The 121,203-nt window shown below is 32.0% G+C and overlaps 2 protein-coding genes across 7 annotated transcripts; one reads left to right on the forward strand and one right to left on the reverse strand.

Moving 5' to 3' along the window:
* Positions 1–9,331: 9,331 nt before the first annotated feature.
* On the reverse strand, positions 9,332–66,006 carry LOC107442432 (organic cation transporter protein). 4 transcript variants are annotated; one of them, XM_043051029.3, is made up of 11 exons: positions 65,985–66,006; positions 44,755–45,011; positions 37,329–37,432; positions 35,926–36,080; positions 34,570–34,738; positions 33,752–33,890; positions 27,721–27,797; positions 16,576–16,790; positions 14,668–14,849; positions 10,437–10,567; positions 9,332–9,577 (listed from the first exon to the last, which is right to left on the reverse strand). In XM_043051029.3, exons 2-11 carry the CDS (start codon positions 44,995–44,997, stop codon positions 9,523–9,525), a joined length of 1,470 nt encoding a protein of 489 aa, XP_042906963.1. In that variant the 5' UTR covers positions 44,998–45,011; positions 65,985–66,006; the 3' UTR covers positions 9,332–9,522. The 4 variants fall into 4 exon arrangements, with proteins under 4 accessions (XP_042906963.1, XP_042906965.1, XP_071034268.1 ...); XM_043051031.3 differs by lacking the exon at positions 65,985–66,006 and adding an exon at positions 65,539–65,556; XM_071178167.2 differs by lacking the exon at positions 65,985–66,006 and adding an exon at positions 64,876–65,309.
* A 1,729-nt stretch (positions 66,007–67,735) lies between these two features.
* Positions 67,736–102,452, forward strand: LOC107442441 (trypsin-1). 3 transcript variants are annotated; one of them, XM_087153062.1, is made up of 8 exons: positions 67,736–67,971; positions 84,552–84,666; positions 86,437–86,763; positions 89,107–89,186; positions 92,270–92,355; positions 92,428–92,714; positions 97,604–97,761; positions 101,996–102,452. In XM_087153062.1, exons 2-8 carry the CDS (start codon positions 84,573–84,575, stop codon positions 102,152–102,154), a joined length of 1,191 nt encoding a protein of 396 aa, XP_087009188.1. In that variant the 5' UTR covers positions 67,736–67,971; positions 84,552–84,572; the 3' UTR covers positions 102,155–102,452. The 3 variants fall into 3 exon arrangements, with proteins under 3 accessions (XP_087009188.1, XP_042906966.2, XP_087009186.1); XM_043051032.3 differs by having other exon boundaries at positions 67,776–68,127; XM_087153060.1 differs by having other exon boundaries at positions 67,806–68,245.
* The last annotated feature ends 18,751 nt before the right edge of the window (positions 102,453–121,203 follow it).

A 121,203-nucleotide genomic window follows, 5' to 3' on the forward strand; every position in this document is an offset into this window, starting at 1 on the left:
TGTAGCGATATAGAAGTAGAAATTGATACCATAAAAATTATATAGAAATAGAAATTGATACCATAAAAAATTAATTCGTTTTCGTGTTCTTTTCATGTATTTAGCATTTTAGTTTTTTTCTTCTTAAGCGTTGTAGCTATATAAAATAGGAATTTAATTATTTTTGAAGGGACGATCATGGAACCTTGGATCTCTTTGGTTTTTCTATTCTTTATTTTAACAGTTTTTATTAAATGTAATTAGTTATTTTCAGAAAAGTTTCAGTTTGCAGGTAAGCACTTAGATTTTAATATTGAAGTTTCATGATTTGCTTTCATAGTAATTGTTGTTCTAAAGTATTCGTTGACTTCTTAAAAACCCGATTACTGACATGGCAGAACCGCCTTCCAAAAAACTTTGTATTTTGTCAAAGAAAAAGACATTAAGAGATTCTCAAAGAAGAGGGGCCCAAGAAACGTCTGTGGAACGTGAAAGACGGATGGAACATGACCGAATTTCGACAAGCAATTCTAGAGCCCAAGAAGTATCAGAGAAACGTCAAAGAAGATTAGAAGAGAATCGTGTCTCAACTAGCAGTGCTAGGGCCCGAGAAACACCTGAGCAACGTCAAAGAAAATTGGAAGAGGATCGTGTCTCAACTAGCAATGCTAGGGCCCGAGAAACACCAGAGGAACGTCAAAGAAAATTGGAAGAGGATCGTGTCTCAATTAGCAATGCTAGGGTCCGAGAAACATCAGAGAAACGTCAAAGAAGATAGGAAGAGGATCGTGTTTCTACTAGTAGTGCTAGGGCCCAAGGATATGAAGACAAAATTGCAGGACAAGACCACTTTAATTGTCCACTAATCTTCAGATTTCCTGCTATGTTTTAAAAAACTTTATTTGTGAAAACCTTTAGAGTGGCGGACAGCTGGCCGCCTTAGGCGGCTAGTATTGTAATAATTCTATCAAATTATTAGACGCAATGCTTTTATATTTAAACATACATGTAATGGGTTTTTATTCAGGAGATTTTTTATATACTTCCTATTTGTATTTATTTGTAACGTATTGCATTACAATGTTAACCCATTGATATAGGAATAGTAAACAAGTGCAAACCGGTTTCAGTCGTGTAAAAACAATGAAGCTGTATAGAGTATCACGTGATAATGAAGATTTTACATAGAATCTTAAGAGTGCGTCCAATAATATGGCCAGGGACTGTAGTTGTTAATTATGACTTTACAACATTTCGGCAATGCAATGAATTGATTCGATTCGCTATTCACCCTCATTTTCCTGCATTGACTTTAGTATTCTAATTTGAAGATAAGATTCTAATAGAAGATACAAACCTGCATAAGACAAAAGTTACACTTTCTAATCCGTTTTATAAAATTTTAAGTTAAATATTCTTTCGGATTTTTTTCCCTTTGCTACATAGAATGAAACTTTTAAAATTAAAATGATTTTAATGCCCCCCCCCATTGTTACCGAAAATAAGCAAATTTCAACCTCTTCCAAATAATATTGTTCAAAGAACATTTGAAAAGCTCCCTTTGAGAAGAATACCCAAACAAAAACCTTTTTAAATGAGAAAGTAAGGAAACGCATACTCATTGGAAAGATATACATTCATAAAAATTTAAATCTTTCTTTCATTCATTAAATGCACTTCTCTTCTTAACGCTTATTTGTATAATATTCTTCATAAAATATTTTTCGTGAAAAAAAACTGGTTAAAATTTTATAAGTTTAAATTTACACAAAGAGTAATTGCGAAATATTGAGTAATAATTCAAGTATAACGGAAATTATTTTTGTAGTCGATTTGAAGAAAAGAAGTCATTTAATATTTCGAAATAAATTTTTTCTCAAGTGTTGATTCTTGTGTTGTCTTTTCTCAAGTGTTGATCCCCACCCTTCTCTGCACGCCACTGACACTTATGATAATGATTCTGTTAATTGGAAAACATGTTGAACTTTTTAAAACTCGAATATATTATAAAAATTCATGTTGTGTAAAATCATGTATTCAAATTATTTCAGAGTGCTTCTCGTAATTAGAAAAATAATCTTCGATCGTAATCTGAGAGAAAAATCGAAAAACATACAAATTTCTGCCGAAAATTTAAGCCTTTAATGTTAATTCGTAATGGCGTGCAGTAAAGACAAAAGGATTTTAAAAAAAGAAGAAAAAAAGAGTAAAACAAAGAAAATGTATAAGTTTTATTTAGTGCGCATAAGCTGCAGGTATGTAGAACTCATAAAATAAGTTTAAATATAGAGAAGGCATGGAAAATATTAAAAATTAACGAAAAGAGAAGAAGAAAAATTATTAAAATAAAATATTTAAACAAAATAATAAATTGACAAAAATGCACATTAAAAAGTCGGAAAACAAAAAATGAAAAGATATCTCTTCATAAACTCACACAATTATATGCGCAAAAAATGTTAATTTATACTATAAAAGAAATGATTTTAATTTTAATATAAATGAAATAATAATTTGGAATTCTAATATTTCTAAATACATCTATTTAAATACCATTTTTAATAAAATGAATAGAATTAAAAGAATATGTAGTAATTTTATGGATCCTAAAAACAGACAAATTCTTTCAAAATTTGATAAAGAAAAAAAAAACAATGGACGCCCAATTAAAGTAGTTAAATTCTATGTAAAATCATTGGGTTAATTGCATGTTATTATTATTAAATTTACTTAAATATTCTTTGTTAATTTATATTTTTACCGTGTGCTAATCTAATTCGGGGAAATCCATGGCTAAAAATCTGTGCAAACCTATTTAATAAATGTTAATGTTCTAAAGTCATTAAAATTGTATAATTAAATATCAACCTTATAAATTACAAATTTCCTTAAATTACCCTGCATAATATTATTACTTTGCTCATATCCATTTTCTGGCCAATCCTTGGTTACAAACACACTGGCGTCGGAACCATAGGGGTCCGGACCTCCCCCCCTTAATAACTTATTATATTATACAATTTAAGGAAAATTAGCAAAAAATAAAATACATAAAGAAATGCACTGTATAAAGAAAATAAAAAAGGTGTTTAGAGAACTACAAGAATTGTCACCCTTTCCTTCAATAAGCAATAAAACGCTCTTAACACCATTCCTTTTCTTCACGCTGTTAACTGATTAAGATTGATTCTAAGTAGGGGGAGCCTCTTGCTTTTTTTTTTTTTTGGTGATTTTCTCAAGAGAATTTCTCTGATATATAATTCTAAATCGTCCCATATACAAAGCGCTTACAGTTCTATTGCTCCATTACTTAAATTAGCCACTTATTTAGCTTATCTTTATTTAAATTAGCCAATATTTGCTTACTTTTACATTTTGCTTCCTTAATTGTTTTAAGTTAAATTATTAGTTTTTTTTTTTTTAAGTGAAGTTTATATAAGGTTTCTTTTTTAAATAAAGTTTATCGTTGTTAACCAACGAAGAAGTCATTAAATAAATCCATTTCTGAGGAGGTAAGCAAATGTTTGTATAAAATCACTTAATACATTTATAATTGTATGTTTATGTACTGTAAGAATTATATTAATTATTTTATAGTTTGTATACTATATTTACTTATATATTACATTAGTTCATGATTTTACCGTTCATTGTTTGTGCATGAATTCATTTTTAACGCACGAAGTTTGTTCCTATTTTATATTTATGAAATCAATGTAATTTTAAAAATTATAAATCAAAACTTAGAATTTTTATGACCTTTCCATAACTTTGTTTTTATTCAGAAATTTAATGACAGGTTTACAATTATAAATTTACATATAACTTAACAAACAAATTTATATAAATATTGATTATTTTTGTCATAATACAAAAAATTAATATCAGCTTACATTTTAATTAGTTAAAAGAATGAAAATATATTTTAAATGTAAAAGTTTCATAAAAAAAATAAAAAATTCATACGATTTTATTACTGCCAGTAATGAAAACGAATAATTTCTTCTTCCTTTTTAAAGAATGGGATAATTTGTTAAACCTAATTTATTGTATGAGTGTTTTAAGTGTACTTTAATTTTATTTATTTATTATTATTTTTTTTAAATAATGTAGGATTTTTAAAGTAATTGTTTCGTGCTAATTAACATTTTTATAATTTGGCATTTTTAACTAATATTTTTTTCTGAATTAAAAGTATTAATTTTTTAGAGCTTCAATACTGAAATTAGAAATACTGCTGATAAAGGAAAAAAAAATATGAGAGTTGTATGTGTTGTCTTCTTTATTTCTTTGTGTAAATTTACGTAAAGTTTTTATGGTTACCAAAATGAACCCGGTGATCCACGAAAACCGAAATATCTCATCTTATCTCATTCTTTTCTTGTAAATAAAAAGAAGGCATATATACTAAATAAAATTTGCATTAAAACTATTCCGACCACAATTATTCTAATGAATCATTTCTTAAAAATATGAATACTAATTCTGTCAATCAATTGAATAATTTTATTTTCCTTTTCAAACACAACATTTTCGATTTCTAAAACCATATAAGTTAAACCGGAATAAGATGAGAAAACTTAAAATTGCTTTAATAGTCTTGAATTTTCCACTTTTTTCGTTTATAGAGTTTTATAAATATTTTAATGAATATAATCTCTATTGTAACCAATGTTTAAGATAATTCTTTCAGTATTACTTTTAATGTTGTATCTTTCATCTCAGTCCAGATCAAATCAAATCCATAGTAATGCGTCTAATTATATCTAATCTAATATTTCTATCATTATATCTAATATTTCTTTAAAAGTTCGACTGATATTTAAAATAATAAAATATGTCCCAAAAAATTTATCTCATTCGTGATTCTGTTATCACATAGGATTACATGGCATAATATTATGCTTTTATAAAACTTATGTCATTCTCATCAAAAATTTTAACAGACAAAATTTTCTTTTCAAAATAAAACTATATTTTTAAGACACTGTAAGTGTCTTAAAAATAAGTGAAAAGTGATACGATATAAAATTAGTATTTCAATTGATGTTAATATAAAAAAAATAACGTAAAAAAAAATATATAAAAAATTTAGAATCTTGTGTAAGAGTCGTTTTTCTGAATTACTTTTAATTTTTTAGTTTTCATTGAAGAAACTATGTAAACGTTAGACGTTTTTAACAAAGTTAGGTGTCGGTTTTATACCATTTTAATCTCGTTTTTCATCTCACGGGGACTTCGTTTCTTCTCGCAGCATCCTTTTTCACCATTATTGTCTTTCAATTTTAAGAACTTACCGACTACAGTCTTTGAACTACCTTTCTTTATCATCGCAATAGCATGAATATTTATTGAAGAAAAAGATCCTATCTGTTTTTCATGATCAATTAACCTCTTTACCTTTGGCAATTTTCACAAAAAGCACTAATACTTCGAAAAAAATGCAAAAAAAAAAAAAAAAAAAAAAAAAAAATGCAGAAAAATACATATTAAAATGCATAGCAAATTTATAAATAGAAGTGTTTTTACAATCTTCACATTTGTCATAGTATTCTTTTTTTATTATATTTACTTCTAAAAACCACTAGATTTTAAAGTTTTCACTCAGGATCTCAGGCTAAAATATTAATTGTGAGCATAAATTTTTTTCTGAAAACTGTATAAATATAAATCTTCTTTGACGAGTTATTTCTTAATAACATACTTTAAGAAACAAATAAAATGAATTTCAATTGTATTTTTTGATTTTCTTATATGTTTTCTCTAGTCTGAAAGTTTTTAATCAGTCGGTACATCATGTTCTATTTTATTAGAGATACTGCAATTGATTTGTAAATCTCTGCTCACTTAATAGTACTTTTTAATAGAACTGTGTATAGGATGTTCCGAAAAAACTATTCCTTCGATAAATTTCTTGAGTTCTTGTCACAAATGAGGTGGGGGAAGAAAGGATCCCAAATTAATACTTAAGTGGAGAAAAAGAAAATCAAAACATGACCAATCATCAATTGAGAAGATGAGATTAGAAATGTATGCGTAGTTGCTGAAAAAACAGAGGAATTGAAAGACACTTTAAGCTTAATTCGGCATTCGGCAATCAAACTAGTTTCAAAGCTTTAATTCCGTATGTCTTAATAGTGATTCTTAAGATTTTCATATTGTTTTTTCTCGCTCTTAAATGATAGCTTGTGATCCCTAATTTGCATATATTTTTTTAAACTGCATTCTTAAAGATGATTCCAAAATTAAATATAAGGACATACAGTAGGGGACACTCAACATAATAGAATCAAGATGTTTCAGTTTTCATAATTATGCATTGCATTGAATTTCAGTAATTGTAGTAAAAGATATTGATCGGATTGTGAAATATAATATTTTTCTGTTTAATGTCATGTTTTTATCTACATTAAGAAAAAGTTACTCTTATCAATTTTTATATATATATATATATATATATATATATATATATATATATATATATAAGCTAACAAATTGAGAAAATATGGGAAAAAATACAAAATAATGACAAGAGAAAAAAAATTATTAGCAATAATATTTTAAAAGAATTTAAAAGATCATAATTTTTAATACCTTAAAAAAAAAAAATTAATTAAAATTTGGAAAACAAAACTAAGAAAAGATATTATCTCTTCATCAGCTCACACGATTATATCCGCAAAAGGAGTGCTTTCTAATATTGTATTAATATAGCCAAAGCAAAATATATCAATACAACAGTGTGAGGAGCACTCACAAAATTTTAAACGAAATTGGAACACATTAAGTAAAAAATATGTACGGAAAAACAAAGAAATATATCAAGCAAAAAACTGAAAATAAAATGTAAAGAGATTAGAGATCAGTACACGAAAAGAAATCTACATAGTGAGGAGCGAATTAAATGAACTTACGCGTACCGGAATCTTTCAAGAATGATTTATAATATTTTCGTAATAAGATTGCCAGATTACAATATATGAAAACAGAAGCATAAATAAAGTGATATCTTATGGCACGTTCTTACTGCAAAACTGAAGCGCGTCTAATTTGTTAGTTACCTTGGGTGGGCCCGAAAATGGATGCGCGCAAGGTAATAATATAATACAAGATAATTTAAAGCTTGTAATTAAAAAGTTTGAAAATTAAAACAACTATTAAAAAAAAAAAAAAAAATAAAAAAAAAAAAAAAAAAAAAAAACAGGATTTACTCATTTTGAATTGATTTTTAGCAGGAGTCAAATTATTATTGCTGCTGAAGTCCGAAAAGTAGGCTCAAAGAGCAATGCCCTAAACACACGAAATTAGAAGACGAACTAAAAACGGAAACAAAAAGAAAACGAAAGTAAGCTAATAGTAGATAAGCTATATATATATATATATATATATATATATATATATATATATTTAAAAATCTGGAAAATAAAAGATATAATCTTTACATCAGCCCACACGATTAAATTATTGTGTTCTATTTTATTTATTTGTTGCAATTTTTGTAAAAAAATTTTTAAGTGCTCCTCACGCTATTGTATTGATATATTTTGCTTTGGCTATATTGATACAATATTAAAAAGCACTCTTTTTTGCGGATATAATAGTGTGGGGTGATGAAAAGATTATATCTCTTATTTTCCGGATTCTTAAAAAAAAAATTTATCCTTTTTTTTCGGATTTTTATTATTATTATTTTTTTCCAGTTCCTTGTTATTTTATTTTTAATCTTATTTTTATTTCCCCCCCTTTTTTTCATATATCTGTAATTTCTTTGTTTTATCTTCATTTTGAATTCTTAAAATATTTAAAAAAAAGTATAACAAAAATGTATATATAATAAAAAGCCGGTAAAATAAAATGAAAAGATATAGTCTCTATATCTTTCCGTAGGAAATTTTAAACTCATTTACTTTTAAAGCTATTTACTCTCTGGTCTAGAGATCAAGTTTAATAAACATTTCTTTCCAGCGGATAAGTTACAAAATGATTTCCTAGCTTTGTTCCTATATTTTTGCAACGATTTTTTTCAAATATTAATTAATAAATTTGTTAAAGAAAACGCCCAAAAAATGTTTTTTTTTTCTTCAATTGAGAAACGAAATTATTGTTTAATGTATAAGTAATATAATTCGGTTCAATAGAAATATATCGTAAAATATCGATATTTGCTGAAGATATATATATCACCCCGTTCACCACCGCTACCCCCCCTCACTCTATACAAATTTCATGAAACTTTAAGCAGGTGGTCCGATAATTGTCAATGGTCTCCCGGACCAGCAATCGATAAAATAGGTGTTCTTTTGTCACAGAATAGTCATAATCGTGTCCTTTTTTTTAAAATTCATTTTAGTTTAAATTTCTTATAGAGATCAGTACGGACTCCAATAAACTAAAGATTCTACTTGACTATAGAAAAACCGTATTTTTAAAATATATTTATTTTTTCTTCCGAAAAGATGCTTCAAAAATTTTATGGGATGCATGCAAGAAAAGTAACGTTGAATTTTTGTATAGCCACTCTTTTTAGAGTGCATTTTAAAAGCGTTTCTCAGTTGATCTCAAACCAATTGACTGTATTTTTAAAATTATGCTAATTACAAATAGATGGCTTGATTGCGTAGTCTTTTTTTTTTTTTTTTTTTTTTGTTACGAATAAATGTTTAGCGAATTTTAATTTTTGCAGTTCACTGGAGGTGTGACGGAGAAATTTTTTTCTGAATTTTCATTCTTTACACAGTCTTGTAATTTATTTTCCAGAACATGCCTGCCTTAAATGTTTTCGGACAACAGTTAAAAAAAAAAAAAAAAAAAAAAAAAAAAACGTGCCCTCTTACCTAGAAAAAATAAGCATGTTATAATAAGAACGTGGAAAGAATAAAAGTTCAGAAGAAATTCCTCTATTTTACCTCTAGTGAACCACAAAAATCTAGATTTCCTCAAAAATTTGCCAGATATTATAACAAATAAAATTTTTTTTTATGTGATTAAATAAAACCATCTGTTTGTAATTAATGAAGCCTTTAAAATACAGTCAGTTGGCCGTGATTTGTTCGAGATCCGCTGACCTGAAAAATGTAGCTTCGAGAAAAACGCTTTTGAATAGGCGTCTCCCCATTCTCCGTTACCATGGATTCAGCAAACTTTTCGTTTTTTTTCTTCCCCATCCTTGTAGATTTTAGTCAGAAGTTAGAATAGAAACGCGTGAGGAAAAAGGATTAGGAAGAGGAGAGTGGGAAAATTATTGTCGATTTTAATTTACAAATAAAAGCTTTTAAACAATGAACCATTGTCTTTTTGAAAATAATTTTATGTCACTTTAAAAACTATTAAAAATAAAACCACAACAAGATTATTTGGAAAGAAAAAAAAACTTTTAAGTAGATTTATTTACCAGTAGCTGCCAAATCAACAAAAGCAGGGTTCTTTAAATGATGCGTTAAACAAGAGATACTTTTTTCATCTAATGAATTTTCTATAAATGCTAACGTGCACACATCATAGGATTTCAAAATTTAATTCCACCTTTAATAATTCTGTCATGAATCACTTCAAGGAATTCTGACGTAAAGGCACTAGTTCATCTGGCTTTACTTCTTTTCTGAAAAAGAAAAATTTATTTTGAAAGCACCAATAAATAATGATTAACTTATTCGGTGTGCGTGAAAGAAATTTTTAGCATCACCCAAATTGGTTTTCATTAAATTGTAATTAAATTAAATTTTTGAAAAAATCTAAAAATTGTCAAATGTGTAGTTTTAAAGGACCATAATAAATTGCTTTGAAATTTTTGAGGAAAAGTGCGTAGAAGCTGTAAAAATTATCAAGCGATATTTCTTTTAATTCTTTTTCACCTTTTATGGGAGGTGCTGTCGAACAATACTATATCATCAAAAGTTTGTTAAGCACAAGAAAAGAAAAAGTATGAACTGTGATAGAGCCATCCTGTGAGGTCATCCGGCTTGCACCTAAACTATCCTCATCGGATTATGTGTCCGCCAGGCTAACCGTGGGAGATTTTCCTCGCTCCTACAGAATAGGAAGATTTTGCTTGCGTTAAAAATAATGCAGATTTATGCTTATTAAATAAAATAGGGATTTTTTTTTATCTCCGAAGGTTAGTTTTACTAAATGAAATTCTACGAAAATGACTCATCGTTTCATTCAGGAATTTGAGTTCAGTTCAAAATAACAAGGTTAAGCAATGAATCCTTACAATATGGATTCCTTCTTATGGAATAAAATAAAGCACTCTTCTTATACCTGAACCAGCTTTATTCTTTGGCATCGACAGATATTATCCCACGTCAGTATATTCTTATGAAAATCTACTGCCATGGAAAAAAAGAGAATAGTTGGCTGAATCCATGGTAACGGAGAGTGAGGAAACACCGTTTATAAAAGGTTCAACCACTTTTAAGAACCATTCCGGATAGTTTTAATTTAGAGAGGAAGCTTACTCAGCTGCTTCTTCCAGAGTATCGGGCATTTTCTTATCCTTTGTTTCTGGCAAAAGAAGAGCCAGAAGTCCACTGCTAATGGCTAAGAGACCGTAGACCACATTAGGTAACCAAGCGTGTGTAGCTTGACCCTGAAAATATAACAACGAAAATATTAGGTTTTATAAAGAGAACAAAACCGCTTAGAAATTGAAGAATATAATTTTTCGTTTCCTGTCATCAACAACAGGAACAATATTACAATGGAAATACAAAGAAGAACAAACTATAGGCAATAAATGCTTTAATGGAATTCGAAAACACATAAAATCCGATGTAATTCGTAGAAAAACACAAGTTTTACTATATAAATCTCTTTTAAGATCCATTTTAACATACGCTTGTGACTCTGTCTTGTACGGATGAGGCTATGTTAAGTACCTTTGATAGAAAGGCTGACATTATAAACTTTATTAAACGACAAAGAATAAAATGGGCAGATTTTAAATGCCTGACCAGTTGGCACACGAAAAAGAGGCAGGCCGAATTTGAGATGAATAGAAAAAGACATTTTGGTCTTAAAAACTAAAAACTAGAAAACAGTAGCAGGAAAAACGTTAGCCTGGAGAAAACTTCCCCAGAAGGCCAAGGCTTATCCTGGACTTTCGAACCATTGATGATTATAAAAAGAATAAACTTAATGCTATTTCTAAGTAATTTTAGATTATCGTGAGCTTTTAAAAAAAATCTTTCTCCAATTACATTTTAGCTAACCTTGGAAATCAGCTCTTACACATAATGTCTGTTCGTGCAACAGAGAATAAAATAAGAGCTTTTTTTATTGTAAATCTGGAAGCAGCATAATTTCTTTTTAAAAAAATACTCTTTTTATTATATTTTATCTTTATCAAGAAGCTGAAAAACTTTAAAAAGTAAATTATTTTTCTGCTGTGTTAGATAGTTTAAATAATTTAGCTTAAAATATATAAACTTTCTTCGAATAATATTATTTTGCAAATGTTAGGAATAATATTTATAGAATAAAATAAAAATATATTTTTTTCGACAAATGTTCTACATTAATTGAATAATATATATCATAAATTTAGACATCTATATGAAAACATCGAAATTATAATATATATTATTCTATAAATTAACATAGCTTTAAACAAATAACTCGACTTTAAAATTTTTAAAAAAAAATACATGTGTGCTTAAATATGAAAGTATTACATACAAACTCGTGCAAAACATTTAATTATTAAAAAAAATACAGTGCGTCTCATCATTTGGTATAATTATTATAATATACTAATACAATACTTGATGCAATAAATATTCTATATTTATGCAATGTATAGTCTAATTTATCCAATAGTTATATTATATATCATCAAATTTTAGCGATTGATACACGAACGTAAACATATGCAGACAGTCACGTGAGAACACTAAAACTGTATCACGTGATAATTTAAGATTTTACATGGAATCTTGTAGCGCGTCTAATAATTTGGTCAGGGACTGTTAGATTCAGAATTTTGAATTCAGCATTCAAAAGTAGGGTGATCTTAATACAGCTCTCCCCGCTTCTCACAGAACAACAACGAATCCACTAGTGGTATCCGTTCATCGAATATTCTATCACAGCTATAATTCTGGTGGGGGAGTACAGTAAAGTGTGTACCACTACCGAAATATAATTCCAATTCACTAAGACGCGTTAACTGGATTCTATGAAGGGGGGTACCTTTTCATAGATGAAGGATACATGACTGTCACCACGACAGTCCTCAAAATAAAAAGCAGACCATCCTGAATAACTTTTATTCTAATAATCGAATCGTCAATGGTTCGTGGGTTTGATCTCAACTGTGCAAATTAATTAGCGTAGAGACGATATTTTAAGCCATGACACAAAAGGATACTTTCTCTGAATGCTTTTTTCGACGGATTTCTATCTCTCATCTTAAAATAGGAAGAAGGCAATCTCCTCCCCATCTCAGACGGACGGTCGAATGCTCTTAATTTAAATGTTTGCGTATTTCGAGAATTTTCTTAAGCGGTTCCAAAATTTTTTACTCATATCTTTAAATTCATTAATCCAGAGTAAAATTTCAAGCAAAAAAAAAAAAAAACATTTTTAATAACTACATTTATTTAAAAATGATCGAAAGAATTTTGAATTGTGAAGGCATACACTATTTAACATCTTTTTAAATTATTCAATTTTTATAAGACAAAAATACAAAAAATGAACGCAATTGACTCAATAGTTCTCGTGAAATCAAATTTTGAATGTATGACTTTTTAAAAGTTTGATAAATCAAAAATGGCTCGATGGACTGCGCGCAAATTTCGTATTTTGTCCTATAAAATTACCTTCTTTAAAAAGATATAAAAATTGTTTTAAGAAATCAAAAAAATTTTCTACCATTAATAAATAAAAAGATTTAGTAAAAATATTTCGTTGCGTGGAATCATCTATACATAATAATAAACGCGGTTGCGTGTGTGTCTGTAATCACAATATATCGCCCCAGAAGCCTCGCACGAAACTCGGCACATAATTGTGTTTTGACATAATGAAGAAGCATTTTTTTTCTTTTTCAAAAATTTAGATTAGTTTCTTAGTTATCAGTCATTTTGTAAGAAAATCTATGCTTTTTCGTCTTCAAAGAGCCATATTCAAAAAACTATTAAAAATGCATATACTCTTATAAATGTATGCTGATGCGAACCTTACAATCGAAATATTAATTTTCTACAACTTAAACCAATAATATACGAAGGAATAATTTAATTGTAAGGTTCGCATTAGTTTACATTTATCAAAGTGGAGAAAAGTTTAACTCTTGTATTAAAAATGTGGCAACATATTCGATACGTAAATAGAACGCTTCCCTTTGATATATTTGTCGCTGTTCATAGTTGTTATAATATGTTTTTCTTCTTCTTTCCACGCTCTATTTTTTTTCTTAAGCGAAGACGATAATTTTTGTAGCGATATAGAAATAGAGGGTAGACTATACTTGAGGGTGCCCCCGCCAAGTTGTGATCGCGATTGATCGCCAAGCTAGGCGATGTTGAAAACCAATCGTGATTCTGATTGGTTTAGATTTTAATCGTGATTCTGATTAGTTTAGAATTTAGCATTGTTTTTAAATGAATTTTTAAATGTAATTTCAAAGATCCGTTAGTTCTACTTTGGGTACCAGCTGGTAAGGTTATTTTTGCTTCTGGTACTAAAATTGAATATTGTCAATAAGATAAATCTTAAGTTTCTGTACGATTTTAATAACAATGAAAAAAAAACAGTGATTGACTTGTGTATGAATGAAGGTTTAATTAGTAATAGATATAAATGTCCTGTTTGTGGGTTACCACGGCGTTACGGGCAAACAAGTATGGCGCCAAGCATAAGTCGCCAATTTTGCCAAGGGGCACCCTCAAGTATATTTTTCCCGAAATAGAAATTGATACAATAAAATTTTTTTATAGAAATAGAAATTGATACCATAAAAAATTAATTCGTTTCCGTGTTCTTTTCATGTATTTAGCATTTTAGTTTTTTTTTCTTAAGCGTTGTAGCTATATAATATATAAAATAGGAATTTAATTGTTTTTGAAGGAACGATCACACTTACCTTGGATCTCTTTGGTTTTTCTATCCTTTATTTCCTGCTATGTTGTAAAAAACTTTATTTGTGAAAACCTTTAGCGTGGCGGACAGCTGGCCGCCTTAGGCGGCAAGTTGCATAAATAAATTTTATAATTGTGTGCAAAAAATTTTTTCGATTAGCTTTAAATATTTTCAAAATATGGCGAGATACGAGAAAAGTAAAACTAACATTAAGGGATTTGGAGTTATCGGGTTTTACAATTTGATTTCATTCTAGTTGTAACCGAGTTGACGCATTTTCAATTAGCTGTTTTAATTTTGGACATGTTGCTCATTCTAACCTTGCTGCTCTGATTTTAACCAAGTTACAGTCATTTTAGTCCAGTTTTGGGTGCGGTATAGCCAAACCATGGCTCTTGCGCCAAAAATGTACTCTAATCCGTAAAATTCGAACTTTCGACCTGTCCAAACTATTCTGACCCGACTCCCCAGATTGCGGCTACTTTCAATATTTTGAGTGTTAAGAATCCGCTGGAAAAAAAAAAGTTATATTAATTCGGAGAAAGTATGATTTTGTGTCTGATTTCATGTTCGAAAATATCGATCCATTAAGATGTGAATTCTAACCAGTTCTTTGACGAAAGGTGCTATGATAGATCCAATTCTTCCCCACATAGAGCTTGATCCAATGGCGACATTTCTAACAACAGTAGGGAAGAGTTCGCCCGTATACAAGTAGAGTAAACCAAAAGAAGCTGTTATACAAAATTTGCCAATCATCGCCAAACTTGTAGCCAACCATGGGAGGCCTAAAATGAAAAAAGAAAGTTAACATTGCGCTTTAAATTTTACTTAGTGATTTAAGGTTGTTTTTCGAAAGCGTTATATGAAATGATGTTAACACTAGAAAGACTGAAATTTAGTATGCCCAAAAACAGTCGAAATGACTGGAAGAATGTGTTAAGAAATTTGTTTAAAATAAATTTTTAATATTTTTTTTTAATATCATTTACAGTTATATAACAAGTTATTAGTAAATATTACCAACAAAAAGTCTCAAAATTCCATGAAATTACATGCATCATTGTTTCACTAATTGAATTTTAAAAGCAGTCAAAATGACTTCCTCGGGCAAATCTAGTGTTAAATACATTTTTAAAAGGATTTTAGTGAGTATGAAAACCACGATTTCTGATTTACATCTTTTTACACGTTAAAAAGGCAAGCGAAGTATTATTCTCTTTACATTTGCTTACCCCGAAAACAAAGTGAATAGCATTCATAATCTGCAAGTGGTACGTTATTTAGCAGGTCTAAGGTATAAAAAGTACAAGTTTTAATTTATATATAGATATAATAATACTCATATACAACGTTATAAGCGTAGGAAGATCTAAGTATAAAACCGAATTTTTCATGCTTAAAAATCATTAATTTATTCGTTTTAGAATTTTAAAAAAATTGATTGGGAATAATACCTCACCTCTCTAGACAGTACAATTTAAGTGTATCCACTTTCTGAAACCTTGCTTTTTTTTCATTTAATAAATTCAAGAGGGTGGCTAAAGTGGGAGAGAAGGCAATTTTTCCCTCTTTCAACTACTGAGGAACTTATCTATAGGGCAAACCTATTATGTTGACAATTTTATTAAAACCACAAAATTCGAAACTTTTTTTTAGCACTGCACCATATCAAGATTCGAGCAATGTGCAGCAATTGATGATATCTCGAATTCTTGATAACGTACGAATTCTGGATATAGTGTTCCTTAAGTCTACATTTTAAAGCGCTTCCAGTTTGTGCGAAGAAGCCAAGCATTTATGTATGGGCATAAGTTAAATTTCGATCATGTCAAAATTATTTCCACCCTAGTCACATCTGCCCATCTTGATGCCCTGGATTCTTGTTTTATTCATATGATGATCACCTTGTTAACGTCCCCACTCACCGTAGCTTAGGGAAATGCATGATTTGTCCTTTCTCGATCCCTGGGGTTTTTCTTGCCCTGTTTCTATTCTCTCTCGGTTACTATGGTTTTACTAGTTTTGTTTCTCACCTTCATTTTTTTCATTTTTCTTTGGCAACTTTTCGTTTTTTTTTATTTCAGATCACTTTTGCTTCTTCTCCTTCACGCCTGACAAGTCTTGAAAATGGGCGCCTATTTTTGAAGCGCTCGAAACATCGTAGACTGTTACTAGCTTTTTATATATTTCTGAATCGAATGAAGTCTCTAATCAGGTAATATTTCAGTTTCTTGGGATTATTTGTTTAAGATTCCTTTCAACTTAACACTGAAGGAGTGGATGGAAAAAAAAATGCCCCCAAGATGCATAATCGATATGTGTCCCAAAAGTGCATTCATTAGAGTGTGATTGCACACAACTTGGCAAACACAAATCCCCATACAATCCATGGTTCGATCTCAAGTAGTCATTAAATTTAGAACTATAATCTTGAACTTCTTTTAAATTTAGAACTTATAATGAAGAAAATATTGCTGAATGGACAAAAATGAAAGTGCATGACGTACTTACTATTCGGACTTACAGCTATTGCGCCGCAAGCAATGCCCGCAGCTAACATGAAACCCACAAGCGTGGGACGGCGACCCAGTCGTTTCACGGCCCATATGAGAAGCATGTAGGAAGGTATTTCCAGAGCTCCCGATACAAGGAAGTTGATGTATGGGTCGCCAGCCAGATCATTGGTGTTGTAGGACAGACCGTAGTACATGAATGCATTCACCATCCTGTGGAAAAGATTTTCATTAGAATTTGTGAGCTATAATTAAACATTTAATAAGTGGGTGAAAATTAACATTTATTATTCGATGCAAATTTTAGTTACGCGTCGTCAGTCACTCCTAAACACGACGTTCATTTTCGTGCATTTTTTCGCTCTTGACCTTTTCTCTCTTAAATAATATGAAGCGGCCTTCATCGTCAATTTTAACAGGTTTGATGAGGGTTCTAAAATGCATAGAGTTGGTTGCCGCAAATATTTAAGGAAAGAAAAAACACCATCGTAAAGTAATATTTCTACACAAGAGCATGGACGGGTTCAGCAATCATACAAGTTTAATTCTGAGCCACCTCAGATTAGAATTTCAGTTTTACTAATTTAATTTCCTAACCAACATATATATATATATATATATATATATATATATATATATATATATATATATATATATATATATATATATATATATATATATATATATATATATATATATATATATATATATATATATATATATATGCACAACAAAATAAATAAATACAAGTAGAAAATTAAGAAAAACAATAAGTTTAATTTATTGCGCATAAGCTGCAAGTAAACAGAACTCATTAGATAAGTTCAAAATGAAGATAAAACAAAGGAAAATTACAGACATATGAAAAAAAGGGGGGAGGGAAGAAAAATAATAATAAAAAATAACAAACAAATGGGAAGAAAAAAAAAGATAATAAAAGGAGTGCTTTCTGATATTGTATCACTATAGCCAAAGCAAAATATATTAATACAATAGTGTGAGGAGCATTCGAGCATTCAAAAAAGTTTTTTACAAAAATTACAGCAAATTAAATAGAACACAATAAGTAAAAATAACACGTAAAAACAGAAAATAAAATAAAATAAAAAGAAAAACAGAATAAAACATAATCAATAAAGCGAGTAGCGAATTCAAATGTATTTACATAACGGAAAATTTTTCAAGAATGATTTAAAAAATATTTTTGTAACAAGATCAAATTTCACAATATTTTTGAAAATTCTCAAGCTTTATTTCCATTAAAAGATTTTAATATAATTAAAAGTTTTAAATATAATAAATCTCTTGGTAGAACTATATTTAATTATAATGATGTAAGAAAAAATTTAGGGAGTATTAATATATCCGATTATGAATGTCACTGTGAGGAAGAGAAATATTTTGATTTTGTTGATAAACATCATAAATGTATCATTACTGGTAATTTAAATATTATAAAAAACTTGGAACTTAGGAATTTAATGATAAAAGGCACAAAATTTGTTGTTGTTGTTGTTGCTAATTCCCATCTGGTCTGACGGGGTCAGACCAGATCAATAAATCAGTTGACATTAAGAAAATCCGAAACCAGAATGGGAGAGGAATGAATGTCGTTCCAGCCCAGCCCTAAACAGTTAAAGATGTGCTCAGGTGATGCCTGGTTTTGTTGGCATTTAGGGCAAAGAGGAAAGATCTTTTGATTAGCAGAAAATGTGGGATATTTCAGGTGTCCACTGGCCAGTCGGGATAAGCAAGTGTTGGTTTGCCTGTCACCAGGAAGAGATAGAGAGAGTCCTGGTCTTTTTGCTTTATACCAGTAGTGAGTAGGTGGAAGCAGCCACTTTTGTTTTTTCTGGGCCTTTTGCCTTACGAAAAGTTCAAGGTATGTAAGCTCTGAGGTGGAGGGGACTGGATGGTCTAGTCCCTTCTTTGCGAGAGTGTCAGCCAACTCGTTGCCGTGGATATCGACGTGGGACGGGATCCATTGAAAGTGGACCTCATGCTGCTGGGAAATGAGTTTTACTTTTTGTAAGATCGAAAAACTGGTTTTATCTCCAATGAGGGCCCAATTTTTGAGGTGTTGAATTGAACTACGGCTGTCAGATAGTATCCAAGTATTTCCAAGGTGCCCTTCACTCAAGATTTTCTCTAGTCCCCTGTCGATTGCAATTAGCTCGCTTCGAAAGACGGAGCAAAAATCGGGTGAGTTGTTGAGTCTCGACTCAATCTCGGCAACGTCGTCACCGCTACCCCAAAGAGAAATATCATCAGCAAACATTCCGATGCGAGTCCCGAGAGAAACAAGGTTTCTTGATTGGTATGATGGTTGCTTTTTTCCATGCTTGAGGTAAACGCCCCTTACTCCAAGAGAGGTTAATCAAGTCAAGCAGTTTTTGCTTTCCAAAGGGTCCAAGGTTTTCGAGCATGTAGCCATGAACTCCATCCGGTTCGGGGGATTTGCTAAGGTCGAGAAAAGCTAATGCAAACAGTAACTCTTGCAAATTAAATTTAGTGGCCAGAGAATGATCACCACAATCAGTACTTCGGCATCTATGAACAATATTTCTTGCCTTGTGCATTACCGGCTTGTCCTCGTTTGAGAAGTTGAGTCTGCTGATTTGTTGGTAGTGAGCAGCAAGGCCATTGTCAGCAGATTTAGCATCTGTAAACATTTGGGCATTGTCATCCTTAATTGTGTTGCATTCCTCATATTGTGTTTGTTCTTTGTTAATACCTTTAAGCAGTTTCCAAAGCTTTGAGTCCGATGTCCTGAAGTCAATTTTACTGCAAATTTCTTTCCATCTAGATCTCTTACGTTAGGAGTAAGCTAATTTTATTTCTGCATTGATTTTGCTAATATCTGGTCTCAAGTTGACTCCCAACAATCTGGCAGATTCAAAGAGGTGTTTTCTTTTTACAAAAAGGGGATCTAGAGTGGCAGTAAATTGGGAGTAAAGCGGTATAAAGCTTTTTACATTCCCTCTAGGGATGAAGGCTTTAGCATACTTAAGAATAATTCTTCTGAAATTCTGCCAGCACTGGTTGACATCTTCCATAAGTTGCAAAGAGGCCAGTTCTTCATCCAAATATTCTCTGAAACAGGTCCAGTTTGCCTTCTTGAAATTCCAGAATTTCTCATTAGAGTTTGACGTCTTTTGTCTTTTCTTGAATTCAGGGAAAATTGGGAGATGGTCGCTTTCAATGTTGTCCTGGACAGCCCAGGAGCATTGGGGAGCACAAAATTTGGACCCATTTACCATATATCAATCAATGAAATTCTGAAATACTTTCTTAATGATCTCAATAGCTATAGTTTAAAGATATCAATAAGATTCTCTTTACCTTTAGGTATGCTAACAGAATGGAAATGGGGTGTTTTGTATTACTTTAAAAGCTTTGTTTTCAATAATAAGGATAATTTGAATAAGAGTAAAAATCCAGCAAATTTTTCTAATATTGTTCAATCAATTAAGCAACTTCAAAAAAAATTTTGTAATTACTCTCATTGACAAAGCTAACAATAATTATGCAATCTTCTGTAAAAAATTCTATGCTGAACTTTTAAATACGGAATTAAAAAATAGTAAAAATTTTAAACTTAGTAATTTCAATAATAATATTGTCATTAAAATTTTTTAGCTTTATATAAGAGATTAAAAATTAAACTTAGCAACATACAATTTCTTTACTTAATTATCAGTCCTAAATTTCGTTAAATTCCTGTAAAATTTAGAACTATCACATGTGGATCTATACTTATCTAACTAAACCTGGCACCATTTTCTCTAACTACTTAAATAAAATTATTAACAATATTTCTAAACAAGGTTTCTCTTGGATTATCACTAATAATCAACCGATTTTAGAATTCATTATACGTAATAAAATTAATTCTATTGCGACATTTAATTTCCAGGATCTCCCTTTCTAAATTAAAGATGTCCTTTTGAATTATTACTATGATTTTAAAAATATCCTTTGTTGTGATTTTGATTATTGGGAAATTCTGATTAATTTTTGTCTTTTTAATAATTATCTCTACAATGGAAAGTATATTTTTCTTCAAATTGATGGAATACCACAAGGATCTAATTATTCATCTCCCTTAGCTAACTTATTTTTGCATTAATATGAAAAAAATTATACTCTTAGTATTAAATTTGTTTTCAGATATATTGATGACTTAATTATCTTCAATTTTCAAGATTATACTATTTTATTAAATGATATTTACCCCGAGGAATTAATCTTGCTTCGTAATCATGATGATAATATTAATTTCAATTTTTTGGATTTGGGTATTATAAAAGATGAAAATATCTGCTTTGTTGATTTATACGATAAAAGAAATGATTTTAATTTTAATATAAATAAACTAATTACTTGAAATTCTGATGCTTCTATGAGCATCTATTTAAATACCACTTTTAATGAAATAAATAAAATTAAAAGAATATGTAGTAATATTTATTTATCCGAAAAACAAATAGATAAACTCCTTCAAAATTTGATAAAAAAAGAATGATACCAAACTAAAGTAATAAAATTCTATATAAAATCATTGAATTAATCGTACATTTTTGTGGATATATTTACAAAAAATTTTCCTTGTTAATTTATATAATTTTCCTATGTGCAAATCCATTTCGGTTAAATCCGTTGCCAAAATTATTTACTAAATAATTTCTTTGTTAACATGCATAATTTTACCGTGTGCAAATCCATTTCGGGCAAATCCGTGGTCAAAATTATTTTCTAAAAAATTCCTTTACTTAATTCCTTTGTTAATTTATATAATTTTTCCATTTGCAAATCCATTTCGGGCCAATCCATGGCTAAAATTATTTACTAAAAATTTCTTTATTAATTTATACAATTTTTTCATGTGCAAATCAATTTCGGGCAAATCCGTGTCAAAATTATATATCAAAAAATTTTTTCTTGGTTTATTTATATAATTTTTCCATGTGCAAATCCATTTCGGGCAAATCCGTGGCTAAAATTACGGGCAAAACAGGCAATTTATGTTTCTCTTTCCTATTTCATATTTTTCTTTTCTTAAATAAATATTTATTTTCAAAAATTATTTATGGTCAGCTTCTTTAAATTATCCAGTATAATATTACCTTGCGCACATCCATTTCGAGCCCATCCTCGGTAACTAACAAATCAAACACACTTCAGCAATGCAGTAAGAACGGCACTTTAAAACAAAACTTCTCTAGTTACGCTCAATTTGCGCTTTTGTTTTCATATTTTGCAATCTGACAATCCTTTGTTACGAAAATATTTTTTAAATCATTCTTGAAAAATTTCCCGTTTATGTAAGTACATTTGAATTCGCTACTCGCTTTATAGATTATGTTTTATTCTGTTTTTTCTTTTTATTTTATTTTCTGTTTTTACGTGTTATTTTTACTTATTGTGTTCTATTTTATTTGTTGTAATTTTTGTAAAAAAATTTTTTGAGTGCTCCTCGCACTATTGTATTAATATATTTTGCTTTGGCTATAGTGATACAATATCAGAAAGCACTATTTTTTGTGGTTATAATCGTGGGAGCTGATGAAAAGATTATATCTTTTATTTTCCAGATTTTTGAAAAAAATTTTATCCTTTTTTTTCCAGTTGTTTGTTATTTTTTTATTATTATTTTTCTTCCCCCCCCCCCGTTTTTTTTCTTGATATGTCTGTAATTTTCCTTTGTTTTATCTTCATTTTGAACTTATCTAATGAGTTCTGCTTACTTGCAGCTTATGCGTAATAAATGAAACTTATTGTTTTTCTTAATTTTCTTCGTATTTTTTGTATTTATTTATTTTGTTGTATATATATATATATATATATATATATATATATATATATATATATATATATATATATATATATATATATATATATATATATATATATATATATATATATATATATATATAATTGACTTCTTTTTCTAGACCACAGGCTTATGCAATTAAGAGAAAAACCATTTCAAATGTGAAATACTGGTAGGTAAATAACCGGCGTAAGCCACCACCAGAATGCAAGCATGTTGACGTCTTGTAGAGCATGTTGGGGTACAACGGCAGTATGAGGGAGAGCATTATCTTGTTGGAAAATAGCCCCCTTCTATTCTTTTTCCGTTTCTGTAAAATACAGCTTTTGAGACATAATGAAATGATGTCGAGAAAAAACAAATATCAGGGGAATCAAGCAAACAACGCCGTTATCACGTGTTTCATGCAAACAACGCGGTTATCACGTGTTTTCACTTATCCAATAGGAAAGAGCCCGAAACTGCCGGTCAAGTAACCTGCAGTTAAGTAACCGACGGTCAAAAAATAATGGTGAAATCGCTTTTGAACTCTCGGTCCAAGTTTCCAAACTTGGGGTTTCGGAACTGGGAGTTTCGAGCTGGGTCAGAGTTAACGGTGAATTTGGGGGCAAGTTTCCAAACTTGGGGTTTCGGAACTGGGAGTTTCGAGCTGGGTCAGAGTTAACGGTGAATTCGGGGGTTAGGAAATTGCTTTCAAGACCATAACTCTACGCGTAGGTCCCAGAGTTGGCCAAAAATGTAATCGATTACATTTTTTGATTACAGTAATCAATTACTTGTAATCATGATTACAATTTTCAAAAATTTTGATTACAGCTGTAATCATGATTACAATATTGATTACAGTAATTAATTACTTGTAATCGTGATTACAAAGTTTGATTACAGCTGTAATCATGATTACATAGTCGATTACAGTAATCAATTACTTGTAATCATGATTACAATTTTCAAAAAATTTTGATTACAGCTGTAATCATGATTACAATTTTGATTACAGTAATCAATTACTTGTAATCATGATTCCAAGTAATTGCGATTACAAGTAATCACAACAAAAACGATTACAAGTAATTATAATTACAAGTAATCAAAATATATGATTACATGTAATTTGATTACATGTAATTTGATTACACGATTACAAGACTATTGTATTCTTATAAATGATTATATTTTACAGTAGATAGTAGAATGTATTTTATAATGATACATTTTGCACGTATTAACATGTACTGCATTTTGTACGTATTTGTATACGTACAAATGAATGTAACTGAAATGTATGTACATATGATTTTATCTAGTGCATATGTTCAGACATTTTAGTATCACACACATGTACATACATTTATATTGTAGGTATAAAATATATGTACGTATGTATAGAGATAATAATTACGTATGTATGTGCAAACAATGTAGGCATGTACATTTATACACAATGAATATATGCATTTTATGCAAATATTTGTGTATGTGAAATGTATATCTATGTTCATGTACGCATGTATATACAAGTACTTGTGTTTGTACGAACATACATACATTGTCTGTACAATGTATGTCCCATGCATGTATGTGCAATTTATTTATGAACAGTACAATATATGTATGCATGTACAATATAGGTATATCTGTAGTATGTACAATATATGTATGTATACATGTACATGATATGCATGTCCAGTGTATTTATGTACATGTACATAGCATGTTCATGCTCAATGTAAGTATCCAAATATGCATAATACATTTGTGAACTATTGTACGTACATTGGGCTTATTTATATTTCACATATATTCATACATGTATTCGACATGCATAACGTACGTACATACACACATTTGAGATGCATATATTTTACAGATGTATATACATATAGCGTACAGATGTATATACCTATAGCGTACAGATGTATATTCATATAATGTACATATGATGAAATGAACATATAATGTTCATATAATGTACATATGTCTGTACATATACAGTACGTATGTGCATAAATATATTGGGCATAATTTTTTCGTACAAATTTTACATGTGTACATGCATGCTATCCCTATCTATGCATATGGTGTAATGTATATATGTACAATGAATGTATCCACACATGTACAATACACGTATGTTCCATGTATGCATATCCATATGTACTATATATGCACGTACAATACATGAATGTATGTACATACATTGTACATGCGTACATACATTACACGTATACATATGTACATTACATTTATGTCTAAATATGTGTACAATGCTATAAATAAAATGCATGTAAGTTAACTTTTAATGACTCAAGCAAGTTAAACGACAAAATCAAACGATATTTAAATTTAGTTTTCAGCTTTAATTGTTCTATATCATTTTGAAATTCTCTGAATAAAAATTATTTTCAGGTATTTTCATGAAATGTTTGACAATACAGATTTATTTTTTTTATAACATAATGCATGATTCATAGAAATTTTTTAAATGATAAGAAAAACGGTAAATTTTATGTGTGGAATTAATATTTAGAAATTCCAAATAAAATTATCGTTTGCTTTCTAAAAAATATGAGGTCGAGTTTCATATACCTTAGAATAATTTTAAAACAAATTTTAATAACTTTACTCATATAAATTTTTTTAATGTATGCACAATGTATGTGTATATTGTAATTACAGATATTTAAATGTACGCACGTATTTGTACATTACTTGTAATTATGTACATGTATATGTTGTATGCACATGCATACATTGTGCATATAACTATTTTTTTGTACATCCATGCATTACATGCGCATAAGTATTAACAAAGTATGTAGTTATACAAGTACATACGTAAGTTGTACATAAGTACATACTTTGCGTGCACATATATCGATGTACATATAAATATGCATGTATACATGTACGCATTTTATTTACGCAACTATGTGCATATATTGTACCTTTAAATAACATTTTTACATATTGTACGCAAATACGTACAATTTTATATACAAACGTACATTGTATATACGTGCTATTATCGTAAATTTATACAATATATGCACTTAAGTACATAAAAGCATGCAAACGCATAAACATTATTTTCATATACGTTCATACATACATTGTCTATGTATACAAAGATACAAAACATTGCCTTTTTGTACAAACTAACATACATGCGTACATGTATCATAAATGCATAATTATATGTACTAAGCATATGCGCATTGCATTAAGTATATTACAATATAATTATGAATATTGTACGTACAAACAACGTTTGTGCATACATTGCATGTATAGGAATCGCAAATTGTACGTTCATGCGTGCGTACATTCTATGTGCATAAAAATATGTAAACACATGAATACTTACATAAAAAATTTGACTATAGTATACAATCGTAATAACTTGTAATCGTATAGTTTGATTACAAGTAATCACAATTACATGTAATCAAATTACATGTAATCAAATTACATGTAATCAAATTACATGTAATCAAATTACATGTAATCATGATTACATGTAATCATGATTACATGTAATCATATATTTTGATTACTTGTAAACATAATTACTTGTAATCGTTTTTGTTGTGATTACTTGTAATCGCAATTACTTGTAATCATGATTACAAGTAATTGATTACTGTAATCAAAATTGTAATCATGATTACAGCTGTAATCAAAATTTTTTGAAAGTTGTAATCACGATTACAAGTAATTGATTACTTGTAATCGTGATTACAAGTAATTGATTACTGTAATCAAAATTGTAATCATGATTACAGCTGTAATCAAAATTTTTTGAAAGTTGTAATCACGATTACAAGTAATTGATTACTTGTAATCGTGATTACAAATAATTGATTACATAGCTGTAATTATCTGTAATCAATTACAGTTGTAATCGATTACTGTAATCAACGGCCAACTGTGGTAGGTCCAGTGTGTGTCTAGGCCAGAGACGGGTCTGTAGCTCATCTGGCCTCCTTCTGATCAATATATGACTATCACTGGCACAAAGGAAAAACCACTCACGTCGTAAACGGCAACGGACTGGAATGCAAGCTAGAGGGCATCTCGCTCAGAGCTGTACTTGAAGATATAGCTTGTTTACCAGGAATTGGCTCTTGGCTCCACCTCCTCTGACGCAGAGAGTTCATTTCAAAGCGGGAGTTAGAAGAGATGCACGCTTGAAATGGAGACAACCCTTAATGCGCGCCAAACACAAACAGTGACTTCTTTTTTAGTCACTTACTTCGCTTTATCATCTGCTATTATATCTTTCGTTTCTCTCGCTCATTAAATATATTTTAAATTTGAAAACATCTGTTTTCCCAGCAAAAAGGACAAACGATTCACTCAAAAGAAAGAAAACATTTAATGTTTGCGAAATAAATACTTTTGCCATACGATCCCCCAATAGCATCCTTGTTCAGGATTGCTCACAACCTTCTCCCGAAAATAGTATAGTCGCATACCACGTGATGAAGTGCCAACTCCTGGTGAACGAGCTACAGTTCGTTGTGTCACTGCAATGCAAACTGCAGCTTGAATTTCTGATGCAGACGCAGTTTGGTGAGCCACAACCATTCCCTCTGAGTAGTGCCCAGTGTCCACCCAGTTCCCGGTCTTCTAAAAGCAGTACCTTCCCTTGATCAGTGTTGCCAACAATCATGCACAGTGAGCCCTGATGGCTTAAGGGATAGAGCTTTCCATTCAGGTGAACCAGATTGGAATCCTGGCGATGTCTGGTCGATACGAATTCCGCTTCCGGCTTTCACCGATCACAGTACTGACCTAAAATATTTTCAATGGTAGACGGATCATGGGTTAGAGTTGCCTTACCGTCCGGCTAACCATGGGAGGTTTCCGTGGTTTTCCTCGCCATGTAACTTAAATGCTGGTGAGTTCCATCCAAAAGTCCTTTACGAAGGCAAATTCCTCCCACTATTTGATGCAGGAGTTCTCTTGTCTTCTGGATAGGGTTCAATAATATAAAGCTACTGATTTGAGCATGAGTAGCCGTGAACCCAAAATTGGGAAGGCTGTTCAACGAGGGATCAAATCATTTCTTCTTTCTGAAATGTCGCAGATCCACGACTCATTCTACTTAAAGTCAGTTTACAACAAAGCGACGAAGGAATTAAAACATAAAAATTGCAACAAGTGAAATGTTTACATAAAAAAGGAACTAATGTTCTTATTCCTGTCCTGTGAACTGCAGCTAAAGTTAAGAGTTTCGTTACAAATGTATGTAGCGTAACAGAGATGTTTTTAACTGAATCCACAAATAGTATAAAATGCTCTTACCATAAATAGACCATGCAAAGTGTTCTTACTCTGAGATGAGGCGCTTTAAATAAATCCAGAACAGATTTCGGCGATTCCTATAAATTGGCATGAAGAAAAAGAAAAGTCAGCTTAATACGTCAAAAAATCTTATTATTGTTGAGTACTTGTTCTATTTCTATTCACAACTCTATTTCTAATATCATTCTCCGGAAACTAGAAATAGAAATGTGAATGGAATGACATATGCAGGACACGCGCTAAGGATCTCAAATTATTAGATAGTAAAATTAGCCAAATATCAAAAGTATTGCGCCAATTTTCGAAAGTCTTTGCCGAATGCATATCTTAACAATTTTTGATGATCCATTTTTTTCCATAGAAAACTATTTTATAGTAGATTATTTCATTCTTATATGACTTGGAACAGACTCTAATTGGGTTTTCGACGCATCTACCGAAAATGACTGTAACCGAATAAAAAATACTGATTTGTTTAAAAAAAAGCCTTTTGGCGTAATTTTGAGGATCGAGTTAAATATAGATATATTTTACTTTTTAGTGGAAAAAATTGTGGTGCAATCAACATGCTAAGTTCATGTACCAAAGTAGATAACTTAGTGAACCTGTAAATTTCCATGCATTTTCTATAGTCTCTTCATCCTAAAGTATAATGAACTGAACTGAATTTCAAGTGGATGAAATGAGTATAAACCATTGTAAAATGTTTTTCTTTCTGCTCTTCACTTTTCCACGTCTTTGATTATAATCCTGGATGCTTTTAATTTAGTTATTAAAATGCAATTAAAGTTACCGTAAACCGGGGCGAGTCTACCCATCCAGGGGCGAGTCTACCCATCCAGGGGCGAGTCTACCCATTTTAGTTTTATTTAATTTTCACTATTTTAAATTGCAAATAAAAAATTTTTTACCGACGGAGGACTTAGTTCAGACTCTAAGGAAGATGGCGCTGTAGTAGTTTGATCCAATTTTATTTATTTGGTGTCTTTTTAACCGACCTGTTCAAACGTCTTTTGAGAGATTTGTATTGAAAATCAGCAAACTTTTAGTTGGTGCTCCGTAAGTATATTATTATTATTACTATTTTCACTTTGGTTAAGTGATAAACTTATCTAAGACTAAGATTACATTAATTTTATATGAAAAGAAACAAAAAGAATGTAAGTTTTGCTGTTGTAAACAAAAAGGCAGAATTCGCGGGGCGAGTCTACCCATTCGTATTTAGTTTTAATAAATCATAAGAATATAATTCAGAACTTTGTTTATATTAAAATTAAGTCATTTTAAATGAATTTGAGTATATTATTTTAATTCTGCATTGATAAATTTATCATTAATAAGAAAATTTATAGGTTAAATATAAATATAAAATATGTTTATTTTACCTATTTTTCAATTTTTATGTTACAAAATTAACTTTTTTTATTTAATGCAAGTTAAATAAATTATTATTTATTATTACAGATGGTTCGAAATTATATTCATACGAAATTTTTCATGATTCCCAATGTTTGAATTTCGATTTTGTTAAAAATCTTTAATTATTATTATTTATTAATTATTTATTAATTATTTAATTGTAAATTTATATTAATTTTAATTTATTTTTATCAACAATAATCAGAAAAAATTGTTATTTTATAATGTTAATGATTATAAAAACAAAACTGTGATCAAAATGTGATAATCGATCAAATACTCAATTTGAGTTATTTTATGAATAAAAAGATGGAATATATAATAAAGTTATGAATTTTATTTCATAAATATCCCATATAGTAACTAAAATAACAATTTAATAGTAAAATTTGATTATTTACAATGTTAACATTCATTTTAGTAGAATGGGTAGACTCGCCCCATACGAGAGATTTGTCAGCAGTTCTATAAAAATATACAGTAACAGCGTAACTGTTAATATTTTCTAAAATCTATTTCACAGCTTTAAAGAGGGATAAATAGCGATTCCGAAACACCTATTAAAAGCCTTTTTTCTTTAATATTTACAAAAGTTTGACCACTTGAAAGTTAACAAACTGAAAAAATGGGTAGACTCGCCCGGGTTTACGGTATGTTTCTCCTTTATTATCTTTGACAATTGAACTATTTAAAATTCAGGATTTAATGCACGCAACCTATCTCGCCACAAATATCATTCGCCAAAACACAATTTTATTTGCCAAGTTTACGGTTTTATCTTATTTGGCGAGGTGGCGAACGCTAAGAGCGGGTTCTGCATAAGGGATAAATTATATCCACTGTCTGGCTGACACTCCTTTTTCGATATTTTCAATATTTCAAAATATTTTCATATTTTCAATATGTAACAGTAGGCTATTCAAGATCTAGGTGTCTGCTCAAATTCGACGCACAACTTTTCTCACAATCATCTTTAATCCGGATAAACACTAACTGCAGCACTCTGTGACTATCTCAAGGTGCAAACTAAACAATATGGACCTAAATAGGTTAAATAACTAAAACACCAACATAGGGTACGCAATCAATTAGCGCTAACATAAGATTCTAATCTTGTTCTAAGGCAGCAAGCCAAATTAGATAAGTTTTTTTCTCATGATGCTAATTTTTCAATTTCAATAGTTTGCAGGCGATGAACAACATCGTGATGGAACCACTAGATTATCTTGGTAAACACCAAACCCATTATCTAACCAACGTAACGATGGCTGTAACATCCAATTGTGACAAATGATTTCCCTTTACTGCCCTAATCAACTATATAATCAACTAATACTCCCCTTGTAGCAGGTCCACAGGTGCAACAATAATTCTGACGAATTGTCGCTACTAGGCCGGGATAACCAGGTCGGTGGGGCGCTGGGCCCATGTCCAGGAGTTCGTGGGTTCGGTCTCCGTCGGCCGAAGACTCCCCGTGTAGTAAACGGTGACTGATGCACGTTAAATCTGTCGAGTCTCAAAGTCCTCCATGTTCCCATAACAAATCAATACCTCTGGTGGTACTGATCCAGGAGTTTCCTTGCCTCCTGGATTGGTTCAAAATTACAAGGCGTTGAACATTAGTAGTCGTAAATCCAAAAACTGGGTCGGCTGTTCAACGGCGGTCGTAAAATAAAATATTTCAATATGCGGGTTCGAATCCCAACGATGGTGGGTCGATACGAATTCCGCACCCTGCTTACACCGACCACAGTGCTAATGTAAAAATACCCTCAGGGGTAGACGGATCATGGGTCATAGGCGTCAGGCTAATCATGGGAGATTTCCGTGGTGTTCCTCTCTATGTAACGCAAATGCGGGTTAGCTCCATCAAAAAGTCCTCCACGAAGGCAAATTTCCTCCAAGTTCCCTTATCTCCTGGATTAGGTTCAAAATTACAAGGCTAAGGAGTTGAAGATAGGCAAACCCAGCAACTGTTCTATGACGGTTATGAAATAAAATAAAATAAAATGTTTCCTTTGCATTGATGACGTGGCCACGTTAAGCAGTGATCCACTTGACTCTTCAAAGCGAGGCAATAAACTTGCTTTTCAGTGAGCTTATTGGCTTAAATACTGGACATTTTTATTTTATTTTTTTTTAACAGTCATTGAGCAACCGACCCAATTTTGGGTTTACGACTACTAATGTTCAACTCCGTAGCCTTGTGAACCAATCCAGAAGACAAGGAAACTCCAGCATCAGTACCCCCAGAGGTTTGATTTGTTATGGGAACATGGTGAACTTTGTGACTCCACAGATTTAACATGTATCAGTCACCGTTTACTACACGGGGAGTCTTCGGCCAGTGGGATCGAACCCACGACCTCTTGGACATGGGCCCAGTGCCCTACCAACCAGGCTATTCTGGAATAAATAGTGAACATTAAAAATAAATGAATGCTAAATTGCATGTTCTGAGCGTCCAACCCTGATCACTGGAAATCACATGACTGGAGAATGCAGCAAGAATGATTAAATTGCTCAACAATAAAAACACACCGTACTTAGGTATTAGTGTAGGGTTTCTTTTTTTTTTTCCTTCTTCTTTTTTTTTTGACAACCCTGAATCGTCAGTTGTTCGAAAGTCTCTTTATGCTTTATGGATTCATTATAGTGCTCAAATGGTGAAAAATTTACACCTTTATAATAAAGGATAATTGAAACAGTGATTCAGTACGTGGACTCTTTAACTTAACTAGATAACACTACTTAATTAAATAAAAGGCATACAAACATTAACAGGTACTCCCTTATTAAAAATCAAGCAGTTACAATCAGCGGCGCCAAATATATAAGCGAAGATAAAAAAATCGTCATCAAAATCTGATTTGGAATCCATTCTAGTAAAAAGTTAATTGGTTTGAAATCTCTTAATAGGTAATCTTTGTAGAAAATATACATACGCTAATTAATACATAATAAGATGAATAAAACGTCGTCTAAAACCTGACAAATCCTTATCGAGGAAATCTAGTTTTAAAACAACAAAACCTGTTTGATTGACTGGGGAAACAGAGCGATTATTAGAAGTACTCGAACACGTTCTATTACGACCCTCATCCATACGGACGCTTTATTTTCTGGATATCATTTTGCTTCTTAAATTATTATTTTGCGACCCCAAATGTGTATTCTTTTTTGATATATATTTAGTTGTTAATCATTTAGCCTTACGTTATTAAAGTTACGAAACACTCTTCCCTCATCATCCCGAGTTGACACGGGCATTGCAAATATTTATTATTCCCAGTAAACTCGGGAATCGTCCATACGTTTTGTTTCAGCAATTTTCTTATTCGACCTGAAAGCGAAGCAAAAAATAATCTGCCGTGATTGGAAGTTTGCTAATATTTGTTTTGGGAGTTGAGCTGTGTGTGGGACGTGTTTTGTACATACATGGCAGTACTTTTACTTTCGTTACTTGTACCGCTGGTACAAGTAAAAAGTACGTACTTTTACTTGTACTTTCGTTACTTTTTTAGGGAAAAAGTAAAAGTATTTGTAACGGAAATATCGAATGAAATCGTTACTTTTTTCTAAAACTCGGTAAGCTTTCTAAAAAAAAAAATTTATTGCAATGCATTCACAGCTTACTTTGTGTTTAAATACCTTCTGTTTCAACTTATACTGCACCTTCAATTATTTTTTACAAGCTCAAAGAACACAAAGCTATCTGAAACCCCGTGTTTGCTTTGTTTATGTTTGTGTTTTTAAAACGCGTTTCTAAAGAGTAAAATAATTTTAAATCAATGGTAATTTAAATAATAAACTAAAAATTAAAATTTCTTTATCGTGCAAATCTATAAAAAGTTTAATATTAAAATTATATTTGATTTTAAAATTTATTTTATACGATTATATTATAAAATTATACTATGATATTCTTCCGAATTTAACAATAAATTGATGTCCATAACTTTCAAAATTAAAAATAATTAAATAAATAACAACAATTTTGCAAAAACATTAGAGAACATAAGAATATTATTCAATAAAATTTTAGGTTACTTTGAATTTTCGATTTCCTAGAAATGTACTTTTAAATCGTTACTTTATTTGTTTAGTACTTGTACTTTTACTTGTACTTTTTACTCGTTACTTTTTTTAAAAATACTTGTACTTTTACTCGTTACTTTTTAAAAGTAACGTTGCTATATATGGTTTTGTACAATTGTATATACACGATGGGTGGATTAATTTACACTGAAAAAAAAAAGAGTAAAAAAATGGCGTTCGCGAGCGAAAATGAAAGTAATGCAGGTGATTTTTCAGATGATGAAGAGGTGAACATATACAAAGTCTCTAATTTTTTTTTTTTTTTAATTTACCCGAGGTCATTTGGAATAGTAAACTGATGGTAAATGAAATATTTTTGACACATAAAAATATTTAAATGTCAAGTTAGAACTTTTGTATTATGTTCTGTTTTAGTTCCTTGTATTTTAATAATGAAATGAAAAAATGATGCATTTTTTTTCCAACAAAATTAGTAAGGGAAGCGGTTAGGACATAAAATGTTTTTTTACTTAATATTATTTCTTATTTTTTTTTTAAAAAAATAATAATTTACCTTGGTATGTTTAGGAAGCAAATCGAGATTCATTTTCTTGTATTCCATTTTGTTCATTTTTGCAGCTTTTTGCAATAGTTTTTCAAGTTTTTCTGCTTTTCCCTGCATCATCAACCATCTTGGAGACTCTGGCAGTATCCTCAATCAAACAATCTTCAATTACATTATGAAACACTGACTGAACACAATACATTTGTAAATGAAAGTGTTAAATTATAGTTAGAATTTTTAAAAAACAGCAGTCTAAAAAGATAACTAAGATAAGATTATTAAGATTATATCAAACGGTAATGATTAGAGATTTCGACCCTATAAATTTATTTTATGTTATATCCATTTTTGTCTTCCCCTACAAAAAAAATATATTTATATAAAATAAAAAACCCTCAAAAAATAAAAATTAATTTTTAAATGTAGTGAAATAAATAATGTTTGAACTAAGTGTTCCTATTTCTAGGGATTCGAAGACTCAAAGTCTGGACACTAATATTTTTCAGTATATATATATATATATATTATATACTTCCCACATTGCATTACAATGTTAACCCATTGATACACTAACGTAAACAAGTGCAAACCGGTTTCAGTCATGTAAAAACAATAAAGCTATGAAAGTATCACCGATATAGTAATTAATATCACCTATATAGCTATATAGTAATTAAAATTTAACAATTAGACATACTATAACATATTATGTTATAGTGTGTCTAATTTTCTGGTCACTGTTCTTTTTTAATAATTATATATATATATATATATATATATATATATATATATATATATATATTAATTAGAGGAGGGAATGCGCTTACTTGTATGCACCCACAAGAGGTATGAAAGAAAGAAAAATAGCCAGCTGAAGAGAGATCCAATTTCTGAGGAAGTATGCAATAACTGGTAATGTAACGAAGCCAATTGACCAGCCAAATTGAATGTAAATTCCTACATTGGTGCGATGCTCTTCACCAACTACCTCCATTACTAGTGACAAAAAAAAAAATTCTGTTTGAAAACAATATGGACGTTCGCAATATAATATAATAATTGAATTAAATATCATTTAGGAGGGTGTCCTAAAGTAGGCGAAGTTTTGAGTGCTTCTTCCAGCACAGCAAAAATAGGGTTTTTAAAAAAAAAGAAGAGAAAAAAAAAAGACTCAAAAAATTTAAAAAACAATTTTTTTTTCTCCTCTAAGTAAGTAATGAGAGATTGTAAGGCTTCCCGGGTCGGGTTTTATATTCTTACAGGTAAATTGTAGTTGTAGATTCATTGACGTCGCACAAGAGCTTTTGGCGACGGTCTGGGAAACATCGCTCAGGAAAATCCGAAGACATGCCATCGCCATTTTGATTCTTTGCAGAAGGGATGTCACCCCTGCTTCGGTAGCCCGACGACCTGCACGCGAAGTTAAGGATTTTACGGTAGAACAGTTTAACGAGGACCCATACCGCACACCCTCGGTCCCTACGCAGGTTTACAGGTAAAAGACATAAATATTGCAATTCAGTTAAATGTAGTATTGTTCCCAATGTATTTTGTAAGGTGAAACGACCCAACATGAATAGTTTCAGAAGTAAGATTCAGTTTAAAGAAGAAATGCAGTGCTATCTTCTAGATAGAATGTCAGCACAGTTCAAAAATAGTACATTTTGCGCATAAAAACATTTAAAAGTTCTGATTTTGAAATTTGAGGTGAGACTCAGAGTTAAAAAATAAATCTAGAGACATTTGCGCGTATTTGCAATTTCAGATTTTCACGTAAACATTCTACTTTCAATACTATTATAATTTCTAAACTGTATTAGTTTTATCGTCTTCGCAAAAAATATGCCAGAAACAATATTTATCACTTCTTGATATAATTATACTTTTACTCTTCGCCTGTCTAAAAAAGGTCCAATTTTTACCTTATTTAACTTGTAGTGTGTCTACCACTACAAAATTCCAATTCACTATAAAATGCCATGTTAACTCGATTCTAAGAAGGGGGTACCTTTTCATAGATGAAGGTTGTCTCCACAAACTGTTTGCTTCCTTTTTTTACATGTCTGACAGTTTTTAAGCAAATTTTATTCCACTAACGGGAAATAAATGAAGTGGCATTTATTAAATTTCTAAATAGTTCGTAAATATTTTACTAATTCAATGCATTGTTGAAATCTACGTACATAGTACATATCCGGTGGTGGTCAGTCCTATCCTTCCCAAAGCCTGGAAAAAACGAAGAGCAGCAAACATGACGTAGGAGGTAGATAGGAGAGACAGGAACATACTGACCATTGTGATGGAATAACAGATCACCAAGACTGGAAAGCGACCTATCCTGGAGGAAGAAGAAAAAATACCATAAAAAGTACGCATCGGTTGAACCAGCTGTAGGAAAAAAACTAACATTATTTTCGTAGTTTATTACAACTACTTTGTTACAAATGTAATTCACTAAAACTACAACAAATGTCGCGACTACAAACTACTTTGGAATAGTACTTCAGTGCTTTAAGGGGACGAACTTAATTGACACTTCATGGTTTTGAATAAGAAATTGGCTGACATTTAATGTAAGAGAAGAATTATTAATTCATGTTTACACGACCCAGTTTGTTATTCCAAAACTACTTTTTTTTTTTTGAATTTTTTCATTTAACCTTCAACTTTTTCAGAATTTTTCGACGGTGAATATTTAATATAAGAAAGGCGAAATAATCAAATAGTTGCAATTTTTTAGGTGTTCTTTTTTTGAAACTTCTTCTAAGAAATGAAGTACATCAAAAATACGTTCAGTGAAATAAAAAAGAATAAGGATGAAATTCGTCCTCAATTTGAATGGGTCTCGTCAGCGAATAAAATGAACAGATTTCTCATTTATGTCTTGTACCTCAGGTTACATTTTTTGACTATGCCGATGATTATTTTTCAAATCTCGACAATTTCATACCTACTCTTAACTATACTAGTTAACTATACTATAACTTAACTATTGAACTATACTAGTATATTTTGAAACCAAAATGCTTTTTTTTTGTGGAAAATATTGACGTTAAAGAAGAAATAAACAATAATGAATGAGAATCAATTACGGGGGCGGACCGAGGAGGTTGCTCTTAAGTCAATTCTGATTTGTGCCTGACTCAAGTGCAAATTTTTTTTTCCGAAAAGGGGGGGGAGCACATATTTATCGACCCTCTAAATTTCTACGAGGGTTCCACACACAAGTAAATAGGCAGATAGCTTAAGATAATAAAATAAATCGAGAAATATAAATACCTTTCTGTGGACTTAAAATAAGAAAATAACTTTGCCTTACTAAAAACGAAAAGCGCAGAGCTCACCACCATTCGTTATAAATTTCCGTCACCGCCGAAACTTTCAAAAGTGATGGTCATTATTTCCTTTTTTTTTTTTTTTTTTTTTTTTTTTTTTTTTTTTTTTTTGTTCTGACGAAATAGAATTATTTTCTCCTCTCGAAACAACTTAAAAGAATGTAATTTTATAAAATGTAACGTTATTTTAATGTTTCTTTTTGTAATGCTTGATTTTTTTTCAAAAAGTGAGTAAGCAGTGTTTTCCTTACCAATCAGAGATTTGACCAAAAAGGATTGTGGACACAAGAAATCCAGCCATGTAGGAAGACTTTACCATAGAGATTAACCACTCACGATCACACACAAGATCCCACTGGAATGAATAACTTTTTAGTATATACAAGAACGGAGTGGAATGATAACACATAGCCAATCACAGAAGACTTCTGGTTAGTAACGCACAAAACAGCCAATCAAAAATTGAGAACGCATGTGCGTGTAAAGGTAATAATTTTTAATAATGCTGTCAGCAGAAATGTTACATCTAAACTTACCAGCTAAATCTTGTTGCGATTTTTATTTTGTATTGAATGTGTGAAATATATTGAACAGAGTTTACTTTAAAATACTTATATCTTTTATCAAAAATGGATCGCCGTAAATATCTTAGGAGATATCAACAGCGACATAGGGCTGAAATTTAGCAGTACAAAATTACCGGGAAAATAATCGCAGTACTATCAATATGGGACAGCGAAATGCGCGGCGAAGAAACGTTGAAGAGTCAAGACGTTTAAATGAAAACGAATAATATGGAAAAGAAATTGATAAAAAATGTTGTATATAAAGAGGTTCTGCAAATAATTTTTATTTTTATCATTGTTTTTTCTTACTTTTAATTGTTTTTTACTTACTTTCAAAAAATCATGCAGCCAGAAATATTAATTGGGTATACTATAGCCTACGTCACAGGTTGTGTTATTCCTACTAAATTTAACCCATGAACGGCATTTTCTGCGAGCCTAACTTCAAGCCACAAATAAACAAACGAAGTGTTTGATCGTTTAAATAGCTGCTCGCCAGATTTTATTGCATTATAAAGAAAAGTAATTGATATTCGATTTTTGATTAATAATTGATTTATGTGGATAGTGGCATTTATGTGGATTGTGGCATAGAATTTAGCATTGTGTCATGTTAAATGTTATTCCTACTAAGTGGAAGTAGTTGTGTTTTTTTTATATTATACCCAATTAACAGTTGTTTGAGATATTTCTTAAATAATGCATAAAAGGGCAAATCATTGGTACACAAAATGATGTGAAAAGAAAAATCAATGAAAAATGTACATAGCTAGGTTTTGTGAATATTCAGAGATCCATTGTAAATATTTTTTAATTTTATTGTTTTCACCTTATTTTTTTATAACAATTCAGACAAAAATGTTTATTGATCATTGATAACATAATTATTTCGTTTTACACTTGTTTTTTTTATTAGTATTCAATATGACAAAAAAATTAAATTGCTTAATTTAATTTGTCGTATTTCAGTTACATATGTTTTTATTATATAATTTGCTTTTTGTCTGATTGAAACTAAAATATTTTGTCAGTTGACAATATTGTAGTTAATTGGGCAATTACTTGCAATGGGTTTTGCTTTTGAAATATTACTCAGTATCAACTTATAAATATTACATGTTTTAATTTGTTTGCCATATTTTAAGGATTTTTTTCATTAGGTTTTAATTGTTTTCAGTTTAAAATTTAAATTACTGGGGGGGAGGGGGGAGATAAAGCACCATATAGGGAGAGTCCGGCATGCTATAAGATCAACAATGATTTGAGTTAGTAGGAGTAAAAATGTACTGGAGGGTGCCCTTTGGCGAAATTGGGGATTTATGTTTGGCGCCATTCCTGTTTGCGCGGAACATAGTGGTAACAGGAATGGCCGACAAAATATAATGATATTTCAATAAAACATTGGAAAATTTCAACAAAACATCGGCCCAAACTTTATAAAATTGCAATGAACCCGATATGAGCAAAATTAATAAACTCAAGAAAATGCATTTTGAATCGAAACAAAAATTAATGGAGTAACTAAGTAATGGAGTAATGGAGTAATTAATGGAGTAATGAAGTAACTAATGGAGTAAGCACAGAAAGAAAAGGAAAAAAAAACAACTCACTTCTTCTTTAAGCTTGAATATCCTCAGATTTAGGTGCACCGAATTCTCTAATAGCAGCTAAATACTGTCTAAATTTATCATGAATAGAATCTGTGTACCTCCATTGCCACATAAATTCGAATCGAATACGAAATGCGAATCGAAAATTGCGTCTGTGGTACCGGACTGGCGTTGACATTTTTTTCTAAAGTCCCTTTTTATGACTGCCCACATACTTTTGATCTTTATTGACCAGAAGAAAAAGTAACCTTGCCCAGGGACTGACCGATCAAGACAAATTCAGGCCCAAGGTACACAAAATTTTCTGGGCCCCTACCAAAATATTTTGAAATTAAATTACAGTCCGAACAATAAAAAAAATCTATTGAACTGCATGATTCAAGAGAAACATTCTAAAAAATTTTGAAAGCAGACAGTTGAATATAATTTTTCTAAGATAAAGTTTTTGCAACTAAATATTAAAGCAAAATATAAAACAACAAAACAATGTTGTATGAAAATAAAATTAGTTTGATGACCAGAAAGAGTTGAAGTCAGTGATTTTTGTTAAATGTCACTGATTAGCTGAATTATTTAAAAGATTGTAGCTTTCCATCTACAGCTTTACATATTTGTTAAAAATAAGCTTTTAGTTCTTGTTGACACTAATCATTTATAAGAGACATTGCGAATATGCATTCTCGTTGCATTTGCCTAAGCCGTTGGAGTAAAAATTGCACCCATTAAAATTCAGCTATACTTTTGAATTTGATTAGTGCAATGTTTACACGAGTTTGGTTTATAACAATATAAAGAAAATTTGAAATAAAAAAATGCTTTTTTGAGAAAAACTGTTTATTTCAGTATTTAAAAAAAAAAGTAATATTGTGAACTTTTTACTAATCAGGCCCTGACCTTGCCAGCCGGTATCCAACTTAGAACTAACGGACCTCTGAAATCACATATACCGTTGAACATTTAAAAATAACGCTAGAATCTAAACCAATCAGAATCACGATTGGGTTTCAACATCGTCCAGCTTGGTGATCAACCGCGATTAGAACTTGGCGAGAATCAAGGGGCACCCTCAAATGCAGTCAACCCGAGCTAGGCTCTGCCCCGAGTGCTTCGAATACGGAGATTAATCTCCGGCTAATGCCCTATAGTAATTTGTTAAATAATATTGCTTCCTCACTTTATATAAGTTTATATTATTGTTTGTATTAAAATTGGTTTATATAAGCTTATAATGCTGATAACAAGGATCTCTGACATATTACAATCCTATCATATTCTCTCTATGTGATGTCGGTGCAGAAAATCTGCCAGCTAATCTCCAGGAAAACGATTTTAATTTTGTTCGCAAAGCCAACAAAAATGTAATTGCCGGGGGTTGGCGAGCGGCAGCGAGCAGGGAGCGGAGCCCTCTAGTATATATATATATATATATATATATATATATATATATATATATATATATATATATATATATATATATATATATATATATATACCGAAGAGTCATTACATAATGGCCACCCTGCTAATAACATGTAGGACCACTTTTAACCTTCAAAACTGCTAGCACCCGCGGTGGCATTGATTCCACAAGGTGCTGATAGGTAGTCTGAGGTATCTGGTACCAAGCGCTCACCAACTGGTGGTGCAATTCCCTCACACTGCGAGGGGGTAGCGTGGCAGCACGAATTTGGTTTCCCAAGTAGGACCACAAATGCTACATTGGATTAAGGTCAGGTGAATTTGGGGGCCAAGACACGACTTGAAAGTCACTGGAATGTTCCTCGAGGATTCGACTCTTATGACATTATCCTGTTGGTAAACACCATCCCCCGCAGGAAAAACTGTTGCCATGAATGGGTGAACCTGGTCTGCAATTATGTTCAAGTAGCTTACAGACGTCAGGGATTGTTCTATGAGGATTATGGGTCCTAATGTGCCCCATGAAAACACTGTTACTGGGCGAGAAACCATGAAAACCTGGGAGAGCCCATTGTTATAGATGGAGGGTGGTCATAATGTAATTGCTCTTCGGTGCATGCATATATATATATATATATATATAAGAGAGAGGGGGGAGGGGGTAAGTATCTTAGGCAGGGCTGGATTACCCATTTGGCCAGATTAGACGATGGCCTGGAGCCCCTTTAAAATGGATTTTTTGAAAATAAATTTAAAAAAATTAAGAAAAACAATGATTTTTCTAATTTTTCAAAATGTTATGATTATTTTTAGTTCTAATTCAATAAAAAAAAGTAAAATTTAATTTATTATTATTTATTTTAATTTTAAATATGCTTTCTTAAATGAAAAGAAGTATAAATACTTTTATATTTGAATAAATCAAAAATACACGAGAAAAACATTTAATCCCAAAAATGTGAATGGTCCCCGCGTAAGCTTAATCCGGCCCCTGATCTTTTAGGGGGCAAGAGCTTATGAGCATTCCCCTGCAACAAGGCACACACCTCCAATCGAAATAAAACAAGGGGGTAAATAATAGCTGGGGGAGTTGATCAAAAAGAGATAAAAAAGAAAACTAGAATTTTGGGGGGATAGTCTAGCTGGTATAATAAATATTATATAATGTATGGTCAGTTCCTTCAATCACTCCATCCAATTATCATTTTATTTTATTAAATCTTAATTTATTGAAGAAACAAAAAGGGAGGTTTCAAAATTAAAGGGGATGTGATAACAAGAATACATAGCATTAATGTAATAAAAGTTTAACAAAATGATCCGAATAAGGGTAATAGAAAATAGTAAGGGGATAATGTATACGAAAAATCAATGTAGCAATGACATTCAAGAAACGTAATAATAAAATTGAAGAGTAAAAATTTAATAAAAAAGGTGAAATTTATGAAGAATAAAATAAGAAAAAGTATAGTAATACAAAAATAATAAAAATGAAAAGAATTAAAATGAAATTATAAAATAGTAAAGTAATATAGTATAATGTATAATAATTGGTAAAGACAATACAAAAAAGATACCAGTAATGAGGTAAAAATAAAAATAACAAAGTTTGGTTAAATGGGTGTTTGTAGCTGTGTGAAAGATAGTGTTTACATTCTGATGAGGTAAAATAAGTAGTGAAAGAATTTTATAAATTTATAACAGAGGATGAAATAGATTGGGGCTGTGATAAGTATAAAGGAAAATAAATAAAAAATTAACAAAAAATATTATTTATCATGATAATAACGAGCAGGTAGGAAGTGTAAAAGTAATAATAACACTATGTAAGAGAAAGAGTATGGGGTAATAGTGTCAATGTTCGTCAATAGGTGGCACCACTGAGGTAAACTCACGAAGAACGAAAAATAGGAATTTGTTAATAAAAAGTTAAAGATATATTTATAATTTGGGAAATGACTGTGAAATAATCAACAGATAGTTTATCAAATTTAGAATAAGCGAGTTAGTAAATTAAGAGGTATAGTGTGGAAAGATGATTACGGAAAATAAAAGTTTCTGAAGATTAACATTTGGGAGTAGAATGGCAAATGGCCGCATTATCGAGCTCATTTGTATGTATCTTAGTACTGCCATTCTCCTAATTTGTGCTATTTGTTCTTCAACTTGACAAAGACTTATAAACCGTTTCGTGCATTGAGGTCACAAACCTGCTTGCTTATGTACAGGGGTTGGACAAAGTAATGAAAACATTTTCTATAATAAAATCGAAGAATTATTTTATATAATATAATTAAAGAACTATTTCATAGAAATGTTTATACCATGATATTTCTCATACTTATCTATAAAAATTAAAGCTTTTAGAGGTTTGAGGGACTGACAACAAATGACAAACAGAAAATGGATGTTTTTGAACACTCAATGCCAAAAAATGTAGCAATAGGTTTGAAACTTGTGACATTTTTGTTAATATGTGAACACAAAATTTTGTAAGCCTAACTTTAAGGAAATATGGACATTATTATAAAAAAACTATTTCTGTCCTACTTCTTTTTGTTATAACTTTAAAAATATTCAAATGAAGCAACATTTTTAGAGTCATTTCAAATTAATAACAATATTTTGCTTTAAAATTTAAAAAAAAAAAAAAAAAAGAAAGAAATCGTTGAAAACAGTGCAATATATAAATAATTAAAAGTAGTTCTATTATACCGCGCATGAGCGGAAGAAAATGTTAAGCTTTTTTTTTTTCATAATTTTGTACTGTAAAACTAATGAAAAACTAATGAAAACAGCCCGGTTTGATTATCTTAAGAATTTAAAAAGTTCTTAGCCATTTTCTAAGTTGTTTTTGTACTTTTAAAAGAAAAAATAGTATGTTTCATCAGAAGACAAAAATAAATAGCAAATGATAATACCCTACATACACAAAAATGGGATTGAAAAAACCTTATGTGAACAACACTCCGATCGACTGTAAACTGTTGACTTGTGACATTATCCACGCACTATTGCTTCTCAGTCTCGACCACACATTCACTCTACTGCTAAAGGCAACACAGGAGCAACAACGACTTAATTCAGCTCTCAGTCCTCCAAAGTACGGTGATCTTAATACAGCCCTCCAGACTTCTCGCAAAACAGCAATAAATCAACTAGTGGTATCCGTTCATCGAATTCTATCACAGATAAAATTCTGGGGGGGGACTACTGTAGTATGTCTACCACTACAAAAATACATCGGTGATACATACAAGTTACAGGTGGTACTCGAACCTAGGTGGTTACAACTTTGGTAACAACTAGTTACAACTTTGGTACTCGAACCTAGTATGCTGTCTACACCACACTCCTCTTCTTCCGAAGTGCTTCTCACAGAAAAACATTAAAATAAGATCTTGTAATTCACAATTAATCTTTTACGTACTATGCGGGTAAATTCGAAGTAAAAAACTTGGTCATTTAAATTTAGTTCATAACCACTGGGTCTTGTACAAAATGGTTGGAATGCGTAAAGAAGTCTCCTCAAACAACATATATTACTTTGAAACAATTATATTAAGTAGCTGGAATTTTTGTAACAGTATTAATCACGTAGCAGTTATACTATTGAACGAGCACTTTAAGAAGACGCCATAACGCTCTTTCATTACTAATTAAAATTTAAAATGTAGAAAAAGTGAGTTCAAACACTGAAAAGAACATTTTAAAATACACACATGGAAATAAATGATGAGATGATAACTTTGTATTACGCAACGTTCTCATAATTTGTTTGCATTTTAATATTTTGAAGTAATTTTTTCAGCTATTTAAACTTCATTTCAAACTCTAAGTTTGCGAACTTTTTCTTTCTTTTAAAGTAGTCATGAAGGAGAAAGAAAATTTTCTTCCACGCTATGGCGTCCCCTTTCTTTTCCACTCTCCACACTTTTCCTCTCTGCATTAATATGGTTTCGACAAATCTTGCCATTTCCTCATACAGTTATATTGCGATTTGGCTCGGAAACAAGATTTGCCAGAACGGAAGGGGGGAAAAGTGTGAAAAATCGAGGTGTAAATAATGTAAAAAGAGTTACCTTACTGACAATGGTTTCAGGATAGAAAGAGGTGTCATATTCCCATTGTGTGCAAGGCAGGGAAGAGTTCCCAAAGAAACAACGATCGGTGGAATTGACACAGTGGAAACCAACATTTGGGGCCAGAAAACTAATGGAGAAGTTTTGCCACATGCCCACAATATTTATGCAAAATATGATGCAAAATATCCATGTCTGCCATCTCCCAAAACTTCCCATCAACTCTTCCAACTTCTTCACCATTCCTCCTCTTCACCCTGAAAGTAACAAAATTTATTTCAATGCAGCCAAACCCCGATAGAGCGAAGGGTTCGCTATAACCGGGAGTTCACTCTATCCATACAGTTTCAACTAATGGTTCAGAATTCCTCCCTTTTTTATTAAACATTATTGAAATCCATAAACATAAATACAATGATGACTACGAAACACAATATGTAGTCACAAAAAATGTGTTAAATTTTATTTTTTATTATTGAAGAATTTAGGGATTTGAAACTGAGATAGAAGAAGTACACTATATACTCTGGGAGTACACTATAAACAGTGTTCACTATAGCGGGGTTGACTGTAATAAGCTGTCATGAAGGGAAATGAATAGGTACGATAGATACGTGTGGGGGTATACTGTAAAACAATTTCGTAAATCTTCAACAAGTATTTGGTGCAAAGTTATGTTATTCTCCTCTAGTTTAGCCTAGTTAGTTAGAAAGATCATTTTATTTTAGTGACACCACAAATTGTGAAGAATGAGACTTGCAACTGACTGCACTGAACTTTGACGGTGAGCATAAATATTTGCTACATACCCGAGTTAAATCAGGATAATCAGGATAATCAGGGTTAAAACTCGCATCTAAATACCGTCGCATATAACGGTGAACACAAAAAATGCTTGTAAAATTCGGTCCAGACCCGCACTAAATTCGAATTCAAAGCTAGTAGAAAAAAAGAAAGAAAAAAAACACAGAGTTCAACTTATACGAATTGTTTTGTTTTACTTGCTTTGTTTTATTTTATCCAAGAGTTTTGTAATTTACACTATTTCTTTTCCGTATATAGCTTTTCGATTGTTTAAACAGCTAAATTAAATAAAATACTGTTTCGAAGAAAAAAAAAAGGGATAAAAAGGAACCTGACAAAGGAATGTAACGCGTGCGACCATGAAATGCTTCTCAACTATTTATAAATAACGTTAAATATATACTTATACAGTAATTATAGATACTTTTGATAACTTTAAACTCTCGAAAGTGTTCGATTTTTTTAAATTTAGTTTTTAATCATTTTAGATACTATTCCATGATTCCAAAGTTATTTCCTTCGTTAAGTTCGACTCATTCCAAAATAGGGTGCCAAACAAAACAATTACTTTTGCTCGTTAAATCTCGAATTTCGTTAAATACGGGTGCGTGATAAGTGGGCTCTACTGTATACGGGGGTTTGAGGGACATTCACCTCTTCTCTGCCGGCCTCGCATCTCATACGTACGGTGTTTTTGTGCCCGCATGTCGCCATCCTTGAAATGGTATTATGACGCTACTCACACGTCTCTTTAAATTCCGCCAGAATTTTTGAATTTCTGCATATTGCTCTACTGAATAGTGACTCACTTTCTTCACAATTTTCACATTGAGATTTCCCACCTTGAATTGAAATCAAAATCATTTTGCGCTTTCTATAATTTCACTTTCATTCTGTTACCGTTGCATGTCAATTGCATTTCTAATAATTATTTTATACAGTTATGTATAATTAGTTTTAAAAATTATGAAAGTTATTAATTAATTAATTACTATTATTACTAATTTCATGCAGATCTTATGCGCCTTATAGAAATAGAGTTAATAAATGTTATCACAGTGATTACATTTTAAGATAAAAACTTGAGTGCATTGCAGAGATGAGTGGACGGGGCATCACATATATTTGACCACCAATAGGTCAAGCAAAAGTCTGATTGCTGAAAAAAATATTTCACATTTGTGAATTTAGGATAGAACAACACATATCTATTTTCAACAATAAAAAAATGCTTCTTTTGGGGGTTCGGAAATTCAAAAAAAAAAAAAAAAAATCCGACAAAGAAGGGGTTTAATATATATACAGTCAAACCCCGCTATAGTGAACCTTCAAGGGATCGAAATTTCGGTTCACTATAACCGGGAGTTCACTATATCCGTTACGCAGACGATTTCACTAATGGTTCCCAAACTCCTCCCTTTTATAACATTATATTCATATAAATGACTGAAAAATATTATGTAGTAGCAAAAAATGTGTTATTTTTCATCACTCTTCGTCTTGCGTACAAATAAAAATCTGTAATCTTTAGCTGATGAGCAATCCTCAACATTAGATATGAAAACACTTTCCGACTCTCAGATAATTTTTCCTGACTTTCTGTTATTCCGCTTTTTAAACCTGTCTAACCTGCTGTTCGAGCACATACAAGTAGTTTCTATAGATGGTTTTAAAAATCGGTATGTGTATATTTTGAAGTAGAAATTTCAAAATTATTACGAAGAAAATGGGGGGGGGGGAATCAGTCGAAGACAGAAAAAAGTTCATTATATCCAACTTCCTCACTTTTTTGGTTCACTATATCCACTAAAAATAACATTATACGTGTCACGGCATTAGGCACGGGACCGAGCATTTCGTTCACTATATCCGGGAGTTCACTATAAGCCGTGTTCACTATAGCGGGGTTTGACTGTATATATATATATATATATATATATATATATATAATCGACTCATCAGTAAAAAATATAGTCTGAAGAAGAAAAGACAACAATTCACATTAAATTCAACTTATCTTTTGAAGAAAAAAAAATGCTTAAAAAAGAATATTTACGAAGTATGTTTTGAGGCATTTACAAGACCTAATGTTTCATATCACTATAATGATCTCGATTTAAAAACCCTGTTTCAAACACCCACCAAATATTCTTAAAGGGGAGCAATTAATAAGCTTTCAAGATTTTGAATTTCGAAAAGGTTGTCTTATCTTGTCAGAGCACAGACATTTGTTCATTTCACCCAAAGTTTTTTTTTCAGGTAAGTTAAAAAATATAGATGTTATATTGATTTAAAGGGGAAAAAATACTGATTTAATAAGCTTTTTCAGAAATTTAATTGTTCTTACAATTTTAACTAAAGTAAAACAACTTGATTAAAAATTACTGCAAATGTGCTGCATATAAGACAAGAATAAATAATATTTTTAATTAAGACACACACATATGTATACATGTACATACATATATGTATGAAGAATGCTATAAATACAATACTATTAAAACAATAAAAGTATGAGCGATACTTAATTTCCTACACTTAGCACACCATCCGCTGAAGGTTTTAACATACGATGGGTATTATGAAATGATAAAATTTTTAACAAAATTGAAATAATCACAAAATTTTTTAAAAAAATTATAGAAAACTGCAAATAAAACCATTTATCATTACATGGATTAACTTAGAATAAAGCCATGCCATATGTTAAAAAAATATTTCGATAAAGGAAATGCACATATTTAGTGGTCAAAGAAACTCTTAATGAATGAGTATAAAATATAGAAAATAAATCAGTTACAGTCTCAACAAGAATCGTGAAAAATAATTTCTTTGGATTTATCGTTTCCAAACAGATTGAATTGACAACTAAAATAATATGTTTATGAGAGCTTAACTAATTATAGGATTATTTATAAAACAGATGTCTAATAAACATGGTTTAAATAGTGTTAAAGTGGGAAAATGGTCAACTTGTTCTACAGAATAAACAAAATGTTGTTGTATCAACATTCAAAATTTAACTTTAGACCCAAAACATAAATGTATAAAATAAAGTAGTAAATGGAATAATTCATTTTTTAATAATAAAAAAGGCATGTCTTTATTTATAGTAATAAAAAAAATATTTTATTGAATTTATGGTTTTGAAAATGACTGTTAAGGGAGATGCCTGAAATCTAAGTTACATGCTCGCCATTTGTTTTGTGTTAAAAAAATCTTTTTCAAACACTTTTGTGAAGAGTTAATGTTAAATGACACAAAATCAGTTGTTATATATATATATATATATATATATATATATATATATATATATATATATATATATATATATATATATATATATATATATATATATATATATATATATATATATATATATATATATATACTATATGCTTTTCCTTAATTATGGGTCCCGCAGATCGGTAAGATACGGTTCCCAACAGAACACCGAAGTCAAGCATCACTGGCTGCTATGCTAGGAAGCGGATGGGTGACCACTTTTGATCAGCCTGAGTAGGGGCCCGAGGGTGAGCGGTATCGGTCCTCGTTAACTTTACCAATGTTTTCTTTTTGTGGAGGAAACGCGAAAAAGCAACCTATTTTTTAAATTTCATTAATAAATACGAAGAAGTGAAACAAAACATAATACACACGTTTTAATCTGAAATTGTAATATTTTTTTTTTTATGAGCAAAAAACATTTAATGTATATCCCGGTCTTGGTAACGAAAAAAGTTAAATATTAGTTTTTGTATGATAGTTTTTAAAATAAGGCACAACAGAAAGTGATACTTTCTAGTGAAGTGTTAGGATATTCTAATTAAATTCAGCAGTCATCGTATATACAAGTCACGTGTGCTATCCCACAATCTAGCAGACTCCCAAACAGCAGATTGTTGTTGCTTCAGGCAGATTAAAAACGTAATAAAACGAAACGTCTCAATTAATAATAAATAAATACATGTTGACTCGGGATGATGAGGGAAGGCTACCGAAGCAGAATTGCGATGGCATGGGATGTTTCCGTCGGCGTAAGTACCTTAATTATTGCTTTCCTTAACTTGTGGTTATGGCTTTCAAATATACAGAAAACTTGCAAAGAAATGGTAGAGAAGCATCTTTATTACAAATAATGATTTAATTTAAAACCTTGCTCCAGTACAAAAGAAGAACGGTCGGTGAACGGTCGGTGTTTGCTAGAAAAGATAATATTGTTATAAAAGTGGTTTTACCTCCACCTGTGTTCTTTTTATATTCCAAGTTTCTTCAGATTTATTGTAAAATTCCGTCCGAATGATTTGAAGAGGTGAACTGACACGAAGAGGAATTTTTTCTTTGGAAATTAAAATTAGAATTAAAGGGACTCGCATTTTTACCTGTAAAATGTAGTATGCAAGAACTTGCTTGAATTGCAAAATAAATAAATCTTATGTTCACTCAAAAATTGGAAAAAATGATGGAAAAAATTAAAATATTGCTCTCATTTAATGGAACACAATATGCTGTTTTTTCTCTCCAGGGGAGTGATTGTCCCCAAAACCGGTGTGCCAATGATTTTACCTTTCTGCTTTTACAACGATTTAAAATATCATTACTTAAATTACAATACGGAACATTTTGTTTATAACCGACGTTAAACAGTTGAACCGTTTTTAGGATTTAAGACTATCAATCCATAGCCTAGTCATTTAGAACCCGAACCAGGAGACGAGGCAACTTCTGATTCATGAATTAAAGCAAATTTTCCTTTGTGGAGGACGTTTTAATGGAACTGAGCAGCATTTGCGTAACACGGAGAAGAAAAACTTAAGGAAACCTCTTACTGTTAGCCATGCGACAAGGGGACTCTTACCCATGATCCGTTTATCACAGAGAATATTTAACACTGGGGTCCATGCTCACCGGAAGTAAAATTCTTATCGACCAGCCTTCATTGGGATTTAAACTTGGATCAAATCATGGGGAGGCGAGAGCTTTCTGGGACCCGAAATACGGCATTCGAGAACATTTTGAAGCTCTTATAAAAACAGAAAAATACAGTCTTTTTTGGACTGAAAAGAGTTTTGAGGGACTTAGCGAGGGGATTATTACGGATAATTTTAGTTTCTTGTGGTCATCATATAGGGTGACCACAAATAATTTTCATGCAACCAAAAATGCAATTTTTATTTTTTAAATTCTCTACTCTTTTTCGTACGAGTGAATATTATATTTTAATGATATTGTTTACTTATTCCAATATTTATCATTGTTTTAAATTGTTATTTGGCACTTTTGTTTAATTATTTAACCATCAAACACAGCGTAAGAAAGTATTCAGTTATAATTTAACAGTCGATTTTAAATAAAATGCTAATTAACATTAATTTTATCATTGTTTTAAACTATTATTTGGCACTTTTTTAATTATTTGGCACTTCTTTAATTATTTAACCATGAAACAAAACATACGAAAGTACTCAGTTACAATTTAACAGTCGATTTGAAAAAAATACTGCTAATTAACATTAGTTTTAACATTGTTTTAAATTGTTACTTGGCACTTTTTTTAATTATTTAACCATCCAAAAAAAAACATAAGAAAGTTTTCGGTTATGACTTAACAGTCGAATTAAAAAGAAAGGGAAAAAAACCGCTAGAAATTTCGTTTGGAAAATTAACTGAACATTTATTTTGTTACTCGTGAAAGCAGAAAAACATGAACAGAAATGCGCGTTGAAAAGTGAAAGAAAACATTCAATACTTACGTAACATAAATATTGAAGAGAAAATAGCCATACAATTAATAATGACAACTGCTCACAGGCCTTATAGAGCAAGGATAAGTGATCTCTGTATAGTCATTCCACTTCAACTCTTGATTAAATGTTATCATAAACACTATCTGAAGACGTTGACATGTTTATTTTCGGATTTTATTTACAGTTCAAACCTTTATTTGCTGACAAATTTATTTTTAAAGAATTTCTTGAATAGTTCTTCAACTAACGATTTTCTGATTCATAATCAAGAATATTTCGTTTTCGGAGATTTGTCAGGAGATATAAATTTTTAATTTTTTTTTTAAAATATTTCCTGATCGATAATACAGTCAAACCCCGTTATAGCGAACTCTCGGATAGAGTGAATGAAATGTACGCTCCAGTGCCTTGCTATACATACGTATAATGTAATTTTTTGTGGATAGAGTAACGGACGGATAGACTGAACTCCCGGTTATAGTGAACTGACTCGAAAATTCACTGTAGCAGGGTTTGACTGTAGTACGATAGGAGGTACTTTATTGACGTCGCATTAGAGCTGCACAATGGACTATTGGCAACGGTCTGGGAAGCATCCTTGAGGAGGCATGCCATCTGCAGAGGGGATGGCTCCCTTGCTTTGGTAGCCCTGCGTGCAAAGTCAAGCACTTTACGGTAGAACAATTTAACGACACCATGGTCCCTGAGCAGGATGATCAAAGTGGTCACCCACCCGCTTATTGATCTGTGATGCTTGACTTCGGTGTTCTACTGGTAACCGGTTCTTTAAGATCAGTCCACTGCAGGGCGATAATAGTAAGAAGGAAAAGAAGAAATGGTAGGAGGTTCCGCCCTATGCACGACCAACTCTCAGAATTGCTTCACAATCCAAACTCGCTTCGCTTGCTCATTGGATACGCTGCCTCCGACTAACCTTGTATACTCTTTTTTTGAAGACTAAAGTTTAAAATAAAACTTTTCTCTGTATAAAATTCTAATTCATAGATTTGGTTACGCAGTGCAAAATTCAATGTTTATATTTATGTTCAAAGATTAATGTGAAACTGCAAGCAGTTTACAGATTTTTTCTTAAGCATACAATTCTAAATTTCAGCGTTCAGAAACGCGTAAAGTGTTTCGTTTTATCGTAAAATTGGTAAGTATACAAAAAAGAAAGAAAAGTGTAAGAAAAATGAATAAAAAGGTTTAAGTTGAAATAATATTTTGTTAACAATTCAAACTTCTCCGAGGTGATTCTTAACCTCTAAATATTATTAACCTCTAAAAATTAGATACTTTAAAATGATGTGAAAAACTGTATACCTTAAAATTCAAATTTTTTTAGACTATTCTTAAATAAAATAGACTGGTGTGCAAAACTTAAGCAACAAGTGCGTTTTTTGTCATAACTCTACAAGAAATCATCCGATTGACATGAAATTTGAATATGATGTAGGGGAGAGGGGGGCACATGTGAACAGGGGGCAGATGTGAACATGATATGTTTTACCAATATGATTTGAAATAAAAAATCCTGAAAAATTTTCAATTGATGGCAGTACTAGTCCTAACTTTTTGCAAAACTTTCGAGGCAATGAGACATTTTGTTGTTCTATTCTGACAATTTCTTTGTATCAGCTGGTGTTGTATATATTATAATCACTCACTTCTTCAAGTGAAAGCATAGTATAAATCCACTAATAAGCTAAAATTAACTATTGCAGACCATTATATGAACATTTAGGTAAGTTTATGACAATTATTCTTTTTTTTTTACTCAATTAAAAATTCTTTATTTTGCAAGTTAGGTTTAAGAAGGAAGATGGGGCACTTGTGAACAAAACATCTAGGGCAGTTGTGAACAGTTCACATGTGCCCCTAATATTAAGATTATTATCCTCATGATATTATAAATTTAAAAAACGTGTATGCATTTAAAATTATTATTATTTAATTTTCCATAGTTAATTTATTAATTTTTTCCTTAAAATTTCCTTTTTTATTAAATGGTTGATCGCGCATCACGCATATTAACTCATACACCTGAGAAAGATGGAATTGCTAAAGCTACAAATGAAAAGATAGAAAAAATGAAAAAAAAAGCATGAAAGAGTATTAGAGAAGAAAGAAAAAGGCCCATTACAACTTCTGAGGAACATGAAGTTGCGAAAAACCCAACAGCGGAAAAATTATTGTACAGCTAAAAAATTATTTTCTTACTGACAGTACTGTTGCACAATTTAAATTCACTTAGTTAGATACAACCCCTTCAGTATAATGCTTATCTATATCTGTTATATTAAAGATTTTTTTCTTTGAAATGTGATGATTGCTTTGTGTTTTTAATCTTGTTCATTTGTGCCCCAGGCATGTTCACATGTGCCCACAATTGAAGTAATTTTTCTAAACTATCATAAAGTAAAGAAATATTTTATTGAAGAATCTCAAAAAATTCCATAAGACAAAGAAAAGACTATTTAAACATATGGACTTCCTTACTGTGAGAAATTGATGATATTTTCTGAAAAATGAAGAAATAAAAAAATTTGTTCACATGTGCCCCCTCTCCCCTACATTATTTTGTACTTAAACGATGGTAAAAGAATAATGGCGCAGAAATGAATATAAAGCTAAAAGTAGGGTATGGAACAAAAAAAAAGGCTTTATTTGACATATAGTGGCGTTATACATGATTGCCTGAAGAAGCGTAAGTACAACTGGCAGATGTTCCCTAGTATGGGATATGCCCTCCTCTTACTGTAATTGTTGCTTGGCATCGTCTCTCCATGCTAAGCACCAGATTATCCAGGAGTTCTTGGGGTAAACGTCTCCATTCCTCCTTTAACGCATCTTTCAGCTGATGGGTGTTTCCATGAGGATACTGTCGTGTCACAAGACGTCTCCATAATGCATCCCACACATGCTCTATGGGATTTAGATCTGGAGTTTAAGCTGGCCAATCCATTCGTGTGCTATCTTCACTTTCCAGTAGCTCTTGAACATTTGCAGTACGGTGTGGCCGGGCATTGTCATCCATAAAAATGAAGTCTGGTTCAATGGCCTTTCGGAACAGACGCACATGGGGTAGGATTACCTCATCGCAGTAGCGGTCTCCAGTTACAGAACCTCGGTCGAAGATCTGAAGCTCAGTCCGCCCGTTCAACATAATGCCACCCCAGACGACAACTCCAGGACCACCGTAACGATCTCTTTCCGCGATGTTATTGGGATGAAATCGAGTTCCAACCTCTCTCCAGATCAACTGACGTTGAAAATCGCTTGTAGCACTAAAACGACTCTCATCTGTGAAGAGGACGCGACTCCATTGATGAGGTGTCCAGGTTCTGTGTTCTCTGCACCACTCTAAACGGTGCTGCCGATGGCTAACTTTTAAAGGTATGCAGCGTTCAGGACGTCTAGCAAATAAGCCACCTTTGTGGAGGCGTCTGGCCACTGTAAATCTTGATACTTGTCGTCCTGTGGCTGTGCACAGTTGCTGAGGTATGGCTCTCGCTGACTGAAAATGGTTTCTTTTCGCCTGGAGGACAATGTAACGGTCATCTCTTGGTGTTGTTTTCCTTGGACGGCCTCCACCAACCTTCCGAATTGCTGTACCAGTAGTTTTAAAGGCATTCCAAGCACGAGAAACAACACTTTTGTTGATCCCGAACCCTTCGACGACACTAAGCCCCTCCTCAAGTTTCCGAATCATTCTTCCTCGAGTAAAGTCGTCTAAATGATTTCTTGAAGACATGTTTCACAAAACAAATCACTTGCACTTGCAGCGAATGTCTTTAACTACGGTGCTCTTCATCCTTTTATCACAGCTTTGAAATGCGCGCGCCGACCCACAAGGTTTACGTACAGTCCGCAAAAAAAAAAAGATATCACCCTGAATAACTTTCGTTCTAATGATCGGATTTTCACGAACTATGTGTCAATCTTAATGGTTCCGGGGGGTGACCTCAAATATGCTAATTAATTAGTGCTAACTATTAATTAAGTTACGAAATCAGACACAAAAACGTACTTTCTCTGAATAAACATATAATTTTTTTTGCATATTTGAATTCCTTATCTTCAAAATATACGGGATAGCCGCAATCTGGGAAATGTGGTCCCCATAGTTTGGTCAGGAGAGCGATTCAAAGTTTGGACCCCTTAATGTTAGTTTCGTTTTTTGCGTTTTCAGTCATATTTTAAAAGCTAATGAAGCAATTCAAAAAAAATTTCACCCACTCATAAAACTCATTTACCCAAAGATAATTTCATGAAAAAAATAATTTTTAATAATTATTTATCATTTTTTATTATTTAATTAAAGTGAGGATGAAAAAATTTTGAATTATAAGGTAGGGGTTTTTTTTATACCATTTTAATCCACATATTTTTTAATTGAAAAATCTAAAGTTTCTATTGTTTTTATTTATTATAAGATGAGAAAAATTAAAATTAATTATTTTAAAAAAATAATTTAGCGACAATGAAGAAATGATTTAATAGGGCGATTAATATTAAAATGTGATAAACTTACGAGGAGCTTTACTTAGCGCGAGTGGCGTAAAATTTCATTCATATTTTTTTCGCCAATAATCGCTTGCTAATCTTTTTATTTTTATTTTTTTTAAAACTATGAAATACGATATTTTTTTTTTTAGTCGTCTAAAATTCTATTTGCAATTTTGTAAAGAAATTTGAATAAAACATTTTAATCAACGAGTGTCGAATTTTATAAAAGCATGCTTGTGATAGAATATGATTATACACCAGATTTTGCCTTTTAATGTGATTATTTTTTTATTTTTTAGCTTTTTTCCTCAATAACTGACACATTTTCTATAATATACCTACGTATGAATAGATTTGGAATCAATCATTTCTATCAATTATTCATATTTATCAATTTCTTGAATATATTTTTTATAAATATTAATAAAAATACGTAGTCAACATTTTTAAGCATCTCTCACATCATTGCAAATTTCTCAACATCTTATATATCGTCTTAATCTTAAAAGTAATTTTTTAATCACCTGTCCGGAAGTGTTTCGCAGAACTATTTTACCAACTATTTAATTAAATTTTAACATTTTTAAAAATCTTATTCTTTACCCTACTACGTTTATTATTTCATCATTATTATTTCATCAAGAAACATCATTGTAGGGTATACCGGGCAAATGTATACCAGGCAGTGGCACTTAACTAGACCTAGTATATATTTCAGACATTTACCAAAGTTCTAGTCATACTAGTTCTAGTTAATTGCCACTGCCCGGTATGCTTTTGCTTGGTATACCAGACACTGATGTTTTTATAAGGTCAAGTGTCACTGCCTGGTATACATTTGCCCGGTATATCCTACACCAATGTTTTGTTAAGGTTCAGTGCCATTGCCCGATATATATTAGCCTGATACTCCAAACACTGATGTTTCTTCTAATCTATCGTCAGTAAGTATTACAATATCGAATAAATATAATTATATCCACGAATAAATTAATATCAAATCAGATGTAATAAATATTTCGGACATTCACCAAAGCGACTATGTGATTGTCAACATTCACAGGTGAAAGTCAGGAACCACCGATTTCGGTCATTCACAGTAACATGCACATCATTAATATAACATAATGACCTCATCAGTATGTTTTTTTTTCTTCATATTTTGCCTAAATAACATTTGTCATTCTATAGAATGCCTAGGAAAAGTATGTAATACCTCTCATATTTCATACTTTGCCTAAGAACATCCGGCATTGTATAGAATGCTTAGGCATTCTATTCAATACCGGCGTTTCATACTTTGCCGGTAACAAATATAAGAAAACAAAAATAATCATAGTAGCAGTATTTGGTGGTAAATGTAGCTGTAATCGTATTTGAAGAATTATGCTGTGCGACATTTTATGGTGAATTTGCGAATGTAAGTTTTAGAATGTATCGAAAGATGAGGATGGTATTTGCTAATCATCTTTATTCAAAGAAAGCCTTGTAACCTAAATATCTAGCAGAATTAAGCGATTTTTTAAACAATGAATCTTACAATATGCAACATATTATTTCAATATCTTATTCTTAAACATAACATATTTCAGTGTTTTTAAAATACCACTAAACATTCAGCAATTCCTTGAGTTATAGAAAAAAGAAATATCGTAAATTATAGAAAACCTTGTGAATGCGCATTAGAATTACTATACAATATACATTTTATTTTTCAAGCACTTTTTTTTCCTTCAAACTTTCTTGCCTAGAACACTCGATTAAAGCTGTAAAAATGATTATCCCTAAAATTTTGTATATAGCCATAATAAGTAATGTTAATTTGATTTTAGTATGAAATCCTCGAATTTTTATAGCAAAAACAACATAATCTAAATAATATCAGATAGAAAGTTTATGTATTTAAATTCTAAAAACTTATAAAATCATAAATAATTTATAAATCGATTCAAATTTTCTTTTCAAAGGAGATTAAAATAAAATAAAAATTTGCTTTTTAGACAGAAATTAGCTTAAAAATTGTCTATATCCTAGAAACTTTGAGATATTTCTATTAAATTAAATTTTTTTTTACAGTCAGAAATTGGTTGCTTAGCAACCTAGTGAAATTAAGTCTTCTTCTTTTGAATTAGTCAATGGGTTACCTTAAAATATTAATTTGCGCTGGCGACTTTTATTGGCGGTTTTCTGGACTATCGCCAAATATATAAACCTTTATTGTGACCCAATTTAAGACCCAATTTTTTCAAAATTTTGTCTACCCCCCTAATTCAAGTGTCTGGATTCCAAATATGCAAAAAAATTATATGTTTATTCAGAGAAAGTACGTTTTTGTGTCTGATTTCGTAACTTAATTAATAGTTAGCACTAATTAATTAGCATATTTAAAGTCACCCCCAGAAACCATTAAGATTGACACTTAGTTCGTGAAAATCCGATCATTAGAACGAAAGTTATTCAGGGTGATATATTTTTTTTTTTTTTTTGCGGACTGTACACTTACATCAGCTACGAAGTTTTATTTCTGAAATTTGCATACAAATAATCTTTCTACTAAATTACGTGCATATTATACTGCAATTTCATGGCTATCTTATACTTTGTTGGGGAGCTGCGGCCGAAAAACCCCTTGTTGCTTAAGTTTTGCACACCAGTGTAATAAATATTTACGAGTTATTTTTTACATTAGATAAATGAATTTTATAATTGTGCGCAAAAGTTTTTCAATTCGCTTAAGAAGTTTAAGATATAAGGCAAAATACGCAAAAAGTAAAACTAACATTAAGGGGTCCAAACCCTCTCCAATTATGGGGAATCTATTTCCTAGATTGTCGCATTCCCCTATATTTTGAGTGTCGGAATCCGTCTTAAAAAGGTATGTTTATTCAGAGAAAGTACGTTTTTGCGTTTGATTTCGTAATATCTTCTGCACTTATTAATTAACCTATTTGAGGCTATTAAGGTTGAGTCCTAGAACGCAAAATTCTGATCATTGGGATCAAAAATCTGTTTATTTCTTTTCTTTGGCTCACTGTACGTATTTATCTCTTCATTATTTCAGAGCTTCATAATTTAATTACTTCGCTCTATAGAATATAAAATAAAAGAACATCTTATAAGTCGTTGGTTCCACCTTTTTTTATAAAAAAAAATAAAAACTGTGGTAAGGTTCTGTAGCAATAAAAACTGCAGCAAGTACCTGGAAAAAATTAAAAAAACGGGTATCAATTTTGTCATAAAAAAGCTGAAACTTTCTTAATATTATCTTTCAAATTAAATTAATAACAGCTTTATATTAATATTAATATAATTAACATTAAATTAATATTAATAAATAAATATTAGCCTTTCAAATTAATACTACACTTTCGGATCTACATATATTTACATAGAGGAAATAAAATTTTCTGGTTGAAAATATAATATAAAAAATTTACTTTAATATTACTACCATTTTTTAATTTTCCCGGAGCGTATGAACCCTGTGTAGGTTCCGACTTATTTTTAAAATCGTTAATAAAATTTATTTTACTCCATTCCTATTTATTACTCCCCTTAATAGAGTAGGGGCGTTAAAAATATTTTTGCTTACACATGAAAATCAACTGGGACCGGCGGGTAACAAATATTTCAGTTTATTCAGTTAGTTTAGTTCAGTCGAAAAAATACGTTTTCATAAATTCGTGCATAATTTCGAAATTGAATAATTTATTTATTATTACAATTGATATTGGATTATGCTTAAGAAATTCATCAAATATTTTTCACCTTTTTTTAATGAAACAAAAAGATTTAAGGCAGAAATGTTTTTGATAGTTTTTTTCATTTGATTTCAAGACAATATAATATTAATATAGAAAACATTATTAAAGATCACAAGTTCAAGAATATTTATAAAACTTTTAGTTTGGACAAAATGTGTTCGATTTGTTTTAGTAATTAAATTAATAATTAACATTATTATTAATTAAATTTATATAAAAAGTAATTGCCTCAATAATAAGATTTATTATAAAACAATAACAAAATGATTAAAAATATTAGCTTCAAAATGACGATTTCTAATTGTTATTTATTTTAATTTAACATAATAAGAATTATCGAAAATTATCTGATTGCACAATGATAAATTACGTAAATAAAACTGAGAAAGCAATTGAAAGGCAATTTTTCTCGAATCAATTATTACTTATCTCTCTCGACGCATTCATTTAACTTATCTTTTAGTGGATACACTTAAGAATTATCTTGTTTCTGTTTTGTTTTCAGTTATTTTGTATCACTATCAAGAAGATATTTTAATAAAAAATTATAATTTGGTGGCGCCATCTCTTATAATGTTTAGATACTCCAAGTAATCCTCATTCTAATTATCTGCTTTAGAATTGAAATTTCATTACAGATTTTCCATTTTAATCCTGTAAATTTTTAAAACAATGAAATTACAAAATTGAAATTTTGAACTGTAGATAAACATGAGAGTAAAACTCTAAGTGATCTCTAAGAGATGTAAGAGAGTAACTCTAAATCTTAGCGCATTTTTTTTTTCTTCATTAAATTATTCTTCAACTAAATGCAGTTTAAAGATTTCTTCTTAAAATTATAGATATAAAATTCAAATTAGGAATAAATTCATTAAAAATGTATAAAATTAATATTTCTTCAGAAAAAGTTAGTTGTTGCATTTATTATTATTTTTTTTTTTTAAAGAAAATGAATTTGCAAAATTAGAAATATTTTCTATTTAGAAAATATTATCCACGCCATCTAGTGAGCAGTTTGTCTAAACAAATCCTCATTGAAGTTGCTTCTTTAAAGCAGCTGTACATAACTTGTTCTTTTTTAATTTGATTTTTAAAAATTGAAATAATTAATAATTATTAATAACATTCTGTCTCTTCGCCAGAAAAATCTGAATTTCACAAATTTTGAAGCGCATTTTTTCCGAATGTTTTAAAGATTTATAATGTGTAAATTTTAAAATTAAAAAAAAAAAAAAAAAAAAAATATGTTCTTAAAAATTACTTTTTTATATCATTCTGAAATTCAAATACTTTAAATAAAAAAAAACGCAATTTATGTACGTACAAAAATTAAATAAATAAAATTAAATAAATATAATAAATAAAATAAATAAAAAAAAAATAAAATAAAATAAAGACTGTTTTAATAAGCAATCTAAACTACCCAAAACAATAAATTTTATATAAAGCACAAGAAATTGGAAAATGATACTAATTGCTGAGATAAAGTCTCATTTTTGTCTGTTAGTGTTCAATTAGTTTGTTGGTAAAACGTTTCCTGGTTTTCATTTGTGCGTAATGGAAATTCTAATTATTTTCATTCAAAAAGTCTTTCAAAATATGATTTTACTCCTCTATTTCAATTACTAGTTACTTTGATATCTGGGTTGTGTACAAAAAAGTAAAAAAATAAGAAGAGCATTTCACAAAATTTACTAAGATGATATATCAAGGATGATAAAAAATTAAAAAAATGATTGATTATTAAAAAATAATTTCATTGCTATAATGAACATTCAGGTGGAATCCTATTTCCGTTCAACAATCTAAAAGACTTTTTCGTGGTTTTCCATTGCATGTAACGCAAAATTTTATTTGTTTCAATTTTAATTTAATTTAATTTTAAATAATATATAGGTTGTTTAAATATGATTTTAGTCTGATATTTAAATTGCAAGTTACTTTGATTTCCGGGTTGTGTCAAAAATATAAGAGCATTAATAACCGGTCAAATAAAGGGCCGGTTATGGTATGTTTAGTGTTAACCGATGGCCTTTTGTTCTACTTTATTTTTCATTTTTAAAACGAAAATATTCTGAATTTCATCTTCCAAACAGTCAGGAAAACGAAATCCAACAACTTGATATCGTCACTAATGCATCCAGCTAAGATGACGGAGATAATCAGCACAACTCTCATGCTATCGAAAGTACTGCCTTCCTGTTATACCTAAAAAAAAATGGCGAAATATTGATGCAGAAAAGCGCCAAAGTAATGAAAAACGATGGAGGACTTTTTTTTAAGTAAAAACTCTCGTAAAGTATGCTCTTTAAGTGTTTTTAAGCAAGCTTTTTAATTATAATATAAATGTGGCGTATAAATATTGTACTTGTTAAATAAATCACATTTATACATACTCTTTCCTTTTTTATACTCTTCGCTTTAACCGAGTTTTTTGGTTATCCGAATGAGTCGTGATCCTCTTAAACGCGGATGTTCTGCAGATCGTTAAGACCCAGCAGATCACCCCGCAAGTCAAGCATCTCTGGCTGCGGGTGACCACTACGATCAGTCTGCGTAGGAACCGAGGGTGTGCGGTATGGGTCCCCGTTAAACTGTAAAGTGCTAGCCTTCGCGAGCAGGTTGTCGGGCTACCGAAGCGGGGATGCCATCCTCAGGCATGTCATCCCTCAGGGATGTTTCCTCACATTTATCCGCGACGTAAATGAACTACAAAATCATAAATAATCGGGACTCGACTGCAATTTAACGGGAGAAGAGAAATTTTTACGTAGGTATCATTTTTATATAAAACTATTTTTGGTTGCTCCGTTTACTGCCCTGGAGAAAGAAAAAAAAAACATCTCATAAAATGACGTCGTTTATAATATTTTCATCTTTAAGTATGAAAGAACTGAAACGGTTCTGTTAATAAATGAAGGATCCACTTTAGGATGAGGCTGAAAAGTTGTTCCCAACGAAAGACTATTTTATTCCAGTTTTGATCCCTCTTTTTATTTTAATCTATCTCAGGAATGTAACATTGGATATAATTTTTTTTGTTAAATTTTTCTTGGTTTTCTTTGGATAAATTTTTTTTTTGTTGTGTAAGTACTAATCTGTACTTTGTAATAAATATAATTTTCAAATAACTTCAAAAGAATGTCACTTTAATGTGTATTAAATTTGTTCCGACACTTGAAATATTTGAGATAAAAGAATTCTGACGTAGTTCAATACAAATAAATTTTGAATCTGCAATCATTCTCCGCCTCTGGTCTAAAATGTACCTATAATGATAGCGTATGAAATAGGCATCTGGAAACGATATTAAGGAACTGTTTAAGGACCTAATGTTCAAATTGGAAAAAGTGTGGCTCCTCACTCTCTTTACATTTTTTTTCTGTCCCACAGTGGACTGATCATTAAGACACGGTTCCCAGCAGATCACCGAAGTCAAGCATCACTGGCTGCGGTCAGTAAGCGGGTGGGTGACCACTTGGATCGGTCTGCGTAGGGACCGAGAGTGTGCGGTATGGGTCCCCGTTAAACTGTTCTACCGTAAAGATCTCGACTTCGCGAGCAGGTCGTTGGGCTACCGAAGCGGGGGTGCCATCCCCTCTTCGGTGAAAATGTGATGGCATATCTTCGGATCATCCTCAGGGATGCTTTCCAGACCGTCGATAATAGCCTATTGTGCAGCTGTAGTGCGACGTAAATGAACTACAACAACAACATTTTTTTTCTTCCTAAAAACCAATCCCACCCCTCTCTGTTTCGGGCACTTGAGGAGGCTACATAAAGATTAGACTCTAAAATTGTCCAAAAGGTCGCTTTTTCTGGTAAAAAAAAAAAAGATTAGGGATTTTGCTGAGGCAGTAAGATAGTGCTGAGCTGCTATCGAGTAGAAATTTTAAAAAATATGCGAAGTACCTACGTATTTAGAAACAATATGAAGGAAAGAAAAATTTAATGAAATAATGACCATATGTGGTTTATCATTGTCCTTTTATATTTTATAATCCAGGTACTTTCTGTGTATTCTATACTATCGGTTCGGTCACGGAATCCTCTATTTTGAAGAACATGTAAGTACTAAAAATGTATGAGTAAAACTTCAGATTTTTAACATTTATCAACAAGAAGAAAATAAAAATTACGCATTTAAATCTCTCGAGTCTCAGCGTCTAATCTATTGGACTGGTACAATTTTATCACTTAAAAATAAAACTATTTTAAGACTTTTTATTTTTATTTTATTGGTTATTTTATTGGAGGTTGAATGCCTTCACTAAAGGATTTTCTGGGTAAAATTAAAATTGAATTTACCCTAATGGGTCGGAGTATTTAATGACAATTATAAATTATAAGAAAGGTATGAAATTCGATTTAAATATTCTTTTGGACTGTTTGATGACATATAAATGAATCTCGCCAATTTGAGGCCAGTGTATTTTATTTCGTAACCAAAGACTGCAACTGTACACTATGAAAATATCCTACAGTATGCGGAAAAAAAGATTTTTATGTAATCTTCAAAAATTAAATAAAAAGTTTATTAAGTAAACATTTTTAAATATATTTCAACACTTTACTTTCTCCTAAGCTTATTGAATATCGCCTTTTCTGCCGTTATTTAAAGATAGGAGGTTGAAAACTCACGTCAAATTGAAGAACAAAAGTTAGAGAAGGACATCCAATGATAAAATCACGCTTCTAAGCGATTTGAACTAGCGTTTCTCAGAACAATCCTATCTTCTATTGTCCCCCCCCCCCCAATGAATTAACAGAAGCATTCACGCATCAAATAATAGCATTCACAGAGGCACAAACTCAGGGATATTTCTGTATCGTGATCAGTTGCACAATAATCGCCAAATCCCTTTAAAAACATGACAGAGAGGAACCACAGCTCGTAGCCACTCCTGGGCAAATATGAACGTGTTTTTATAAAAAAAATTTGCGAGTTTAAAATCTAATGAGCACCTTAGTAATTGTAGTTAGTGCAAAAGATCATGATAAGGAAATATCCCCATATTATCCATATAGGGATGATGTTACACTATATTAGAACATAGTTGTTTTGTTTTTCAATTCAGTAATAACCTTTTACTTTAACTAAAAGAAATGACTGTAAATTGGAATATTTTACACATTTGAATATAGTGTAAATTGGAATATCTTACATATTTACAGTGTTATCTTGAATGTAAGTGATAAACAAAAATAAAATGAATTTCTAAATAGGTGCTGCATTTCATAGATATTAATTGCTTTGTAGGGTGTAAGCAAGTTAAATAAAATAAATTTCACTTTACCTCTTCACATTCTTCTTTGATCTTTGGGAAGAAAATAAATTCCTTGCACAATGACTTGGCTGACTCTACATATTGCCGACTGGAAACAATCTCCCAGGGGTGGCAGAGTATCGGAGTGTAACTTGTTCTAATGGTGACAAAGCGTTATTTAGGGTCGATGAATGTTGTAAGTCTTTGCCTACTAACACTTTCCTTGTCCAGACTAAATCTTTTTTAAAACTCAACTCGTCGAACTCATCAAATGGACTAATTCGAACTTTTCTACATGTCTCTCCCTCCTATTTTCTAGCTTTTCCAAGAATTCTAATTCTTGAACTAGATTAGATTATAATCCTTCATTTTGGAAGGAATCGAAAAACAAAACAATTTAAATATAGAACTAAAAGGGAACAGAAAAACAAAAACTGCTGGCTGAAAAAAAGAAGAAAATAAACAAACACTTGTTTACTACAGCATGCGTGGTTACTCTGACCGGGAATATCTTCAGGTTAAAGTCAGTTAACTCTGGGTTAGAGTAACTCGCAGTGAAATGAAATTTTGGAATCTAACCTGGAGTTGCTCTCATAAAACCTGTTTTGAACTGTGACTAAGGGTTAGGGTCAATGGTGAGTACGGGCGGAAAACGGACAACTAGAGACCTGAGTGGTGAAGTCTCATTTTTACCTTTTTGCAAAATGGGTCTTGTTTTGGATTTCATGGCGTCCTCACTTTTCAACTACAATAATCAAGAGTAATAGCAAAAGTGCGCGTGCGTTACTACGGCGGCTGCTGCTGTTTGATTTTTTTTTTAGAATTCGTTTTTTTTTTCACTTTTAATTTTGTTATGCATTAAATGGGTGAGTTTATTTTTGAGTTATGGGTGGGATCAGAGAGATCCCATAAATGCTTCTTGAGTTGTGAATAAACGAGAATTTCATCATTTGAATGATATTTTTGATTTTATTGCTTTAATTAAGAATCAGAAATTCTAACCTTACAGTTCAAACTGGATCGCTTTCAATACTAATTCAGGTGAATATCACACATAAAGAGGGTCCAAACTGATTGACACGGTCCCAAAAGTTAGAGTTGAAGCAAGAAAAAAAAAAGATGCCAAGGCCTAAACTTACCGAGGTTGAAAAAGCCAAAGAACGTAGACGGGAATACCTCAAGCGTTGCACACAAACAGAAAAAACGAAAGGATTCTGTTCGCAAAAGCAAGCCCGTCCCTCGCATAAGTGCAAAATGGGCTGAGAGAATTGAACCTTATCGAAGAGCGAATGGTGACTCTCCGAACCCCTTTCATGCGAATACGAGAACTGGGTGCTGATCACCAATTAAGGAATAAAAGGAACCATTGTCAACGTACCCAATAACTTGTACAAGACCGTAGACTGTCTTCCACGCTATAAATGATTCATTCACTATTCATGTAAAATTGAAAAAAAGTCTAGCTTTCAAATCCTATTTCATGTATGAACTTATGAATCCGAAACGGGTGTAAGATGCAGTCTCCATCAAACACCAATCCGAAAATGTTAATATTGATCTCGATTGGCTGTTCAGTCATCGAAAGAATTGACACACAATGTTTCGGAGCTGCATGTCTGCCAAATTGTGTACCGAGAAGTTAACAGTTAAATGTGTCCAAGATGAAAACACAATAAAGTTTCTTTTCCAAAACAAAACAGCCATTTTGGCAATGGGTAACCAGTGTTGTTCATTTTGTAGTGAATCGTATTTATATTGCTGTTGTTTTCATTAAAGCTTCTTTTTTTCTCATATAAAAACATTCTTTATATAATAAAAGATTCCATGTATTTCTTTCCTCACATTAAAACAGAGGTGGTTAACCTTTTGAAATGCGACAATTTTTTTTTCATAGACAAGTTCATCAAATAACTTTTTTATTCATTTGCAGGCTTGTGTGTACAATGAGGGCTTATAAACCTTTGTCAAATAGAAGGACAGAACAGTAGAATACAAAGAAGGACGTCATCCAGGGTAACGGCGGGATTCGAACCCACCCACCTTCAAGCTTACCAGAACGTTTGGGTGGGCGATAGCGTTCGAGGCCCCTGGTGAAGTATCTGTTCAAATGGAATCACAGTCAAATATAAGAAGTACGATGTGGTATAATTTAGCACCCTATTGAGGTTGCTAATTATTTTAACTTTATTATGGTTCAATATAGCTCCAAAATTTATAACAATGATTAATTTTCTTTTAGGGATCCGTTGCATTTTAGACCAATGTAGCCATACCGCCATTTAATTCACTCTAATCTGTTCACGAACCGGTGAGCTTTTGTTTCACAGTTCTCGGCTACTGTGACTTTTTTTTATTTTTTTTTATTGTTTTATTGACTTATTGTTGTTGTTCTTTTACGTCGCACTAGAGACTGGGAAGCATCCCTCAGGATGATCCGAAGACATACCATCGCAATTTTGATCCTCTGCAGAGGGGATGGCACCCCCGCTTCGGTAGCCCGACGATCTGCTCGCAAAATCGAGCACTTTACGGTAGAACAGTTTAACGAGGACCCATACCACACACCCTCGGTCCCTACGCAGACTGATCCAAGTGGTCACCCATCCGAACACTGACCTCAGTCGGTGGTGTTTGACTTCGGTGTTCTACTGGGAACCGTGTCTTAATGATCCGTCCACTGTGGGACTGACTTATACATTTGCATTGTGTGTTCAATTAAGCCTTTTTCAAGTAGAAGAACATATAGCCCACTGCAGAGAAGGACAGCACTAAGATACATCCAGTTTAACGGCGGGATTCGAACCCGCTACCTCTACGCTTGGCGCAGTGTTGGGTGGAAATACAGCTCGACCAGGGAGGCCCCTTGGTTTTATTGATACAACATACATTTGAGGGCTTGTGTTCTTAATTAAGGCTTATAAGCTTTTGTCAAAGAGCGCAATACTGAGAAAGAACTCGCTAGTTCCACGCTTCGTACAGCCAGAGTGGCCCCCTACTGTCAGTTGAATTGTGAGATATGCCGGTGCAATTCAAAAAAGTTTTCAAAACTTTCGAAACCGTTACCACCCACAAATTAGCCTTACAAGACGCATTTGGGAAAGAAAAAAGCACGAACTTTATTCGAAAGTAATTTTAAAACTTTTTACACAATTTATAAATTCAGCTTAATTGCCGAGTTAAGAAAATCAATCCGACAAAGAGACCCGCATTTTGTGCCTTGGTGCGTGTAAAATTATCATTTGATTTCCCGACTGGAATTTGTAGGTCGACTCTATCACGGTGGTAAGTTTTCATTAGAGAAAGTGTTTTGTGTTTTCAAAAAAACTTCCTCCTTCATTTCTTCCATTCTTCATCCCCGGGATGAGAGGGAGGAATGACAATATTTAATTCCATTTCTCATGTAAGTTTTTGTCACTTTGCAAATATTTATAGTTGCTTCATTAGTTTGTCGTAAAAATATTTTATCTTGAGGTTATATAAAGTGCAGATTTTTAAAATCATTTTAAATTGTATATGTTATTTTTTAGAATTTATTAATTTGCAAGTATATTCATAGTTTAGTGTTATGTTGTGATGAGGAAGGTTCTATTTTGATAAATTTTATGGATTTTGCAAATCGTACGCTACTTTATAATTTCATTATTTAAATTCATAATTTAACTTTTTAAGACGAAATATATTTGATATGTAATTTATCCTTTTGTTAAATTAACGAATAATTTTAATTTTTTTAAAAACATTTGATACCTATTCAAAACTAATATTAAAATTACCGATAGGTGTTTTAGTTACCAATTTGCTTGAAATTGATTTGCTTTCTAAATAACTTATTACTTTTGTTCAATAGGAAATTTGCTTCATTTGCTATTGAATAAATATCACTAACAATTTTTCTTTATCCCTATATTGAAAGTAGTTTTTAACCGCTTCCCTGAACTATCCAGAGTTAACTCTGGTGTGTATATATTGCAAATATTTGTTATTTCGCGTAAATTCGGACATAGCAGAATTCGTCCATACGTTTCGTTTTATCACATTTTTATTTGGCCAGAAGTTAAAAAAGAAATTTAAAAAAAATCTGCTGTGGTTGGAAGCTTGCCAAGATTTCTTTGGGAGTTTTGCTGTTTGTTTGTGCGATTGTATATAGTACCATGGTTACTGAATTTACATAGAAAAAAAGAGTAAGAAAATGGCGTATCACTTCACTGTTTTATGGAATGTATAATTGCGTGGTTCCTTGTTTCAAAAACTCATACAAAGACTCATATTTAATTTTCTTCTCTTGCCCGGGATAACGCGGGATAGTAAACTGATGGTCAATGGAATGTTTTTTACACGCAAAAAAATTTCCAAATTCAACTTAAAACTTGTGTATTATGTTTTGCTTTAGTACCTCGTATTTATGAATGAAAAAAAAATGGGTTTGTATTCTTTTTTTAAAAAAATTTGTAAGGGAAGCAGTTGAAATAATTGTAAAGTTAAATATTTATAGGAATTAAAAGTACTTGATAGTAAAATTTAGGAAATAGTTAGTAAATTCAAAGTATCATTTTAAGAAAATGAACACTTGCACAAAATTAGAAAATGTAGTGCGTTGCATTATATTTCAGCGTTGACGAAAACCAAGTGTTGAAGTGAAGGTTGTATTCGTATTAAATCAAATTTTAACAAGAATATGATTTTGTAGTCGATGTTTGTTATCAAGTATGCTGACAAATTTCACATAAAGCAAATGCGTTTCCTTCCTCTATATATTCAAATTGTTAAATTTCTAAAGAGAACTTTTTATATTTCTTTTATTATTACATTTTGTATTTTATTCCGTAAATAATTCCGCTAATAGTTAAATAGTTTTTTTTATTAATACGTACAATATTTTTCAAGTATTTATCAAACTTAACAAATTGGCACAAATTACAGTTTTGAAAAAAGTTAAAGTACACTTTTTACCTTAAACTGGTGAATATTTTGAAGAAAATAATGGGGGCAATTTCATTTGAAATGATATCTCATTTAAATGCTCTTCATTCAGCTGTTGAATCAAAATTTTATTTTTATAGGATAGTCAAAAAAAAAAAACTTTCAGTGATGTTTATGAACATTAATGATAGTCAGTCAATAAAATAAAAATTAATAAAAAAAACAAGCGTTCAACTAAATGGTTTGTTCATTGATTTGGTGAATGGCGCGCCTATACGTCCCATTTCATTTCTTAAATAAAATATAATATTTTATACATGAATTGTGTGTCTTAATGAATATAATTGAATTTAGTCTAATTTAATTGAAGTAATATTTCAATTAAAGTAAACACCAAATTTATATGATCGGGCTAAAATGGGTTAAATCAGTTAATCAGTTTCTTGCTACTTGGAGCAACTCTGGGAACTCCCAAAAGTAAGATATATATTTTTTGTTTGTTTGCAATTAATTGTTAGCAAAATTATGAATGAATAAAAAGCGAAAGATTAAATTTATTAATATATTAAATTTGCTTACGTTATAAATAACTTAAACGCATTTTGAACATGTAAATTTAGTTGCGAACAATGGAATTTTCTTATGAACTTTATGCACGAGTATATTTCATTAAAAATGGTAGTTTTACTATTACTATTCACAGAGTCGCGATGGCTCCCATGAGGCGAACCGGGTTCGAATCCCAGTTGATTCGAATTCCGCATCCGGCTTGCACCGATCACAGTGCTAACGGGAAATATCCTCAGTGGTAGACGGATCATGGGTTAGAGTCCTCTTGTCAGGCTAACCGTGGGAGGTTCTTGTGGTCTTCCTCTCTATGTAACGCAAATGCGGGTTAGCTCCATCAAAAAGTCCCCCATGAAGGCAAATTTCTCCCAATGCTCGATCCAGGAGTTCTCTTGTCTTCTGAATTGGGTTCAAAATGACAAGGCTACGGGGATGAACAACCCATAAAATTGGGTCGACTGTTCAACGACTGTTATAATATTGTTATGCACAACTTAGTCTCACAATTATTACTATTTCACAACCAATAATTTCTAAAAAAAAAAAAAAAAATCTGATAAATAGCCCTTTGAAAAAAAAATTACGTTCGAAAAGTTTCTAGCATTTTTGTCTTACAAAGTTAATTTGGAGCGATCAAGCTGCCTGCTTAAACTACTTATACAAACTTCTAACACCGCAACTTTGTGGCTTCCAGAAACGAAGATTTTATTTTGCCTATTTTTTTTACCCCGATATGCTGCAGAATAAAAAATTTTTTAAAGATCCATAAAGTAAACCCTAAGATACTTCTGATTTCTTTTTTAATTTTTACCTCTGACATAATTTATGAAGGTCATATTTGATTTCACTGAATGTCGCCACCTGATTTTTGTGTCATTAAATACTACACTCAATCGGAAAAAATGAAATAAAAAATAAAACCTGTTCTACACAAAAGCTTGGAATGAAAATTAAGAATTTTTTAATATCTATGTCGTTTTACTTCAAGAAAGGTTTTCAGCTGGGAAGATAATTACAGAAAAATTCGTTATCACGTTTTATACTCTATCCTGAACCGCAATACAATATTTCAATTTCACATTCCTCAACCTTTTTCGATTGTATAATTTATACCAAAAGAGGCTTAAAATGGTTTGAGTAACAACTTAATTCCATAAACTCGCCATTTTCTGAATGTCACACATTTCGGACAATTTCTCAATTGATTTTTCGCTTGGCCAAGCATCCGTGCTAAGCTTTCTTTTTACGTAATCGAAGGTGTTTTTCGAAATTGTTTTGGATCGATTCGAATAACCACATAGGCTGAAATAAAAAAAAGTTGAACGCTTCCTTAGTTTTAACATTTCCTCATTTTGTAAAGGTTTGAAAGGACATGATATTCATTTTGTTTACACGGTACGGTGTGATAATTATTCGCAATCAAAACTGGTGAATATTTTGTTGATACAAATATTTTGACTAACAGAATGAGAATATTTGGTACAAGTAAAGAATTTTATGGATAGTTCAGGAAAAAACTAAGGAGCGTAAATAAGAAAAGGCGATTAAAAATTTGCTTCATAGCCACGACGAAAACACAGTCCAACCCCGCTAAAGTGAACCTCCAAGGGACCGACATTTCGGTTCACTATAACCGCTAGTTCACTATATCCGCACACCACGTTCACTATAGCGGGGTTTCACTGTATATTCTATTTACTCCGAAATATCATCTCTGGTTCTATTACCGGATGGAATGGTTATTTTAAGCTAGTTAAGAATTTAAGGGCGGCTGAATTTGGTTATTAAAGATATCATTCGTTTTAAAAAGTCATTTTCATATTAGTTTATAGTCGGTACATTTATGGTTACGATTATTTCAGATTAGTTTTTGAAACGAACAAATTTTATGCTTGATAAATTATTATCAAACATAATTATTATGTTTGATAATGAACATAAATTTTATACTGAAAAAAAGAAACTTACATTCTATTAGCTGAAAACGTTCAATACAATCTTTAAATTTTACATAAACTTAGAGAAGATGTTTATTTTAAAAATGAACCCTGTAGTGTTTACACCCTATTTTGCGAAATACTTTTCACAAATATCAATAATTTTTGAATAGTTTAGTTTGAAATTTTTTAAAAAGTGGCCCAAAATGCTTCTACTGGCCGGAAGCAAAATTTTTATCGTGGAACTTTTAGAAAAACATTAAATTCAGTAGAAAGATTTTTAATTACATGAATACAAATTTTGTTTCCGATTCTTTTAGGATTAAGTTTTATCTTTTCAATTCCTCTTTTAGATTCTATAAAAGCACGTTAAATGTTCTTTGCTGAATTGATTAAATGTGAAAGGTTAATTCCTGTTAATTTTGCGTTTTCTGATGAGTGTTATAGAGCTTTTATTACAGAAGTAAATATAACTTCCTGTTAAATTATTTGAATTAAGGCTTCAGTGGACACCCAAAATCGTGAGAATCACTCGAAAAATCAATTTTCCAATTTTGACTATTTTATATTAATTAAATGATATAAAAAAGCATACTAATTATTAAAATCATAAGAATTTGTGAAACATTTGGACAATATTTGTGTTATATTATCGCAAAATTTTGTTATTGTGTGGTGTTACTCAAAACAAAAATGTTGCATCGAACTGGAAATAGTTTCATGCGCTCTCATTTTGATTCAATTTTTTGACACTCTCTCAACTTGTAGAGAAAAAATAGGGTATTTTACAGTCATTTAAAGGTTCCAAAACATTTATGAGGGACGATTTTCATGTTTTTTAAAAATGTATTTATTGTTTTTTATTTTTTTTATTTAAGTATTTTCTAAACACTTGCTTTTTCTACTTTGTATGGAAATTAGTAAAAAATGAGTAAATACTTTCTTACATTTTGAAGAGAAATGTAAATAGAGTTGAAATAAAGAAATAATCTTTAAATTTAAGGAAAAATATATTGAAAGGATCTTATTTAAACTTTTTTGAAACGACAATTTTTGAACGACAATTTTTTGAAATTTTTTTAATTTTTATGTTATAGTATGAATTATGTATGAAATTAGTTTTAAGTCTTTTATTTGAAATAATAATGAAAATTAAAAACATAATAATACTAAGAAATATAATGCCAAACTATCCTCCATAAGGAGAATGCAACTTCGGAGGAGAATGTAACTTATGGTATTTCCACGAGATGATGCGTTCTAAATTTTGTTATTGTTGGAAGTTTTATTATTTTTCTAACCCTTGTTGAACATCATTTCGGGTTGAACGACTGCTCATGTTCATTTTGAACCCAATCCTGGATCAGTAACCCCAGAGGAATTGATTTGTTACGGGAATAGGGAGGATTTTGTGACTCGACAGATTTAACGTGCACCAGTCACCATTTACTGCACGGAGATACGACATTTACTACTTCGGTCTACGGATATCTATCTAGGAAGTTTCATCATTGAGATTTGTTATTACATTTAGATGCAGTTTTACCACTCGTAGGATTTTTCGGTATTTTATCGATTCTAAAATAAAGTTAGCCCTAAAACGGTTTAAAGAAAATAATTTTAAGTCATATTTTTTGGGGCTGCCATGCTTGGAATGATTCTTAGTTTTTTTTTCCCCCAGCCAAAGTTAAATCGAATTGCAAAATCAGTGCAAGTACAATAACAATATAGGATGGCGTGTTTTTTTCAATTATTTATTTTTTAGTCTTCTTGCGCCTTAAACGTATTTTAAGTTTTCCTTCACACCAGGTATGTTTGTAATAGTTAATTTTATAATTAGTTAGGAAAGCCACCGAAACCTCTCACGGAAAGTGTACTCTAACCCGTCTACCTCTGAGGATATTTTACGTCAGCGCTGTGGTCGGTGCAAACCGGATGCGGAATCCCCATCGACCCGTCATCGTTTCGATTCGAATCCAGTTCACCGGATTGGAAGGCTCAATCACCTGAGCCACCATCCTTCATCGTCAGATTTAATCGTGATTATGATAAGAGTGATAAAAATAATTTTTGCAGTCTTCTCAGTAAGTGATGTGGCTGTATAGTTTAAGATTAGGACCGGAAGTCTCGTCACGAACCCTACTCATACTCCTGAAATGACAGATTTCTCTTTCTGTAATGGAAAGTTCTGGAAAAACCTTCCATTTTTATCACATCATTTTCCAGTCACGATTATGTATTTGTGTTGCATCATCTGTATAGTTTCTTTTTTTTTCTCGTCACTATCAAAAATTATATAGTATAACCACAAACCATTAAGTGTTTTTGGAAACGATTTCCTTACTTACACCCTTCATTAGAAAACAAATGCATGCATAATTTTTTTTTTTTAGATCGTAGTATGTAATTTTAAGGTCAAATTCCCTAGTTCAAGGTTGCTATATGAGTAGTCTTTATTTTATGGTTAAATCAACATTATTCTTATTTGTAGGAAACTAAAGCGTTTTTGGTATTTTTTGTCGCTACCGTGAAAATATACTTTTTTTGGTTTAATTCAGCTAATTGTATCATTCATCGTTCATCGGTATTATTTTTCAGGTGTCAATTTTGATTTCAAAATTTTTTTTCTTTTGCAAATCATTGTATTTTTACTGCGTTTTAGTGACTCTTTTTTGTCTGTGAAGGTGCATAATCATGCAATCGAAATTTCGATTTCTTTCAGATTAGTTAGTGCTTATATCTCCTTTGTTCCGCGGTACTCCACAAATTAGTTTTTCCCATAATGCTACAAACAAACAATAAGAAAGAAAATTAGATGACAACGATATTTCACTACAATAAAATTATTAAAAAAAATTATAATAGACATAAAAGAGCATTTTGAAGCGTTCTCTAAATACACTAGAGAGACAAAACAAATTTTATTTTGACAGAAAGGATGCATCACTTTTGTGTATACAGTCCGAAAAGTCTTTCAGAAGCGACGTTTCATCTGTTGTGATTATTATTTGTAAACAGTAGATTGAATGAAAACAGAACCCCAAGTAATGACATCTGCATCGCTAGTAAGAGTAAAAATTAAAATAAGCATTATTAAACTTAAGATATATTTTTGTGGAATAGAGGAGCCTTTATTTTAAGTGATTCCCACGTTATCTCGTATAGATAGCAAATCCGGAGAAATCTCTGGTGTAGCAGAATGCTTTTCTTCACGTTTTTACTCGGCCAGAAGAAAAAATTAATAATATGCTGTGATTTCCAATGTTTGTTTGTGGGACTGCACACGTGTTTTGCGCGATTGTGTGGTTACTGAATTTACATAGAATAAAAAATAGTAAATGGCGTTCACTGACGTTTGGAAAGTATAACTTTGTTTCAAAAAACTATCCTACAAAGACCAATATTTCATTGCCCCGAGTTAATCTGGATGGTAAACTTGTGGGGGGGGGGGTCAACCTCCATCTGTGAACACCCGCCTTAGATCTAATACACTAGTGAATTGGAATTATAGTTTTGTACACTACAGCCCATAAGCAGAATATTTTCAAATGTTCTGCAACAGGACTTATTAATTTATACAAATGTTCTGCATTTTTCAGCGAAAAAAAGTCAACTTTTCGTTAAAATACAATATTTTCATTTATTAAAATACAGGATCATACACAGATACACTACATTATTTTTTAAACCAAGGCAAACATTCTTGATTTGTTACTTTTTGAAGTACAAAATTTTGTTGATGATGAATCAATAAAATGCCTATGATATGAAGGTACGAACATTAAAATAAGCGCTGCCTTAAAAATCTTTCGAATTGACAAGTGCCCGGATGGTGCACCATCTGCAATCACAAACATTCGCCAACTGCTATTAAACCTTCAGGTCATTTTGGTCTACAGAAGAATGTATGAGATGAGGATTGGGGGTTGTTATGCAAGACTACTGGAGGCGGGGGAGGGATTCGCAGGAAAACGCTGTCAGTCATTCAAGATACAAATCGTCCTGCAGGACTTCGTTTGTTCTGCGACGTACGACACACCTTTAGGCACTATCTGCTTCTGGGCACTACAGTACTCCCCCACCAGAATTATAGCTGTGATAGAATTCGATGCTGGAGTTGATTCATTGCGCACTCGAAAAATGACATCTATCCATGTTACACATTAGGCACGTCCTTGTAACAGTCCTTGAAGAATTAATTGTAAAATTAAAGAGTGACTGTTGAAATTTTAACACTTAAGTAACCTCGTAAATGCTTTTGAAATGACCCGTGTCTAAGTAGGGTGATGTTTAAGAAACAATCAACTTAATGTTTCTGCAAAACCATTCCACCTTCAGTAAGATCTAAAAGTAAAATTCATCTCTATAATTCTTTTATTTATTTTATTTTTTTCACTTTGTTTAACACTTCGATGGTTACTCACCAAAAGTGAAACTATTTTAACTCCTCTGTAGACTGTGTGCTTTTCGACAATTTAGAAGAATATGTAATAGAAAATGATTCAAAAAGTTGTTTTTTCAATTCCTACAATTAGTTCACTCTCTGTTCACATTTTCAATCGTTAATGAAATACTTTTTATTCATCAACTCAAGTGTTCAAATGCATTTTCGTAGGAGATATGACACTTGATGCAATTCATTCGTTCAGTTTAATTAATTTTAGTTTCATAGGGGAGAAAAAATTGTTATTTAATAAAAGGAAACGAAAATAAAATTTTTCGTTGTTGACGTCAGTAGGAATTGACTTAATTTTTTCTTTTAATGTTGCTTGTTTTGATATCAATAGTACTAAATCATTTAAAACTGTAAAGCAAAAAGGAAGAAAAAAAAATGAGACATATTAATTTATGGTGATTTTTAACTTTAAGACAAACCTCAAATAATAATGGGATTAAAAGCCCACAGAGGAGAGACCCGTTGTATAGAGACTGACGATTTTTGGAGATAATTTCTGTCTAACTAGATCTAAATAGCCGGAAGCGAATTCTATTACAATGATTTCAATGAAGCGTTCAACTACCGGAAACATTTCTTTATACCTCAGCACAAAATATAATGGAGAGATCCAATTTGTGCCGTTTTCTATTGATCACTGAAAGTAAAAAATCTGACTCAATTCTTCTAATTGGGTCGTTTTCATGACAAATTTATTTGTTGTTCTATCCCATTTTCTATGAAAAATACGTTGAAAGTAGTTTACAATTTTATGTAAAATTTCTGTATTTATTTTCTTTTAAATTTTACACAACACGCATTATTTTGGCAAAAAAACAAAAATGAGTCATTCGAAAATCCAGTCTCTGGTTAAATTATTAATAATTTGCACTCTTAAGATTCTATGTAAAAATCTTAAGTATCAGGTGATACAGCTGTTATTGTTTCTGCGTTGTTTGCATTTGTTTACGTTCCTGCATGAACATTGTAATGCAATACTTTAAGAGATTATACAAATGGAAAATACATAATCTCCAGCATAGAAACCTAAACATGTGTGTGTTTAAATATAAAAAGTATTGCCTATAAACTCGTGCAAAACATGTCATTATTAAAACACGTCTCATCATTTATTCTAATCATTATAATATATAGTATCTGATATAATAAATATTTTGTATTTATATTATCTATCGTCTCATTTAACCGATTGATAGAGTTACGTAAACAGTAAGTGCAAACAGTCAGCTTGAAAACAATAAAGCTGTATAGAGTATTACCTGATAATTAAGATATTACATAGAATCTTAGAGTGCAAATTATTAATAATTTAACCAGAGACTGGATTTTCGAAAGCTGTATCACCTGATATTACATATAGAATCCTATAATGCGTCTAATAATTTGGCCAGAGACTGTATAGCTTATTATACTTTTTTTCAAGAGCAAGTTTCCTTCTTAATTTTTCTCTTTTCGTGTAACCTCACACATAGTTTTTTATCATTTGTTTTATTGCCTTAAATAAAATAAAAATTCAGCTGGAATAATTTTTGTTAAACTAATTTGGCGCGGAATAGTTATAGCTATTCTACATCTATATTCAATCGAATATTTGTAAATTATTTTCTTAAATTAGATATTTTTAATGAAATGTGATATCGAAAACACTTATCAAAGATGTGTGTACAGTTTTATCATTTTCAAAAATGCATCTTTTGTTTTTTTCAATTGAAGATTTCCTAATCAAATTTTTCAGCATCTTTAATGCTATGATATTTTTAGGATAAACTACTCAGATATTTTATTACCCATTGGATTGGACCATTCAACGGCATTTTAGACTGACAGACTTAGTTTGAAAACTGTATGAAAGCGGTGAAATTCTTGATGGTTTCAGTGTGATTCATGATGGTCACACATCATCCAACATTTTCTGTTACGCGTTCATGGATATGAAAACAAACTTTTATCATTCCATGATGATACTTTATTACTATGATGGTTAACCATCAAGTACAACTCTCCTGAACAAACAAATTCATGATGATCTGTGACATGATGATGTTGATGCTCTCAGCCATCAAAATAATTTGATCTTTCATAGGTTAGACCATCATAAATCAGTCCGAATTCTGACGTTGTGATGATGGTTGCTCATTTTGGTTACCATTCAGATTATGTTAGTCCATCCATGGAAAACCATCAAAAGCTTTGACTTAAACGACAAAGAATATTGAAGCACCATTCATGAATTGAATGCTTGGGAGGGTATTTTCACCAAAAAAGGTGTCTTGCCCATTCTGGATGGGGTCATCCGGTCAGCATTTAGTTTATTTCATATTATAACCGTCCTTCAACAGCCGACCCAATTTTTGGGTTTACAACTACTAATGGTCAACTCCATAGCCTTGTCATTTTGAACCTAATCCAGAAGACAAGGGAACTCCTGGATCAAGTTTTGGGAGAAATCTTCCTTCGTTGAGGACTTTTTGATGAAACTAACCGGCATTTGCCTTACATGGAGAGGAAAACCTCTCAAGGTTAGACTGACTGCAAAGGGACTCTAACCGAGAATGTCAGCACTGTGCAAGCCGGCATTCGTATCGACCAAGCTATTGCTGTGATTCGAACCTCATTGGAAGGCTCTATACCGTCACGACTCTCCACATTTAATTTGAACAACTCAGCAACTTCAGAGGGAATTATCTATCGAATTTGTTGTCGTAGCACAAAAAGTATGTTAGTGTGAAGGGTCGAGGTTGTCGACTTCCACTGGTGAATGTTGACATAGTCGATTTGGTAAATGTCTATGTATACTAGGTCTAGTGAAGTGCCCGGTATGCCCTACCCTAATGGGTTTTTTTTCAAATGCGACTAACGGGTGCTCCGAAGACTGATGTTTCTCCTAATCAAGATATATCGAATAATATCAACGAATTAATTAGTAATAAATATTTCGGACCTTTACCAAATGACATTCACCGGTGAATGTCGACATTCTCTTGACTTCAGTCATTCATGGTAACAGTTATACATCTTCAGTGCTGTCTCTACCACAACCGGTTAAGATTCTATTGCTAGAATCGATTTCATTAAGATGACCTACATCCGAATTTCAGTTTTTTTGGATCTTTAAGAGAAGCTTTCTCTTCCAAACAAATTATTCACTTGATTTAACTCCGAAGGTCTACATCTACTTTAGCTTTTTCGTCCAATCATTTTTCAGATTCCTCTTTTGTTTTACAGAACCATCCTGAATAACTTTTGATTGAATGCTCGGATCTTCAAGTTTCAGAACACAATTTGAATAGCTCGGGGGGGGGGGGGTTGTGACCTCAAATAGGTTGATTAATTAGATATCTTAAGTCACAAAAACTTACTTTCTCTGAATAAACATACCCGACGGTTTAGAATTTGTGTGACTCCCAAAATATAGGCCTCAATCTGGGAATTAGGGTCCACCATAGTTTGGTTCTGGAGAGCAAAGTTCGTACCCCTTAATGTCTTACTTTTTGCGTATTTCTTCCTATCTCAAATTTTTTGTGTATATATACTTCGACTAATGAAAGAAAATCATATATTTGCTCAATTTAAGTACTTCAAGATATTTGTAAAATACTCAAAATATGAAAATGATTAATATTTAGATGCTTTCTCAATCTACAAGAAAACATAAACTATGCGAGCATTTAAAAATATTTCCTATATTTTATAACTCAATTATTAGTTGACCGATTTTGTTCTTAATTTGTATTTTGTCCGTTGAAACGATGCAGTTTAAAATAATATGAAACTTTGTAGACCGCTTACCCTTCAAAATTATATCTACCATTATTGAATAAAATAATGCAAAAAGTTATGAATAATCTTAAAAAGTTTTTGATTTGCATTAATAAGTGATCGACCATCTCCTAATTTAACAGAGCCAATTTTATAACCGTCGTTGAACAACCGGTCCAGTGGCTTAAGACTACTCATGTTTAACTCCTTGTCATTTTGAACCCATCCCAGAAGACAAAGAAACGCCTGGATCAGTAGCCCCAGATGTTCTGATTTGTTACGGGAACATGGAGGACTTTGCGACTCGACGTGCATCAGACACCATTTACTACATGGGGAGTCTTCGGCGGGCGGGGATCAAACCCACACACTCTTGGACATGGGTCCAGTGCTCTACCGACCAGGCTATCCAGGCCTTTAAGCACTGGCGTTATAGAAATACAAATACGTTTTAAAAACAATGCAAAGAGCTTTTAGCTTTAGAACTCAAATTAGTACTATGTTATGCGCGCACGATAAAAGCCATCAACAATGACTCGAAGCAGTCAAAGATGCTCTTTTTTAGAAAGCTTAATTGAGATTTTTAAAAAAAGTATAAAGGTATTTTTTTGCAAATTAGTTAATGTCTTAGATTTTTGTAGAATTTTTTTTTTTCTTAAATATTTTTTTCGGGAAAAAAAACTATTTACCAATATTGAAATGAATTGAAGTAACATACCAAATGTTAACTGTGTAGGAATAAATAGCAGTCGAGTCATGTAGCCCTACCAACCAGGCTATACCGACCTTAACAGAGTCGATATTTCAAGAAATTGTTCCAAGAATGCTTGGTCAACAGAGCCAACATTTCAGGAACAGTGTTTAGCCGTGGTGGCTCAGGGGATCTCGCCTTCCAATGAGGTGACAGCGATAGATACGAATTAGATACCCAACCACAGTCTCGCGTGCAATATTCTCAAAAGTATAGACAGAGCATGGATCCGTCAGGCTAACCGTGAAAAGCTTACAAGGTCTTCCTCTCCATTCAACGCAAATGAGGGTTAATTCCATCCAAAGTTCACCACGAAGGCAATTTTTTCCCAAAACTTTGTACAGGAGTTCCCTTGTCTTCTGGATTGGGTTCAAAATGACAGGGCTATGAAGTTGAACTTCCTAAACTCAATGGGTCGCCTGCTTAACGAAACGACGGTTTTGAAATAAAGTAAAAACCCTTGTTCTTATAAGCAATTCTATAAGTTGACTAGAATCGAATTTCTTACTTCTCTTATTGCTATTAAACGAGGGTTCATTAATATGCATTTTTACATGGGCAATCGATTTGTAAATGTAATCCAATGTGCTGGACTCTAAGTGGATTTTAAGATACTTACTGAATAAATAAATCGTCAGTTCTAACTTGGAAAATCTTAAAATTGAGATGGGGATATTTTGTTTGAAACAATAAATATTTAATTTCAAGTTTTGAGTTTTAAATATTTCCGTTCGAAATGAAAGTAACTTTTTACAGCTCGAAAACTTAATGAAAAAAGTTCTAAATTTAATGAACGTAAAAATAAAAAATAAAAAAAAATTATTTTACACAGGAATGTAATTTTTATCATCCGTTATCTTGTCCACTTATGTTACAATCACTTGGATCTTTCATAAAAAGCATCAATCTTAAAGAGAAGGGTAAAGAGAATTAATAAGGTAAGACGAACAAACAAACAAACAGAACAATTCAAAAATAACGTCTCTGTTTTCACATCGTTGTTGTGCAATCCGAGTCCGTTAAAGTTACGATTAAAACTGTGCGTTGCGGTTTTTAAGTGACTATTTCTGCTCGGTTTTCCGACAATTGTCTGCTTCAGATGATTTACTTTAATGAATTAACAAACGATTTTAAAAGATTCATTGGCTCATCAAACAGCACATAAGAAGGTGAATACTATCCGGGTGATACGTAATTGTGGTAGTACTTGGTGTACTGGTGATACTTAATTGTGGTACCAGTGATAATAATTATTAATTGTGTTAACAGAAACCCGTGATTCCTTACGAAACATTTAAAAGTTTATTAGTGATGGGAAATGTGCAATTAATAATTATATAATTTAAAAGAAATTTAAAAATGATCAATTCACTGTCCAAGATAATTAGGTGCTTTATTTACGTCACACTTGAGCTCCACAATGGGCTATTTAAAAATTTTTTTTTTTTACTTTATTACTGTCGCTGAGCAGCCGACCCAATATAGGGCTTATGATTACTTATGTTCAACTTCGCAATCTTGTCATTTTGATCCCAATCCAGAAGACAGGGGAACTCCTGGATCACGTATTGGGAGAAATCTGCCTTAATGGAGGACTCTTTGATGGAACTAAACCGCATGTGCGTTACATGGAGAGGAAAACCACGAAAACCTCACACGGTTAGCCTGACAGCGAGGGAACTCTAACCCATAGATCGTCTGTCTACCCCTGAAGATATTTCACGTCAGTTCTGTGGTCGGTGCGAGCCGGGTGCGGAATTCGTATCAACCCACCATCGTTGGGATTCGAACCCGGTTCACCTCATTGGAAGGTGAACGCTCTATCCTCTGAGCCACCGCGGCTCACAATGGGCGATTGTCGACGGTCTGGGAAACATCCCTGACCTGCCACCTTCTTCTGCAGCCTTGGAAGCCCGACACTCTCGGTCCCTACGCAAGTGGTCACCCAACCGCTTACTGATAGCAGCCAGCGTTCTACTGTGAACAGTGTCTTTACGACGGGATTCTCCGTCTAAAGACCAAAACTAGTTTATTACGCAGTTCATCTATGCTCTCAAAAATTTTTCTTTCTCAATTGCAGTAATTTTCTATTTCAATGGTAGTAATGTTCAGTATTTTTGTTGAAACTTATATTTTACAATAGTGTGCCAAAAAATCTTTTAACAATAATTGAGGTTTTCACTGAGTGTCATAAATGTCTTGTTGTGAGATCGCGTAGAAACGGGTTATTTTTTCGATTATCTAGCAGATTAACTAGGAGCCCTGAAGCAGAATTTTTTTTTTGGGGGGGGGGGGGGGGGGCGGGCAACATACTTCTAATACTAATATCTTTTTGCAAGATACTTTTAAAAATAACAAATATAGATGTTGCTAAATTAAAGTAACAAAAGCATCAACTTCAAAGGGAAAAAAATGAAAGAAAAAAACTTTTCGATCAAATAAAATAATTTTTTCATTAAATATTTAATTTTTTTAAAAATTCTAATAGTGTGGGCCATATTCTCGCATTTTGTAGGGGTAAAACACAGTCATTATTTCCTTTTTCGCATTTTGTAAATCATCTTTTCATTAAAAAAATAAATAAATGCGTTAAATCCGTAGCAATAAATCGGACTCTTCAAAAAAGGGTTACTAAATGCGCGTTTTCATTTCGAGAGTCAGTTGCTGTCATAAATTAAAAATATTTGACTTTAAAAACCAATGTGGAAATCAATAGTAGTAACTGCATTTCATAAAATTAGATCCCAATTTTTTAATTCTTTATTTTTCATTGCTCTCAAATGATAATAGAAAAAGCATTCCCCCCCCCCACTCGGATGAGCGAGAAAGACAACTTTTGAATATAATTCTGAAGAAAAAGATAAAATCTTTCGAAAATTTCTGCAGAAAAAAAAAGTTTTTACTTCCTAAAAGAAAAATCTGCAAGAACTCGGTAAAGTTCTTCGACAATGTCGCCACGGTTCTGCCACGGGGACTATGGATACGTGCTCAAATTAGCAACAACCGAGGAACCTTCATTAATACACAAATTTTTGAACCTTAATTATACGGAAATCCTTGATTTAACGATTGATTCTGCACCTTAATGTATCACCCTAGTTAATCTGCAGATTAGTTAAGTATAGTTAATATCAATTAATTGAGTTTATCAAGATGGAACATTATATCAAGAGTTAATATCAATTAATGGATCACCCTAGTTAATCTGCAGTTTAGTTAAGTATAGTTAATATGAAAGTCTTTCAAGTGTTAGCAATAACACTGCAATTAGAAATTTAAAAAAAAAGTATTAAAACCTTATATTTTCTGTTTTCAGTATTAGGTGTAGGGGTAACCTATGGACCTGAGTACTGTAAGATATGCAGCCCTACTCTGTTGCTTTTACTGTGTGAATGCTCAGTATGCTTATTATAACCCTTTCAAGATTCAAGGTAAGAGTACTTTTTTTTCTTTTCATGGATTAATGGTAAATGAGTTTCGAGGAACATATAATTGATTTATTACAACCTAATGACCCTCTAAAGAAAGCGTTTCTATTTTTTCATTATTGTTTAAAGACTTTGTATTTTTGAATTCAAAATTCATTTCACAAGGCAGGGGTGACTCCTGAAAATTTCTTGAGTAAAATCATTAATGAAGCATTTCAAAAAATATCAATGCATTTAAATAATTGATATTTTCAAAAAATATTCTAAATTTATATGCAGTTTAATTTAAATGAATAATTATGCATAAGTTTCTTTTATCTCTCATCACATTTATTATTCTACCGTAAAAAATATTGACAAATGAAAGAGATGCCAAGTATAAATTGTAGTTCTAACATTTTTAAATAAAATACGCAAGAATTTTTATACATAAATGTGATCGATGACTTCTTGAAACTTCTGGACCTTAGATTTCTGGAAACTTCCAGATCGCAGTTAGCGAAAAACCCGGATATCCGGACTTTTTCCGGAGCACAATCATATCTGATTAGGTCTTCTAGTGCGCATGCGACAGTTCTGGTAAAATGAACCCGCGAAAAAATATAAAAACTTAAGTGAAAATAAGATTTTGTAGAAATCCGTAAGTTATAAAACGAGGAATATCATTTTATATTTGACCACAAAACAAACACTTACAATGGATGCAGACTATATATCTCTAAAGCCGATTCAAAATGCTTTATTCTACCAAAAACTACGAATTTGTGAGCGGAAAAATTTGGTAGATTATAGATTCTTATAAAATCGGCGGTAAAGAATGCAGCTTAATATTTAAAAAAATATTATTGAACTTTTATTAATTATTTAACTTATTTCAACTAAATTATATACTCGGTTCGAAACCCACCGATGTTTGATCGATACAAATCTTGCACCGACCACAGTGTGTATCCTGAGTGGTAGACGGATCATGGGTTAGAGTTTCCTTATCGTCAAGCTAACCGATCGTGGTCTTCCTCTCCATGTCACGCAAATGCGGGCTAGTTCCATCAAAACGTTCTCCACGAAGGCAATTTGCTCCCAATATTTAATCCAAGAGTTCCTTTGTCTTCTGAATTGGGTTCAAAATGACAGGGCTACGGAGTTGAACATGAGTAGTCACAAACCCATAAAATTGGGTCGGCTGTTCAACGTCGGTTATAAAATGAAATATGAAATTTAAAAAAAATTGCATAGTTAAATATAATTCATAATTTGGAAATAGCTAAAATATAATACATTTCTTCAAATTCGCATTCCATGTTTTTAGTTCGAAGGTAGTTTTAAACAGAAAACAACAGCTGTAAACAGCGTGCTTTCCCTTTTTAGCGTAAAGATGTGTAAAATAAATGCGATCATGCGCTCCAACCCTACGCGCGGAAGTTAACTTAAAAGTTCACCACTCAGGACTTGAAATTAGGAAGAGTTTCTTCTCATCACCTATCGATGCGGGAACAATTGTTATTTTCTAAAAGTAACTTCCCACATATCGAAAACTTTTCAGAACCTTTTAAGGAAAATTTTATCTTTGTTAAATATATTTTTAACGAAATGATATAAACCTTCGAACATTATTGTAGTGTGTCTACCTCTACAAAAATACAATTCACTAGAATATAAGACATGTTAACTCGTTGGGGTACCTTTTCATAACGATGACTCCTTTTGGGGAGACTCTGTAAATATCTAGATGAGTACAATTGCGAGACCACAAATGTGAATCTTTTTTTACAGATGGGAATATCTTTCATGAAAGTTACCCGGCACAAAGCTATGTACTTCAACAACACATTAGGAGGGCAGATGCTTGCAGTCAATATCCAGGATCGACTTGCATGTTTGTTCTATTGTGTATTATGGGAGGAGGAATGCCAACGGGTACATGCCCGGGCAGTTTTCTTTCCACATGCTGCGTACCACCATCTTCACCTGCGACGCAACCACCGAGACCTACTTATCGATGGTCCCCAGTGAAGACTGTACCTCCAGTACAAAACACGGTAGACAAAACGACGACTGAAGTGCCTTTTCTGACAACCCCAAAACAAAATAACGTTACCTGTAAGTACTTCTTCTTCTACAGAGAGTGTCTTCTTTAGAATTGACTCATTATAAATTTAAAAAAGAAAAAAAATGCTGATCGGGGGCGGGGTTCAAATATGATTTTAGTAAAAAATCAATTCTGATTATTTTTAAAAATTAATTTTAAATTTAAATCAGATTAAATTTTAATTCAGATTCAAGTATCAATAATGCTTACAATAATTTAAAAATAACTGAAGTACCTAATATTTCTAACTAAACTGCTTAAAATAATTATTAAATTATTACAAATGTATCATTGAAAAATTAAAAAAAATCATGGTAGTTTTTATCAAACATTTTTTCCGAAAACACATTTCTGAATTTTTAATGGCAAACTTCAGATCAGGCTGCATTCTCCTCTGTATGGATCATTGAAACATATTCTGTCTGATAAAATGCGTCATTTGAAAAAATTCAGAACTCTTATTATTTTTGACCTGAAAAGTGAGACCAAAATGTACTCATTCATATTGATTTAATATAATTTGTTTTAATATTGAGCGCAAAAATTTTTAAGTTTGTTGTTTAGTATTCAAAGGCGATTAAACGGTTTGGAGCCTTGGGAATGAGAAAATTCTTAATCGTGATAGAAATCTGAAGCACATATTTGGTTATTAAACAAATTGATAGATGGCAGCACGACAGGTATTAAAATTGAGAGCATGAAGTTTTTCTTTCTTTAAAAGTTCTATTTTTTTTAACGCTTTGCTTTATATGTTGAATGGGCAGCGGTTAGAGAAACGGATTCTGAGGTACAGCAATCTGGAATTCCGTCTCTTTTAGATCTATGTCTAAATTTAGAAAGTGTCCTCACAAGTAATTTGGCATAATTGTGATAGCATGTCTCCGGGTGATGCTCAGGAATGACGGAGACCAATAGGTCATTGTGCAAAGTAAATACAGTACCTAAGTTGAAGTAAGACAATACATATTGTAAAACCAGTATCTTATTTATTAATCATACATTTGTGTTCACGATTGGCAATCGAAATGGGCCACAGGTGACGGGGGGTTGACAGCACTTAGCATTCTGCAGCGTGTGAATATTTATAGGTTGTTTTCGAATAAGTTGCATTTCGTGTTTGTTTTTAAACAAATTAAAATATTTTTAGGATAGGAAACTATACTGCTCAGAACTGCATTAAACTTAGTTCTTGAAGAAAGCGTAGTGGAAATGTTTAGAAAATATATTTAATACTTAAAAGTGAAAAATATTATATACAACAGAAGAGGAGAAGAGGGAGGGTCCAAGACATGTAACCGGTCTTCTGGGTTGCTATCGCGAATCGAAAAGTGTTATTATTTATAATGCAATTAAATGATATTTAGTATTTTAAATAAACATTGATAATGAAATTTAAATAAAATTGATGAAAATATATGAATTATTTTTCTTTATTTTACTCGAATGGGTACTTATTTGTTATAGGGAGTAGGTCAGAGATTGTTTTTCTGAGATGACGCCAACACAAACATTAGTCCCTATAATTGATAATGGGGACCCATCACCCTGAACTTTAACATTGTGATGCATTGTTCAAATATATTGCTATTTAACAATAGATCGCAATATTTTCTTTTTCAGTTTTATTGTTTTCAAACTTATATTGCTATCAAACTTATATTATATTTCAAACTTATATTGTTTTTACGTGGGTTAATATTTTCGTTACCCAACTAAAATTGACATAATATTCGCGATTATATTATGTATAATATTGTGAATATTTATGGTATCTCTATTATTTATGCAATACAGAGATTGCTCCAACAAAATGTTACAGCAAGTAAATATTTTCGATTATGATCTTGGTTTAATGTATTCCATATCCACCACACTATTTCTTAATAAAGGCTTATATATTCACCACTTTATAACACTCATGCTAAAAAGCTATGTCTACATTTTTGTTTGTAGTTATTTACCGTTAATTTGCCATCTCTGGTCATAATATCGCGATTTTAATGTGTTGTGTTATCAATTCTTATGTGTTTGAGAACTTGGTTCCATAGCTGCCGTTGAAAATTAATTATCTTAGTGGTAGCCTTTTTGCGTATTAAATCTTAAAGCTTAACGTTTCAAAAAAAAAAAATTTTTTTTAACGACAACGACGAATCAATATTTTAAAAAAAAATTTGTGCATATGATCTGTTTGTGAATAATTATGCTTACAGATGTCTTAATAGTTTTCTTTTTTTTTTCTTTAACCTTTTTTTTAAAAGTTCTTCCAAACTTTATTGTCCTGTAAAATCTTTTTTAATGACTGTACAAGTTGCAGGTATCCTCTTTTAAAATGAAATGTTCTTACTTAATTACAGATTGTGGTTTAATTAAAGCAAAACCTCAAAGTCGAATCATTGGTGGAAACGATGCTATGTATGGAGAGTTTCCATGGCAGGTAATATTCACTTTTACTGTCAGGAACTTTATTCCTTACGGTAGTTCTCTATATTATCGATAGGTGGAGCAGCACAATAAGAGGAGCTTATTGATCGGATGATAGGAATGCATTGATTTACTCTCATTTGTGCCCTTTGAATATATTTTTTATTTAAAGTTTAAAAAAAGATTCTTTTGAAAGCTATGAAGATAAAAAAAAAAAAGTTGATTATAAAATTGATTGAAAAATTGTTTAAAAATTTGATTAAAAAAAAAAGTGTTTCTAAATGAACTCCAGTTAAATTTTCATCATTTTGTGAATCTTAAGTTCACTTAAGATATTTATTTATGAATTCTTGTTTAATAAAACTCAGATCCTTTTGCTTAAGTGCAAGTCAGTTTGAAAAAAAGAAGCTGAATATATTTTTCACTTTTTCTAGTAAAATAATTGAGCAAATTTAATCACGTAGTGAAACTAATCATTCAATATATATTCCTATAGTTAATCATTTATTATTAACTATATTTTTAATAGTTAAAATTTATTTATATAATCCCTTTTTTTTCGTATAATGAGTTATTCATTCATTTTCATTTATTCGCATTTTTTTATTGTCGCAGAACGTTAGAGTTCTTGTAGAACGATTATTAAAAAAAGTATCTTTTCTACAGAAATTTTCACGTAATATTTAAATCATTCATTTAAATAATCACTTTTTGACGCTTTGCGCCGATAGTATTTGTAAATTGATGTAATTTTTCGATTGTATTTCCGGCAGTTTTATTGATATTGATTTCACACGGATTTTAAATATCCCGATTTATTTTAAACATTATGGAAATTTCGAATCGTGCATTTGAGTATCCTTTTGAGTATTGAGTATATTTCGTGCATTTGAGTATATTTCGTAATTTTTTATTTATTTGTAAACAAAGCGCCTTTGTTCCGAGCCTAAACGATCTTTTTTTTTCTTTTAACGCAACGAACAAACTAGGGTAAACCAACCAATGAAGAAACACTACCCAGTGAAGTAACATTTCATATATATTGATTAAAAATAAGAATTTGAAAGTTTTTTCTTTAGATTGATTGGTAACAATAGCTTACTGCCAAACAATAGGCTGCAATGTTTTGGATTACCTGGTCAAATAAACTTCTCTGGAAAATTTTTTGAATTTGTTATTATCTCTGCAACACCTTGTTGCTTTGAAAAAATTATATGTTTGAAGTGGAATTAATTGCATGTAATAGTTTTCTCACTTTGAAAAAGAGAATTCAAAATATAGTTATTGACGTTACGTTTTATTTTTTTTTAAGCATCATAACATAATAAAGTGCTGAGATAGGAGGGTGTTTATTGACTCGATGAAAACCCAGTGAAGGAACAAGTGTTCCTTTACTGGGTTTTTTTTTCTGAGTTAATGAAAATAAAAGATAAACTCTAATTTTCTTGTACATTTAGTGATGTTCCGCATCAAAAGTATGTTAAAAATACGAAAAACAACTTCAAACCAGTGAGGGAACAGGCATGTTCCTTTACTGGACATAGATTTCCCAGTGAATGAACAGTATGTGCTAATATGTTGACACTTTAATTTTCAATTCATGATTACAAAAAAAAAAGTTAACATTTTCAAAGTATTTATATGTTATAATTTCAAGAATAGGCTTGTTTTAAAATATTTGTATGGCTTATAAATTCATAAAGAGCATTAAAAGATAACCAAAATTAAGTGTTCCTTTACTGGGTGCTCATTCACTGGCAAAAGCTGTTCCTTCACTTGGTCTTCTTACTACTTATTTGAACCTCCAAAACTTTAAAACAATATTATGTAAGTCCTCTAAATTTTTTTTTGCATAATTTGCAATTAGTAACAAATATGTTGACACTGTCATTTAACTAAAATAACGAATTTTGAAATTAATATGATTTTTTAAAAGGCAAGCGAATCTTAAGTGTTCCTTCACTGGTTAGCTTACCCTATATCATTTTTTTTAATTAAGAATAAAAATAAAGTGCAGAATTGTTTAAAAATATTCACTACTGTTTCGATCCTACCGCTTAAACTGTATTAAAGACGAAATTTAACGTAAACAAACTCGGGACGTTAAAAAAAAGTCATGCTATGACGTCATGCAAGAGTCCAAGACTTTCAGTAGGATTTGTTTTTTTTAGATTAAATGGTGAATAAGCAAAAATTCTTGATTTCATTTCAAAAGGTTGGCAACCAATTTATGCTTTTACAGCAGTTTGGCGACAATAATGTAGTGATTTTTATTCGTATGATGTATTTTTAAAAAAAAATTAATTCAATCTTTATTTTAATTTCTAATCTCAAGATTTCCGTTAACAATTTCCAAAATCGATTTTTACTAAATGTTGCATTAATTTTATTATGCTATATCACTCTAGTTAAGATTATTCCCCTAAAATATAAAAATAAGATTCTGTTCTTTTTAACAAGTGCAGAAACTTCAACTCCTCCTTGATTTGAAATTTTTCTAGTGGTAGCGAGGGAAATGTTTTAATAAATTAGAATTATAATTCAGAATAAATTATAATTATTTTTAATTATGATTCTATAATTTAATAAATTATAATTAAAATAATGAATAATAATTAAAATAAAAATTTTGTCTATCACTAAACAGAGTTAGTAGTTTTATAACTGTCCCTAAACAGCCGACTCAATTTTTGGGCGACGAGTACAAATGTTCAACTCCGTAGCCTTGTCATTTTGAAAGCAAACCAGAAGACAAGGGAACTCCTGTATTGGGAAAAATTTGCCTTCGTGGAGGACTTTTTGATGGAACTAAACCGCATTTGCGTTACATGGAGAGGCAAACCACGAAAACCTCCCACAGTTAACCTCTAGCCCATGAACCGTTTGCCACTGAGGACATTTTACGTCAGCACTGAGGTCGGTGCTAACCGGGTGAGGAATTTGTATCGACCCGCCATCGCTGAGATACGAACCCGGTTCACCTCATTAGGGGGCCAACGCTCTATCACCTGCAGACACCATCGCTCCATATTAGTTAGAATCTATGCAAGTAAAAAAAAATATCACAATCTCTACAAACTTTTTCTTTCTTTGTAGGCACATATAAAACTGAAACGCCAACAGTGTGGTGGAGTACTTTTAAATAAATACTACGTTTTGACCGCTGCGCATTGCATCTATCAGTGAGTATTTTGTCTACCTTTCAGTTGTATGTTGGAAGAAAAAAATTTATTTCATTCATTTTTTTTTTGTAGAGTTCGACTACCGGATATTAGTATCCAGTTAGGGGTCTATGACATTCAGGATCATTCGAGGCAGGAGAATGCTCCCCAAACTTTCGCCGTCGTCGAAAAGAAAATTCATCCGAAATTCCAGTACCAGGCGGCTCATCCTGACAGATTCGACGTGGCTCTTTTAAAACTCGACAAGCCTGTTCGATACCAAGAAAATATCTTGCCCATCTGCCTGCCGAGAAAAGATGCCAATTTTCAGGGCCGCAAAGGACTCATCACTGGATGGGGAAAAACAGAAGCTGGACTTAGTAAGAAACAATTTTTAATCTCACTTTGCAAATTATTTCTTGACTACTTAGCACAGGGGTGGCGAGCCTTTATACACCAACGTGCCATTTTCTCTAAAAAAAAAAATTGCTTAATGAGGTCCTAGACGTGCCGTCAAATAATTTTGACTTCGTGATTATTGGGAAAATAATTATACTAAATAATATCAACTCACAACTCTTTATTTACATTGAAAAAAAAAACATTTTGCAATGTCTCAGTTATACGCGTATTTCAACTTGAAGTAACATCAGTGTGACTTCTGTTGTTGCAGATTAGATGACCAATTTTTTATATTAGGTTGTAAGATCTTTGTTCAAGCAGGACTGTTGATTTTTTTTTTGCTAGTTATTTATTGTTAGCTTGTTTTTTTTACGGTTATTAATTGTTTTTTTAGCATTTTAAATTTTTTTTAATAATTTTTTATTATTTTGTTTGTTTTTTGTGAATTTTAATTTAATTGTTACATATGCCTCATAGCGTAATAACATTTGTGCAATAACAATTCATAGTGTAACAACAATTGTGATCGGTGGAGTGTACAAAATATTGCGTCGAGTGCCATTGGTTCGCCATCCCTGACTTAGCAAGTTTAACACTTAATATAAAACCTATTTCTACCGTAGTCGGTCAAATGAGCAGACTTAATCTTTCTTCATTGAATGCATGAAATATGGATGGTTGGAAGGCACTAAAAAAACTTCATCATAATTAAACGAAATTGTGTATTGCCCATTTTTTATGTATTACAACACACAAAGAATCATTGCTCAACGCAATTTTAACATATACAGGGTGTTTCCATTTTACTTTTTTCCGCAAACATATCTCTTCTAATTATTATTATTTCAATAATTCTTATAATTATAAGAATATATGAGATTTACAATTATTATAGAGAATATATGAGATTTATAATTATTTTTATAATCTATTATATATAATTCTCTTACGTGGCTCCCAAATTTTGGCTGTATTTCTTTACCGCCGGTGGCAACGTTTGCTTTGTTTTGAAAACACCAAAGCATTCTGCCTTTTAATGATGTGTTTCTGATCTAATATATATAATTCTCTTACGTGGCTCCCAAATTTTGACTGAAGTATTTCGTACAACTAAATAAGATTCTTTTCACAACAGTTAAATATTTACTTTATTTTCTTCATTCATAGAGAAAACAGTCGGCAAAGGATTCTGTTAGGTTAAAAAACATTTCGCTAAAAAAATAACGAATTCTAAAAGAAATAAAAATAAAAATGCTGTTGCCAGCCATAGAATTATTTGAAAGTTAACTTAGCAACATAAATCAAAATGACATAGAAGCGCAACTAGATCAAAATTATGATACCTGAGCGCCTGACGTAACAAATCCTTCAATTCTGTGTATCGCCAAATGCCCAAATTAACAATTGTGTTCTTAAAGAAATTCTATGAAAAGTTTTAAATAAAAAACCTACTTCTACAACCGCTTCTTGAAGAACTTGGCTCATTGATTAAAAATATTGTTTTAATTTTACAGTAGTAACTTTACTTCTACTTTCATTATTGCTATGACCCTCTTTCATTACATTTTGCAACTTCATGCTAAATTTGAGGAATTTATGTTGTTTTGTGGATGAATACTGACATTTAGAAATGTGTACATAAAAAAATAATATTTAGAGGTTAAGAGTTGCCTCAGAAAAATTTGAATTGTTGACATTGAACTTAACAATGAAAACAATCGTTTCTGTGAAAAATTGAATTGAAGACATCAAAACTAAAAATATTGTGTTTCAACTTAACGATACTACCTTAATTTATACTTTAGAATTGCCTCGGAGAAATTTGAATTGTTAGCAATGACTTAAACAAAAAGCTTTATTTTAACTGACAAATACTATATTGTGATTTTAACTTTTTCTATGACTATACTCATTTTCTTACTCTTTTCTTTGTTTTTTATACATTTTATTTTTTTGTGATAAAATAAAAAACTTATAGTTGCTCTGCTTCTGAACACTGATGAAAACACAAAATGATGGGCTTCATCAACAATCAGTGGACTGATCGTTAAGACACGGTTCCCAGCAGATCACCGAAGTCAAGCATCACTGGCTACGGTCAGTGTGCGGGTGGGTGACCACTTGGATCAGTCTGCGTAGGGACCGAGGGTGTGCGGTATTGTTCCTCGTTAAACTGTGCTACCGTAAAGTGCTCGACTTCGCGCGCAGGTCAACGGGCTGCCGAAGCGGGGGTGCCATCCCTTCCGCAGAGGATCAAAATTGTGATGGCATGTCTTCGGATCATCCTCCGGGATGTTTCCTAGACCGTCGCCAATAGCCCATTGTGCAGCTCTAGTGCGACGTAAAGTAACAACAACAGCAACAACATCATCAACAATCAAAAATATATACATTTATTTTACAAATTCCATATTATTAAGGTGGCGCCCTTCAGAGAATTAAAAATACAAAATTATCTTCATCAAAGCCGATACTTTACATCCGGCGTTCAGTGGCAGACTACTATTTCATATTGTTTTACAACACATGGTTTTAGCCCTCTGGTGTGAAGGACTTTAAAACAAAACTTACAACAGTTACTTTTCTCAACAACTGAAATTTAGAATAGTGTGATTAAGAAAAATATGTGAACTGCTTGCAATTTCAAATTAATATTGAAATGTACAGGTTTAGAATTTTCTACAGGGAAAAGTTTTCGGAACTTCAGTAGTCAAAAAAGTATACAAAAACTAGACGTTAAGAACATATCCAATGAGCGAGCAATCCGAAATGAACTGTGAAAGCAGTTCCGGGGGTTGGTGAGCTGCAGCGAGCAGGGGGCGAAGCCTCCTAGTTAATATTTTTTCTCGGAATTTATGCTGTCTCGATTGTTTCGACATTTTTCTGGGTAAAAACGAACAGTTAGTTAGAAATGAAGTAAAGCTACCAACATAAAATATAAGCAACTTACCAAACCATTTAGTTTTTGTCACTTTTTCTCATCGAACGTTGAACACGCATCACAACGTCATTTCTGATCGGATAGCCTTATAAAGCAATCCATTGTTCTCCCGGTCAAATGACGGGTAGAAATTGGTATACGACACGTATTATTCGAAACAAACATGGCATGTCTTCGATGTCTTGTGATGGCATGTCTTCGGATCATCCTCCGGGATGTTTCCCAGACCGTCGCCAATAGCCCATTGTGCAGCTCTAGTGCGACGTAAATTAACAACAACAACAATCGAAACAAACAAGAAAATAAATAATAGGATATTAACTGTATATATAATTATTAGAAGAAGGGATGAAGTCAAAAAAGATCATTTGACCGGTATGTTTCGTGTTAAGCAATTGTGGTCGCTAAAAATCGATGAACGTTTAGAACCAACAGTTTTATAACACTGCTCCGAAAATCACCTCGTAGTGAAAGTTTCGAGACAAAATTATAAAACGCCCAACATATTTAAAATTACAATTAAGAGTAAAAGTTTTACACATAACATAAAGTGGATAACTATTACATTGCTCTTATAGGCATTGAATAATAACAAGATTATAATTTCAAAAAAATATTGAAGGAATAAATATAAAATATTCAGAATTTAAGCTCTAAACGAAAGGAAAAATATAAGTAAGAGCTTTTTGGCCTGAAAGGAGTGAGCAGCAGCATGGTCATAGATGCTTATACCACGACTGGTAGTACGATGTTTGATTACTGATACTGCATTTTCTCCAATCGTTCTTTGACGGTACAAAATCCACTTACGTGTAATATTCCAAAGAGAAATGGTTTGGTTGTGTGGTGCGGAGAGAGGGGGGGGGGTCACAATCCGCTCTAAATTGAGGTAACGTCAGTCTTCGGCTCATTAGACTGTTCTCATTAATGTAGATTTTAATGAGATTGTTTCTACCACAACAAAAATATAATTTCAATTCACTAGTATATAAGACACAATTGTATGGAGGGGTACCTTCCCATAGATGAAGGTTGACGGGGTCGATGTGATTATCCCTACATGGGTGACCAGAACGTGATAAGAACACGCCTATCTTAACAGAAACTCCCACTTCGATTTGAACACGCCTACTTCGATGGATGGTCCACATTGAACAGTTGACTTGTGACTGCGACATGATCCACCTCCTCGTGCTGTTGCTACTCAGTCTCGATCACACACAACGTTAGCTTGTATACACTCGACTGCTCATGGCAACACACGACCGTGAACTTAAGACTGCTCTCACGATCAGCATTTAAAAGTACGGCGATCAGCTCCCCCTGCTTCTCACAAAAGACAGTAATGAATCCACTAGTGGTATCTGTTGATCGAATTCAATCACAAATAAATTTCTGGTGGGGGAGCACTGTAGTGTATCTACCACTATAAAAATACAATTCCCTAGTATATAGGTATGGTGGGGGTACCTTTTCATAGATGAAGGTTGATCACTTCACAGGCTCTCAATAGTGTAGATTTTAATGAGATCTCACAGAAGCCCCTCAACATTTTTCTCTTTCAGTATTTAATCTCGTATGGCCTACGAATCATAACACTAATTGAGAGAAATATTATTCAAAACAAATTATTCATGGTGTATTTAGTTAATATACGTAAATTATAATCTAATTCAACATTTTCCATTGGACTATCCATTTTCCGCGCTTTTTTTGTGAAAATTCATTTCATTTAAACTTATTTTCTCCACCCCTGCAGATAAATTATTCAAAAGTTCATTTGCAATGCCGTTCCAGCTGGTGATGTTTTTAAAATATTTGCAAATTTACCCCAAAAAATTCTTCAAGTTTTTAAATGTCTGTTTTATAAAAATCGTTTTCTGCATTTAGTCGTCATTCAAAGTGGATGATTATTTGTGTTTTAAGGTAACAGGTATGGAACTCGTTTGCTTCAGAAAGTGGATGTCCCCATCATATCGAATGAGCAATGTGAAGATTGGCACGAGGAGAAAGGAATCGAAATTGTCATATCTCCCGAGATGATGTGTGCAGGATACGAGGACGGAAAAAAGGACGCATGCGTGGTATGTTCTCTCGCTTTTACAATCTTACTTTTACGGAGGCTGGTGGGTAGGGTCCAAGAGAGAGGTCGCGGGTTCGATTGCCGCCGGCCGAAGAATGGTGACTGATGCACGTTAAATCTGTCGAGTCGCAAAGTGCTCCACGTTCCCAAAGCAAACCATATCTCTGCACTGTGGGTCAGAAGAATATGATCTTTGGCCAAAAGTAAAAAATAAATTTTTTCCAACTAAAATATATGTAGGCAGTTTTAATATATCCCAAATTAAGTATTCATAAATATTCCAAACATTATTATTTACTTTTTGGACCGACAAGAGTTCAATTTAATGAAAAATATGTTTAAAAAATTGCTTTAAATGTAACTTTTATATTTTTTATTTCTTAAATATATATAGGAATTTCACCTTACTGTTCCATTTTTATCAAAGTAATTATTCTGAAATTATAGTAAAATTTCTCTATGTGTTGGATTAGTTAATACTCTTGACAAACTTATAGTTTATATCTTATCATTTGACATTTTACAATGTTTGGATGACTTTCGAAAATGAGTTCCAAAAAGTTCCACGAGGTAATTAGCTAAACTTTTTTTTGTTGTCTTCTTTGAAGTTTCTTCTTTAGAAAAAACCTGCCCCCATTTTGCCCGTATTGCAAAGGTGGACTAAATAAACCGAAAAACAAAAATCATGTTCTTTTTCTTCATGTTTTCGCGTTATTTTGTAATTCGCGTTATTTTATAATATTTCTTCGGACATTTAATTCATTTTCAATGTAAAATAACAAAAATTATTATATTTTCATTGCTATATTTAATTATTTAGGCGAACTATATTATTTTTTTTACTTTTGCTCGCCATATTTCAGCAACCATTTTGTTTTTTTGGGTATTTTTAGTGTATTTTAAAATTTCAACTATAAATTCAATTTACTTGCACATTAAAACCCCTAAATACAAATTTTATCTGAATACTAATTTTGGTCATGAAACCTTGGATGAACCTCCACTGTGCTCTGGGGGTAATGATCCAGGAGTTCCCTTGTGATCTGGATTGGGTTCAAAATGACAAGGCTACGGAGTTGAACATGAGTAGTCGTCCAAGCCAAGAATTGGGTCGGCTGTTCAACGACGATTATAAAATAGAAAAAATGAAATCTTGCTTTTAAGAGACAGTCAGAAAATAGATTTCCATATTGTTCACATGCTAGAAAGTATTAACTTTCGAAACGTTATCAAAAAGAAAATATCAGTACTTCAATGATATCAAAACGAAAGCATGGATACTATATTTGTATTGAAATTTACACACGAGGTTAAAACGGGTCTGAGGCACATTCATATAAAATACATAAATAATTACAGATACCCTACAACTTTTCATAAAAACACTCAAATTTTAACCGTAACTTATGATTGAATACTTAAATTCTAACTTGTGGGTGAGTTGCAATAAACTTAATTCAATGAAGAGAAAGATTATTTAAAAAAAAAACAGCTTTCGTAATGCTTTTTGTAATTTTCAGCTCGCTTTTTAATAAAATGCTTCATTTAACTTAGTTCTGAGATAAATATTGAGTACAAATGTTGAAAATAAATTTCTTGTAAGTTTTTTTTCAACTTTCTTGACGCACTATAAAAACAGAATAGTTTTTTAAACTGAAAGTACTGATTCAGTTTGAAATGTTGTTCATAATTTCGTTAAATATGTTTGTGGGAGAGCTCACTCATCCCAATGCTTTTGCACCCATCAGCTGTCTTAAAATATCCTCAGAAGATCGTGGGTCCCCGTCAAGATAGCGATGACATTTCATGGTCTCCGTAAAACGCATCTGCGAGTTAGATCTATCAAAAAAGTGACTCATGAAAACCAGTTTATCTTAGTACTTGATACAAACGTTCCTTTGTCTTCTAGGTTGAATTCAAAATGACAAGGATACAGAGTTGCAAACCTATAAAAAGGCCGACTGCTCAACGCCGTTTATAAAATAAAATATAGGAGTGCTTGAAATTGTTAAACCAAAAAAGTTTTTAAGTATTCGTAAAATGTACTTTTTTTACTTACAAGTTAGCTTTCCGTTTTATATCCGTATTTACTGTCATTGAACGTTTCAGTTTTACGAAAACTTTATCCTATTTTTCAAATAAATAATCCGTCAAAATAACGTATACTACACAGTAAAATGTTTTTTAGCAAAATGTAAGTAATGTAGGCTTTTTTTATGTATATCGAAACTTTTCGGGTTTTTTTTTTTTTTTTAAATTCAACATTTTTGTTTTGCGAACTCTTGAATTTGTTTTAACGTACGGTTGAAGAAAATAAAAAAGATAGTACTCATTCTTAAACAAGTGAAAAGCGTTTGATGAAATATACTTTAAATGAACGAAATTTGTTTACGTTTACGACTATTCAGTTTTACGCAAATTATAAGATGTCTAAGCTAGAATTTATAGGTTAAGTATACATATTTTTCGATGCAAAATCAGAGCCTGACAAGGGCAAGAGCATACGAGGCATTTATTCCGGGCCCCACATCAGAAGGGGGGCCCCCAAATCAATATAAAAACTTACGTATCCTTCTTTAATGAACATTTTTAAACAAAATATGAGCGCAGTGTAAAATCCGTCAGTTTTATGTTAGATTTTTATTCATCTATCGTATGAACACAATAAATCTATATTTGGTAAATCCATGACTTTCTAGTGCGGAATTCAACAAAATTTTCGCAATCACGATTAACATATTTAGCCAATCAAATGCCTGTATTTTTACAAATTGCAAAATACCGCTTGTTTACAAAAAAACAGGCTTTTGATTGGCTTAAGTGAGCCATCGTCATGGCTAAAGTTTAGCTGAATTCCGCTCTAATGTCAGCAAAGATTTGAATGTTTCACAGCTAGATGTTAACAATCAGAAAACTGCCATCGGCATGATGGACATAGAATTGTTAGATATTTCGTCTGACATTGGAGAGGGGGGACTTTATAGCTATTTCAGAGTCTAGTTTATTTTATTCTTATACACCGAAGAGCCATTACATTATGACCACCCTGCTAATAACATGTAGGACCACGTTTAGCCCTCAAAACTGCTAGCACCCGCCTTTACATTGATTCCACAAGGTGCTGATAAGTAGTCTGAGGTATCTGGTACCAAGCGCTCACCAACTGGTCCTGCAATTCCCTCACATTGCGAGGGAATAGCGTGTCAGCATGAATTTGGTTTTCCAAGTAGGACAAAATTCTCTATTGGATAAAGGTCAGATGAATTTGGGGGGCAAGACACTAGTTGAAAGTCACTGGAATGTTCCTCGACGATTCAACCCGTATGACATGGTGCATTATCCTGTTGGCAAACACCATCCCCCGCAGGAAAAACTGTGGCCATGAATGGGTGAACCTGGTCTGCAACTATATTCAAGTAGCTTACTGACGTCAGGGATTGTTCTATGAGGATTATGGGTCCTAATGTGCCCCATGAAAACATTGTTCCTGGGTGAGAAACCGGAAAAAAATGGGAGAGCCCATTGTTATAGATGGAGAGTGGTCATAATGTAATGACTCTTCGGTGTATATGTATAATGAGGTGAAAAAAAATTTTTTTTCTAAAGAAGTTTTTGTCCCGGACCCCAATTAGGCTAAGTCGGGCCCTGCGTAAATTTTATATTTTTCTGCTACATTTGTGCTGTTAAAGTGAAGTTACTGAGACTTAAGAGTTTATCCATCCGAGTTGAGTTTAAGGGATGTTTATTAGCTTTAACCCCTTCCCTTGCCAACTTTTTTGAAGAAAAAAAAATTCACAAAATCGACCTATTTTTTTATTTCATTAATAAATTCAAGGAACTGAAACAAAACAAAATGCACAAGTTTTAAGTTGAGATTTTTTATATGTTTAATAAAACATTTTAATCACCATCAAATTACTATCCAGAGGTATCTCGGGCAAAAGTTAAGTATCAGTCTTTATAATATAGTTTTTAAAAGTGATGATTTCCAAACACCACTGAAGTAATACGATAGCACAAAACGCGTGTTCAAAAATAAAACTCGGAAAACTTCCAATCTCAGCAGATAATTATTTATTTTTTTTGCTTCCGGCCGAGTAATAAAGCAAAACGTACTGACACATTCTATTTCGCCCGAGTATTCTCGGGATGATCAATATCTGCAACGAGTTAACTCGGTACAATGACGGTTCATACCCAAAGTGGATATTGAAAGGCTAATTTCCATTTTTCAGGGTGATTCTGGTGGTCCCCTGATAGTCTCTGTTCATGGACGATGGGTAGTGGTCGGACTTGTATCTGCTGGATTTGGATGTGCACAAAGTAAACAACCTGGAATTTACCATAGGGTACCCCACACAGTGGAATGGCTTCGAGATAACATCACTTCATAGTCACTTCTACAAGAATTTTTATGACTGTGCCATTTTTTTTTATGACAGCATTTCTATACTCCTTTAAGAAGGACATGTTTTTAACTATTCATTTTTAATATTCACTGAACGAACGATTTTACACTCCCTGGCCCCCCGCACTCTAAGAGATTTTATGTAAAATCTTAATTATCAGGTGATTACTCTATACAGCTTTGATGTTTTGACGTGACTGTTTGTTTATGTTTTTGTATCAATGGGTTAACATTGTAATGCAATACAGTAAAAATAAATAAAAATAGGAAGTATATGAAAAATCTCCAGCATAAAAAACCATAACATGCGTGTTTAACTATAAAAGTATGGCCTATAAACGCGTGCAAATCATTTCATTATTAAAACACTACAGTGGGTCTAATTTAGGTTAATTATTGTAATATGCTAATATAATACCTGATATAATAATTATTCTATATTTGTGCAATATATAGTCTAATGTATATTATATATTGTCTCGTCAAACCCATTGATACAAGAACGTGAGCAAGTGCAAATAGTGGCATAAGAAGCTGTATAGAGTATCACCTGATAAATAAGATTTTACGTGGAATCTCTTAGAGTGAGTCTAAATAATTTGACTGTATGTGTGAGTGAAGCAGTTCTTTTTCTTGGGGGTCCTGAAAGTGGCATTTGAAAAAGAAGTTAGACAGACTCTAGGGATTTGCTGATGAAAGAAACTTCATTCGCTATGAAGAACGTTTTACTCATTCTGTAAAAAAAAAAAATTCAATTTTTTTAGGCATTTTTTTCCTGTAATTTCATTGTGTTTTCATATTGCAAATGTTGATCATTTGAAAATGATGCGTATGTATAAAAAAAAAATTTTTTTTTAAATAAAGAGATTTTAATATCTTTAAAGCTTTTTCATTCTTGAACTATTTTGAGTGAGTATTTGTTTCTGATTTATAAATGCTGGACGTGTCGCCAATTTTTTTTTCTTTGGAGAGAAATGTTTTTGATTACAAAATTAAAAATATGATACAGAGAACTCATTGCACATTAGACATAGCTGGGGAAAAAATGAAACTTTGAAATTTCAAATATAGTTTTAACCTTATTTAGAAAATGTAAGCTTTAAATTTTTTTACTGTTATTCATAAAATTCGTCAAAATTAATGTTCATCAGTTAGAAATGGCAGAATAATATGCCGAGCACTAAATGAGATTAAATTCTTTTATAATTTTCCTTACATTTTTTAAAAAATTCCAATTTTTTACTCATTAATGGAAAATAGTACAAAATACTTTCAACTTTGATTGACATAAATGATGGATTAAAAACTTCATTGCATTCTGTTCTGTAGTTTTTGCGAATCTTTACGCGGAAGCAAAAAAATTAAAGTTTGATATGAATAAATTTACTTTTCAAAAAAGTTAACGTACTTAAATTAAATAATCTCTTTTTTGTTTAAGGCTGAGTTCACTAAAGATTTAAAAAAAAAAAATAAACAATGGAATTCATTTAAATCTCATATTCTACTCCTGGATCAAGTTTTGGGAGAAATTTGTCTTCATGGAAGACGTTTTGAAAGAACTAACCCGCATTTGCGTTTTATGGAGAAAAATTGGTACACCTTCCACGGTTAGCCTGACGGGAAGGGGGCTCTAACTCATGATCCTTCCACTACTTGGGATATTTTACGTTCTCAGTCGCTGAGCCGGGTGTAAAATTCATATCGAAAAGCCATTGCTGCGTTTCGAACCCAGGTCCACTGATTGGGACGCGAGCTCTCTGTCATTTGAGCCACCACGACTTCGGATAATATGTGACCCAGGTTTGAATCCAGCGGTTTGAACTTCTGTCAAATTCTGCTCCCGGTTCACAACGACCACAGTGCTAACGTAAAATATCCTCTGTGGTTGACGGATCATGGGTTAAGTACTCTTGCAGTAGTCCTAAAAATGGGAAGTTTTCGTCGTTTTACGCTCCGTCTAACGCTAATGAGAGTTAGTTTCTAATAGTGCTAATAATTTATCCCAATATCCAAAAGGTTATTTTTCCTAATAGTTGTTCCGGGTGTTCCTTTGTCCTCCGGGTTCGATTCAAAATTAAGCTACTATGGAGTTGAAGATTGGTAGTCGTAAAATCAAAATTGGATCGGCTGTTCTACATATAAAAAAAGTTATATCATGACAATTTAAAAATGAATGAAATTATATCAGAAATTTTGCATTAAACCTCTACTTAGAATTCAGTAGTAAACCACTCTGATATTTTGAAGAGGGTCATAGAAGACTGTAGATATTAGAAAATTTAGAAAAGAGCTACGAAATTATTAGCGTTGCATGAAACCTAATAAATTTGTTTCAAATACTTCCAAAAGTTTCAAAACCAAGACGGAACACAACTATGGAATTATCTTTAGCTAAATAAATTTCATAATTGCAGGCAAGTTTTTTTTTTAATTCGCATAAAAAATTTTCGGGATAGGACGCAATACACAAAAAGTTAAATGATCATCAAGAGGTACGCTCTCCTGACCAAACTATGAGGACCCTATTTCCCGGTCCTATGTTTTGGGGAGATAGAAATTTTAAAACGTTGGAAAAAAAAGTAAGTTTATTCAGAGAAAGTACGTCTCTGATTTCGCAACTTAAAATATCATTGCACTAATTAATCAGCCTATTTGAGGTCGCACCCTCGAATTATTAAGATAGTGTCCTAAAACGTGAAGATCCGAGCATTCAGTCGAAAGTTATTCAGGATGGTTCGGTATTTTTTGCGCTCTATAAAACAGAAGAGGAATCTGAAAAATGAATGGACTAGGACGAAAAAGCTAAAGTAGATATAATTTTATACTTTCGGAGTTAAATCAAGTGAATTTGAAAGAAAGCTTCTCTTAAAAATCCAAGAAAAAAAAAGTGACTGAAATTTGGACATCGATTCTATTCTGTCCACATTCGAATCTAACCTACGCCGGATGTGGTAGAGAAGTAATGCAGCAGTTATCGTGAATGAGTGGAGTCAAAAGAATGAGCGAAATATTGGATAGATCCGATTCATTTGTTCGTTGTTATATTTATTCGAGATTTTAATATCTTCTGAGGATAGATTAGGAGAAACATCAGCGTTCGGAATACCGATTCAATGCGTACTTGATCTTGGGGGAGGGGACAATCGATGTAGGGCCTGTCGGACAAATGTATACCGGGCAGTGACGCTTCACTAGACCCAGTATATACTATTTCGGACATTCATCAAAGCGACTATGTGATTGTCAACATCCACCGATTTCGGTCATTCACAGTAACACTAACGAATCGGCGTTTTAAAAAGTCTTATTTTCCGTAAAGCTCCAAAAACTGATTAAAATGACCGTCGAAAAAACTGATCCGCTGACTGTTATTATAAACACTCTGAAAAGGATACAAAAAGAAATAAGAAACTTATTGCTTATCATCCAGCATAAAACTAAAAATGTGGAGTTAGGTTTATGAATTCTCGAACTTTTTTGCCTCCCCCTCTCCTGTACTCTAAAGGAGAAACTCAATGGGCATGCTGACGTGGAAATGACAGGTGCTGGAAAATACTGTCACCATTTTTTCAGAATCCTCAGCCCCCCAAGCGACTGCCCCTTCACTCGCGTTTTCAAAATGTCACAAAAAGAGAGCACATTATTTAATAAGACGACGTATCACAACGCAAGAGTACTGCAACGAGGGTAAGTCAACCGACCTTTTTAAGAGTGAGCAAACTAAATAGAGCGTTTTTCACAGTTTCAAATGAGAAAGAAATATAATTATGAAAACAAAAGGAAACGCATTTATGAGGTGCGCAGAGGCTCTCTCTTTACGCATGAGTGATTCAGTTACTGTGTTACAAGTGTGACCTACCTTTTTGCTTTGTTTCAATGTCAAGCACTTGGTTGAGCATCTCGCATCTTCTTTTCATGCACTCAAATCCCGTTAGAGTGAGCTACCGGATACAGTGACCGAAATGTTCGCTCTGCTCTACACATATAATATATTTTGTGTATAGAGTGAACCAAATGAAGAGAGGAGAGTATATGAACTCTCTTCGACTGATATTTTTTTCTTCATTTTTTTCGGTCATTTTGAAATGTCTACATAAAATACATATATATCGATTATTAAAACCATCCTATTGTGTGGAATGTAGCCATAAGCATTCTTGTTTGCATCTCCCTCCATTTTTTGTACGCAAGACGAAGAGCGATAAAAGTGAACACATTTGTTTTTTTAATCATTTTTGCATTTATTTTTATGGATCATTTATTTAAATGATGTGTCATGAAGGGAAACAGTTCGGAAAAATGGTTTGCAGTGCTGATAAACGGAACTTCCGGTTATAGTGAACCGAAATGTTGTTTCCTGGAAGGTTCACTATAGCGGGGTTATAGCTCTCTCCCAGAGCCGGATTATACCTTCCGTAGGCCCTAGGCATAGCCGTTTTTGGGCCCTCCCCTCCTTCCCCCACTCCTCCCCTCTTTTCAAAATATATGCTAAAATTTTCTTGCATATTTTTTTTTTTACATTTTTATTAATATGGATTTTAACTTACGAATTTGTTTATCGAACTTTATCTGCAATACCGACAAGTGTAATGCATAAAGTAAGAGAAAAAAGAAAGGTACTCCTAACTTTAAAGAGAAAAAAAAAATGGTAGAAATATAACATTTAAAAGAATAAAAAAATTTACAAGTTTAGACAAGAAAAACAAGTTTAAAAAATACAAAATTCTCATATTTATTTTTTAAAAATAATTACGATTCCTAAATTAACTTATATAAACAAAACCAATGATTAAATAACGCAATATATTTCATACTTAATTAAACGGGAGGGGGGGGGGACGATAAAATAAAAGGAAAACTTATTAATCTAAATAAAAACACTTGAAAATTATCGAACCGAAACGATAGTTAAAAAAGGCATAACACTAGCATAAATATTAAAACCCGGAACAAGGCAAGATCAACGGAATTTTAAAAAAAAAAAACCTAATGATAAAATTTATGAATAAAAAGAATTTATTGAGTGCGAAATTTATCGTGAAAAGAAAAAAAAATCAAACGTAGTGGAATCAGAAAAACAAAACTGTTTTTCTGATTCCACTACGTTTGATTTTTTTTTTAAATTTTTTTCTCCCAAGTTTTTCGTAGGCCCCTGAATTTCGTAGGCCCTAGGCACGTGCCTAGTGTGCCTATAGGTTAATCCGGCCCTGCTCTCTCCACAAAATATAATATGTGTGTATAACAAGGCACGTTTCGTTCGCTCTATCCGGGAGTTCACGATAAACCATGTTCACTATAACGGAGTTTGGATTGTCACATAATAATTTGTCTCTTTATCATTTAATTTAAAAATAATTAAAAATTTAGTTATCCCAGATTTGTTAAATGCCATAAATATAGGGACCGACTCATAATTTACCAGCTTTGAAAAAATATCACTAAACAGTAAATGATCGGTGGTTCAGTCTAATGAACGCAAGATATTTAAAAAACAAACTTTAATGCTTTCATTCAACTTATGGTTTACATTCATAATGAGACACACAAAAAGAAAATAAATAGTTGAATGAATAGGAGAGCGGGACAAGCTTCAAAACCAACTGTATTTTCATTTTTTTAAACATTTCATTGTTTGTTATTAACTACAAATTAACAACTTTTAACAAAAATGTAAGGAGACCATTCAGTTATTTACAAATGATTAGATTTTTGTTGTTGTTGTTAAGGCTGTGCCAAATGAATGGCTGTAAAAGCTTTTAAGCATAAACAGCGCGACGAAGTTTTCCTTTTTCGATCGACAGCATATATATTATGCAGCATATACTCAAGCGATGGCTCGAAAGAACGCGTGAGGAAGGGATGCGTTTTCTATCAGGGCAGGAGTTATTTTAATACCTCTGCTATCTGCAGTAACTCATAAACCGGTTATAGTAAATGAAGGAAAAATAGCTCTAAAAAATAAGCCAATACGAATGAAATTTGAATATGTTGTCAAAAAAGAGTTCATTTACGTCGCACTAGAGCCGCACAATGGGCGCTATTGGCGACGGTCTGGGAAACATCCCTGAGGATGATCCGAAGACATGCCATCGCAATTTTGATCCTCTGCAGAGGGAATGGCACCCCCGCTTCTGTAGCTTTACAACATGCACGCGAAGTCGAACACTTTACGGTAGAACAGTTTACAAGGACTCATACCGCACACCCTCGGTCCCTACGCCGGTCCAAGTGGTCCCCGCACACTGACGATAAGAGTTGGCAAATAAAACTACAATTATACAAATGAGTTGCCGCGCTGTGATGGAATGAAATCATTTGCATAAAATTGTACGCTTCATCTGCCAATTTATACTCTGTTTCCGAAAGTAGAAATTTGAGATTAAACTAGAAATTTTTTTTATAACCGTCATTGAAGAGCCGACCGAATTTTTTGGGCTTACGACTACTTATGTTCAACTTCGTCACCTTGTCATTTTGAACCAATCCAGAAGACAAGGGAACTCCTGGATCAAGTATGGGGATAAATTTGCCTTCGGGGAGGACTTTTTGGTGGAACTCACCCGCTTGTGGGTTACATGGAAAGGAAGCGGATTCTCTCCGAAAAGCCATCGCTGGGGTTTCGAACCCGATTCACCTTATTGGAAGACGAATGTTCTATCTCCTGAGCCGTCACGGCTATATAGCCAAATTTGTTTTTAATATTCGTCGTGGAACAGCCGACCCAATTTTTGGGTTTACGACTGCTAATGTTCAACTTTGCAGCCTTGTCTTTTTGAACCCATCCAGCAGACAAGAAGACTCCTGGATCAGTACCCCCAGAGTTATTAATTTGTTATGGGAACATGGAGAACTTGGTGACTCCACAGATTGATCGTGCATCGGTCACCATTTACTACACGGGGAGTCTTCGGCCGGCGGGTATCAAACCCACGAACTTTTTGACATAGGCCCATTACCCAACCTACCAAGTTATCCCGGTCTTTAAGATATCCAAATTGTAATAATGATCTCCAGGCATCATTTGTCCGAAGAATTTCAATCTATTGGAAGACTAGAGACAAGATAGATAGATGTGGGTCCCTCATAGGCAAAAACCACAAGTACGCAGAAGGAATAGAACCGCAGTAATCCTCCCTTATTGCACTCGCTGATGTGGTTTCTTCAATAGCCGTCTTCCGTGTGATCAAAGCGGTGGGTAAAAATTAGACGGTGAAAAAGTTTGGTCTATACATAATGTTTAAAGTGTTTGGGGAAACTGAAATGCAGTGCGTTCAACTTGATTACTACTGAAGTTTATATGTTGTGCAAGATAATTTTAAAAGAGCTGGTCACTGGCAAAGCGTTTTGATAATGTAGGCAACAAAAAAAAAAAAAAACAAAAAAAAGCAACAGCATTTGCCATGAAACCACTACAGTGGGCCTTCTTATTCGTATAGTTGGTGAAATAAGATTGAAAGATTGGAGGTTGAAATGAAAATATTTAATGCAGAATTTAGAGCTGCACAATGGGCAACAGTCTGGGAAACATCCCTAAGGATGATCATCTGCTGGACTTCCTTTCCTTTGGTAGCCCTGCGCCCGAGCACTTTACGGTAGGACCTTTTGTCCCTAGGCAGACTGATCCAAGTGGTCACCCACCCTCACCTCCGGTTTCTACCGTGACTTCAGTCCGACATCATTTTTTTTTATATGAATATTTACATTGTTAAATGAACTGTAAAATTACAATGATATGTTTTCATTTCAAATTGAGAAAAAATGCTTGTTTACTATATTATCTTTTGATGACTGAAAATATTAAATATGACATCATTGTGAGTATTGATCTAAAGTGAGTTGAATAATAATTATGATACTTGGCGACAGCACTGTAGTTTAACAGCAGTTCCATAAATACATTTCTTTCAAAGCAGCAGTTGCATAAATACTTTCAACGAGAGCTCTCCAGCAATGGCTGCTCGATTCCGGCTTGCACCAATCATAATGCTGACGAAAAATATCCTCTGAGCAGATGCATCATGAGTTAGAGCCTTCAGGCTAACCATGGTAGGGTTTCTAATCCACGTGTAACACAAATGTGGGTTAGTTCCATCAACAAGTCCTCCATGGAGGCAAATTTCTCCTAATACTTGATCCTTCGAGGCCGGAATAGCCTGGTGGGTAGGACACTGGGCCCGACTGGGTTCGATCCCCGCCGACCGAAGACTCTCCGTGTAGTAAATGGTGACTGATGCTCGTTAAATCTGTCGAGTCCTCCACGTTCGAATAGCAAATCATACCTCTGGGGATCCAGGAGTTTCCTTGTCTTCTGGATTGATTCACAATGACAAAGGCTACGGAGTTGAGCATTAGTAGTCGTAAACCCAAAATTGGGTCGGATGTTCAACGACTGATATAAAATTAAAAAAAAATACTTGATCCAAGAGTTCCTTTGTTTTCTGCAGTGAATTGAAAATTACGAGGCTACGAAGTTGAACATTGGTAGTCGTAAACTCAGAATTGGATCGACTGTTCAACGATGGTTATAAAATATTTTTTAAAAATTGCCTGAAACGAGTTTGCAAGTTTCTGATATCAAATATAATTTTAAAAATGAATTTAAAGCTATTCTTGTATCAAAAGCTTTATTGAAAATGAAAAATATTTTTAAGTAAACCATTTGATAGAAAAAAGGACAAATGTGTGAGTATAACTTTTCCATATTAGATATCATATTGAGCATTGAGTTTTCAGTTATAATATCTTTAAAATTGAAAAGTAAGGGATGCTAAGCTGCCTTTTCATCTTCTTTTGGTAAGAAAAAAATTATATTTTCCCTAGTGTAGGGAATAAATGATGACAGCACAATGTTCTGTAGTGTATATCTACCACTACAAAAATACAATTCCAACTCCTTGGTATATAAGGCATGTTAACTCGATTCTACTTTTTCATAGATGAAGGTTGACAATGTCGATAACAACTCCCCCCCCCCACATGGGTGACCTTCGGACGTGATATGAACATGTCAACCTTGATAGAAACTTCCACTTCGATCTGAACTTCGATGGATGGTCCAGATTGAACAGTTGACTTGCTACATATGACTACGACGTTATCTACCTCCTTGCGCTGTTGCTACTCAGTCTCGATCACACACAACGTATACACTTGTCTGCTAAAGGCAACACGGGAGTGAACTTAATACAGCTCTCACAATCAACACTAAAAAAGTACGGTGATCTTAATACAGCTCTCCCAGCTTCGCACAAAACAACAATGAATCAACCAGTGGTATTCCATTCATCGAATTCTATCACAGTTCTGGTGAGGGAGTACATGTATTGTATCTACCACTACAAAAATACAATTCCGATTCCCTAGTATTCCGAGACTTGTTAACTCTATTCTATGGTGGGGGGTCATAGAGGAAGGTTGACATGATCGATATTTACTCACTCTCCCCACTCCAGTGCTGTTATCATTCCGTGTATTGCGTAAATTCCAGAAAACGTCTCTACTTGGAAATAATACTAAGGATTTTAATTTGGAAGGATTGCTTTTGGAAAATGCGTAGTTTATGACTCCTTTACCTCCATGCCCTTTAATGGATCTATATTTCCAGTTCAGCGTGCAGATTCAGAAAACAGAGAAACGAGTTTTTCAAAAAATAAAAGATTGAATTGACTATTTTTCATATAAAAAGGAAAGTATTTAAACCAGAATTTTTATTTCAAATTTGAAAATAAAATTTGAAACTGCTTAGAAAATTTCAGCTCAGCATTTGGCCTTAAAACAGTTTATAAAATTATCAACGAATAAGATTCCAAAAATAAATGACGTTAAATTTTTTAATATGCTGAACGAAAACAGATTGAAAAATAATTTGTTTTTAATTTTACTTTAAAGAAGTATTAGATAGTGAATTCGTACAAAAGAAATTTTTTTATTTTAATTACTTTTCATTCAATTTTTTTCTCCCGTATAAAAATAAAATTAAATAATTAATTAAATTTAATTAATTAATTTTTGAAAAAAAAAACTATTAACATCAAGTGTTATCCACTAGAAAAAAATGTATTTAAACTTTGAAGAAAAAAAAAGTATTTTAATAACATTTGAAAATGTGAACAAGATATAACTAGGGAGAGATGGTGAACTAGCTCTCCTGACAACTCTAAAAGAATAAATTGGGTGATCGTTCTTTTTTGAATTTATCTGACACTATAAAATTAATTAAATATTTAAACTTTTTGTTTGTTCAAATAGAGCTATAAGTTAGACATTATCACTGATGCTATTTTTAAAATAAGTGAAAATTGAATAACTTATAGTAAAATTTAAGACAATGATTAACGCTTAACGCACCAGAATATTCCATTCCGTTATTCGCTCATCACTATTGAATTTACGAATTAACATTCGAAAAAACTGTATTAACGGCAAGTGTCATCCACGACAAGTTTAGAAAAATTGTATTTGAGTGGATGAAAAAAAAATATTTTATAAACGATTGAAAATGTGAAGAAGATGTGGGGAGGGGGTGAACTAATAGTTGGAATTGAAAAAAAAAAGAAATGGTATTGCAGAGAAATATTTGGCCATTTTAACGTAAGCTTTCATTACACATTCATATTTCATGAAACTTCAATAACTTTCATTAAATATTAAATATATATATATATATATATATAGCATATTTAAGAACCTGTTATTTATTTTCTTTCTACTAATCTCATATTTATGGATGACAATCATCCCTATTATAGTCTGAAAAGGTGAGGAGAGTGACCTTAAAATGATTTAATCGGACGAATGGTTAAAAGTGTCAACCATTCAATGGGTTTCGAAGTCAGTAAGACATTTCATTATTGTTTGAATCGATTACAGGTTCAGGAAGTGACATTTACAGGTGACTGAATCTCTGAAGAACAACGATGCAAATTAGCAATTTACTGACTGCTAATATGATTTCCACTTAATCCCCTCTTCTGATTTCAACTTCATATCAGTCAGGCTTCCCGCATCCATTCTTGGCGTGAATTTTGTTACTTTTGTAACTTCATTTTGTTTGATAAAGACAAGAAAATAGTTAAGTGTTGAGCGTGGTACCTTTACACAAATATAAGGCCGTGACAATCATACTATTTTTTCTGCTTTAATAAACGACACCTTTCATAAATAAATGCGCGTATCTTAATAATAAAAAGAAGAGCGTGTGTTCGTTGTTGTTGATAACTGTTCTATTCATTGCTTTCCTCCCTGCACAAAAAACGGGCATTTAGATAGTTTAAAATATTTTACTGTGTTGAATTTACAAACAATTTGTAATGTAGCAGAGTACTATAACATCTATTATTGTACATTCCACCAAGAAGATGGCGCACCGCATACTAGGGGTCGGATGAAACAGGCTCTCATACGCAAACGATTAGATTTCCAGCACATTTTTTGTAAAGCAAGTTTTATTCTATTTTATAACAGCTGACCCAGTTTTGGGTTTACGACTACCATTGTTCAAGAACATAGTCTTGCCATTTTGGATTCAACCCAGAAAACAAGGGAACTCCTGGATCGAGTATTGGGTGAAATTTGCTTCAGTGGAGGATTTTTTTTGCTGATACAACTAGCCAGTATTTGCCTTACCACCCACGAAAGCGTTACCATGACCCATCCACGGTTAGCCTGACGGCAAAGGGGACCCTAACTCCGTCTACCACTGAGGATACTTTGCGTCGCTCGGTGCAAGCCGGATCGACCAGCCATCGCTGGGCTTCGAACCCGGTTCACCTCATTGGAAGACGAACGCTCTATCCCCTAGGCCCTCACGGCTCAAGCGGTAGTAGTGACACTATATTGACGTAAAACAGCAACAACAAAAAATCAACGTCACGTGACATCAAATTCAAAATTGAGATGTTGATAGATTTGGCCTTTTTGTATGATGAGCTTAATCTTGGTAATTTTTTTTTTTCAAAAATGATTTTTTTTAATCAGTGTATATCTTCTAAGCATGGCAAAAAATAATATTTGTGAAGTCGTTTTTCTCTATTATCTTTGTTTTTAAAATTGCACTACAGTATAATGCGGACAAAATTAGACGTTTGACAGCAATTTTCTTATACTCAATTGGAACGCTATTTTAGTCTTAAAAAGTTTTTGTACTGCCGCGTGTACAAGTACGTGGCTTATTTTTACTAGAGCCTACTGGGGTTTATGAAATATGTCTCACTTAAATGAAAATTTGGAATCTCAGCATAGTATGCAATGCAGCAAAAATATTCCTGTGCATTCTTTAAAAAAACTTAATTGAAATAAAAGATGGGAACAAAGTACAGGATCTTCTCCCATATTCAGATAAGAGATTCAAAGAAGTACTGTTGGGTTTAAATGCTATGGGTCTCCTTCAATTTTCTCAACTAAATAGTATTTGATAAGAGGTTGAAGACCATCAGAGTAAAGTACAGCCAAATTATTAGACGCTGTGTAAGATTATCTTAATTATTAGTATTTACTAGTAAATGGTGACTGATGCGCGTTAAATCTGTCGAGTCTCAAAGTCCTCCATGTTCCCACGACAAATCAATACCTCTGGGGGTACTGATCCAGGAGTTTCCGTGTCTTCTGGATTGGTTCAAAATTACAAGGCTACGGAGTTGAACGTAAGTAGTCGTAAACCCATGAAATTGGGTCGGCTGTTCAACGATGGTTATAAAATAAAAAATAAAATAGAGCGCTGTATAGACCTGAGTCATTAAGATTTTACATGGAATCTTAGAGTGCGTCTAATATAATATGGCCACTGCATATCTAATCATTTTCGGTTTGTTATTAAAAAAAAACGAGTTTTTTTAAATTCAAATGAAAGATTGAAAAACATTTCTACAGTCAAGTATGCCACTAGTTTCAAATACCCGTTTCTAAAATGTTTCAGTGTTAGAAATATTGAGTGATCCGCTGATAAAATATCCAACACCATTTTTATCGACTCCTGATTACAGTTCATCGACTGTGGGTCGACAAAATACGGTGTCATTCCTCCCTGCACCATTTTCAGTTGAAACATCCGAAAAGAAAATCTTCTTTCATTTAATGACAATGGGGGGAAAGAAGAAGAAAAATAAACGATTTTCAGTTTTCGCTCATTCTTTCAGTGTGTTTCTAGGTTAAGACCACGCGTGGGTCACAGAGTTTTTGACCCGGATTCCATCCCCCTCTCTTATTTTTTTTTCTTCCCTTTTTTTGATTCTGACAAACTTTTTTGATATGTGTGCTCAAATTTTCACCCTCTTTCACGATAATTGAAATGAGTTTCTATTTCAAGGATAGGTAGAAAATAGTTTGGTTTTAAATGCATCGTGAATAGTGGGAACGAGTCCATCAATAAATGTGGAAGCAATTAAATTTAAATGCAATGTGAATCATTTAGAAAATCCGGACTCCAAAAAATAGTGTACTACCCATCACTGAGGTACTACAATGAATCCGTTTCTTCGCAAGATTTAAGTTTAAAGTTTTTGTTTTCGAGGAAGATTTTTAACACTAAACATATCACTATTTCTACCATAGCCAATCAAATGATCAGACTTTATGTTTCTCCATTGAATGTATGAAATAGGGATGTTAGGAAGGACTTTAAAAAACTTTATTATAATTCAACAAAATTGTATATTGCCCATTTTTATGTATTACAACACACAAAGAATGAGACTTTTGTATTCATCGCTCAACGCATTTTTCTACATATACAGGGTGTTTATAGTCTACATTTTCCACAAACATATTTCTTCTCATTATTATTTCTATAATAATTCTTATAATTATAAAAATATATAAGAATTATAATTATTCTTATAATTAATATTATTTCTTCAAAGAACTCGTGCTGTCTTGATTGTTTTGAGATTTTTCTGGGTAAAAATTAACAGTTCGTTAAAAATGAAGTAAAGCCATCCACATAAAATATAAGCAACTTACCAAAACATTTAGTTTTTGTCACTTTTTCTGACACAAAAATGTCAATCTAAAATGTTAGGAAATGTCTTGAAATTTGAATTCACAGTTATTCTGATTGAACTCACTACGCAACAGTCTTTGCAGAAATGTGCAACTCATCGAATGCAATACACATGACATCGTCATTTCTGATCCGATAACCTTATAAAGGAAATTGTTCTCCCGGTCCAATGACCGGTTGTGGTAGAAATAGGTATACGACACGTACTATTCGAAACAAACAAAATACACAAAATAATAATAATAGATTATCAACTGTACATAATTGTTTGAAAAAGTCATGAAGTCAAATGTGGGAAAACGGTAAAATGAGATAAGAGGAGTTCTTAAACGGTCATTTGATCGGTTATGGTATGTTTAGTGTTAAACAAAGATATCAATCCCTTTCTAAATTCTTCTAGAAGAAATGTCTAATCAAGAGTTACTAAAACACTAATGAAATAATTGATTATTTCGTAATGTTTATTGTGTAGTTTTAATTCTAATTAAGAATAGATTCTATTCCCTATGGTATAAATTAAGAAAAACCTCTAAAATAAAATGAATAAATAGCATGCATTTGACTACTTTTAGATTTTTTAGAATTTTTTTTTTTTTTTTTAAATAAATCGACGAAATTCGATTAGGAAAAATGCTGAAAAATTCCTTACATTTTGAAATAATATTTTTTCCAAACTTGAAAATCATATAAACCATTCAATAACCTGTTTGAGAGCGCTGATTGTGGAATTGTCTTGGTATAAGTTTGTAAATATTAACAGTAATAATTTAGAACCTGCTCTTAAACAACCTTGTCCAGGGCCCGAGTTTAGCCTAATTGGGCCCCCTTCTGCTTCCCTACTTCAGTAATGAAGATATTTAATAGGAAGGAATATAAAGGTATTTAATTTTTTCACCTGATTGTAGATTACAAGAAAAGGCTACATCACTATCCATCCTCGGAAGTTCCTACCTGAGTTTAACCCCATAATTATCTGCAGGTGTGTGAGGCCAACCTGCCTCACACACCTGCTCACACTCCTATCAGTTTAAGATCGACTGCCGCATAAAAATTTTAAGCGTGTGCGCCAGACTAGTGAAATAAAGCCAAATCTAGATGGATGAAACTGTTGTCCGCCTTCTTATGAATGAAGCACACCCCCAAGCACAGCCCCAAGAAAATTGACTAGGACCTAAAATAGATATTAAGTCCCCTCCAATGGTCTGACGAAATATCGCCCTCTATCCATTTTATTGATAATTCTATGTCCATCCATGCCGAATGCAGTTTTCTCATTGTTGAGCTGCAAAGAATCCTTGCTGACATGAAGGATTAATTGACGTCATTACGACTGTTCATCGTACTGTTGCCGTATTTTTGTAAACACATCGCATTTTGCTATATGTAAAAATACAGATTTGTCCATCTTCATTGCGAAAATTTAGCTGAATTCCGCACTTGAAAGTTATGGATTTACGAAATATAGATCGTGTTCATACGATCGATTCGATTTGGGGGCCTACTGTAATGCGGGGGACTGGGGAGGCAGCCCCGTATGCCCCTGCCTTAGTCAGGAATGATCTTTTGTGTAAAGTAAACTTGCTTCAGTAAAATCGTAAAAATCTTAGCAAAGATTATTCAAAATTCCATCATGATTCATGATTCTCTAACCAAAAAAAGAAAAAAAAATTTCTGTGATGGCAGAAATTGTTGGTTAGGTTAGAAAAGACCCAAAGGGAAGGAAGAGGCCTCTCTCTTAAATGCAACATTTGTAGGAGAGGGAAAGAACGACGTTATAGTACAGTTGTAGTGTACGTGATTGTACTCTCTAAGTAGTAGAGAGAGGGAAAAGAAACAATTTTGTATCCGGGGGCTACAAAATCCACTTCCTGCCTTTTTGATCCCAGGGAAGGACCAGAAAAAGATGTTGAAAGGTCAAACGCCGAATTTCTTGCCAGACTAGGTTTTTACTCGAAAGATTGCTGACCGAAAGGCATTTTCAACAAAAAAAAAAAGAAGAAGAAAAAAAGGACACCTCTCGGAACAATTTTATAGGCCGGCCCAGAAATAAATAAAATTTCCATTTTATTGACACATAAAAGCGAAATTCAGAAAAAAAAATAATGATGCTTGGCTAAAGACAATCCATCGAATGCTTTTTTAAACACATCAAACAGAAGTTTTTAATGAATTTACATTCTATCGTTAATTTGTAACTGTTACGAGTGACTATTCATACGTTTTGATCATCCAGCGCCCTTAATACTCATTACAATAATGACGCACTTACGTTTCTTTTTTTTTTAAAAGTGAATTGTCTTCTTAGGATAGCAAAAATAAAAATACTTGTTTTTGTAGGTCTGGGGGGAGGGGGAAGTTCTGCGATCTACATTTAATTGTGTTTCTATCGCTGTCTGCAATGGAATCTTTACAATACCTGACCAAATTATTAGACACACTGTAAGATTCTATGTAAAATCTTAATTATCACGTGATACTCTGTACAGCTGTATTGTTTTTATGTGACTGTTGTGTTATGTGACTGTTAGTGTATCATTGGGTTTAATGAGTCGATATCTTACTATATATAAAATTCTAATGATGGTGTCGCAGTTTACCATTGTTGTCGGTGCATTTTTATTGGCCAGAAAATCACGTGGTAGGATGCAGTTTTCCCTCATTCATTTCCAGATTGTTTTGGTTGTCAATCAGCACAAAACTAACAATAGTCGTAAAGGTATTGTTTTTCTTTAAATATTTTTGTATCCCTAATTTAAACTTATTTTCCAGTACTGCTACTATTAGCGATAGTATTAAATTATGGTTGTGAACTCATCAAATTTGTTTGAACAATACAATTCTATAAGAATATAAATGTTATTTTAAAAAATGATTACTTCGAAAAATCACTTCCATTCACCAAGAGATCTAATATTTGGGTGAAGTAATATTTGAGAGTAATATTTAGACGTGGGAAGTAGAGGCACCAGAGTAAGTAAACATAATTCCTTTTAGTACATATATGTTAAGTGAATAATTTTAACTTTAATAGAAAAATTGTTTTCTGCCAAGAAAAGATAATTATTGCGAAGCAATAATCGGGGTTGGTGAGCGGCAGCGAACAGGGGGCTTAGCCCCCTAGTGTAATATAAATTTGACGAGAGGATAAATGAGACGATATAGGATATTTATTATACCAGGTATTTTATGAATACATTATAATAATGTATATTCAATTAGGAGACGCACTGAACTGTTTTAATAATGACATGTTTTGCACGAGTTTATAGGCTTTTATATTTAAACACATGAGTTGTTATTCAGGAGATATTTTATAGACTTCCTATTTTTAACGTATTGCATGACAATGTTAACCGATTTAGACGCTAACAAGTACAAACCGCATAAGAGCAATGAAGCTGTATAGAGTATCACCTGCAGATCATTAAGATTTTACATAGCATCATCCAATAGTGGGTCTAATAGTATGAGTGCACATCTTTGATATAATTTTATTTTCAAACAAAATCTTTTTAATTTGTCGTCGTGATAACCAAGAATATTTCACTCCTGGAGGTAACTTTATGACAACAAATACCAGTGGAATACCTAGAACAGATAAGGATGTTGTTGTACAGGCATTTCAGCAAACTGTACTTTAATGAGGAGGCCAGTTTTTGTTAAAAATAAAAACCTTTGTCGGGATCGGGCATCGTCGAACCACCTGATTTCATCTGCTGCAAGAACCGGAAAAAACAATATAAATAAGAAATTTGTCCGATGCTCAGAGGGTTTAATTGCAAATAATAGTCATATAATAATTAACGATAATGACAATAATATAATTAATATCATTGAATATGTATATTAACAATAATAATTAGAATAAAATTGCTCATAATTATAAAATATTTCCACTTCGAATTTTTTTTTTAAAATTTAGATATTAAATTTTTTAAAGATTTTGCGCCTTTATTCGATATCCAAAAGGTCTCATCATGTTTAAAATAACCACATTACTTTAAACAAGATGACCCAAAAAATCCTCAGATTGTGTTCCAAAGTAACTAAAATTTATTTTACGGAATTCTTCCAAACGTAACTTCATGAAAACAATGTTTTTTTTTTACCAATTATTAATTGTTTTTATCAAGTTTTGGAATAATATTGAAAAAAAGTATCATTGTTGTTCATATATGTTTTGACATCCCTTTTTATTCTCTAATTTTAAATCACAAATAATTTTAATACATTCTTATAATTCTCTGTTTCATTATAAGTATTTTGAAATGAAAGAAAAGATCTCGCATTTCTTTTTGAGTTTGTTAGCTGAAAACTTCCATGAAAAACATCCCAACAAAAAGCATTTAAAGGAAGATTTAATATAACCCAAACTGGCTTCTTTGATTTTTGAACCTCATGGTTCGTAAACAAGTTTTTATTAATTGATATAAATGTTTTTAACCAACTTTTCATGGTTTTTATTCCATTTGAAAGTGTTGGGAGATGGAAAAAAAACGTATCGAACAAAATTTATGAATTATTATAATAATTTTAAATATTTTCTAAATGAAATATTCCCTCTTCTCTGCCCTCTGAGTTTTATTCAGAGGATAATGAAAATTTTCAATCAAAATAAAAAAAAAATTTTAAAGTCTATTTTTTATCAAACTATTTTTTATCTTCTTGGGGTGAGATTTGGGAAACATTTATCTCTTCGGTACAGTGGCGTAGTTTTGGGGGACAAAACCCCCTCCGAAATTATACACTTCTTGATTAATGAGCTGATTGGTTCGGTAAGTAAGATGTGTTGACCTAAAAGGTTTTCATCATTCATTTTTTTTTCGTCATTTAGACATTTAATATATACATATATGTTTTCAATATATATGCTTAATACACACACACACACACACACACACACACACATATATATATATATATATATATATATATATATATATATATATATATATCAAACATGTTTGGGTGAAATAACGCACGCGAACAAGTATTACAAAGAAATAAGCCTTTTAATGGCGGAATAAATTTGATTTTAG

This window comes from Parasteatoda tepidariorum, chromosome 1, assembly GCF_982258835.1.
Source record: "Parasteatoda tepidariorum strain Cologne lab strain chromosome 1, Ptep-v5.0, whole genome shotgun sequence".
NCBI lineage: Eukaryota > Metazoa > Arthropoda > Arachnida > Araneae > Theridiidae > Parasteatoda > Parasteatoda tepidariorum.

Excerpts from the sequence above, each read along its gene's own strand:
- LOC107442432 (XM_043051029.3), bottom strand. The coding sequence starts at position 44,997 with ATGGTGAAGAAGTTGGAAGAGTTGATGGGAAGTTTTGGGAGATGGCAG. Across the intron at positions 36,081-37,328 it reads TTTGGTCAAATCTCTGATTG|GATAGGTCGCTTTCCAGTCT; the intron begins GTAAGGAAAACA and ends TTCTTCCTCCAG. Across the intron at positions 33,891-34,569 it reads CCTCTTGTGGGTGCATACAA|GATACTGCCAGAGTCTCCAA; the intron begins GTAAGCGCATTC and ends TGTTTGATTGAG.
- LOC107442441 (XM_087153062.1), top strand. The coding sequence starts at position 84,573 with ATGGACCTGAGTACTGTAAGATATGCAGCCCTACTCTGTTGCTTTTAC. Across the intron at positions 84,667-86,436 it reads TAACCCTTTCAAGATTCAAG|ATGGGAATATCTTTCATGAA; the intron begins GTAAGAGTACTT and ends CTTTTTTTACAG. Across the intron at positions 89,187-92,269 it reads ATGGAGAGTTTCCATGGCAG|GCACATATAAAACTGAAACG; the intron begins GTAATATTCACT and ends CTTTCTTTGTAG.